The sequence below is a fragment of the Chiloscyllium plagiosum genome, unplaced genomic scaffold, assembly GCF_037043375.1.
Source record: "Chiloscyllium plagiosum isolate Xiang-an unplaced genomic scaffold, Cpla_swu_hap1 HiC_scaffold_4, whole genome shotgun sequence".
In the NCBI taxonomy this organism is placed as follows: domain Eukaryota; kingdom Metazoa; phylum Chordata; class Chondrichthyes; order Orectolobiformes; family Hemiscylliidae; genus Chiloscyllium; species Chiloscyllium plagiosum.
Genome location: NW_028270142.1, coordinates 28,870,511 through 28,992,406, shown reverse-complemented (window position 1 = coordinate 28,992,406; position 121,896 = coordinate 28,870,511). Strand labels below are relative to the sequence as shown.

Here is a 121,896-nt window from a genome sequence, read left to right as displayed (position 1 = left end):
TCTTTTCCTGCCTACAAGACTTTAACTGTTCAAGATACGAGTGAAATGACGCTTTGTGCACAAAGTTGCAGTCTCCAGACCTTCTTATCAGTCAGGTAACCGGGAAAGGTCATGACTTATTTCGACAGAGGGCGTCAGGAAAGGAAACAAAACTTTCCCTTAAAATTGCAGCGAGCTGCAGTCAATTCATGGTTTTAGCTGATGTTTACTAACCAGCCTTGGGGATTTTAATTTTTTTTTGTTTACGGACACTCTCAGCCCAAATGATTGCGACAGCCCCTATTTTTTTTTCATCTTTATAATCTGTGAGAAGGGGGGGAGGGGCGAGGGAATGGGGAAAACTGCCAGACAGGAAGCTGGCACAAACGCACTCCTACTAAACAAACGCTGTTTTAAAAGAGATCTGGTAACGGGGGCAGCTGTACATCACACAACTCGCCTTGCCTCTTCTCCCGGACAAAGGCCCCACTATTTGGTGTAGAACAAGATGTCTTTGAAAAACAACAGTGACGGCGTTTAGCTGCTTCAACAGCTGAGATCCTCCACAGCTCAAACAACATACACAAAAGGCAGGGAGAGTCCACGTGCTGTTTAAAAGAGCGAGAGAGAGAGAAAAAAAATAGTTTTGCGGAATAACGTGGCAAGTTTTTGTTTTTAATTAACAAAGTGTGATTTCAAACAAAAATCAGAAACAAAACTCATCCGCTCTTCAATGTGAAACATGATCCAGTGAGACACACGCTTTAGATTGACAACCTGAGCAGGTGGGATCAGTCTGAGGTCCCTTCAGGAAGCCAGTTGCCAGGGAGGAATCCTCTTCACTGTTAAGAACAACCATGTCGAAGAGCATTAACCTGAAGTTGTCCCAGGTATGTCTAATGTGGGGCCGCGGGCTTTTCGAGGAGTAATATTTGCTCTTGAATCAGTCTGTTGCGGATCTGGAGTTGACTTTCTGAAAAAAAAAGCACCATGTAGCCCTCGCACAATTGTCTAGGAGCATTATATGCTCAAGCGTTGAAGTGAAAGATTTACCAATGTGTCAGCTAATCATCATTCTTTTCTTTGATATATCTATTACTAAAACAAATCTTATTTGCAGATCATTTCAGTGTTGACATTCATAGCCGGGGTAAATGTTTGCCAAGGATTTAGCTTGCGCCGCGTGCAAAGATCAGGAGGCACAAGCAATCGTGAAGGTACTTTGTTTTTCATTGTTTTTCTATAGTCTCCGTTACAAAGTCTAGAAAAAAAATATTATATTGCATGGAGGCTGTAACTGTGATCGGGTGCTAACGCAGTTTGTGCTATGTTTTTTTTAGTGCCCAATACAAGGTTATACACTCCTTGTCTTCTTCGAACATTTTAAATTGACACAAATGCACCCGACCTTTAAACTATGCATCAGGTTGCAGATGGGGTAAAAACCCAGTCTTCTGCTGGTTGCTGCTCACTTTGCCCGAACACATTGTACATTTTCCTGCTTCTCACAGGCAAGCTAGTACAACAGCCTCTAATTTGACATTAAACGAGGCGGAGACATCGACCATATAATTACAAGCAAATTCGCACTTCAAGGTCCACGTTAACAACACATGCCAGAAAAGTCGCATTGCTTGTTAAACAATGATAACCTCAGTGTTAATTATTGTCCAGTTTACACCTACAACCACGATAGTTTTGATCATGTTACAGAACAATTCAATGGGAAGTTTCAGTGACTATAGCACTGCAATGGAACTGCGTACTCTTTGAATACTGAAAAGTCTCCGTTCACTGGAAAAGTTTATTTGTCAATTGAGACATTTAACAAATTGAATGTAATTTACAATTTCACTAAACTGAATTTATTAAATTGAAGTTTAACTGCTATTAGCAATAATATGTCCATAACTGGACTCAGAATGTAGTTATCTGTATGGTATAGTATGGATACTGAGCATAGTGCTTATTTCCAATATAACTTTTTCTCAGTGAGCAGGCTGGGGCATTAAAGTAACTTTCTCTGCATTATTTCTGAATACTCCAGTGAAGAACAACATAGCCCTGTTGGATATGTGTGCCATGGAAGAGCTACAACACCAACTGTAATGCTGAAGAAATTACAATTTTGGAAATGTGTTAATGTACCTAGCATTGAGACACAGACCATAGTTTAATTCTGCAACCAACATTTTAGAATTTTAAGAATTCTAATTTTGGAAATATTTAATTTGAGCTGTTGAAAACTTAAATGTTCCAGGATTACACCATGTCCAGAATTTTCAATTGGCTACTGAATTTGTAGTTAGCAGGTTTGCATATTAAATATTGTATTTTTTATGGCAAGAAATTCAACTTCAGAATAGATTACTTTGGTTGCTATTAATGAGAAAGTTTCTTATATCCATCAAGATGTGTGTAGACTAATATAACATTTACATTTATGTTTTGCATTAATCACATAACCAACAACTTTCTGTGTTTCAGCTTTTAAATGGTGCAGCTGTGCACTGTAATTTACATATTACTCAATCCCTAACTTTAAATGATTTGAGGGCTTTTTTGACATTATGTACAAATTTAGATTGATTAATAATATTGTAAGTTCCTGATCAAAGTAATTATTTTGTATGAAAACGTATTTGTTTTCTTGAAGAACGGGTAGTTTACTTTGAATTAAAATCTGAAATACCTTGAATATGAAAATTGATGAAAAGCTGTTAAAGTCAGTGTGTGATAATAGTGTTCATGTTCATTAATCAATTTATAGCCAAATTACTTGTATTAACTAGAAAGGAACTGACAAGATATCTGGTTTTCACTTTGAAATCGAAAGCTAATATCAAAATTATCAGTTTAAAGAGACTTTAATAAGTAACTGGAATTATGATTTGTTTTGCATGAAAATAGAAACAGTTTGTATATAAACATTTACTGACTAAATTAAATATGAAATTTTGATAATATGTTCTTCATAAATTCTAAAACAAATCAAACACATTACTGGGGAAATATTTTTGAGAAATAATGAGAAAGTTCTGTATTCTTGCGCAGATGAAAACAATGAAACAGTTAAATGAAGTAACATTTACTGTTGTGGTTTTACTGGTAATCAGATCATTACTCAATCAATTCCCAAGGCATTGCATCACCATGTTAATCATTCATTAGAAAAGTCATCATCAGCTACATGGAACTTCATGGCCATTGATGTTTACCACAATCTCCATGACTGGAAATATTGGAAATTAAATATAACTGTCTTTAATTTATACTATGGGTTAGAAAAATATTGGAACTATTAAATAGTAATAATATTCTCTATTCAGGTGTTAGAAAAGCTGAAGATTAATTTGGTTAGTTTGCCATGCTATCTGAGGCTCTTGAAGTGACAATTCCTACATCACTGCTATTTTAATTTATTTCATTAATGTCACAAACGTACTGAATATTAATAGCTATGTAGTTTAAACTAACTGGATGAATACACAAAGTGTTTTCATACATTTTTGTATAAATTAATACATTTATGATAATTTCTATAATTCTGATGTAGAAATTAAATGGCAAAGATATTGTACCACAGCTGTACTTTTGCAAATTTAGTGTCAATATAATGCAGAAGTTTCAAAAAAGGCACAGGGAGCAGCAAATTATTCATAGACTTTGTGCTAATTATTTATGTATTCAGGGCTCAAAAGTGCCTAAAACTCATACTTTTATTGTTTTAAAACAACTAGTATGCTGTCATAAAATAATTGATTGAAGTTTCCCTAAACAGACCAGCTGCTCTGCCTCTACATTCTGTGGTGTGTTATGATATACTGTGCCTCTTTTAGAGAATTGAAATTGGAAGCAATATTGCCAGTTTTGTTCAAGTAGTTACTTTGTAATTATGGAGGGGAAGTATAACTTTCTAATTATTCCAAAAGAATGGATCTTTAAAGAAAATGTTCTTTCCCTTCAACACTTTAAGTACATTTGAGGCAAAACAACTTTTTGAATGAACCCACATCATGTGTTACTTGAGATCTTCTTGGATGGACATATTGTCTTGTTTAGATAATATTCTTTTGATCAAAACTATTTTTTGCTCTTGCACTCTGGCTACATTTTACTTTCCTAACATCTGTGAAATTAGGTAATGCATCACCCAAAAATTTTATGATGACTATCTCTGGCCCCTTATCTTGCTCTCAACTTGCCACTTCATTTTAGTTACCATCAAAAATGTTGGGATAGATAGTGCAATTGAATAATGTACCAGTTAAAATTTTAAACTTGTGCATAATCGATGTCTTTCAATCAGATAACTGTTCAAATATCATAGCAAGAGATAACATCGTTAATTAGAATGCTAGCTTGACAGTTGTTGATAGTATATGGATAATGCTTTTATTGTTGAAGAATTATATTCTAAACAACTTTCTGGATTATTTTTCTTTCCAGAGTGTGCTATTCCTAACTATTCTTTATGTTCTTCTTTTACACAGTTGTTTCAGATTCAGCCCGAGCTTCTACTTCTGGGTCATGCAGGGGCAGATGTTTTGAACTGCAAGAGGCAACTCCACCCAATTGCCGTTGTGACAATTTGTGTAAAAGTTATAACAGCTGCTGTTCAGATTTCGATCAACTTTGTTTGAAGACAGGTACGAAATGGAGAGTTAAACATACTTTTGATATATGTTCAGAATTATTCTGTCTTTGAAGGTAGTTAGCCTCTAAATATTCTTTCTTCCATGTCTTTATGACTTTATTTTGATTTGCCATGTATAATCTGTGGCTGAGAGGGTGCCCTAAAGTAACTGAGAATTGCAAACATGCCCCCTGTCAATTCTTTGGGTGGTAACACAGTTTAACCAACTCACCATTTCCACTTATTCCCAAAAAACTCAAAATATTTGATCCAAGTTTAAAAGATAGTTTTGATTTCAACACTGGCTCTAGATATCCAAAGGAAAACTTATTGTTCTGTGTATTTTTATTTTCATCTCAATTTCAGTGATTTTCTTTTTATTTTTCTATTTTCTTCCTTCTTTAGGTTATTTATCCCGTGCCCATCCTCGATCAAGAGGGCAAGCAGGTGAGTTAGTGAGATTCAAAATATTTAAAGCTTATATAGTGTTGGTATACTGTGATATATTATATGTGAACCAATTTCTGAATAAATGAGGCTATTTAAAAATGGCTCAATTGAAGAGACATTATTTTTAGCAATTGTGTCATGGCTTTCCAATTAGGTAATGGTTGATCAGGTCAAACTCTAACACATCCACTTAAGCTTGTCTGCCCTCTTCAGGTGAACAAAGTTAAAAGTCACACAGCGCTCGGTTATCGTCCAACAGGTTTATTTGGAAGTACAAGCTTTCAGAGCACTGCTCCTTCAGATGACCTGGTGTTGTGTGATTTTTAACTCTGTCCACTCAAGTCTAACACTGGCACCTCCACATCATGGCTGTTCAGGTGAGTTTAACAAATTGTTGTGTGAGACACTATGTAAAAAAACTATGTAAATCACCCTCTAATTTCAGGAAAAATAGCGTTAGAACAAGTCCTGTGTGCAGCCAGTTAATTGATCCTAACTCTGTAAAAGCTTCTGCACCAGATTATAGTGCCTTTTTTGGCTACTGGTAAAAGTGAAGTTGCCATAGCCTTACCAGATTATAGGGCTGCTCTCTCATTAGGGAAGGACAACCGGTGGTGATTTAACCTGAGGATCACCACACCTCTAGTGAAGGGAAGAGGTTGAGGAGGAGAATCCTTCATAGTAACATCAGCTGGTGCAGGAATTGAATTCATGCTGTTGGCATCACTCCACATCACAAACCAGTAATCCACCTAACTGAGCTAACTGATCATTGTCTGCTGGAAAGTGGCTGTTTATAAGCATTATTGAATGGAAGAATTTTTAAATGAAACAATTATGGGAGTTCATAATTAACGTGGTTGTTAACTTCCAATGAGCAGTTCAGAAATCTGTAGGGATCTCTATCATTGGAAATTACCTCTTCTGTTTGGGAGAGTTTTGCGACTTCTTAAAAGAAACCCTTGTCACATTGATGTCGGCATGGGAAAAGTTATCAAACAATCTCATCACCAAGTTTTTATTTTGGTAAGTGGTATTTGAGAAAGCGAAAGCATCCCTGATGTTTTGAACAAAATATAATTGCTGGTTTGCAACATTGAGATTTTAGTATACTTAGGAGTTCTGGTACTAATGTGTTAAGTTAATGTGATAGGTTATGAGTCTGTGTGAGAAGTTCAGAAAATAGAAAATATCTGAGGTTAGAGTTTGGCTGACCTTGACTTGTTTGGAAAGCAGGTTCAGAAATCTGCCCCTGATGGGAGGTGGGTAAAGCTTCTGATTTTGGTGAAGGGAAGGGATTAATTGGTGAGGGTTTGGACGTTACTGGCTGGAGATATCGGAATGAAGGTGGATCACCAGAGAAATGGGCCAAACTCCGGCATGTGAATGGCTTAAAAAAACAGAAGCATCTAAGTCTTTACAGTGGGCAGATGGATAGTTAGAACCAGGGAAATGCTACCATTTAGAGTCATAGAGTTATAGAGATGTTCAGCATGTAAACAGACCCTTTGGTCCAACCTGTCCATGCCGACCAGATAGCCCAACCCAATCTAGTCCCACCTGCCAGCACCTGGCCCATATCCCTCCAAACCCTTTCGATTCATATACCCATCCAACTGCCTCTTAAATGTAGCAATTGTACCAGCCTCCACCAGTTCCTCTGGCAGCTCATTCCATACACGTACCACCCTCTGTGTGAAAAAGTTGCCCCATACAAGCTACAAAATGCTTATATACAGATAAATAAGGACACCATTTTGATTGGGACAACACCTCCATCCTAGGACAAGCCAAACAGAGACATGCACGACAATACCTAGAAGCGTGGCATGCCAACCAGCGCCGCACTGTCCCAAGGCCAGGGCTAAGGGAGCGCTGCACTGTCAAAAGATCAGTGCTGAGGGAATACTGCACTTTCCGAAGGACAGTGCTTAAGGAGCACTGTACTGTCGGAGGGTCAGTGCTGAGGGAGCGCCGCACTATTTATCCAAAGGTTTTTTTTTATTGTGGAACAGGTTTTGGGTAAAGCTTTAATCTTTTCCAATCAAATAAATTATTTTACTACACTGCCAAGACTGTTCTCGATCGGCTAAAGATTAAGCTTTACACATCTCTAAAGAACATATAATGCTTCTTGTGTGGTACCTTATTACAGAGTCAAAATTTGGACAGCAAAATCCTTCCAGATTGCTGTTGAATGCTTCCTGATGTGTACCTCATGAGGCCTCCAATTTAACCTGACTACATTTTTCACATATAGACTCTGGGCAGCAGATCATTTAATCTTATTTTGTTCAGGTATAGTTTATGTCACGGAAGTAATAGTTGGAGATACGTCTGTATTTTTAATATGTATATTATATTTGTTTTGGTTAATTCATTGGAGTTGCAATTTTTTCTGGACATCAACAATTGGTGAATGACTGGCAATACTGTACTTTTTAAAATTCTTTAATTCTAGCAATGAGGAATAAATAAATTACTTTAAAGCCAGTAATAACTTCTTTTGTTCTTAAGTTTTATAGCAATCTACCCAATACATTTGCTATAATATATGTATTATATATTTGTTTCACTGTCTATCAGTTTTATGCTTCCAGACAGTAGGTGGGCACAGAATTCAGTGCAATACTCGTTATGTACATTGGTGAAACAATTAATTAATTGTGTCAATAACTTTACAAGATGTCTATAAAATACCGAATATTCTAGTTTTCAATGCTTTAAATTCTGTGACTATTGAATAACTTTACAGTAATTTGCTGGAGGCTTCCAAAATGCAACTAGGCAGATTGAAATACATGAAATTGGAAAAGTTAATCAAAATTTAACTTGCTATACTCTCAGTGACATACCTGATTATCTGTCAGGAATCTCTGTCCATGTGAGAATCTTGTCTCATTCTTTCAATGCTGTAATGCTCTCCATCTCTCATCTGCTTCAGTCAAAATGACACTCTCTCTGGTTACTCACATTTTTTTTTTGCTGGATCACTTAGAGAGCTGTTGTAATTTATCATGACTTTAACGTTAGCATTGTGGCAGTAGTAAATGGACTACCAAGGAATGCACATCTTTTCATCATTAAGATGAAAATCTGGCCCTCATTTATGGAATTGATTTCTGCCACTAACTGCACTATTACTGAGACAATAATATGTGCGTGGATGTAGGGAGAAGAACCTCTTCCATCCGAAATGAAATTAAAATCCAGGCTGACTGAAGGAGAGAGAGTGCATTGCTTTCTCACTCCAGAAACATTTTCATTGGTGATACTACTTGAGAGATGGATAACTTGCTGGTTCCAGTCCTCCTCTTCACCCCTATCTGTTGAAACTCCATTCTGCCTTGAGCTCATTCCTTGCTCCCTCTTTTCCTTACATATATCTCTTTACACTTTTCTCCAGTCTTTCTCACTGTTCCTCTCTCTTCATCTTTGTTATCATTCCTTATTCTTCCTGATTACCTCTCTCCAGTTATTCTCCTTTCTTCACCTGTTATTCCTCCTCTGGCAGTGTCCAAGTGATTTCCCCCATTGTGGTTCTGCTTTATTTTGAATGCAGTAATAATCTTTAATGCTTGAGCATGTGCTAGTCTAGAAATTTTACTGATATCAGTGAACTATTAAGATAAATACTTTTGTCAAATACCGATACAGTGATCTGTTTTACACTAACATACTATGTTAAAGACTTTTGAGATATGTCATTAACAAATGTAAATAGTGATACAAGATGGGCAAACTGAAGGTAATTTGCAAAAGACAAGGACTCGAATACCTCAGGAAAAACTAATTTACCACATATTTTAGGTCGAGCATGGGAGTGCAACAAAGACCGTTGTGGGGAAGCACGAAATGAAGAATATGTTTGCCAGTGTTCTGAAGATTGCATGAATAGAGGAGATTGCTGCTCCAACTACCTAGTTGCATGCAAAGGTAATTTCAGACTATTCCATAATTCCTTCTGATATGCAAAGCCCAAGTCTTTTCAGACTGCAAACGTGATGGAAATCTCATTTCATGGGAGCACTGATTTGAGAAGACATCAGTGCATCCCAATTTCTGATCATAACTTTTAATGAACAAAAGATTCAAATACTATGATCAGGACCAAGTCTCAGAAACCTTACTATATAATATGTTCCATCTTGGAGTTGACAAAAGTGGAGAAGGTTGAAGACCTGAATTAAGTAGACAATGTAAGTGCTTTCATTTATTAATGGCAACGTCAATAATTTTTAGTCTTTGAAGTTTCTGAAAGAAACCTTTTATTGGCCCATATTTCCTGATGGTTAGATTGCAACTTCGAACTACATCGCAGAAATGACTGCCTACATCCCCAGAACCTGATCTAAATCCCCACCTCCCCCTGGAAAATCCAGCCCAACATTGTTAAAATTAGGTTAAAATGAGAATGAAAGATTATTGGGATGGGGTTGGTGTGCAAAGTTTAACCCGTGTTCTGTAAACATCAGTAAATCTCAACAAGTTACTCTTTTGAGAAACTGAGATATCTCTAGTTGAAATTGTAGTGCTGTCAACCTTCTTTACTGAACACATTTTTAGTACTTCTAACACTGGGAGTTACACTGTAACTTCTCCAAAATTTTATTTAAATCTTAAGTTTTTGCAGATTTTTGAATGTTTTCTGTCATAAAATTAAAAACATGAAAGCTAATTTTCAGATATGCTCTTTATACATGTAGGTTATGTTTTTCTATTTAGAACTCATCAAATCAAAGATTAGATTTTATTTCATACTTTAATGTATGCTAGTCCCACAGTCTAAATCTTTTGTTAATTACATGATAAACCTTGATACCAGGTGAAACACATTGGTTGAATGAAGAATGTGAAGATTTGAAGACACCAGATTGTCCAGCAGGGTATGTACAAACTAACATCCATCTGAGTCCTGCAATAATTGATAATGTTTTTCCTGGGGCAGTTATATGTGTAGTGCTGATTTTAATTTTAAAGGAAGACTTCAGCAGAAAGTTAGATTTTTAATCATAATGATCAGCTTGAACAGCTATATATCTGATCAGCAGCATAATTGACTGTTCCCCAGTTTGTAATAGATTTGACAGTATGCACTGAGGTATTTTAATCATGATCCTCTTTAAAATTAGGACTGATGGTAGCACAAGTTGTTGAATCTCCTGTAACCAGGCAGTGTTCCATTTATGAGAATTCACCAATCATATGGTGGTGTTTCCATTTAAGATGCACGCTCTCTGATTTCAGTGCAAATTGTGTCCAGAATTGCTCCTGTTTTGACAAGTGATGCCCCCCCCCTCCAAGTTTCCACTTCAACTATTTTCCAGGAGTGCAGGTTCATAGCTCCTTGAAAGTGGAGTCGCAGGTAGATAGGATAGTGAAGAAGGCGTTTGGTATGCTTTCCGTTATTGGTCAGAGAATTGAGTACAGGAGTTAGGAGGTCATGTTGCGGCTGTACAGGACATTGGTTAGGCCACTGTTGGAATATTGCGTGCAATTCTGGTCTCCTTCCTATCGGAAAGATGTTGTGAAACTTGAAAGGGTTCAGAAAAGATATACAAGGATGTTACCAGGGTTGGAGGATTTGAGCTATAGGGAGAGGGTGAACAGGCTGGGGCTGTTTCCCTGGAGTGTTGGAGGCTGAGGGTTGACCTTATAGAGGTTTACAAAATTATGAGGGGCATGAGGAAATAGACAAAGTCTTTTCCCTGGGGTCAGGGAGTCCAGAACGAGAGGGCATAGGTTTAGAATGAGAGAGGAAAGATATAAAAGAGACCTACGCGTCAACATTTTCACACAGAGTGTGCTACGTGTATGGAATGAGCTGCGAGATGAAGTGGTGGAGTCTGGTACAATTGTAACATTTAAGAGGCATTTGGATGGGTATATGATTGGGAAGGGTTTGGAGGGATATGGGCCGGGTGCTGGCAGGTGGAACTAGATTGGATTGGGATATCTGGTTGGCATGGACGGGTTAGACCGAAGGGTCTGTTTCTATGCTGTACATCTCTGACTCTATGATATTAAGAATGTACAAAACATTTTTAGATTGATGGTACAACTATAAAACTCCTTAAAAATTTCATTTTGAAGAAAATTGTAGAAAACCTTTCAAACTGTACCGATTCGAACCATAGTAACTGGAATCCAGTTTATTGTTTGGAACCACCTTGAAGGTATGCAAACTAACATGCTTGAGAAACTCTTGATGGTAAAAGAAATGTATCTGGCATCGTGGCCTTGTTCTGGGTGAGCCAGGTTTCTAGCACTGTGTTCTTGAAACTCATGCAAAAGGTTGTGAAAATTGGAGTTGCATTGAGTGCAAATTGTACTTAAGATTTAGTGATCCTTTGCATTGAATATGCTTATATTGGGTCCATTGTACTGACAAAAAGCAGCACAAGTGGGCAGAAACTCCAGGCCATTGTGTTTAAGACGCTGGTGAGAAAACCACACGTTGGATGTTTGTGAAACATTGGTTAGGCCCTTGCCTATTGTTGTATTGCATTCATTTTGGCCATCAGACTGTGGGACAAAAGCCAAAGCCTGAGACGGGATGCGGAAAAAGGTGAAGAAGGATATCAGAAGTGAGCATCAGGGACATAAACTGAAATTCTCATCAACGCAGATAAATTGGAGAGGAGAGTTTGATAGAGGCATTCAAAATTATGAAAGATTTTATAGAGAAAATAAGAAAAACAAACTCTCTCCATGGCAGAAAGGTTGTTAACCATAGCATAGAGATTTAAAGTGACTAATAGGATCAGAAGAAGCATGAGAAGAACAAGTTATTTGTAACCTGGAAGTCACTAACTGAAAAGGCGGTGGAAATTAGTTCAATGCCATCTCTGAGAAGGGAATTTGATAAATACTTGAAAGGTAAATCAATTACGGGGCTTCTGGACAAATTGAATAGCTCTGCCAAGGCAAGATGGGCTGATGGACCTCGTGTGTTGCAGTATTTTATTATTCTGTGATAACAGTGACTGGTTACCATATGTGGAAATACGTCTGCTCCTCTCAAAGGATGGCAAAGCATTTTTGTCAAAACTTTGTACACAAACAAGCAGGTAAGCTATGTGGAGAAGTAAAGTATTAGAACTTTGTGTGGGTGAGATGTACATGATGGAAATGATAAGATACCCTCAATTCAGTATGAAACTAATTTTTGTTTCATAAATGCAATTGAGTTAATAGCAATGCACGTTTCATTAAGGTTGATTATTTCATACCAGAAAAGAGTTTGTGGTTGCCCACACAATGAGTGCAACACGTTTCCTCATGTTAACTCATACAAAAGAACCCCTGCTGCTTCTCATGAGTAATGTAACCACATAGAATCACCTGATTTATTGCTATGACAAGACAGATCAATCCAAATAAGCATTAATAGTGATGATCAGGTAAGTTGAATTCAACTGTTTTTGTGTATATTTTTATAGCTGTATATGTTTGACGTATGCAGAAGAAGTGCTCATGTATAATTGATTAATACAGAGTGTCACTGAATGTAATAAGCACGTGATCAGCATAGACTTTGTTATGAACCTCTTGCTTTAACACTTATGCATTTCACATTTTAGCTTCACCCGTCCACCACTGATCATTTTCTCTGTGGATGGATTTCGAGCTTCATATATGAAGAAAGGAGGCAAGGTCATGCCCAACATTGAAAAACTAAGTAAGGCTATTTCTAGAAAAGCTTCCATTGTAATGAGTTTTGGCTAATCTTTGTGCCGACTGAAAGATGGATTTGATGTAGTCTCTAAGAGCATAGATGGAAACAAATTCAGGTTGAGTGACTGTGGATAAAAATTTTGCTTTGATGATTCAGAGCAGCTTGTTTTTGAGTGGTCATGTACATTTCGCTGTATGCATTCAGAAACTCAGTGGTGTGCATATGTGATTATCTTAATTTTTAAGGTAATATTTGTAAATGATTTGCAATTGGCATCTATGGTGCATTCATATATGAAATGCACATTAATTCTATGAACAACTGTCACATACCAATGACAGATCTGAAACTAACATGAACAGAAATTGCTGGAGAAACGCAGCAGGTCTGGCTGTATCTGTGGAGAAACGTGTTTGGAAGAAGGGCCACTGGATTTGAAATATTAACTCTGCTTTCTCTCTATAGATGCTGCCAGACCTGCTGAGTTTCTCCAGCATTTTAGATTAGATTACCTACAGTGTGGAAACTGGACCTTTGGCCCAACAAGTCCACACCGACCCTCCGAAGAGTAACCCACCCAGACCCATTTCCCTCTGACTAATGCACCTAACACTATGGGCAATTTAGCATGGCCAATTCACCTGACCTGCACATCTTTGTGATTGTGGGAGGAAATCAGAGCACCCGGAGGAAACCCACACAGATACGGGGAGAATGTGCAAACTCCACACAGGCAGTCGCCCAAGGCTGGAATTGAACCTGGGTCCCTGACGCTGTGAGGCAGCAGTGCTAAGCACTGAGCCATCACACCACCCTATGGTCTTTGTGTATCACATACCTATGTTTTAAACAATTTTTGATCTGAAATAGTATGACCCAATGATTCCCCATAAACATATTACTAAATGTTGAATATTTGAAATATTAAATTGTCAAACATTACTTTCTTTTCATGCAAATTCTGAACATAAATGCATTTTTATGTTGAAGTTATTCTCTAACTTAACTCATATATAATATTGTCACAAGAAACAGTTGTGTTAACATGTCTGATTATGCTTTCAAAGTAAAAATAAACATGAGAAATAAACATATTCCGCTTTGGTGGACTGAGAGATTTGGTTCTCTAAAGTGTGAGCCTGAATTCTTCTAACCCTGAAACTGCTTCTTTTGATACTATTTGTTTCTTTATTTCAGGCAAATCCTTGAGATAATTCTTTCTAAGCAGAAATAAGATTTGAATTAGCAGTCAACAGACCATAATGCTTCGGGTCATTCAAACTGCCTAAAAACCTGCAATTAATGAATTCTGACTTGATTCGGACTGACTCCAGCACCATGAATGGTGCATTTTTAAAAAGTGGGATGCACTCCAAATTTAGTAAATCAGCTCCATTTATGCTATAGTGCTCTGTAAATTCAGATCACTTTTAATGGTGATGTATCTATGTATGGCAAAGTACTTTAAAGTGTAATGTTTATCTTACCCTCTTTCACCAGCCCTATCCTTTAAATGGTTCACCATTGAAAAGGAATCAGCAGTTGAAATACCCACAGTCTGACACAGTTGATTTGAGGATGTCTAATTAAACTTGTTTCACTGACAGTGCAACACAAATATTTTTACTGAACACATTGGGCAGGCAGCATTATATACTGCACCATTATAGGGTGCATATCAAAATAACCTATCGGCAAAGACAAACTTTGTAGGAAACAATCGCAAAACATGGGCATCTTTTACTTTGGAAACACTCTCCCTCACACCAACAGTTCACCTCCCACTTTAAATTTACTTCAAGGGAGTATCTCTCTGCTTCAAAGAGGATGTTTCAGCAGATAATTCATTTTCAAACTTTATACCATGAGAGAAAAAGGGGGAGATATTGCTCTGATAGCAGTTTATCTTCCAAATTGTACAGTAGGATCCAGCTATTTTCTGTGGAAAGTAATTAGAGTTTCCAAGTAGGAAGGAATTAATCTCTTTAGATAAATGTGTTTTCTGACCTTATTTTCAGTTTTGTTTAATTTAATACAACATTCATAAGTAAAGTCAAACAAATCTGTGGTTTGAATCAAACCCTATACTCCTTGAAAACCTAAAAAATACAAGCTTTTGGAGAAAATCGGTTTCACTGTTTTTACTGTGACAGCATAAAAGCCTTTTGTATTTTGTTTGTTACAAAAGAGATTCTCTCAAAGTAACTGTCTTATTTTGACTATCAATAGCATTTGGAGAATTTGAGTTGCTGTGCAGATACAATGGAGTAGATTCTGATTTAATGCAATAGCATAAAATGGCTGATGGTGAATTGGCAGCCTGTTCAACATCTCTAATGACCTCAATAGAAATAAAAAACAGGAAAGGTGCAAAGTGAGTTGCTGATTTCTTCTCGCCATCCAAGGCCTCAGACACTCCTTCTAAATGAAACAGCAATTTACTTGTACATCTTCCTGTATTCACTGCTCACAATGTGGTCTCTTCTACATTATGAAGGCAAAATGTAGACCAAGTGACCACTTTGAGAAACTCCTACTCATTTCATAAGCATAACCCTGAGCTCCCTGTCAATTTTTAATTCAACTCTCCACCTTGCTTCCATTCTGACCTTTCTGTCCTTGGCCTGAGTCATTAAATCTTTTATTAATTCATCTCTCATGACTCCATCTTGACACTGACAGTCCGTTTCGTTAGTACTTCTCCCTTGTATTGGCTTTAAAACATTTCAATTTTTCTGCAGTTCTGATGAAAAGTCATCAACCTGAAATGGTCACTTGGTTTCTCCGCAAAGATGCTGTCTGACCTGTAAGGATATTTCCAGTATTTGTTTTAGTTTTTACTTCAGATTGCCATCATTTATGTGTTTTTTTTATTTATTGTGATCCCTATCGCCAGTTCTAGAAAGATGCACAAAGTTAAAATCTACTCCAGAATGTTTTATTGGTATGTTCCTTGTATTAACACAGTATAATACTATGTTGCGTATACACTTTGTCCCTGATTTTGTACTGTTGCAAGTTTTGTGCTTGATACAGAACTACCAACCTATATTCTGATGAATTGCAGATGTACATTTGAAGTGACGCTACACATCTTGCCTTCATCAAAATCTGATCAACCATTGTGCAATGATTGAAAAATAAATGCAGATGCTGAGCATTTTCAAATGTAAATGCATTTTTTTAATGCAAATTGATAATTTCAGAGAACTATATACTAAACCCATGTGATATATTTTGTCATGATTTACAGAACACCACATATTCATTTTGCTTCCCTGTAGTGATCAGTGGCATAGTGTCAATATTGTAATACACATTTTTGCAGATGGTAACAACCTTCTTTGTATTTAGGATCGTGTGGAACTCATGCCCCCTACATGAGACCAGTTTATCCGACAAAAACCTTCCCTAATATGTACACCCTTGCTACTGTAAGTGTTAAATTTTGTGAAAGTAGCAACATGCATTTTAATAGTGGTCAAATTTCTTTATTTCTGGTAAATTATTGAATTTGAAATATTGAGATTTTGGATTCTTGAATTCAAATTGAATATATTTTGATATTAGTGTGTATTTTGATATAATTTAAACTGTTCTTTTCATTTTGTGAACAAAGTGGTGGTGATTCACATGCTAGTCCTTTAGATGGATGTGCTGCATGGTGTGGTGTTGTGCTATGTTTATTTGGAAAACCTCAAGTATATTTCCCTGTTTCTGTCAAATTGGCCAATATCAGAGGCAGCAAATAAAAGTCTTCAATTCATTCAAGTGTTCCAAAGAAGGGGAGAGGAAAAACAAGAATTCATTTGCTGAAATTCACCCATACACCAAAAAAAAAGACAAGAAGTCCATGCATGAAAAGCTAACCTGTGTTTTTTCTTTTTAGCTGCTGACAAACCTGTTTCCAGCATTTTATATTTTTTCTTTCTGGTCTGATTGCTGCTTGTAGACCCTGCTGAAAGTTCATATGTGAACTTCTGGTGAGGATGGATAAGGCTTATTTGTGATGACTTGTACGTTAAATAGCTCATGTATGGGGTACCATCATACTGGAGATTTGGTGGCACATGAGGGCACGAGACTGCACAATGCTGTCAGTCCCCTCAGGAAGATAATTTTTAGAAAAAAACTATTAATAATGGAGGCTTTCAGAATCGTAATGTGCAGGTTATTTTCTTTTAAATGACACATATGACCGTACTAAGCTTAAACGAGGGCTGCAAACTAATTGGGCTTTAGAATTTAAAAAAAACTTTATTGGTAATCGTGTGCAGTCTTTTTTCTTCTTTTTGCTTTTTTGTTGAGTGCCATGTTCATGACCCTGATTTAAACTAATTTCATGATAAACAAGCCTTAATGTACAAAATAGTAGCAACCCTGTCTGCATAGGAAAAGGAAATATATGGGATTCATTAATAGCAATAGTGTTTTTGTTAATGCTGTGTCAATACCTTTTTCCCCCTCTTTTAAAATTTCAGCACATTTTATGTGCAGTATGGAGTCCAGGTTTTGAAATTAGTGAATAAGCAATACATTGGAAGCTGAAATAAGAGGAAAAAAAATGTTGGAGTATTAAACTCATTTAAACTGTTATTTTTTCTTTCCAAGCAAACACAAATGTTAGTTTTCCTGCTCTTTCCTATTACATAAATAATGTAGAAGTACAGCTTTGAATTGCAGTTCTAATTTTTGGTCTTAGATGTGTATTTTCCCTAGTGAAATTACTCAGTGTGAAAAGGTTGTGTAAATTCTAACGGGTAAAACCCACATCTAATCAATTTGCTTTGGTTTCCTCGTACAAAGGGACTTTATCCTGAATCACATGGAATTGTTGGCAACTTGATGCATGACCCTGTGTTTGATGCCAATTTCAGCCTTCGAGGTAGAGAAAAGTTGAATCCTCGATGGTGGGGAGGGCAGCCGGTAAGTTCTGAATGTGTCTAATTCTGAGGATTGGTGAGTGAAAGCAGGGCAGTTTGTCTTGTAACTGGAGTCCACTCTTACCTCTCAGTGAAAATGTTTCATTAACATGTTATAAACAACTTAAAGAAAAGGAAATAAAGGTAGCAGTATTTTGTTTTACCTGTACTCAGTGAAATATTGAAGCCACAAGTTTAAATCAACTGATTTATTATACTCTGTTTAAATACTTAATTTATTTTTTAAATTGTTCTTTCATGGTCAGTGAGTGGTAGCCATTAATTGCCTTTGAGAAGATGGTAGTGGGACACCTTTTTGAATGATTGCAGTCCATTTGGTATAAGTACATTTGCAGTTCTCTCAAGATGGGAGTTCCAGGATTTTGATCTAGTGACAGGGAAAGAATGACTATGGGGTAACCTGGTTGGCTCAGTGGTTAGCACTGCTGCTTCACAGTGCCAGGGACCTGGTTTTGAGTCCACCCTAGGGCAACTGTCTGTGTGGACTTCGCACATTCTCCCTGCGTATGCATGGGTTTCTGCCAGGTACTCTGGTTTCCACCCATCTTCTAAAGATATGTAGATTAGGTAGAATGGCCATGGGAAATTGTCTGTAGTGTGCAGGATCGGTGGATTAACCATGGGAAGTGCAGGGTTACGGGGATAGTGCTGGGGCTTGGTTTGGGTGGAATGCTCTTTGGACAGTCAGTCTAGACTTGATGGGCTGAATGCCGTCATTCTGCACTGTAGTGATTCTGTGACTGTATAGTTCTAAGTTTGGGTGGCGTGTGACTGGAGGGCAGCTTCCTGGTGGTGGTGTACCCAAATACATGTTGCCCATGTCCTTCAACGTGATGAAGTTGCATGTTTGGAAGGTGCTGTCAAAGGAGCCTTGTTGAGTTGCTACAATACACATTGCTGGTACTGTGTGTCAGTAGGCGGAGGGAGTGAATGTTGGGAATGGGAATATGAGCAAAGTAGACTGCTTTGCTTTGCCTGAGATGATGTTGAGCTTTTTTTTGTATGTCACTGGAACTACACTCATTCAAGCAAGTGGAGAGTATTCCATCACACTGCTGACAAAGTTCTTGCTGTATGACTCTTTGACTTGTGTGTTATAGATGTTGACCTGCCGAACTGTGCTTGCAGCCACGGTTTTTAATATGGCTGATCTAGTTTCTGGTCAACAGTAACCCCCAGGATGTTCATAGTGGGGAGTTCAATGATAGTAATGCCTTTGAATACTAAGGGGTGATGGTTAGATTCTCTCTTGTTGAAGATGGTCAGCTTCAGTATCTGACAAATCATGAATGGTGCAATCATCTATGCACATCCTCGCTTCTGACCCTGTGATGGGGTGGGGGAGGGGAGAGAAGCGGGGTGCATGATTGATGGAGCAGCTGAAAACGTTTGAACCTTGAACAGTACTCCGAGGAACTGCTTGATCTTTATGCATTGATAGCACTCACTGTCTGAGACAACAAGCCTATGGGTCTCCAGCTCCATTCAAAGTTTCAGTGGAATCTCGCTGGCACATTAATGCTACTCTGTCAAAGATCTTTTCATTTAGATGAGAGGTTGAACCGAGGCTCCAGTTATCCACTTCATGGATGTCACAGTTCCTCTGGAACAATACAGAGAAAATCAGGGCATATTTCCTGGTGCTCTTGGCAACAATTATCCCTTAACCAATATCATGAAAGAAAGACAGACTGTTAAACCATTAATCTTGTTGTTTGTGCAACATTATTGTTTGTGAACAGGCTGCCATGTTTCCTACATTTCAGAATTACTCAGCTGTCTGTATAAACCTCAGTTATGAAAAGAATCATAGGTACAAGTTCTTTCTGGAAAGGAATTTCATAATTTTAATACATTCTGTTTGCATGCATGCATGTATTCCAGATCAGGATACATTTTCATACATGATTTATGTAATCACTGCACTTCCTGATTGCATGGTGCTTGTAAGAGGAAGGATTGAAAGCATACAGTTTCTGCGCTGTGAACAGTGTGGCTTGAAGGGACGGGAGGGAACGAACATTAAAGCAGCTGCTTTGGCTTTGGTCATTAGTTTGGGGTGAGTTAGATTTGAACTCAATGGGAGGGGAACTTTGACTGAGGTGTCATTCCTCGTAACCTGTGGGTGAACTGCAGTTTTGAGAGCATACTTGGCGATTTGTGGGTCTCCAAGAATGGACTGCAGACTTTGTGGTATTTCCACAGCTGCAGGCAGAGGTCAGATATTACGTGACATGTTTGATATTTTGGGGGTGGGATCTGTATTTTGCCAGAGATGGGAGTGCATGTGCAGGTCAGTGTGAGTGACCTTTCTTTCTCACTGGGAAAGGACTGAGCTTATTGTCCATACCATGAAAATTGTCAGGTTGCCAGAACTCTTGCTGTCAGTTGTCCAGAATGGCTGGATGTGTGGACATGAGCAAAATATATGTTAGGGGGTCTCTCCTCATTCTAAATCCCAAAGCTATTGTTGTCTATCCATTAGAATTTATAATGTGCATGTGAGACATGATGTTAAATTGACCCACCTTTATTTCACCTCAAGTGGCAGCGTTTGGGGTTTTACTCAGTGAGGTTAGATATTTTGTCTTCTCTGTTTGAGTGGAAATGTAGTGGAGCAGATTGTCCACCTTTTATAAAAACCGATGGATTTTCATTTTATTGGAACTCCCTCCTCTTACCATTCTGTGATCCATTAATGTTACATCCCACTGGTGATGGTAGCTATGATAATGGCTATGAGACAATGATTGTCAATAGATTTACTGGAATGAGCAACTGGGTCTCTCATTTCAGTTGAAACAAAGTTCTCTCAGCAGAATTGGATGCTTCCTGGCTTTGGGAGCAAGTGATGACTGCAGATGTTGGAGAGTCAGAGTCGAAAAGTGTGGCACTGGAAGAGCACAGCTGGTCAGGCAACATCCAAGGAGCAAGAGAGTCGACTGCTGTTTTAAGGCTATGTGTAGAATTTACACCAGTTTAGAACATCTATTCTTGTTGTAATTGACTGGGGAGGATGGTTGACTGGGGAAGATGGATCTATCCTCTTAACTATAGACTGGGAATAGTTGAAATGCCAGCAGAGAGTAGGGCTGTTGTCAAGAGCAGCATTGATTATTTAACTCAGATATACCCTGAAAGACAATGGACTGAACTTTCCTGATTCTCAGCATAAGATCAACTGCTGAAGACAGACCAAGCTTGAGATGACTAAGAATTGGTATTATAGGAGCCTGTCCTTCTCCAAGCTAATAGTAATTGAGATTTGTCCACAGAAGACCATGCACATTGTAGCACTGGTCACCATTTCCTATTGGCAGTCATCAAAGCCACTTCTTCTCCTCTGGTAGTTTTCTGTGGAAAGTAGCTGTCCACTATCCATCTTGGGTTACTCATGACTACTATTAAAAGGTATAGTCAATTCCTGAATAATGATTCTCTGGAGCAAAGGGTTTCATCTCCTTCATGCGATTTCCCTAGGTGCAGGGTATCATTGATCACACCTCCGTGAACATCAAGGAAGTCATTGTTTAGCCAGTGAGAGCCATCAACAGGAAGGAATTCCACTACCTAAATGGCCAAGTGGTTTGTGACAACAAGAGCTTCCTCCTTCTTGCTGTGGCAGTCCAGATCACTGCAGCTCTCCATGCCCCTCCTCACATCTAGGGGATGAGGGAAATAAGACCATAAGATATTGGAGCAGACTAGGTCATTTGGCCCATCAAATCTGCTCTGCCGTTAGATCATTTGAAGAGATGGCTACTTTTCCGTTCTGAGATGAAGGCACAGTGGTGCAATAATCAAAGGTATCTGTTCACTTGGACAGACACCGAGAGGGTTAATGGGTTTCAGAAGATTAATATTAGGTGCCCAGACTGGTTCCCTGGAGTACATCCGGCAAGGGCCTTAGACATTGTAACGATTTACTGCTCTCTGTTAAACATGGCCTTCCAGAGAAAGTGAGGCTCCGAAATGAAACAGCTTATCAGAGGAAGGTGAAGAAGAGGAGCAAGAGGAAAATCTAGAAGGCAGAGATGGTCTGGCTGGAGAAGTAGCCAAGCTTGACAGGGTGCTTGAGGATGTATTTAACATGTTGTTAGGCATTTTATTGGAGTTCCTTTAATAGTATAGTCTGGAACTCCCTGTTCTGAGAGAGCACTTCCACTGAAGATGGATCTTGCAACTTCCTGACCTTTATTGCTACTGAAGACTTGATATACTGAAGATATGAAATTTTATTGCCACTGTTCATAGACCCTTGCAGCCTTTATAATTTCTTCCTGCTTCTCCTATACAACAATAATAAAAGAATGCTCACCCATCAGACTTCATGTGATGGTATTTACATGGTGCTCCAAAAATGTGCAAACCTTCAAGTGAAAAAGACTAAGTGATCAACTCTGTGGTCTGTCCATTTTGGTGCCCAATTTTAACCACTTCCACATGGTAGAGCTTTTGCAGCCTTGAATGAGGTGGCTCCAGTTTGCTCACTGATCTCTGGTTGCAGTTGAAGTGCACATGGCAGCTGTCCTTGTGATACAGGTGCTAGTGGGGGCATCTTCAGAAGCTACTACATTGCTGTTATTACAGAGGTAGCCTCTACCATTGGACCCTTGCTGAGATGTATTCCTTATGTCAGAGGGACCAAGAAGGCCATTGATATCTATGTTCCATCAGTGCCCCTGACTGATAAAGGCCATATAGTGAAACTTGTGTCCTGAATGTCAGTATGCAATTCTTACTGCAGACATTACTTTGAATAGTGATGGTGAATATGTAGATCTAATTGTTTTGATCTTCCTGCATGTGGGAGATGCAAGAAGAGATCTTCGGATGTCTTAAAGAGCAAGACCTACTCTGTGTGTATTGAGACTTCCTAATACAGCATGTTGCACTCATCACTTCAGTTCCCAATTCATTAGCTGCTGGTTGGCTGCCCAATGTGCCCCTGATGCAATTAGCCGTATATCCCTGTGAACGTCATGGTCTTTGCTACTCCCTCGCACCGATTAGGACTTGGAAATCCTGTCCCTGGGAGACATTAGCCTAATGTCTAGAAATTCGAGTCATTATATTGTCTGCCTTAGTGACTGTGGGCGATAAATATTGAGGAGGGCATGAAGAAGTCATGGCGTTTTCTTCCGTTGGTCCCATGGTAATCACCTGAATAACACACACCAGTTTCATATTTTATCACAAAGACAGCTTCCCTGATAGTGTTGCCTTTCCTTAGTACTGCAATCTACCATGAACCTGAAATTAAAATACAACAGAGGAGAAAGGTTTAATACAGTCCCAGTGAGGAGCAACAAGGATGTAATAAAAGCAAGAAATGACTAATTAGATGGAAGCAAACAGAGACTCAAATTCCTAATAAACACGGAAGCAATTCACCCATGCCTTTGTGGTCACTGCACAGAACATTGGTTTCATATACACAGGAGATTTAGAGTAAAGTAGAAACACGAAAGTGGATGCGTGAACCTTACTGAGAAGGCAGTAATTCAGCTCAGTAGTATTGATAGCATTGTTGTTACAGTTGAGTATTTGGAAAATTATGAGATGATTTCTGGTTTAAAGATTTGCAGTTATTTGGTCTTACAAACTTATTAATAAGTGACAAGGTACATGTCACAAAGCTGGCATGAAATGGGTAATGGGGCAATGTAAGTGATTGTGGTTTATGGTTCAAAGTTTGTGTTATTCTGGATTACCAGATGCGATGAGAGTGACTGTCTTTGACATCAAGGCAACGTTTGACCAACTATTGCACCAAACAGTCATAGTAAAATTGAAGGCACTGAGAATCTCTCCATTGCTTGGAGTCATACTTGGCACAAAGGAAGATGGTTTTGGTTATTGGAGATCATTATGCATGAGGTCTTCAGGTTAGTGACCAAGACCCACCCATCTTCAGATGCTTCCCTCCATTATACGGTGAGAATTGGAGACATTTACCAATGGTTGTATCACATTCAGTGGCAAATGCAGCTCCTCAGATATTGAAGCAATTTAGAGACAGCAAGACCTGGACAACATTGAGATTTGGCTGATAACTGGAAGGAATACTAGTGCCCACACAGTCAAAGGCTCCAACAAAGCAAGACTGCAACCATCTCCCTGTGGAACTACCACTGCTACATTCTCCCACTTTCAACTTTGGGGAGTTACCATTAATCAGAATCTGAACTGGACTAGCTGTGTGAATACTTTGGTTTCTAGAGCAAGTGAAAGGAATTTTGCGTGAGTAACTGATCTTCTGATGTCCCACTGCCTGTCTATCATCGACAAGGCACAAGTCAGCAGTGTGATGGAATACCTTTCACTTGCTTGAATGGGTGGAGCTCAAACAATAATCAAGAAGCTTACACCATCCAGCAAAATTCAGGCTGCTTGAATGGCACTAGTCTGTGCCTTCACCATTCACTTCTTTCACCGCTAATGCTTAGTGGCAGATACAGGATGCACTGCAACCTATTTGGAGACCACCTTCCAAACCTATGCCCTCTAACACCCAGGCATACAATCACTAGCTACATGGAAGTCTGCAAGTTCCTTTCTAAACCATATACTATTCTGGCTTGGAAGATTATTGCCATTCCCTCACTGTTGTTGGCTCAATCCTGGAATTATCTTCCTGATGGTACATTAAGTTGCAGCAATTCAAGAAGGTTGTTCATAATCTTCTTCTCAAAGGGGTTTAGGTTTGTGCAATAAATGCTAGTCTCACTAACAAGGTTTACATCCTATGAACAATTTGAAAATAAATACTGTGGAATTTTCTTATGCCAATATTGTTTCCACCAGGCACTCACAGGAACTTACATATTTACAAAGCACGGCATGCATGGTATATCATTTTATATCTATCATTAGGATAACTCATGCTTTTCAGTGCATAGTATGTTATAAGATGTTCTTGTAAAGTCCCCAGTTTTTAGCAGCACTTATCAATGCAGTATCTTTCAATTTGTTGCTACACAGGGCTCCAAAACCTCCATGTCAGACAATAGTCCCTGTTCCAATCTGGCAGGAGTGTTTTTACTGCTTGTGATACAGTCTGTTCGACAAGACGAAGCTAAACATAGGTCTCTTTACTTCAACCAGGAGCTCATTGAATAGTGGAGCAGACTTGATATTCCAAATGCTCCAGTTCTGCTCCTACACCTTATCTTCAGTATTGCTTTTGTTGCTGATCTGTACTTCCAACTTCAATTACTCTCTCCTCTTATTCCCAGTTTAATCCTTACATCCACAGCCAACAGTGTGCAAACCATACTGATTTTAAACTTCAAAGATGTTCTTCCCTTAACTTTCTGCAGTCTAGGTGTCTGAAAAATTACATTACTAGCATCTAACCATGACTGCTTCCTCTGTTTTTCAGCCCATGTGACTCTTCCATTTGGAGATTTTTGCTCATGTAATCTCTTTTTGCAGACTGCTGATTGATATTTGTATATGATCCAACACTCAACCTCTGACTATAGAAAAAAAAAACTGATCATAGTTTATTCAACCCATCAACTGATTATTAAGAACTTCTAACTCAATGTTTTTCTTTTTTCTTGTTTAGTTTAGCATTATAATGAAACTCACTAATTTTTCAGTTTCTGATTTAAATAAAACATTGTCTTCTCCTTTCAAGAGTTGATGGAATTATATTCTGCTCTTGTATTTTCAAGTTTCATTTTGGATTTTAAGCTGTTGCTTTCGGACACTTTATTTTGGGAGGTTTATTAATCCCAAATATTTGGGATATTTTGTAGTTTTAAGATTGTTCTCTACAATATATAGAATAAGGCAGCACGTTGGCTCAGTGATTAGCACTGTCGCGTCAGAATGCCAGGAACCTGAGTTTGATTCCACATTCAGCTGACTGTCTGTGTATAGGTTAGATTCCCTACAGTATGGAAACAGGCCCTTCGGCCCAACAAGTCCATGCCGACCTTCTGAAGAGTAACCCACCCAGACCCATTCCCTGACCTAATATTTACCCCTGACTAATGCATCTAACACTATGGGCAATTTAGCACAGCCAACTCACCTGGCCAGCACATCTTTTTGCATTGTGGGAGGAAACCGGAGCACCCGGAGGAAGCCCACGCAGACACTGGGAGAATGTGCAAACTCCACACAGACAGTGGCCGGAGGTGGGAATCGAACACGGGTCCCTGGTGCTGTGAGGCAGCAGTGTTAACTACTGAGCCACCGTGCCACCCTTAAAGATAGGGGCATAGTGACTTCCCCACTCCCCTACATCCTTCACTCCCATACCTCCCATTTAATCTCGTTACCTTTGAGCAAGTGATCGTTGAGATCCATTGGATTCTGCCTGCTGAATGGAGCAGTGTGAAATCTGATGAAACCATGAATGCCACGTCTATGTGTGTGTGTAGGTTAGGCGGATTGGCAAAGATAAGTTATCCGTAACATCTAGGGATGTGCAAGCGAGATGGGTTAGCCATGGTAAATGTGAGGTTGTGGGGGTCTGGGTCCAGGTGGGATGCTGTTTACAGGGTTGGTGCAGACTTGTTGGGCTGAATGGCCTCTTTCTGCACTGTAGGGATTTTATGGTTCTAAAGCAGTCTTTGTTGTGCTCTTCTTTTATGCTTTACTGTCCTTTGGATTTTGCTGTTGTAGCAGCGTCATTCCAGATGTCAATAACTGTCTGAGTAGACCAAAGGTTGTAAAAGGAAAGAATTGGAATGGCTACAATTGATATTCTGATAAAAGATTTATGTTGGCAGGCCAGACCTGAGGTTAAATCTCGATTTGACACACTATGGTGCAGAGAGCTGCCTGTAAAAGTGTCTCTGAGCAGAGACTGCGGTTTTTCAGCCTGAACTTTCTTCTATATTGACTGAGAATATCAAGTGGATGCAAGAATCTAATGACGTGAGAAAATACAAGGGCTGGAATTTCATGCCTATGTGTGTGTCAGAGCGGAGGTAAGGGTATTTAAAAAAGGTTGAAGGGACTCCATTCTAGGATTCCCACTCCCACTTGCATTTCTGGGAATTTTATCAGCGCTGAGTGACAAGCTCATATGCAGCAATCCCAGCTTTGCTTTTCCGTCGTATGGATGGGTGTTTTAGAGCCTCCACAAGATTCGTGGAGTTGGGCATAGCTGGTTCAGAGTCTTAGTTCATGTCACCTCAGAGGATTCGTGAATCTTGGGGGAAGTCTATTGTGGAGTCAGGACAGATGCTTTTAAAAGATTTTGCTAAATGTAACTGTCACAATTAGATGTTGTATGATGAGTTAAGTATGTTTGAATGAAGTAATTTGATAATAAGACACTGTCTTTAATGGAGAAAGTGAGGACTGCAGATGCTGGAGATCAGAGCTGAGAATGTGTTGCTGGAAAATCCGATGTGATTCCTGAAGAAGGGCTCATGCCCGAAACATCGATTCTCCTGCTCCTTGGATGCTGCCTGACCTGCTGCGCTTTTCCAGCAACACATTTTCAACACTGTCTTTAATGGATGAGTGATCATTAAATTGACCAGCATTATGTAATTGTCCAGAAGGGGTAATGTAGAAAGGACAGTTATGTGTTAAAGTTTATTGAGAATCTGATGTGATACGTTGATGCTGTGTGCTTTCATCTTTATGTTGATTTGAGGTCCAGACATCTTTTGAAACACTTTTCCAATATCCAGTTTAGACAGAATTCAGTAGCCCCATGACGAAATAGGGAAACCTTTTGAAATGATCAGGAAAATGTCAAAATAAACAAACGTCAATTCAAACACCTCTTTAAAAAGGGCTTAATCCTATTAACTGCTGAAAAGACTATCAAAATAAACAGCAATCAAAAATCACTTCAAAGAAACATAATCCTCAAAAGTTGATTAAACTGCCAATCAAACATAGCTCAATGTTCCCTTGATAGCTGTGTAAACAAACCCTAGAGAATTAAATCACTTAATGAGGGTTGGAATTCATCCAAGCATTTAAAATTGAATACCATTGCAGAATTATATAAACAACAGCTCTATAGCTGCAAACGTTGAAACTTTTGAACAAGGCTGAACAGACGGCTTTCTTATGAACTTTCTCAAAAGTAGAACAGACAGTTGGACTGTTAGTCAAGGATGTCAGCCATCAGTTGAATTATGGCTAAGGTGGCTACTAGACAGCCACAGAACTGGACAATATCCCAATGAACAAATGGGGGCCTTTTGAGCTAGCTTGCTTAGACATCCTCCTTCGTCCTTTCCTACCATGAGCTTCCAGAAGCATTAGCCCCCAGTTCAAGACCATTTCTATTCTCCCACAAAAACATACCATGGGAGGGCACTGTTGGGCAGGAGGTTGGGAATCAGAAGACCCAGTTCTCAACTTGAGGATACATTGGGCTGAAGTATTTGTGTTGTAGGTAGGGGAGATTATCACTCAGGTTAATTTATGATTTTATCTAGATTGGCTCATAACATCTGTCGATCTGGTAATTATTGGACTAACCACATAAATGCCGTGGTAACTAACCCAGATCAGAGGCTGGATATTGAGTCAATGCCTCAACAACTAACTCCCTAAAGATTCTATTACTTTAAAAGCACAAGCTAGCCATGTGATGGAATATTTGACAATTCCTTGAATGACTGCTGATCCAACAGCACTTCTGTTTTTTTAAAATATTTGATTTGATTCATTACTGTCACAGTGAAAAGTATTGTTTTGTGCGCTAACCAGACAAACCATTCCTAAGTACAACAGGTATTATAACAGAGTGCAGAATATAGTATTACAGTTATGTAGAAGGTATAGAGAAATTTCAGCTCTGATATATAGGATGTCCATTCATAAGTCGAATAACAGGGAAGGAGATGTTCTTAAATCCTTTGGTACATATTTTCAAACTTTTGCATCTTCTGTCTAATAGAAGAGGGTGGACAAGTATAATGAGGATAACTTGAGACTCACACATTTCAGTGCAACAAAAACACAAATTGCTGGAAAGCCTCAGCAGGTCTGGCAGTATTTGTGGAGAGAAAGCAAAGTTTCGGGTCCAGTGACCCTTCTTCAGAGCTCAAGGTAGCTAGGAAAAGGACTGTTTGTGCAGAAGATGGGGAGTGGGGGGAGAGTAACGATTGGTAGAAATATAGCCCAAAAAGAGAGAAACACAGTTGGACAGACAAAAGGAGTGACTAAAGGTCAATTTGGGGGAAAAAGCTACTAATGGAGACAATTAGTGGCTGACGATGGGTAATGTGTGTTAACAGCCTGTGTAATGACAAGGCTTGGTATGGGGATGGGGAAAGCATGGGGAAAAGGTGTTCAAGCCCTAAAATTGGTGAACTCGATATTAAATTCTGAAGGGTGCAGGGTTCCCCAAGTGGAAAACGAGGCACTATTCTTCCAGCTTTGTGAAGTGGTCACCCAGTCAGATTTTCCAGCAATTTCTATTTTTGTTTCAGATTTCCAGCATTTGCAGTTCTTTTTTTTTGTTTACACTTCACGGCAAAGCAGTTTCCCCTTGACCAGCAATCCACCCATCACCTTACAGTGCACCAGTGATGGAGGAAATGGTTATGTCTGTGTGTGCACCATCTACAGAATGTGCTGCAACAAATTGCCAAGAGTTCTTTGACAACATCTCTCAAACATGCTACCTTTTAGAGGGCCAAGAGCAGTAGGCGTTTGGAAACATCACCATCTCCAAGTTCTACTTCAAATCACACACTATTCTGACAAGGAAATGAATCCGCACAGTGCTCTTTTTGTCATGGCTCTGCCAAAATCCTGGAACTCCCTCCTTAACGCTGGAGAACTTAAAGCAATGATTCAAGAAAGAACCCACAACCAGCACCTCAAGGGAATCAGTGATGGGGAACACATGTTGGCCTTGCTAGAAACTCGGTATCTCAAGAATACATTTTTAAAAATGGTGTTAGAGTAAATTTGAACATACACATTTTTGCAATGTATGAAATGGCTTACTTTTCTCACTTTCCTTAACAGGTATATGTAATCTTAGTACTTTTTTTTAATTTTTCTAAATTGGAATTTATTCTAACTTGATTTCTCATGTCCTGCTAGATCTGGGTGACTACTGTCAATCAAGCTGTGAAAGCTGGTACATTTTTTTGGCCTGTGTAAGTAATAGTTTTAATCAATTGCTTTCAACACCAAATGTATTGGTGGGCTAGAGGTGTCTTGAAATGACTAACTGATTAAATAATTAAATTAAATGAAGTTAAACATAGCAGAGACATCTGTTGTCTTTAGTGTTGTTGTTCTGTTGTATTGTTTTCTCTCCTGTTCAATTAGGTGAGTAAAGTCTTTTACTGACATGCCAGGAAAAAAATATTTCATTAATCTTCTTGATGTCAGCCAGCAGCACTAACTACTACGTGTGTGACCCTTGGCGTATTATGTCCCTGTAGAATTAGGCTTGTCGACATGGTTTTGCTTCAAAGCTGCACGATGTGAAATATTTTTAGCCCTTTGTTTCACTTCCTGATATGATTGCACTTTACTTTAGGTTAACTCTGTTTTATGTTTTCTCTGACTCATTGTCTGTAACTTGGTTGCTTTGCAGTCTGCCCACTTTGTTTTACTTGTTCTATTCTCAGATATTTGCAATCACTCTCTCCTCTGTCACTTTTCTGTTGCTCAAAAAAAGATAGAGATTGATCTTTGACCCTATTAAGTGTTTAGTTTCAGGGTAATTGGTTGTTTTTCCAGTAACGTACTTTAAAGCTAGGTGTAAAATCAAATTTTTTGAAATCTGGATAAATGAAATGCAATGTGATTTTTTTTCTGATTACAGCATCATTCCCCATGAGCAAAGGGTATTCACAATACTTCAATGGTTGAAGTTGCCAGATAATGAAAGGTAAATATTACTCATATTTGCACTTTAAAGTTAACCCGTGGGTTTTTTGTTTACGGAATTGTAACTTTTTTGCAATGGAATCAAAAATGATAAAGCCAGCATTTCCTAACTTTGCATTTTAAGAAATATGTAAAATATCTGCGTGGTTAGTTTAATACTGAGGACCTTGTTATGAGCATTAGACTAACTTAAGGTAAAATAATCAATTCTGCTAAATAAATTGAAAGTAACAGGATTCTGTCTAGTTTTTCTAGAGAGCATGCAATTTCCAATTATAATTATGAAAGAAGGAATAAGGGAATCAGTGGCATAGTGATATTGTCACTGGGCTAGTGATCCAGAGACTCAGTCATTGCTCTGAGGACATGACTTTAATTCAACCACAACCGATAGAGAAATTTGAATTTAATCTGGAATTGAAAACTTATCTGCTGGAGATCATGAATCACTGTTGATGGTTATAAAACAACCATTTGGATGACTAATGCCCTTTCTGGAAAGAAAATCTGCTATCTTTACCCTCTTGTAACTCTGCATCCATAGTAATATATGTGACTCTGACTCTTAACAGTCCTGTGAAATGGCCTAGCTACCCACTCATTTGTAGCTAACCATGACAAAGCCTAAATACTAGAATGAAACTAAATGGATCACCCAGAAATGATCAAGGTGCTGAAAGGAATGATGGCACGCAAGTCCTTGTGGATTCTGTGCAGTCCTCTTGTGCCAGAATGGGAAGGGCTGTCTCACAGACTAGTCGAACAACAGCCCAACATTGTCTGTCTGTAAGATATGATTCCATGAGAATGACTGTGTCCCAGACACCACCATCACCAATACTGGATATGTCCTGATGCACTATCAGATTGGATCCAACAGAAGTGGCATCACAATGGTAAACCTTTGGTAGGGAATTGCTTTGGCATTCCTCAACATTGACTCTGGGCCCCATGAAGTCTCATGGTATCAGTCAGACAGGAGCATTACCACCTACCACACCCCTTGGTTGATGAATCAGTTTTCCTCTGTTGAACACCACGTTGTGAGATGGCACTAAGGGTGGCAAGCACATGGAATGTACACTGGATGGGGGAACTTCAGTTTCCATTTCAAAGAGTGGTACAGCTGTACCACTGAGGACAAAGCTGGCCCAATCATGAAATCATAGAAATGTACAGCACGGAAACGGACCCTTCGGTCCAACACACCCATGTTGACCAGATATCCTAAACTAATCTAATCCCATTTGCCAGCACTTGACCCATATCCCTGTACACCCTTCTTATTCATATACCCATCCAGATGCCTTTTAAATGTTGCAACTGTACCAGCCTCCACCACTTCTTCTGGCAGCTCATTCCATACACACACCACCCTCTGTGTGAAAAGGCTGCCCCTTAGGACCCTTTTAAATTTCTCCCCTCTTACCGTAAACCCATGTCCTCTGGTTCTAGACTCCCTCATCCCAGAGAAAATTTACCCTATCCATGCCTCTCATGACTTTATAAATCTCTATACAGTCATCCCTCAGCCTCCAACTTCCCAACCTGTTCAACCTCTCCCTATAGCTCAAACCCTCAATCCCTGGCAACATCATTGTAAATCTTTTCTGTACCCTTTCACATTACATAATATCCTTCCAATAGGAAGGAGACCAAAATTGCACACAATATTCCAAAAGTGGCCCAACCAGTGTTCTGTACAGCTGCAACATGGCCTCCCAACTCCTATAGTCAATGCTCTGACCAACAAAGGAAAGCATACCAAATGCCGCCTTCACTATTCTATCTACTGCTATTCCGCTTTCAAGGAGCTATGAACCTGCACTCCAAGGTCTGTTTGTTCAGCAACACTCCCCAGGATCTCACCATTAAGTGTGTAAAGCTGTTAGACTGGGGCTGAGGCAAGTGGTAAAGACCTGACAAGAGGGAAAATATACTTGACTTCATCCTCTTCAACTTACTTGTAGCAGATAGATCTGTTCATGAGTGATCACTGCTCAGTTCTTCTGGATGAAGATACCCTTCGTCATGCAGTATGGCACTACCGTCTGCTGCTGAATATCTGCTGCTACATTTCAAATGTGGTTAAAATTGGCCATCCATGCAACCAGTCGACCTTCAATAGCAGTAGCCTTGTATTCAACCACAATCTGCAGCCTCATGGCCTAGGATAACCCCACTCCACCATTATCATCAAGCAATGGTTCCATGAAGAATTCAGGAGGATCTGCAAAGAGAAGCACCAGGCAAACCTATAATGAGTGTCATCCTGGTAAAAGCTACAGCTCAGGACAACTTGCTAGTCAATCAGTGTAAGCAACAAGTGATGGAAATAAGTGATCATATGACTAACTGGTAAAGTCTAAGGTCTGCTGTCTTGCCATAGTCAATTGTGAATGGTGTTGGACAATTGGGGATCCACAAATATCTTCACCACATCAATGCAAAAGTCCAAACTAAAGGGTTTGCACCCATCTTGATGATCTATCTTGGCTTTCTCCTGAGGTGTCCAGCATGATGGAAACCAGTCTTCAACCAATTCAGTTTTCTCATATGTGATATCAAGAAGGAACTGAAAGCACAATATACTGCCCTGGGCCAAGATAACATTCTGGCAATAGTATTGAGATTGTGCTCCAAAACCAACTACATCCTGAGCAAAGCAGATCCAGAACAATTATAACATCGATGTCTACCTGGCAGAGTGAAGAAGTGTCTGCATATGTCCTGTCTACATAAAGCAGCACAAATTCAAACAGGAGTAATACTGCCCCATCAGTCTACTCCCGATTGTCAGCAAATGGATGCAAGGTTTCATTAACAGTGTGATTAAACGGCAAGTACTCAACCTTAACCAGCTCACTGCTCAATTCCATGATGCCCACTCAATTCCTGATCTAATAGAAGTTTGGTCCAAACATGGAAAGAAGAGCTGAACTCGAGGGGAAATGAGTGTGGCTGCCCTTGACGCTAGTTGGTCAAGTGTGGCATCAAAGAGTCCTAGGAAAACTGGAGTCAGTTGGAATCAGGGTAAACTCTCCACTGGAAAGAGTCATACTTAGCATAAGTGCAGGTGATTGTAATTATGAATAGAATAACTATAATGTGAAAACAAGCCATTTGGCCCATTGAGTCCACACCCCTACCCTATCCCTGTAACCCTGCATTTCCCATTGGATAATCCAACTTGCCTGCACATCCCTGGACACCATGGGCAATGTAACATGGCCAATCCACCTTAACTGCACATCTTTGGACCCTGGAAGGAAACTGGAGCACCCAGAAGAAACCCTCGTCGATACTGGGAGAATGCGCAAACTCCATATAGACATTTGCCTGAGGCTGGAATTGAACAGTGCTAACCACTGAGCCAACATGCTGCCCCAGTTATTATGGGCAGTCATCTCACCCACAGAACGTCTGTGCAGGAGGTCCTCGGGAGAATGTCGTAGGCTCAACTACCTTTGGCTGCTTCATCATATGGTCAAAGCTGGAGATGTTTACTCATGATTACACAATACTTAAAGATTTCCTTGTCAAAATGCTGGAAAGGCTGGACAGCATTAAGGCTTAGACTGATAAGTGGCAATTATCCCACTCAAATGCCAGGCAAAGATCATCTCCAGAAAAGACAATCCAAGAATCTCCCCTTGATACTCAATGGTATTATCATCACTGAGTTCCGCACTACCACCATCTTGGGGCACCATTTACCAGAAACTGAACTGGATTAACTCTGGATACAACTACAGGTGAAAGATTGGGAATCCTGCAATGAGTAATTTCCATCCTGACTCAAAAAGGCCTATCCACATTCTACAAGGCACAAGTCAGGAGTGATGTGGAATACTGTCCATTTGCCTGGATGAGTGCAACTCCAAGAACACGTGAAGTTCCACACCATCCATGACAAAGCACTCTTCTTAATTCTCACTCCATCTAACACATTCAACATTCACACTCTCCACCACTAATGTATGCTGATAGCACTGTGAACCATCAACAAAATGTACTGCAACAATGCTCCAAGATTCATCCAGCTACAACTTCCAAACCCACGTACTCCACCACTTAGAAGGACAGAGACAGTAGACTCATGGTGCCACTCCCATCTACAAGTTCCCCTCGAAGCCACACACCATCCTAATTTGGATCTAAATCCTTCAATGTTGCTGGGTAAAAATGTTGCAAATTCCTCCCTCACAGCACAGGGGCATGCCTACATTGCATGAACTGCAGATGGGTCAGGAAGGCAGCTCATTACCAACTCCTTAAGTGTAATTATGAATGAGTAATAAATGTTGGCCCAGCTAGCAATGCCCACATCTGATGAATGAATAAAATATAGACCTGTCTTGCCCCTTTACAATGGCCAGAGATTTCCTAGAATCCATTTGATCAGTGATGCTGCGGACATTTTGAGAACAAAGTGTTGATGTTGTATTGAAGGAAGGTGTGACTAATAATAAAGAAAATAATGAGAAACTTAAAAAGCCTAGTTGATAATTGAAAAGGAAATCTTGACAATTAGAAGTGTATTTGTGAAAATTCAAGCTGGCAATGTGAAAGAAATGGATGTGAGGAAGGAATGAAATACTGGACGTATTTTAATTGTAGCAAAACAAGGCTAAAAAGAAATTTGATTAAGTGTTTGTAAGTAAAACTGTGAGAGCTTGATAGAATGAATACAGGAAGATATTTCCTCTGATGTGTCAGTAATAAATGTTTCTCAATTTAAAATTAAAACTTAACAATTCAGGAGCATATTTAAGAGAAATTTCTTTAGATGTAGTGTTATTTGAGGTATGGAATGCTTTGTTCAATGGAATGGTTAATGCACATATCATTGCATCCTTTATTAAGTACGTGAAACACAAAGATTAGCTTGGCTGCTGGGCAAGACTATGGCAGTTATATCCATTTTTCTTTGCTGAAACTGACACTGACGTGAAGAACTGCTGTCTTCTAAACCTTTTTTGGTTTTGTTTCTAATTCAAGCTTGAGATAGCTAGTTTTTTGAAATTAACATGCTTATTGTTACAATCTCTTCTGGATCACTTAACTGTAATCAATTCTTGAAAAGTGGACATGTTGATAATCATCTGCATTATAATGCTTCTGTCTTCAGTGTTGGTGCTGTGAACAATGTCAAATAATCAGTTTAGATTCAGTGCTTGGGGCGACCAGGCCTACTGGAATGAGTGCTACAACTACTCTGTGAAAAAAAAGTGAAATACTTTTGCATTGTTTAGCCTATGAAGGGTTTCCTCTCTATAGATGGAGATAGAGTGTGGAACCTGCCCAAATTTAATGCCAAGCACTGACATTTTTACATGTTTTTTGTGACATTAGCTGCTTTTGGAACCTAACCAACAAAATACATTCTGTGACTTAAATAACACCTAGGACTGAGGGTATTCTTTCTAAAGAGGCTCTACAATAGAAAAGCTTCATAGGTTAGAAGACCTCAAAAATTAAATTGTGCCATTAATTTATTAATTACAGTGTTTATCGTAAGAAATAGCCTACTCACTACAGTTCCCTGCTCTCCGATCGTTCTCACTAAATGGATGGGTTGATTAGTGGCGTTCCAGTAAGTGAATGTTGTTGTTTCCCTGGGTTTATTTTTAGATTATACAATGTATGAATGTGTGGACTAGCTCATGTAGTTGCAGCCACATGGAGAAGATAGATTGGAGAACTGTTTGCCTTAGAGAAGTAAAGGCTGACAGAAGGTTTCGTTGGGGTTTTCAAAATCATGGGGGGTTTGGACGGAGCAGATAGGGCGAAACTATTCCCACACAAAAGGATTGGGAACCAGAGAGTATAGGTTACAAATATTTTGCAAAAGAGGTGAGAGAAAGCTTTTCACAAAATGAGTGGTTAAGATTTGGAGTGTGTTGGGGGCAGGTTCAATTGAGGCGTTCAAAAGGGCATTGGATGATTGTTTCTATTTAAATAATGTGCAGGAGAATGGGGAAAAGACATGAGGTTGCAATAAGTGAAAGTGCTCTGAGAGCTGGTGCACAAATGATGGGCTGAGTGGCCTCCTACACTGATAATTCTGTGAGATACATCATGAAATCATCTTTGTGTTCTAAAATATGGTGTTTATGAATTTGCTAGAAATAGTCATCAAGAAAATCTTCTCTGACATGTTGTTCGGACTGTTACAGAGTCATAGAGATGTACAGCCCTCAGTCCAACATGTCCATACTGATCAAATGTCCTAAATAAATCCAGTCACATTTAGCCCTTCCTATTCATATACCCAAGCCTTTTCAATGTTGTAATTGTACCAGCCTCCACCACTTTCTCTGGCAGCTCATTCCATACATGCACCACTCTCTGTGTGAAAATGTTGCTCCTTAGATCCTTTTTAAATGTTCCCCTCTCACCTTAAACCTATGCCCTCTGGTTTTGGACCCCCCCCCTCCCTACCAGGGAAAAAAATCTAGACTATTCACCCTATCCATGCCCCTCATAATTTTATAAGCCTCTCTAAGGTCACCCCTCAGCCTCTGACACTCCAGGGAAAATAGCCCCAATCTATTTAGCTCCCAGCTGCTATAGCTTAAACCCTCCTACCCTGGCAACATCCTTGTAAGTCTTTTCTGAACATTTTCCAAGTTTCACAACATTCTTCCTGTGGCAGGGAGACCAGAATTGCAAGCAGTACTCCAAAGGTGGCCTAACCAATGTCCTGTACAGCCACAACATGACTTCCCAACTCCTATACTCAGTGCACTGACCAATAAAGGCAAGTTTACCAAACGCTTTCTTTATCATCTTAGCTACCTGCGACTACATTTTCAAAGAGCTATGATGCCTCATTCTGAGGCCTGAACCATTTATTTCTCTCTTCTCTAATTTATGTTGTGGTTCTGTTCGCCGAGCTGGAAGTTTTTGTTGCAAACGTTTCGTCCCCTGTCTAGGCGACATCATCAGTGCTTGGGAGCCTCCTGCGAAGCGCTTCTTTGATGTTTCCTCCGGTGTTTATAGTGGTCTATCCCTGCCGCTTCCGGTTGTCAGTTTCAGCTGTCCGCTGTAGTGGTTGGTATATTGGGTCCAGGTCGATGTGTTTGTTGATGGAGTTTGTGGATGAATGCCATGCCTCTAGGAATTCCCTGGCTGTTCTCTGTCTGGCTTGCCCTATGATAGTAGTGTTGTCCCAGTCGAATTCATGTTGCTTGTTGTCTGCGTGTGTGGCTACTAAGGATAGCTGGTCGTGTCGTTTTGTGGCTAGTTGATGTTCATGTATGCAGTACACCAGAACTGCAAAAAGAAGAAGAGGAACACCTATACAAGGTATTCGCCAAAAACGGATACCCGCGCAACTTCATTAACAGATGCCTAAGAGAAAGACCACGGAACGAGGACATACCACAACCAAAAGGACTAGCCACACTACCATACATCAGGAGCATCTCGGAACTGACAGCCAGACTACTGCGACCCCTAGGACTCATAACGGCACACAAACCAACAGCCACGCTCAGACAACAACTCACCAGAACGAAGGACCCGATACCCAACATGAGCAAGACGAATGTAATGTACAAAATACCATGCAAGGACTGCACTAAACACTATATAGGACAAACAGGAAGACAGCTAACAATCCGCATACATGAACATCAACTAGCCACGAAACGACGCGACCAGCTATCCTTAGTAGCCACACACGCAGACAACAAGCAACATGAATTCGACTGGGACAACACTACTATCATAGGGCAAGCCAGACAGAGAACAGCCAGGGAATTCCTAGAGGCATGGCATTCATCCACAAACTCCATCAACAAACACATCGACCTGGACCCAATATACCAACCACTACAGCGGACAGCTGAAACTGACAACCGGAAGCGGCAGGGACAGACCACTATAAACACCGGAGGAAACATCAAAGAAGCGCTTCGCAGGAGGCTCCCAAGCACTGATGATGTCGCCTAGCCAGGGGACGAAACGTTTGCAACAAAAACTTCCAGCTCGGCGAACAGAACCACAACAACGAGCACCCGAGCTACAAATCTTCTCACAAACTTTGATCTCTAATTTATTCCTTTGATCTATAATGCTAGAGTTTTTATTTCTTTATTTTTGTAATTTTTTTCCTACGAACGTGTATGGAGGAATCTGTACCTGGGTACCTTGTACATACGACAATGCTGTAAATGGCAATGTGTATACTTTTCACTGTATTCATTTGAGTACATGTGACAATAAAACTAATTAAAAGCTAATGATTTTGCTACATACAGTGATCAGAAAAAAAATTGCCATCTTTTTTTTAAGAAGTTTAAATTTCTTACCATCTTTTAATGGGTATAATAATGTTTGATGATTTTTTTCTCACCTGATTATAATCTGTCTCAGGATATGTGAGCTTTTTGTGTTAATATAAAAATAATTATTTTTCTGTGTGGCACTTTTGTTGCACTATATTGCCTCATTACTAATAACAATAAAAATAATCTTGATTGTTTGGATCACATAACTGACTTTCCATTAATTTCTTCTCTGACTCCCCATCTTTTTAACACTCATCTGATGATAGAAAGCAGAAAATCTTGGAGACATACAGTAAATTAGTCAGCATATATAAAGGGGAAAATCAGACCATAAACTGTGAGGAGTTTTATCTGTACTGATGAAGGATTAATTTGATTATCTGATACTGATAAAGACTTTCAAAGGGGGATGATGTCAACACTTGTGTGAGTGTATCAGTATTTGCAGGTTTTCTCCCTGACGGTATAAAGATGAGAAGTATATGTATTGGACAGTTTGATTATGGATTTGTAAAAATTGTTCAAATGATAATTGTTGAAAACTAAAAATCTGAGGAACTTACTAGTTTCACCACAATGTAAAGAAATATGTGTACTTGCATTGAGGTGGGGATAGAGAGTTCCAGAAGAATGTGGGTAAAGAGATCTATAGCTGGATAGTTGAGATGTAAGAAAATTGACACATCCACTAACAACTTCCTCTGTTTAAGCATTTGACAGAAGCTTCTCCTGTAAAGAAAATGTAACCAGATTCAAACAAAAAATATTCACTCTCTTTACACTTGCTTCAATTTTAGGCCCTATGTCTATGCCTTCTATTCAGAGCAACCAGATGGTTACGGTCACAGATTTGGACCATTCAGCTCCGAGGTTAGTAAAGCATTTTAACACTAGGTTGGGGCACTCATAGAGTCCAGTCTTTCCATATGTGTAACACCTGTTCCCTGTGCTACTGAAAGAAATGAATTGCTAATGTCAACCAGATGTTGTGGATTTTTTTTTGAAAAAAAGCCTTTTTGTTCTTGCTTGTTCCCTGGTGGCTTTCCAAAGGTCCTGACTGCATAGAAAGGTAATAGTAGGATATGCTGAGCATATATGTCAGTTTGAGGAATCAGGTTCTGACTTCCTTTTTCTCAATAATTATCTCTTTGTACTTAAGCTCTCACTTAATGTAATATACTGCACCTCTTATTAAATATTGTGCTATATTTTTTGCAATTTGAAAATCTTGTTTTCTTTGTTGCTTCCCCTGCCAGGAAGGGCTTTTAGTTGAAGGTAGTAATAAGAAATTTACAATCAGCACAGATTTTCCAATGTTGGCTGTCCATTTCTCACCATATAAGTACACAGCTAGCAATTGGAAACCAGGGGTTGGGGGTATAGGAGGGGCTTTTAATACATTGGTGCTGAAGATTTAATTGATGCAAATATCAGGCCATTTTTTTTTATCCTTAAAAATAAATTATAAAAAATTGAAGTAACTGGCTTCTGGTCAAAATCATTTTACTGCTGCATTTTGAAAGATTGAATGTGAATAGAGGATAAAAATGAAAGCAAAGACTCACATTTATGAAATTATATTCCTATTGTCAGGGTAAACTAAATAACTTCACAGTCAGTTCAGTATTTTTGAAGTGCAGACTCATTGTAGTGTAGCTAGATTCTAATCAACATGCTCAGGGATGATATTACAGACCTCTGGAACAGTTGGGACTTGAATCTAAATCTGCCAGCTCAGAGGTAGGGACACTAGCAGTGCACCAGAGGAACCCTTCCTCTTGTAGTGTAGGCAATCTCCATACAAGAGCCCACATTCAGCAATGTGGCAAATGACCAAAAAATCCAGTTCTTGATTGAGGGATAAATGTAGACCAGTCCAGCAGGAGGAATTCTTTTCTTTTGAATATGCCATAGGATCTGTTCGATCTGTATCAGAGGGCAGATCAGGCAGTGTCATACTAAGGGGGGAGTGCTGCACTTTTGCAGCTGACAGTTTTGAATGCCTATTCAACTGAATGTGAAGAATATGTGTTTTCCATGTGGTCAAATTGTTTTCCACATTTCCTTACAGCAGTGATTATGACAGGATTTTTTCTTTGAGGCACCAGTTTTTTCTGATTGGCTGAAAGGTCGGGCACTAGTCTGAAAGAATGATGAGATTTATCAGTTGCCAGGTAGTTAACTGCCAAAGGTTGTGGCTTCTTCCCTAATTTAATAGGGTGCCCCTGTCTCGAAGAACTGTTGGCTGTTCCAATGGCTTGCTGTTCTCTTGTCTCAGTAGCATCAGGAATGTCATGGTAGGATTGAGGACTCTTGTGTTGCAATGATATCACATAAGGAAATCACATTTGACAAACCTGTTAGAATTCTGAGGATGTAACTAGCAGAATAGATAAGGGGGAAATGATGATGAATAAGATATAATTACATTTTAAGAAAGCTATTGATGAGGTCTCATGCAAAAGTGTAGTAAACAAAACGAGAACACATGATTTTAGGGAGCATACTGGCTTGGATTGAGAACTAGTTAATGGCCTGAAATCAGATAACCAGAATAAATGAGTCCTTTTCAGATTGGCAATCCATAACTATGGGTACAGCTAGGATCAGTGCTTGGGTTTTAGCTAGACATAATACATGTTAGTGATTTTGGATGTTTGGTTTGCATGTAATATTTCTAACTTTTTAGTTTAGACAAAACTAGTTGGAAGTTTGAGTTGTGAGCAGAATGCAGAGATTATTCAAATGGATTTGGAGAGGCTGAGTGAGTGTGCAGAACATTTTGCAGATGGAATACAATGTGGAGAAATGAGGTTAACAACTTTGGTCTGAAAAACAGAAGCATGGAGTGTTTCTTAAGTGTAAGCAGTAGGGAAGTGTTTAATATCAAAGGACCTTCTTGTTCTTGTTCATGAGTTAGTGGGTGATCATGTAAATATTGCAAGCAGTTAAGAAGGCAAATGTCCTCTAATACAAGAAGGTTTGTGATGAGGAGTAAGATGTCTTGGAGAGCCATAGTGAGACAATCCATGCAAATCTTGTTTCCAGTTTTGGTTTTCTTAACAATGGAAAGGAGTACTTGGCATAGAGAGAGTGCAATAAAAGTTCATTATCCTCATTCCTGGCATGGATGAATTGTTCTTTGAAGAAATATTAAATAAACTGTGAGTTTAGAAGATGAGAGGTGACCAGGGTTCAAATATAAAATTCATGCAGTGCTCGACGATTGGATGAAAATTGACATTTTCCCCGCATTGGGGGTCTAGAAACAGAGGACACTCTTAGGAAAAGGGGCAGGCTATTTAGAACTGAGATGGAAAGGAATTCCTTCTTTCAGAAAGTGGTGAATCTTTGGAATTTTCTGTCACTGAGGGCTGTGACAACTGAATTGTTGAATATGTTCAAGACTGTGGTCAATGGATTTTTATATAATAAAAACATGAAATGATACAGGGATTGTGCAGGAAGGTGGTGTTGACTTCGAAGATTTTCTATGAGCTCAATGAACAGCAGAGTGGGCTTGATGGGCTGAACAGCTTACACTTGCTCCTATTTTAATGTTCTTTTGCACCTAATTGCTCCAAGGATTAGCGGACCACCCAACATCTATCTCTCTGCTGCTGGCGCACCAGTAAAAATGGATGGATGATAGACACAGCCCTTCCACATGATTTCATTGCCTCATGTCATCTTGCAACCCACTCCCCGGGGCAGATGTAACACTCTCGCCTGCATTTCAAAGATAATTTGTTATCTGCGAAGCCCTGAGGCCCTGAGCGATATTGTACAGATACAAGAGAATTAAATTGGTCTTAACCAGAAGCACAATACAGCTCCTTTTAGAATAGTTGAATAGTTTCTTTTGAGATCAGTCAAAAAAATGATGACTTAAGGAAAAGAAAACCAGGCAGGGTGTAAAATGAGCTAAGTCTGCTTTCTCTTCTTGGCAATAATCAATTTCATCTCCAGTTCTATCTTTGGTTATTTTCAAGTCATCAACTCTTTGCTACTACCACGTTTAAGTTTTATTGTTTAAGTGAAGTTAATTTATTTGGTGTTTATACATTTCTGTTTTATAGAGTGAAAGATACAGTCAGGTTGAGCTGACTCAAAACTGGAAATTATTTGAGAATCACCACATAAAATATGAACTTGCTGACAAAATAATACATTCCTATTAATGATACTGAATGAGAGACGTATGTTACCTGCAGCAGTATGACAGCTGCTTGTTCTCCTATGAGCAGAAGGGTTGCTCACTCTCTGGGATTGCCTTTGAGTATTCAGGAATTTAAGATTAATCTCCAAGACAGGGATGTGAGCATTCAGGAAGAAAAAATCATAGCAATAATAATGAAATGATTTTAATGACTGTGAGCAATTTATTCATCATAACATGATTGGATAGTGGGGAAATAGTGATTTACTGTACAGGGCAGCTGGAGGGAGGAGGCCATGTGGTGAAATCTCTGGAATACATTCAACTGCAGTAATAAACTTTATTGCTTGAGGGATCTTAAAGCCCTAAGATTCACTTTAATCATCAGTGCAGACAGTGTAGTATCATTGACAGGAATTATTGTTAATCATAGAAAAGAACTTGGTTGAATAGTGATTTTTAGTAATAATTGATTGCTTGGCACTAATCTCAACTTTATGGCTTTAAAACGTGTGGTTGAATTCAGTAATTCAGTTCAGTTGATTATATATGAATATGTTTTATAATTTGGTGCTACTGGTGTATTTCCTTATGGCAGGAGTCTCAGGCAGTCTTCCATCGCGTTTGCTTCTTGGTGGTCAATTCAATGACTTTATGACTCTGTGTTTAACATTATCTGGTTGGCCTCAAGCACACCATTGTGGTGTGGCAGTCTCTGTTACATTTGCGGAAGGGAAGACAATGAGCTGAAAAAGGGGCAGGGTTTATTGGCCTCTGTTTTCTATTGGGATCTCTTCTTAACCTGCTCAGCTGTTCCTTTCTGTTTGTCTCGTCTGAGGCCCCTCCAAGCCTCCAGAGGTCACATTCATTGGCGGTTATCTCCCATTTGTCCACAGTGATGTCGATCATCTTCACATCTTTCTTGCAGGTGCCCCTGTAATAGGGATCCACCTGGTAATGACCAAAGGGCAGTTTATCATACAGAAGATCTTTGGATATATAGCCATGTTCTGTCTGATGAATTTGACTAAAAAGCTACAGATGATATTAGCTTAACAATGAGTGTAGTTACTTTCAGTCAACCTGGTCAGGCATATTAGAGGACAACCTCAGGTGGGAATTGAATCCTTTTGGCCCAGAGGGACACTATCACTGCACTACAAAGTCCTGAGCAATGAGTGTTCTGTGATGGAATTATTGTGTTCTAACATCTCAAAGTTTGTGACATTGTCCTGCCAAGGGATGTTAAGGATATGTTTGAGACAGCAATAGTGTAAATTTATTCAGCCTTTTTATTCTGCTATCCCATGTTATCATTAATGTAGAGGAGTACACTGAGAAAACAAGCTTTATAGACTCACAGTTTGGTATTCTAGGTCTTGTTGTTCCACACCTTGTTACAACACTTTTCTTGGACATTGCAGTTTTTGTGATACGGAAATTTGAAGTCAGCTGATTTACTGTTTGCATGACTTCTTATTCATTCAAGTTCTATTCATTATTTGCATTCAGTTGTTGAAGAATATTGAGGAGAGTTGGTCTGCTCTGATGAAATATGTCTTTACATAAAACATGAGAAACTATTTTTCTCTTGAAATGAACTTTGCATCTTATTCCTCCTACCCTTAGATGTGCAGTATTAATGATCCTTCCAACATCATTCGCAAATTAATGTTTATAATCCCTTTAAAATCTCCAGGTTTCAAGTTTTTGTCAGTTCTTCTCTTTGTCATTAGATCAGCTTACTTTGTGCCAAACTAATATGAAATATAAAGACAAAAAAAATTTCCACCACAATCTTGATTCATAGTTTATGACTACGTTTAGCATGCTGAAAGGGCTGCTCGTTTAAATGTATGATTACACTATTTTGGTTAAAGAATGGCTGGACCACTCTCTGGTTCATTTCTCAAGGCAATGCATTGATCAGTCAGAGTAAACCTGCTTAGATTAAAATTTAAACAAAACCAAGTAGTTAACTGGCCGTCACTATTTAATGGGTGCATTCTCCATGGTAATGTCTTTACCAATTATATTCCACTTGATAACTAATCATATGCTCTATTCTCATAAAGTATAAAAGGATTGTTTCTTATTTTCTTAGGTATGTCTTGCCAATGCAAGACAAAATGTTTCAACGAAATGGAAGGAGAAAGTGAGGATAGAGGTTTACAAAATTATGAGGGGCATGGATAGGGTAAATAGGCAAAGTCTTTTCCATGGGGTCAGGGAGTCCAGAACTAGAGGGCATAGGTTTAGGGTGAGAGGGGAAAGATATAAAAGAGACTTAAGGGGCAACTTTTTCATGCAGAGGGTGGTACGTGTATGGAATGAGCTGCCAGAGGAAGTGGTGGAGGCTGGTACAATTGCAACATTTAAGAGGCATTTGGATGGGTATATGAATAGGAAGGGTTTGGAGGGATGCTGGCAGGTGGGACTAGATTGGGTTGGAATATCTGGTCGGCATGGACGGGTTGGACCGAAGAGTCTGTTTCCATGCTGTACATCTCTATGACTCTATGACTGCAGATGCTGGAGATCAGAGTCGAGAGTGTGGTGCTGGAAAAGCGCAGCAGGTCAGGCAGCATCCGTGGAGCAGGAGAATTGACATTTTGAGCATAAGCGCTTCATCAGGAATCCTGATGCTTCTGCCCAAAACGTCGATTCTCCTGCTCCTCGGATGCTGCCTGACCTACTGTGTTTTTCCAGCACCACACTCTCAACCTGAGTATTTTTCAGCAATACTCAAGTTCTGTACTACCAAAGAATTATAAATTATTGGATTAAGCAGTGGACTGGCTTATGATTAGCTTTATAAATTCATTAAAATAAATCAAATTGTTTCTTTTAAATGTTATTATTTCTATTTAAATTTTTAGCTTACTGATGCTCTTAGAACAACTGACAGAGTTGTAGGGCAGCTGATGGATGGACTCAAACAGATGAAACTGCATCGTTGTGTCAACATCATCTTTCTTGGTGACCATGGTAAGATATTATGCCATCTGAACTTCTATATGATGACATTCTTACATTCCTCAAAAAGTAGCAGAGATACTGATTTTTTTGTGTCATCATAAGTGACTGAGTAACAAATTAAGAAAGGTCCTCAATGCATCCTTCCTGAATTTCACTTATGGTTTAAAATAAAGAAGTGATCAATAGTGACTTACCTCTGATAATGATCTTATAATGTAATAGCAAAATGCTGCAGATGCTGGAACTCTGAACTAACAACAGGTCTGGACACTAAAGAAGAATTATATTGGACTTGACACGTTAACTCTATTTCTCCCTGCACAGATTCTCCAGCCCTGCTGAGTTTCTCCATCACTTTCTGTCTTTATCTCATCTTAGCAAGCTGCAAATGTAATATTTAATTTATAAAACATGTAAATTGTGTTGGACAGTTTGGAGTTATAAATCAAGACATAAAAAGCAAGATAAATCCAACCCAGACAATGAGCACCCAATCTACTCTGAATCATTAGCAGCTTAATGTGCAGGAAAACCTGGACAATATCCAGGCTTAGCTTGGTAAGTGGTGAGTAATATCCATGCTGGGCAAGAACTATCTCAAACAAAATGGTATCTAACCAGCGTGCCTTAACATTCAGTAGCATAATCAACCCTGGCTTCCCCACTATCAACATCCTGGGCGGTTACCGGAAACTATACTGGACTAGCCATATAAATATGGTGGCCACAAAAACAGGTCAGAGGCTAGGAGTACCAGAGTGAGTCATTCACTTTGTAATTCCTCAAAGCCTCCATTTACAAAGCACAAGTTAGGATTGTGATGGAATATGCTCCATTTGGCGAAAGTGAGTACTGCAGATGCTGGAGATTAGAGTCAGGAGTGTGGTGCTGGAAAAACACAGCAGGTCAGGCAGCATCCAAGATGCAGGAAAATCAACGTTTTGGACATTCCTGTTGAAAGGCTTTTGCCTGAAATATCGATTTTCCTGCTCCTTGGATGCTGCCTGACCTGCTGTGCTTTTCCAGCATTACACTCTCAACAAAACTCTCCATTTGCCAGGATCTGGGCATTTTGAACAACACATAATAGAGCTCTAGACCATCCAGGACAATGCTGCCTATTTGATTGGGCACCTTTTCACCACTGACATAAGGTGACAGCAGTGTGTACCATTGACAAGATGCATCAAGGCTGCTTTGACAGCATCTTCCAAACCTGTGACACCTACCATCTAGAAGGACAAGACAGGAGATGGATGGGAACACGACCAACTGCAATTCCCCTTCAGGCCACACACCATCCTGACTTGGAAATATATCGTCTCTTCTTGACTGTTGCCAGGTTGAAATCCTGAAACTTCCTTCCTAACATTGCTGTGGGTGTCCCTACACCGCAAAGATTGCAACAATTAAAGTAAATAGCTCACCAACAATAAAAACTGAAAGAACTGCAGATGCTATAAACCAGAAACAATGATAGTACCTGTTTGAAGAGCTTAGCAGATCTGGCAGCATTCTGTGAAGAGAAATCAGAACTCAGAGGAAGGGTCACCAGACCCAAAAGGATAACTTTGATTGCTCTTTACAGTTACTGCCAAACCTGCTGAGCTTTTCCAGCAACTTCTGTTTTTGAGCTCATCAGCAATGTTCCCTCTTGGCTGTGTGACCAGGCAGTGAGGTTTTGGGCATGCTGGTTGGCATACTGATTTCAGAAGTCAATGGTACGCTCAGATCTTGGAGGTCTGCACACTGAAAAAGAAAGTTATCGGGAGTATTGTTCACTACCACCTATTCCATGGTGATTCGAATGGACAATAAATGCTAGTCTAGCCAGTGATGTCCGTATCCTGTGAATGAATGATAAATACACAGAGACAGCAGGTCTGGCATTAACGGAGGGGAGACAAGGAGAAATAACTTCATGTCTGTGATGTTAACATTTACTCAGTTTTTATCTCTCCGTCAGCTGGACCAGCTGAGTATTTCCAGCTTTCTCAGTTTTTACACACGATTTTCATCATCCACAGTACTTCAATTATGCATTGAAGAATCAATTTCACCGAAGTGACGTTACTCTTCAAGCTCTCATTAACTTTGCAACAGATCTCTGTCACAATTCTCTTTTGGGTGAGGGTGAATGACCCACCAGTTTTTGAGCAAAGTAATGTTGACAGAAGTATGTATCATCAATCGACAAAATCTTTTCCCTGGGGTGGTGGAGTCTAGAACTAGAAGGCATAGGTTTAGGGTCAGAGGGGAAAGATATAAAAAGGCAGCTAAGGGGCAGCTTTTTTACGCAGAGGATGGAGCGTGTATGGAATGAGCTGTCATAGGTGTACAACATTTAAAAGGCATCTGGATGGGTATATGAATAGGATGAGCTTAGAGGGATATGGGCCAAGTGCTGGCAAATGGGACTAGATTAGGTTGGGATAACTGGTTTGTACGGACGAGTTGGACCAAAGGGTCTACTTCCATGTTGTACATCTCTATGCCTCTGTGACTCTAAGATGGTGAACATCAAATCAAAAGCAAAATGACTGTGGCCAAAGTGAGGAAAAACAGAAGTTACATGATTTACAGATGAGCACCGATGTTATGGAGCTTGGAAAATTTAACGTGTGTATGTGTGTCCATGCACATGTAAATTGAGGGCAAAATGGGGTCAAAGGCTATGGCTGAGGGTGGTTTTTAACAGCCGCACAGTTGCGCCCATGTTCCTATCCCCAGACTGAGGTAAATGGAGGCTCCCTCAAACTCAGCAGACAGGGTAGGCTGGTTACCTTATCAGGAAAGCAGCCATTTTTCTTGTCTGCTGAGAAGGCACTTTAAAGGGACCGGAGATGGATTGAGGTCCGAAGTGGCTATTAGTCAACTGTTTAATTGGTGGCAGGTCAAGAGGGGAGCATCACATGGTGCATTGAGATTGGCTGGGTGTCTGATAAGTCTAATTAAGAACAACAAATGAGAAATGGAGCAGTGATGCCTCTTTAATTTGTTGCCTTTAGCTTTTTTCAAATGCATTTGAACAAATGATCTCTCCAAATATGAACAAAATATCCCATATCATTCTGGAACCTAGCGATCACATTTTTCAGTATAAGCAGGTGAATACCACCAACCCATTCAAATCTTCTGAAGCAAGAGTAGAAAACCCATTGAAATGTATATGTCACTTGATTCTCAGTGGAAACTCGAAATGAAGAAAAGACAGTAAAAGAAAAGGCAAGTAGGCAAACTATCTAAGGTATACCACTATAACTAGGAACAGAGTCAAATAGTGTGGTGCTGGAAAAGCACAGCTGGTCAGAAAGCATTCGAGGTGCTGGAGAGTCGACGTTTCAAGCATAAGCTCTTTATCGTTCCTGGGTTTGGTTGGGATGTTAATTGAAGGGTCAGTGCAAGCTTGGTGGGCCGAATAGCATCTTTATGCACTGCAGGGATTCTATGACACACCAATATGCTACAATAACCTATCAATTGATGAAGTAAATTATCAATTAAATGTTGTAGCATTTAATAACCATTTAATAAATATCACTGAATTAGACTGAAGTGTTACAAAGGCTAACATGAGCTCTAGTTTCCAGTTTTTCTTTTCTGGTTAAACAGATTAGGTTACTTATCCCTATATAAATGCACAATAATTTAAGGGAAGGATTTATACAAAAAAAGTGAAAATTTAAATGGAACTTCTGTTCCGATCCTTTCATAATGAAAAGAATGTTGAAAGATTGTTTCAGTAGTCTTTACGTTCTTTAGTGGAAATCGCTATGTTAAAAGAATCTCCAGTGGGACATCTGCTTCAAGCATGATCCTGCTCAGAATGGACATCCAATAGCTCTCTTCACATGCGACAGCCAGTGATTTTCACTAGTCCCCTGCACTAAACATATATAACCTTGGCAATACACTCAGCAGCCATCAAGAATATATCAGAGTATAAGGTACTGTTTGAACACAGCCAAAACTGACTGAATCTGATCTGCAGTTGCATATTGAAATTTAGAAAGAAAAGATAACTTCATGGTACTTGTGATTTATTTTAAAGGAATGGAAGATGCAAGCTGTGAAAGAACAGAATTTTTGAGTAACTACCTCTCTACTGTTGATGACATAATTTTGTACCCTGGAACTCTGGGACGTATTCGCTCCAGATACAGTAACAATCCCAGATGTAAGTAAATTGGTGGGAGAGCTAATTTCCTTAATATTTGCCTTTGATTTACAAGAGTGGTTTGGTAGCACTTTTACTCTAAGCAGACCAAGTTGGAAGGATATATCTGCCGCATTGAATCTACAGCAGGTCATGAAAGAACCAACAAGAAAGAAAGCTGGTTTGACTTCATCCTCAGCATCTTCCACATATATAACAGTGGGTTATAAATGATGGCCTCAGGATGCCTGCATGGTACACAATTCACTACGTTATATTTCAGTCCAAATAATTCTGTTGCTGACTGTGTACTCAACACAGATATGCTGCAGTTACGTTGGGAATGTTTTAAAGGCCTCTGTCCTTATGATCAGAAACTTACAGAAAATGCAGGGCAAAGCTACTGATTTCTGTAGATTGGTTAATTTGGCTAAACAGTATATTCCAGTCTTAATTGACAGGTGCAAAGACTCCAGTATGATTGTGGGTGCTCATTTTAAATCTTAGGAACCTGAACAGTCATATCTTATAATTGGAATGAACAAATATCCATTCTTTTCCAGTGATAGATATGTTGCTGACTGTCCCAGTGCTCACGTTTGTGTATTCAGTACAAAATTCTAACATGCCACCATTTAGCTGTTAGTACAAGAATGATTTGATGAATCCCAGTTCCTTTTAGGAAGTATGGTATAATGAGACAACATAGCCAAAATTTGGATAAAGTGGAAAACAGGTCTTGCAGGGTTTTCCAAACATTAAAAATAATGAACAGAAAATCCTGTAAGGTGTATTGATCTATGTACTTAAGTTACGGATAAGCAGTCTTTGCATTAGAATTGGTAAGATGTACCCTCGTAACGTGCGGTAACCTGCTTGTATTGTTGTTTGAAGGTTGTGTTGCTTGTAAGATATATTTGTTCTGCTCGCCACTTGGTTTGTGATTAGTTGTGAATATAGTAAAGTTGGGTAAAACCTGTTTCTTCAATAATCCATTGGGATCTCCTCATTTTTACAGTTTCATGTTAACCTTTCTTTACAGATGATCCCAAAACACTGGTGGCTAACCTTACTGTGAGTATAAAACAATGCATTATCGAAAGCTAATATTTAAAAACAAGGACATGCATTCAGAATATTATTGAAATCTAATACAAATACAGAGCTAGTCAGAACTTTCTGTTTTTGTTCTCACTGGCAAATAAATTCCTGTTTATTGAAATGAATGGCCAGGTAATTAAAGGCGAGCAAACGTTGACACAGAAAACCCTTTCTCACGTATTGATCTAATTACTGGAAGAGTTACACTTCCATCATTGTAATGTACAAATAAGGAACCAGAGTAGGACACTCAGGTCAGTTGAACCTGCTCCACCATTCAATAAGATCATGGCTGACCTCATTTAAGCTTCAACTCTACATTCCTGCATATCTTCAATACTCTTACATCTCCTTGGTAATCAGGAATCTATGACCTCTGCCTTAAAAATATTTCAAGATTCTGCATCCACTGCATTTTGATGAAGGGAATTCTAAAGCCACTGAACCCTCTGAGAGGAAAATTGTTTCATTATCTCTGTTTTAAACGAGTGCCCCTTATTTTTAAACTGTGTCCCCAACTTCTAGGTTTTCCTACCAGAGGAAGCATCCTTTCAGTATCTGCCTGGTCACGTACCTTCAGGATTTTATGTATTTCAATGAAGTCACCTTTTCTAAATTCCACAGCATACAGGCCCAACCTGTCTAACTTTTCCTCATGAGGTAACCTGCTAATTCCAGATATTAGTCCAGTAAGCCTTCGTTGAACTGCTTCCAATGCATTAACATCCTTCAGTAAATATGGTGACCAGTACAGTACACAGTACTCTAGATGTGATCTCACCAATGCCCTGTCTAACTGAAGCAAATTGCACTTTAAATAATGGCAGTGTTTGCTGACATCAGTAACAGTAGGCAATTATCTATTTGTGCTGACTGGGGAATGCATCATTCCAAGCACTGACGTCATCACGTAGACTTTATGTGGTGCCATGTGTAAGTGCATTACAGCACACACACAGGGAAGAGCACGCTGTTTTGAACTGGGGTTCCACAGTGGGAAAGAGATGCTGGATATTGGGGAAGCCCTCAGAGTGAACAGAGAAGAGGGTCAAGACCTGGGAGGTTGGGGTTGGATGTGACAAGAAGAACCCAGAAGCCAAGAGACCGCCTCCTCCTCTGTCTTCTTTTCCTCCACCCCCAATGCCCAGCTATCCCCCTCCATCTCCCCTCTGGTTCTCTCCTAGATCTTGACCTCTACACTGCCTCCCTTTTCCCAGATTTTCCCTATCTCTTACCCCTACACCCCTAGTCCCAATCTCTTACCCCTACACCCCTAGTCCCCCTAGTCCCAAACTCTCTTTCCCCACCACCTGATCTCCTTGATCCCTCTCCACCCAGTCCCGATCTTGTTTCCCCAGCCATCCCAACGTCCCCCACTCCCAAAACTCCACCTGCATCTCCCGAAAACTGCACATTCACAATTTAAAGCCGATGCCATGATGTGGAAGAGCTGGTGTTGGACTGGGGTGGACAAAGTCAAAAATCATATAACACCAAGTTATAGTCCAACAGGTTTATTCGAAAGCTAGTACTCCCAAATAAACCTGTTGGACTATAACCTGGTGTTGAGTGATTTTTAACTTAGCACAAATGCGTTAGTGTTAACAAACACAGCCTTAGATTCTACCAATTACTTTTGCTGCTTATTAAAGAATACCAGAAAGATATAGTCAAAGATGTTAATGCTTTTTTTCAGCACCTGGAACTGATTTTCTCTTTGGTTATTATTACATGTCCACAGTTTGACTTAAAATTGATAAACCCGTTGTTGGATTGAAATTGCCTTTTATAAACCACCTATATTTTTCTGTCACTATATATTAGTATAACCACCAGGATCAGGTGATGCTTTAATAACATGGATCCATCATTCAATTTCAGATGAAATCCTAAAGAGATTTGATCTATGTTTCTATGGTTTTAAGTGGACCAGCAACTGTTTTATGAGGCATTCCCTGGAACAGAGCTTTCAAAGCCTCAGTGGGGTTGTGAGGTGAGATTGTGGGGTCACAGCTTTGAGGCAGCAATGGCTGGAGCTCAGACTGAATGTTCACAGCCGTGAGTCCTTTCAATCCCCTTTATCTTATCTAGTGGTTATGTGGCCTAATAGACAGATCTTTTCGAGGTCTGATTGCTGCTGCAAAAATATTGAAAAGGTACGTTCATTTCTTTCAACCAAAATCCCTACATCTTAAACTATTCCCATCAGGCTCAGGATCAAATCTGCCATTCCTAGCCCCTTCCACCCAGAGTCTTAAAACCCCCTCCCTGCCCCAACAGGGTCACATGAGCATGAGGTGTGAGAATTGTTTGATACCAAGAAGCACTACTCAGAGCCCAAGAGATTAATTCAAGAGGACTAGCAGCTAATCCCAGTGTGCCCAATTTGTTTTTCATGCAGAAGATCAATGCATGCTCATAGTAGTTTGTATCACGTGGAGTGAAGATGCTTCACTGCTTTGATGAAGAATCATCTAGACTCGAAATGTTAGCTTGCTCTTTCTCATGGATGCTGCCTGACCTGCTGTGATTTCCAGGAATTTTGTTCTCGAGTGAAGATGCTTGATCGCTTTGCATATTGTTTGTCTTATAAATGATCAGCTGCCATCTATTTACTTGAGTCGATAGACACAGGAGTAGGCCAGTCAGCCTGTTGGGCCTGCTCCCCCACTTAGTACAGTCATGGTTAATCGATCATTTTGGTGTCCTTTACCCACACTCTTTCCATAAGCCTTCCTCCATGCACTGTTAGTCAGAAATTTATCAAGCTCCAAACAGACTCAAAGACTGGCCTTCCACTGGTGTCTGGGTAAAATTTGCAAATTTCTGAGTAAAATATTTTCTCTTGAGCTTTTTCTAAACTGGGGGCTTTCTCTTATTTTTAAATTATGCTCTCTGTTTCTAAACTCCCCAGTGAGGGGAAACATTTCATCTGCATCTAAGCTGGCTGTCCCTTCCAGTACGTTATAGGCTTCAGTCACCTCTCATTCTTCTAGAAAATGCAGGCCCAGTTTTCACAATCTGTCGTCTTAGGACAGTCCCACCATCCAATGAACAAGTCTGGTGAAACTTCTTTGTATCCCCTCCATGGCATAAATATCCTTCTGGACACCAAACTTCTATACAAATGAAGCAAGATTTCATTACTCCTTACTCAGTTCCTCTTGCAATAAAGACTTCAATAAAGACTTGCAATAAAGTATTCCATTAGTCTTCCCAATAGCTTTCTATATGTTAGCCTTCAGTCACTTATTGAAAATTTACCTTTCAAATCTTTTTTTCATTTTCTAACCTCTTACCATTTAAGAAATACTCTGAACATCTGTTCTTCTCATGGATAACCTCTCATTTTACTACATTATATTCCATCTGCCATTTTAGTGGGCGGCACGGTGGCACAGTGGTTAGCACTGCTGCCTCACAGCGCCAGAGACCCGGGTTAAATTCCCACCTCAGACGACTGACTGTGTGGAGTTTGCACGTTCTCCCCATGCCTGTGTGGGTTTCCTCCGGGTGCTCCGGTTTCCTCCCACAGTCCAAAGATGTGCAGGCCAGGTGAATTGGCCATGCTAAATTGCCCGTAGTGTTAGGTAAGGGGTAAATGTAGGGATATGGGTGGGTTGCGCTTCGGCGGGGCAGTGTGGACTTGTTGGGCCGAAGGGCCTGTTTCCACTCTGTAATTAATCTAATCTAGTCAAAGTTTGTCAATCTGATCTTGAAACACACAATTTTTCCCATTTAATAAATTAGATTAGATTAGATTACATTACATTACAGTATGGAAACAGGCCCTTCGGCCCAACAAGTCCACACCGACCCGCCGAAGTGCAACCCACCCATCCCCCTACATTTACCCCTATACCTAACACTAGGGGCAATTTAGCATGGCCAATTCACCTGACCTGCACATCTTTGGACTGTGGGAGGAAACCGGAGCACCCGGAGGAAACCCACGCAGACACGGGGAGAACGTGCAAACTCCACACAGTCAGTCGCCTGAGTCGGGAATTGAACCCGGGTCTCTGGCGCTGCGAGGCAGCAGTGCTAACCACTGTCCCACCGTGCCACCGTAATAAAGTGATGATTATTAGGAAAATGGCTTTGGGCCATCATTTGGCAAATATTTTTACCAAGGTGGGGTGAGCTTTTAAGAAGTGTCAAATAGCAGATCTTGATTTTTTTAGAAGATATTTTTCCCTTAATGTGTTGGTCGCTTTTGACCACATAATACCCATTACAGTGGGAATTTTATAAGGCCAGATCACAAAATTTCACAAACGCTGCTCTGGAATAAACCACCACAGGCTGAAACTTATTGATTTTTTGGCTAAGTTAGAGTGTGTCAAGTTTTGATAGTGATTCTGACCACGAGGCCCAGTGAATTTTCTCGCCGTATCTTAGCAAACTCACTGCATTAATTGATATTCCACTCCTTATGGTGAGCATTACATCTGGTTTATACCCCATTTTACCACATGCTGTTCCCGGAGCTCTCACTGGAGATCCCAGAACTGACCAGCATCCCTGGCGCCAGCACCATCTTTCAAAGCCCATTTGTGCACCTGGACAAGTGCTGTCAGTCCACAGTTGTCCTGCATGGTTCCTGACATTTTCCCAGCTAGACAGAGGAAAATTGGCCCCCAGTTTATGGGCAGGGAGCTGGTGCACAGGTGGGACTTCCTCCTGCCCCAGGACCAGCAGTATATCAGACCATGCCAGTGCAGGTCTGAGGTTGCATGGAGTCCACTCTGGTTTCCGAGTTGGGTTTTTCGAACAGCTAGTTTGTACAGTGAGGTTGGTAAGATCATAACCCATGACAAGTCGGACTATGAGCGATGTGTTTAACAAGCAATAATGATCACAGATGGGAGCTCACAATTGCCTGGCAAGAATGTGGTTAAGCTGCCTGAGGAAAGTGTACAAAATGTGATGAGATAAGCTCAACAGAGACATGAAATTCACCAAACATCCCACCCAATTCTACCAATCACCTTGGCATAGTCCTCAACATTCAGAGCCTGATAAGATTGCAACTTGAAAGATGAATAAAACTTGATTTGTATGGTTCTTTCTACATCACATCTTCCTCTCTGTTTAGAGTCTCCTTACGGTGAATCAGCAGTGTAGGAACTGATGTATAGAAAACTATTTGCCACACTCTGTGGTGTAGTGTGTTGGTGCACCATCATTACAGTAAATATTTAAAAACTGATTGTGCTTCTCAAAGTTACAACTGGAATATAAATTTCCTTATTTGCTCCTGTTAATTTGTACAAATCTAAATTTGTAAAATTTTGGATCTACTAATATATAAGGTAAGAAATGTACATGTAACAATATGATGTTGTTCCAGTGTCACCTGCACAGTGCCTGATTCTGTCTTACCTTGAGTGCAAGAGCCATGTCTAATGCCCTAATTTGATTTTGCAGTTTTCACTGTTCACAAATGAACAATAATTCATACTCCAAAGCAACTGTAACTTACTGATAAAGCATTGTAAGCATTTTTTTGTTATCTTTATGCTATAGATTTTGCTCAATTTCAAATGTCTTTTAGTGCAAAAAACCAGATCAGCATTTCAAGCCGTATTTGAAGATGAACCTCCCAAAACGTTTACATTATGCCAACAATAGAAGAATTGAAGATGTCCATTTAATGGTAGAGAGGAAGTGGCAGGTAGCAAGGTACTTAAATAAATTACACTTGTAGCATAAATACTAACACAACTACTAGATATTTGAAGCAAAAACACTGCTAGAGAAATATAACAGGTCTTGTGGTGTCTGTAAAGGGACAAACAGAACTAATATTTTGATGAAGAGTCACTGGACTTGAAATGTTAACTCTGCTTTCTTCCCATAGATGCTATCAGACCTGTTAAGTTTCGCTAGCACTTTCTGTTTTTGTTTCAGATCTATACCTTCTGCAGTTTTGCTTTATTTCAATGTTTCCAGTCTAGACTTCTGAAGAAAGGTCACTGGACTCAAAATATTAAATTTGTTTTTCTCTCCACAGATGCTGCCACACTATTTTTTTGACCAGCGCACTGTTGTTGTACACTAAAAACATAGCCTGCTTATTTCTGTTTTATGGTAAATGTTTGACCACCATGGAGTTAGTACTCCTTGAAAAGTTTTAATTCTTTTCTGTAAATGAATATCCAAAATTTGGCTATAATTCTTACACTGAAGAAGGGCTAATGCCCGAAACGTCGATTCTCCTGTTCCCTAGATGCTGCCTGACCTGCTGCGCTTTTCCAGCAACACATTTCCATCTATAATTCTTACACTACATTGTGTACAGATTTTGGATTGTGAGAGTTTAGAATATCAGTCTCTTACTTCCTATATACTCCCCTGTAAACTATGATGGTGCTATTATGTGTTTTCTATATTAACCTTCAGTATAATTTGAGCTGTTTTTTAAACTGTTATTTGCAATATTTTCACTTTTGTATGGACTACAATATATATTTGTTCACAAAATTACTCTCTGTTCAGATAAAATCTACATGGGCCCTGTACCCTGATTATTTGACATTGTCTGGTGCTTTTAGATTAAATTATGTTGGCACCTTTAATGTTTTTCATAAGTTACAGGCAATTTTACATTGTGAAATAAAACTGACCACATGTATGGTGTTGTAATTTTGACACTTCCTTGAGTTGAATATTGTAGCTCCCTGCAAGTGCGACTTGAGCTGGGCAATATATAAAATAAAACAGCCTTCCAGCCCAACTCCTGAACTGCGTTATATTAATAGGACGGGGAGGGGAGGGGTGCAGGTAACTGTGACAGGCATTAGGTCTGTGATGAAGTGGTTAAAATCAGGAATGTTCAAGTACTATATTCCCTCTAATTTTTGGGCTGCTGTATGAACCTGCAATGTCTATGCGAGACAGGAACTTCTAGAATTAGTGGTCAATGTGTCCATTGTGCATTGACCCTCTGAGTAGCTGTGAGGGAACATTGTTCAAGAGGCCAGAATTGGAGGCTTGCAGACATCCTAGAGGCTTTTGGGGCTGGGGGAGATTAGAGATGTCAGCAGGTGTGAGGCCAGGGAAGACTTTTAAAACATGGATGAGTATTTTAAAATCTAAGTATTAATTAACTGTGCACCAATAAAGGACTGATGATTGAACGGGACTTGGTTCAAGTTAGCATATGGGCACTATTGTTTTGATGAATATCAGAGAGATGTTCCTCTGTATCTTTCTTTGGACAGAATTCAATATATAGAGATATCATTTTATATTGTATTTTGAAATTAGTGTAGAAGAAGAACAATCTAATGATGAGTGAGTGTTTGCATTTAGAAATACGTCCCATTCTGCAAAATGTCTTGTAATCAAGAAATAGACAAAATTTGCATTATTGCTTTTGATTTATATTATGTTAAATAATACAATGAACCATTCATACAGGAAGTTTCATGACCAGAAAACACTACTGCAGGCCATTTGATCTCCATATGTTTAATGTATTTTATTTTGTGCTTTAAAAAAAATCATAGGTTAACTTTCCTTTCTGCTTTCAGGAAACCAATGGAAGTTACCAGAAAGCTCTCAGGAAAATGCAATTTTCAAGGCGACCATGGCTATGATAATAAAATTAATAGTATGCAGGTAGGAATTGTGCAGATTTGTTTGGAATGTTTTACTTTTCAACTACTCCTTCAACTCTAACTTTAGAACATGTCATATCACATGATAGTACTCTTCTGCATTTTTTTGTTTTCTATCTTCATTCTGAGTAGTTTATGCTGTAGAGGCATTTCCATAATTATCCATGTATGGAGTTTTGCTCTGTATGGACAACTTTAATTATGTCTCTTTCACACATGGTCCTCATAAGACCTCCTTCCATACCTACCTCTCTGTGTTTTTGATTTATCCATTTGTTTGAGCTGGCATTGGAAGCGTAGCATTCGGTAAACAGCAACCCAGAACACACAAATAAAATAATACCTGTAGTTCTTCGTAGAAATATAACCTTTGGTTGTATTTTTCTTATTAATACTTACTCATGAGAAGAGGGTGTTGCTGACTAGACCAGCATTTATCACCCATCCCTAATTCCCAGAGGGCAGTTAAAAATCAACCACATGTGGGTCTGGAGTCACATGTAGACCAGAACAGATATGGATTGCAGTTTCCTTCCCTAAAGGACATTAGTGAACTAGATGAGTTTTTCTGACAATCAGCAACGGATTCATGGTTATCATTAGATTCTTAGTTCTGGATCTTTCTTTAATGGATTCAAATTCATGGTGTTGGGACTCGAAGCATTGTCCCAGAACATTACCTGGGTCTCTGGATTAACAGTCCAACAATAATACCACTCTGCCATCACCTCCCCTAACTGATCACTGGATTCAGTGCTTGGATAGAAGTACTGATGTCAAATTTCAACACGAGCAATATGCTATCTCAGAGTCAGATGTGTTCTAAAAGAAGGGGAGAGAGGAACGGCATACAAAATTTTCCTTCCCTTTCCCTTTCCTTTTATTTTCATCTTCTGACTTGCACAAAAAATCACTACCAAAGTGGTAGCCATCTTTAACACAGCTTATACAGGAGCTTACTAAGTTATTCATAAAGATAAATGTCAACCAAGTATTCCGTTTTGGGTACTATGGGGGGATGGCCCATCAGGTGACGGCAGCAGCAGTCGGAGCAGTGGCACCATGGTTGGCCCTGCTGTACAGAGGGGAAGCACCAAGTGTAGTAGAGCAATGGGAATTGGAGATTTGATAGTCAGGGGCACAGATAGGTGCTTTTCCGGTTACAAGACAGAATCCAGGATGGTACGTTTCCTACCTGGTGCCAGGGTCATGGATATTTCTAAGTGGGTACAGGGCATCCTGAAATGAGAAGGTAAACAGACAAAAGCTGTTGTCCGTGTTGGCACAAGAGACGTAGGTAGGAAGAGTGACAAGGTCCTGCAATGACAATTCAGGGAGTTAGGTAATAAACTAAAATGTAGGGTGGTAATCTCAGGATTACTTCCCATGCCAAGTGCTACTGAGGCTAGGAACAGAAACATAGTAAAGTTGAACACGTGGCAAATGGGCTAGTGTAGGGGGGAGGGTTTCAGATGTGTGGATCATTGGGATGTCTCCCAGGGAAGGTGGGACCTGTACAAGTGGGACAGGTTACACCTAAACTGGAGGAACACCAATAATCTGGTAGGTAAATTTGATAGTGCCACTTGGGAGGGTTTAAATTAGTGTGGCAGAGAGGTGGGGTCTGGAGCAGCAGGTCAATAAGTATAGAGACTGGGAAAGAGTTTAAGATTAAGGCAACACATAGCTAAGAGGAAGAGCAGTCAGTGAGAGGTTGCTGGGCTCAGCAGAACTGGAGATTTGACCTGTATTTGCTTCAATGCAAGAAGTAAAACAGTTAAGACAGATTGACTTAGAGTCTGACTTAATGCATGCAAATATGATATTGTTGCTATCACAGAGACATGTTTGAAAGAGGGAGAGGATTGGCAGATTAATGCTCCAGGATATTGATGTTTCATATGAGATAGAGGAAGAAGCAAAAGAAATGGGGAGGTTGCATTACTAGTTAGGGATCTTACAGCAAAGCATTATGGGTAGAGCTCAGGAATAGGAAGGGTGCAGTCACAATGCTGGGATTGTACTACAGACATCCCAGCTGCCAGCGGGAGGTAGAGGAAGAGATATATATTCAGATTCTGGAAAGATGTGAAAATGACAGGGTTATTGTGGTCGGTGATCTTAACTTCCAGCATATTGACCGGGACTCCTTTGGTAATGGGGATTTGAATGGAGAGCAATTTGTTAGGTGTGTCCAGGAGTGTTTGTTTTAAACAGTATGTGGATAGTCCGACAAGGTAGGGTGCCATTCTGGATCTGGTATTGGGAAATGAGCCCAACCAGTTAATCAAAGTTTCAGTGGGGGAGCATTTTTGGAATCGTGACCATTGTGGATAAGGACAACAGTGGACCTAGGACAAAGGTATTAAATTGCGGGAAGACCACCTATAATCAAATTAGGCAAGGACTGGAGATTATGGATTGGGAGAGAATGTTTGAGGGTAAATCCACATGTGGGAGTCTTTTAAAGACTTGTTGACTACAGTGCAGGACAGGCATGTTCCTGTGAAAATGAAGGGCAGGAATGACAGGAACCTTGGATGACAACAAAAATTAGCAGATCAATTTTTAAAAATGGAAGCATACCTAAGGTCTAGGCAACTAGAAACAGATGAATCCTTGAAAATATAGAAAAAGGAGGAAGAAGCTTAAACGGGGAGTTAGGAACGCTAAAAGGGCACATGAAATGTCTTTGGCAAGCAAGGTTAAGGAGAATCCCAAGGCATTTTACACATATATTTGAAGCAAGAGGGTAGCAAGGGAAAGAGTATGCTCACTCAATGATAAAAGAAGGATGTTATGTGTGGAGCCAGAGGAAATGGGTTAAATCCCTAATGAGTTCAGTATTCACCAAAGAGAGGGACATGAGGAATGTTGAGGTGAGGGAGAGGTGTGTGAATACTCTTAGGCAGGTGAACATAATGAAGGAGGACGTGTTGGGTGCCTTGAAATGCATTAAGGTAGACAAGTCCCTAGGGCCAGATGGGATCTATCCGAGGATACTGTGGGGGGCAAAGGACGAAATAAATGGGTCCTTAATAGAAATCTTTGCATCTTCTTTGGCCTCAGGTGAGGTTCTAGAGGACTGGAGAATGGCCTTTGTTGTTACTTTTGTTTAAGAAGGGAGACAGAGATAATACATGTAATTACAGGCCAGTGAGCTTGATGTCAGTGGTGAGGTGCTGTTGGAAAACCTAATGAGAGACTGGATTTATTCACATTTGGAAACAAATTGTCTTGTTAGTTATAGGCAGTGTGGGTTTATGCGAGGAAGACCAGGCCTCACCAATATGACTGAGTTTTTTGAGGAAGTGACAAGAATGCTTGATGAGGGAAGGGCAGTGATATTGTCTACATGGACTTTAGTAAGACATATAGTCTCAATGGATCTGGGGTGTGCTGGCTGGATGGATACAGAACTGGCTTGGTCATAGAAGTCAGAGAATAGTGGTGGAAGAGTGCTTTTCGAAATGGAATCAGTAACTAGTGGTGTTCTGCAGCATCAATGCTGGAACCTTTGTTGTTTGTAATATATATAAATGGTCTAAAGGAAAATGTAGGTTGTCTGATTTGTAAGTTTGTGGATGACACCAAAATTGGTGAAGTTGCAGATAGTGAGGAGGATTATCAAAGGATGCAGCAGGATATAGCTAGGTTGCACATTTGTGCAGGGAAATGGCAGAAGGAGGTTAATCTGGACAAATGTGAGGTGATACATTTTGGAAGATCAAATTCAGGTGCGGATTATACAATAAATGGTAGAACTCTCATACAGAGGGATTTGGGCGTACAGGTCAACAGATCCCTGAAAGTGGCAACATAGGTGGGTTGAGAAGGCATACAGCACACTTGCCTTCAATGGCTGGTGTATCAAATATAAAAGTTATGTTACAGGTGTATAAAAATCTGTTTAGGCCACATTTGCAACGTTGCTTGCAGTTCTGGTTACCACAATACCTGAAAGACGTGGATGCTTTGGAGAGGGTATAGAGAAGGCTTACCAATTGGTCCCCAGTTTGGAGGGTTCTAATTATAAGAAAAGGTTGGATAAACTCGGATTGCTTTCACTGGAAAGATGGAGGCTGAGGGGTGACCAAACAGAGGACTACAAAATTATGAAAGGCATACATAGGGTGGATAGTTGTAGTCTTTTACTCAGGGTGGAAAGCTCATCTACAAGACGGCACAAGCTCAAGCTGAGAGGGGAAATGTTGAGAGGAGAACTGTGTGAAAATTGTTTCGTACAGATGGTGTTGGGTGCCTGGAACACACTGCCAGTGGAGGTGGTAAAAGCAGGCGTGTTAGCAATGTTTAAGATGTATCTCGACAGACACATGAATGGGAGGCAAATAGAGGGATAGAAACCATATTTGAGCAATAGGTAGTGGTTCTAAATAAGGATTAGGAATCAGTGTAGGCTGGTGGTGGGCTGAAGGGCCTGTTCTTGTACTGCATTGTATTGTATAAAATTCTCTGCTGTCTACATGAACATGCTAGATTTGTGTAATGGATTTTCCCACTGATATTTAACAGAATTTATGAAGTGGAAGAAATTGATTATTCTTTCCCAAAGAATGTTTTGTATTCAAACTTAATTTAAACCAAAACAAATCTCAACAACTTGACTTTTTACTACTGTAGATCATTCTGCTTTAGAATAACTATTTGATCAGAATAAATGTCAAATTCTTGAAAACAAGATCATCTCTCTTAGAGAACTGAACTGATGTTTTTAGTATTAGGAATGCACCTTGTTAAGAATCACACATGAGAGTTTCGCCATTTTATTCAATATGTGCAGGAACTGTATAATCCCAGTGGGAATAATGATCTAAGACTGGAGCTCATGGGCTTCCCATCACGAAGGACTCGAAGCCCTCCGCTTCTTTCTTTCCCGCCGTACCGACCAGTACCCTTCCACTGACACCCTCCTTCGACTGACTGAACTGGTCCTCACCCTGAACAACTTCTCTTTCCAATCCTCCCACTTCTTCCAAACGAAAGGAGTAGCCATGGGCACCCGCATGGGCCCCAGCTATGCCTGCCTCTTCATAGGATATGTGGAACAATCCATCTTCCGCAACTACACTGGCCCCACCCCCCACCTTTTCCTCCGCTACATCGATGACTGTATCGGCGCCGCCTCGTGCTCCCACGAGGAGGTTGAACAGTTCATCCACTTCACCAACACATTCCACTCCGACCTCAAATTCACCTGGACAGTCTCAGATTCCTCCCTCCCCTCCCTCAACCTTTCTATTTCTATCTCAGGCGACCGAATCAACACGGACATCTACTACAAATTGACCGACTCCCACAGCTACCTGGACTACACCTCCTCCCATCCTGCCCCCTGTAAAAACGCCATCCCATTCTCCCAATTCCTTCGACTCCGCCGCATCTGCTCCCAGGAGGACCAGTTCCAAAAACGCACAACCCAGATGGCCTCCTTCTTCAAGGACCGCAATTTCCCCCCCGACGTGGTCGACGATGCCCTCCACCGCATCTCTTGCACTTCCCCCTCCTCCGCCCTTGAGCCCCGCCCCTCCAACCGCCACCAGGACAGAATCCCACTGGTCCTCACCTACCACCCCACCAATCTCCATGTACAGCGCATCATCCGCCGTCATTTCCGCTACCACCAAGGATATAGTTCCCTCCCCTCCCCTATCAGCATTCCGTAAAGACCACTCCCTCCGTGACTCCCTCGTCAGATCCACACCCCCCACCAACCCACCCTCCACTGCCGGCACCTTACCCTGCAACCGCAGGAGATGCAAGACTTGCGCCCACACCTCCCCCCTCACCTCCCTCCAAGGCCCCAAAGGAAACTTCCATATCCGCCACAGATTCACCTGCACCTCCACACATCATCATCTATTGCATCCTCTGCACCCGATGTGGCCTCCTCTATATTGGGGAGACCGGCCGGCTACTTGCGGAGCGTTTCAGAGAACACCTCTGGGACACCCGGACCAACCAACCCAACCACCCTGTGGCTCAACATTTCAATTCCCCCTCCCACTCCACCAAGGATATGCAGGTCTTTGGACTCCTCCATCGTCAGACCACAACAAAACGACGGTTGGAGGAAGAACGCCTCATCTTCCGCCTAGGAACCCTCCAACCACAAGGGATGAACTCGGATTTCACCAGTTTCCTCATTTCCCCTCCCCCCACCCTGTCTCAGTCAAATCCATCGAATTCAGCACCGCCTTCCTAACCTGCAATCTTCTTCCCGACCTCTCCGCCCCCACCCCAGTCTGATCTATCACCCTCACCTTGACCTCTTTCCACCTATCACATTTCCGACGCCCCTCCCCCAAGTCCCTCCTCCCTTCCTTTTATCTTAGCCTGCTGGACAAACTTTCCTCATTCCTGAAGAAGGGCTTATGCCCGAAACGTCGATTCTCCTGTTCCCTGGATGCTGCCTGACCTGCTGCGCTTTTCCAGCAACACATTTCCAGCTTCCTTCATCTGTCACACTCTCCCTGATTTCTAATTTCATGACTGCCACAACCTCCCACCAAAAATAAATTTGAACAGTGTAAATGAGAAAGGTCAAACTCCACCCATTAAAATTCAATCAGTAATTTCCCTGTACTGTGCTTATATTGAACTAACTATTTGGAGAAGTGGTGATCTTTAAACTATATTTCATAATTGCTACTCATATTCTTCCATTTTATGAGTGTGAGGCCAAGCAGGCAACCAGATCCTCACCTTTTGCCTCTACTACAATGTACCTTTATTTCTCTTACAATAGCAATTCAAGTGGACCTAACACCTGATCTTTAAAGTTCATGCTGAGCTGCTTGTTAAATCTACTGATGACTGTGATAGCTTGACTGAAATGAGGAGCTTATCAGTATGTTGTCACCCTACTTGCATATTGACAATGAATTTTGTGTTTTTATGCTTTGCATGTGTTATCATTGTACTATAATTTGATGCATTAATTTTTCTTGTCTTGTTTTATTGCTTCTTTAGACTGTTTTCATAGGCTATGGACCTAGTTTCAAATTTAAAACCAAGGTTCCACCATTTGAAAATATTGAACTGTATAATGTTATGTGTGGTAAGTTCTTTCCAGTATATGTAAAAATAAGTTATTTCCTAATAGTATAATTTCATCTTATGTTGAACTTGTCATTGATTTCTTGGTGTACTCTATAGAAATATTTCTATATATTAACATTAAACATGGACTGAAAGCTAAATGTTACAACTTTCAGGAATAAATGTGTATAAGGTAATGAAATTAATGAACAATTGCCAAATGAGTTGCATGTACATGATAAAATAATTTTGTTTCATTTTTAAAAGACAACAAAATATCAATGATCACCCCTTAACCTTGATCTTTCTGTTGCACTTTGCTTAATCACCATGAATGCTTCTCAGCCATTCACATTCTGCTGGACAGATCACTTTGAACCATTTCTTGTTTGGCTTTTCACTGATGGCATTTCCATTCTGACTAAAATTGTAATTGCTACATCATCTCAAGCTGAATGATTTGGCTGTGGTTCACTAGCATTGTTGTAGCAAATGGGACATCAGATAAAGAAGAGGGTATCCCTGTTAGCAAACCACGAGGAGTCTGGGACTTTTTTCTGTGAAATATAGAAGGCTGAGAGGTGACTTGATAGAGACCTATAAGCCTGATGGCATTAGGCAGTATAGATTGAAAGAAGATGTTCCCACTTGTGGAGTGACCAAACCCTCGGGGTCGTAAGTATAAATTAAGGCATTGATATTCAATAAGGAGCTCAGGAAAAACTCCTTTACATGGAGAGTGGATAGAATGTGATATTTAATACCACATTAGATATGTAAGATGAGTAGCATGCATAAGGGTGAAAAGGACAGAAGGGAATGTTAACAGAATGAAATAACGTAGGGTGGGAGAGGCTTATGAGGGTTGTAAACACTGGCATAGACTTGGGTTGAATAGCTTATTGCTGTGATGTAAATATTGTCATAGTTCAGACTCTTTTCAGCATCTTGAGACTAGGATCCAGGTTTTCATTTCCATGGCAGGTATGAAGAATTGGGAAATTTCTTGGCTTGGCGAAACCACCTTTGGTGAAGTAATGTTCAGGCACAGGATTCTCACTGCTTAGCGGCAAGTACTGGAATTGGGATAGCTGTCCCTGGAAACAGTTTTCAAGCAGCTACAGGGGCTGTCAAACGCCAAGGGAGATAATGTAAAAGGCCCACCTTTGTGCTCTGAAATGTTGTGTCATTTATAACAAAAGCAGTTGGACCCTTAACCTTCAGCTTCCCACTCACACCGCATGATTACCAAAATTCCTCTATCCACTCCACATTTCCCCAATGGCCCAATGTCAACTTAGTGCCAACCCACAACTTCCCACTCATCCTCAAGGCCCCTTTTATCCCCATGTTAATTCAATGCCAATTTTTGACCCTACTCATTCCATGATAACATATAGCCAGTATACTAAATGTTAATCTATGGTAATTCATGATCCCACACATGGCCTGTTATAGTCTTATGCCAACTCATAGCAACCCAAGGTCCCCACTCCCCTTTTCTCTTAAAACCTCCATGCTAATTCGCCAGGTCTCCACCATGGACGGTCCTTAGGATCGTATTGAAGGCCATGTAGCCATGCCGTAGCTTTCAGGTTGGGTTGAATGGCCCATCTGTTTGTCGTATTTGTGTGATGTTTAAATCCCTTACAACTGTACATGAAAAATGTGTTGTATCAAACTAGGTAGATGATGTCTGCACATGTTCCACTTGCAGGCAAATGCTCCCACTTGGCTTCATATCACTTCTTCAGAAAATGCAGATATCTCCTGTGTTGTACATTGGCTGCGAAAACCAATTGGGCAATGTTATGAGTAAAAGGCTGCCAGTTAAACTTAAAGTAGTAGGAATCCAAGTTAATAACTGAGAGTGGTTAAAAATACTAATTACGGGACTCAGCAAGATGGCGGCGATTCTATAGAACTGCTGTGGACAGCTCTGCCCAACAGCCAAGACATACCAGTGTTTTTTGCCATCCCTGGCCAACTTATGTGGCGGAATTATTAGTTTAAAACCTTACAGAACACGTATTTGTTAATATTTGGGAGTGAGAAGGATGCCAAAGGGAAAAGGAACAAGCAAACAGTAGAAGGGAGGACACTCCCCTGCAGCACCTACAACACCAGAGACTGCAGCGGCAGCAGCCTCTCCTGACCTCTCCCTCCCGGGCACCTGACAGACTCTAAGAAATTGGCTGCGGCAATGGTGAGACTTACCTTGAAGGTTGGGGCTGCGATTGAGGAAATCCGTGGGGAGATTCGTGCCCAGGTCCAATTTATCGCATCATGCTGCAGAAGCATGAGCAGAAGATCCAGGGCCTCGGGGAGAGGCTGGAGGAGGTGGAGGGTCGAACTAAGGCCTCAGAAGCTGCAATGGAGTCCTCATCCAGTCGGATCCAGGTGCTGGAGCGAGAGGTGCGGGCCTTGCGAGACCATATCAACGACCTCAAAAATCGAGGTCGGAGGATAAATCTCCGAATTGTTGGGCTCCCTGAAGGTGAGGAAGGTGAGCAGCCAGTCAGCTTCTTTGAAAACTGGCTGCCGAAGTTTTTGGGTCTTCATATCGAGTCCAGCAGGCTACAGATTGAAAGGGCATATCGGGTTACAGTGCACAGGTCAGGGCTGGTGCAGCACCCCCGCCTGGTCCTAGTGCACTTCCACACAAGCAAAACGTCATAGAAGCTTCCAGATCCCTGGGAAAAGATCCTCAGGCACTGCTGTACAAGGGATCGAAAATCATGTTTTTCCAGGATTTCTCTGCAGCTGTAATTCGAAAGAGGAAGTCCTTTGATGAAGTTAAAAAGAGGCTGAGGAACCTGGGCATCCAGTACTCCATGAGATACCCTGCAGTGCTCCATTTCAGCCACGAGGACTCAGTTTATAAATTTGACTCAGCAAATACAGCTAAAAACTTTATAGACACTTTAAAATAGATGGATTGGCCTGAAGAATACGGTTAATGTTTGTTCTCTTTTCTATCTTTCTCCATGTTTTCCCTTTTTTTTAAATTCCTTTCTTTCTCCCTAATAATTTCCTTTCTGGAAAGGGGGGAAAAGACCTTGGAATAAGTTGTTCCTTTTTTTAAATAACTGGATTTTCTGATGGGAAATTTTGTGGATGTTCTTTGTTGTCTCTCCCCCTTTTTTTTGTTTGTTCTGTTTCTCTTTTAGTCACAAATATTGGTGTCATGAAGCCAGGGATGGGTGGAGTGCTCATCCTGACTTGGTCTTTTTTCTGTTGATTTAAGGATCATCTCCTTGTTTTTTTTTTCTGGCCTAAGGCTGGGGCACAGTCTGTGTTTGAAGGAGCTGTAAAGGAGGGGATGGGTAGGGTGAGTGCCCCGTACGGGCAGGGGGAAGAGTATTCCATTCAAGGTTTTATAGTTAGTTTTTGTTGTAGTTTTTTGGTAGTAATAGTTGTTTATAGTTATGATAGAGTAGTTTTTGTATATATAGTTCTTTGAATCTGTGAGTCTTTATTTACTTATGCTCGGCACTTCATAAGCAGGGTTCTCCCTTCCAGGGGTTCAAGGGTCTCTGAAAGGGGATATGACTAAGTGTCTTATTAAATGGTGCACCTGGAACATTAAGGGAAGTCATTCGCCTGTTAAAAGGAAAAATGTGCTTTCTAGCCTTAAGAGGGAAAGGGTTGATATCGCTTTGTTGCAGGAAGATGGGGAACACCTGAAATTACAACAGGGGGGTTATGACCGGGTATTCTTTTCATCCTTTACTACTAAAAGTAGGGGAGTGGCAGTAGGTATCCAGAAAAATCTTCCGTTCACATTATTAGGGCAGGTGAAAGATGAGCAGGGACGGTTTGTGATACTTAAAGTCCTAATACATGGGGAGGAATATGGCATCTTAAACGTCTACTGTCTTCTGGCGCATCCCCTCAAATTTTTGATTAGTGCTTTCTCTAAGTTGAGTGCTTTTAAAACACAGCGCATTATTATGGGGGGGGGATTTTAATTGTCTTTTGGATCCAACAGTGGACAGGATGCCTTGTGGACCACCAACTATTTCTTCACAGGCCAAGCAGGTGGTTGACTTATGTGAGGAGTTGGGGCCGGTGGATATTTGGAGATGTCTTCACCCTACCGGCAGGGACTTCACCTTTTTTTCAAACTCACAAATGTCACACGAGGATTGACCTCTTTCTGGTTCCCTCGGCCCTTCTGGATTTGATTATGAGTTGTAAAATTGGGAGTATAGCTATCTCTGATCATGCAGGAGTGTATTTGGAGGTTAAGGCCAAGAGTGAGGGGCTAGGTTTGCGGCACTGGCGTTTGGACCCTTTTCTCCTTAAAGGATTTCAAATTTGTGGAATACTTTTTGAAGGAGTTTCAGGAATTCTTGACTATCAACTTAGGCACAGCTAGTAGTCCATCTATGCTATGGGAGACTGCTAAGGCCTTTGCTAGGGGATTAGCTATTTCCTATTCGGCTAGCCAGAAACAACAGAAAGGGGAACAGCAGCGTCTACTTGAGACGCAGTTGAAAGCTGCCGAGGCGGCATATTTTGCGCGGCCTTCGGTGACTAAGCTACAGCAGAGCACGTCCCTCCGGGCTGCCTTGCATTCAATACTGACAAAACGCAAAGAAAGAACTTGCTTTTGCTAGACAAAGGCTGTTTGAATACGGGGATAAGCCAGGGAAGTATTTAGCATACCTGACTAGGAAAAAGCGTGCTCCCCAATCCATTACTACAATCAGAGACAGTGCCGGGGTCCTTACATATGATTCTAAAAAGATAAATGAGGCTTTTCAGAGCTTTATTCTGAATTGTATCGGTCTGAAGGTTGCGAGGACAGGAGGGCTAAAATGGAGACTTTTTTAAGAACCTGGACCTCCCAGGGGTAACCTTGGAACAGGCCTCTCTCCTTAATGCCCCCTTGACAGTTCAGGAAATACAGGAGGCAGCTAGGCAACATCAGAGTGGGAAAGCGCCTGGCCCTGATGGTCTTCCAGGTGAGTTTTATAAGGAGTTTATAGGGATTCTGTCAGGGCCGATGTTGGAGATGTACAATCATTCCTATATACGTGAGTGCCTACCACCATCTTTGAGAGAAGCTAATATTTCCCTAATTCTTAAGAAGGGGAAGGTTCCTGAGGAATGTACCTCATACAGGCCCATCTCTCTATTAACTTCAGACTTCAAGATTCTGTCCAAGATCCTGGCGCTGAGATTGGAAAGGGTGTTACCCCATATTATTAAAGAGGACCAGACAGGCTTTATAAGGGGCCATAGGTCCTCTAATAATATTAGAAGGTTGCTGAATATGATCCAAGCTTGTCAGCAATGATCACTTCAGGATGTGGTCATTTCCTTAGATGCAGGGAATGGCCGTATCTTTTTTATGTCTTAGAACAGTTCGGGTTGGGTGGAGTCTTTGCTAGGTGGGTGGAGGTTTTATATCGCCACTCTCTGGCCACGGTTATCACCAGCGGCGTGAAGTCTGGGAATTTTAGGATTGGTAGGGGTAGTCGGCAAGGCTGCTCCCTCTCACCGTTGTTGTTTACGTTGGCGATAGAGCCGCTGGCAGAGGCTATTCATCAGAACGCCCACATAACCGCTCCGGAAGTGGGATCAAAGGCGCACAAAATTACACTGTATGCGGATGATGTCCTTCTGTTTTTATCAAACCCGGTGACCTCTGTACCCCATTTGATACAATGTATCAATTCATTTGGGGCTATTTCAGGATAAAGGATTAACTTTGCAAAATTGGAGGCTATGCCTTTGGGGAACCTTAAGGATATACGAGAAGTTGAAGGTGGCCCTCAGTTCCCTTTTAAATGGTCATGGGCAGGGTTCCAATACCTAGGCATTTTTATTACCCCCAAGTTTGATCTGTTATTTTGGATTAACTTTGCTCACTTGCTCGACAATATTAGACGAGATCTCCAGAGATGGGAGGCTCTTCCAATTTCATGGCTGGGCCGAATATCTCTCATTAAGCTGAATGTTCTTCCTTGTTTGCTTTATCCCATGCGCATGCTCCCTATAATGTTTCCCAGGTCAACGCTGTGGAAGCTTATGGGATGGTTTGGTTCCTTTGTCTGGCATCGTGGGCGGCCCCTCATCAAACTTACTAAATTGCAGTCGCCTCAAGGAGGGGGAGGAGTCGATTTCCCAGACATCAGGAGGTATCAATTGAGTTCCCTGCTGTCCTTTGTCTGCGATTGGATAGGTAATGATCCAAACACAGTATGACTGGATATCGAGGCCTCCCAGGCAAAGTGCCCTCTTATTAACCTGTTGTTCATGGATAAGATGAGGACAGTTATGGACTACTGCCGGAATCCCATTGTCATTAGTACAGTCAGGGCATGGAGTGCGATGCGTCAGAGTGAGGGTTGTTTATCCAAGACTTCACCACTTACACCTATAGTTGGCATGCCAGAGTTCCGACCAGAGATGATGGACTCAGGGTTCAAACTATGGGCAGCGAGAGGAGTTTCTAGTTTGGGTGATTTGTTTGAGGGGGAGGTTATAATGTCTTTTGAGCAACTGAGTCACAAATACGGATTGCCCAGCAGAGATCTTTTCCGTTTTTTTCAGGTTAGGGATTTCATCCAGAAGAAGACTACGCTTCTCACTAAGCCCTATAAGCCCGAAACAGAGAGGTTGTTGCTACGTTCCGCAAGCACCCTTTCGGTTAGTGCCCTCTGTCGCCTGCTGGGTGGCAGGGCCTGGCAGGATATTAACCGGTTATGTGAGGTCTGGGAGCAAGAGCTGGGCATGGAGATCTCTTCTGAAACATGGGAGAACATATGGGAGAATACTCGAAAGAGCTCAATCTGTAACAGGACATGTGCTACGCAGTTAAAAGTTCTACATAGGGCTCATCTGGCACCAGACCGTCTGGCGAAGTTTAAAAAAGGGGCATCTCCAGTGTGCCCCAAATGTAAAATAAGTGTAGGTACTCTTACCCATTGCTTCTGGACATGCCACAGGCTCAGTGTTTATTGGAGTGCTGTGACGGGAGAGATAGGGAGGGTATTGAGGACTGAAGTCAAAGTAGACCCGATATCTCTCCTCTTAGGTCTACCGAATCTACCATCTTTAGACAGGCATGGGAAAAAATTATTTAATATTCTTGCATACTGTGCACGGAAGAATAGTCTGATGAATTGGGTGTCTGAGAACCCCCCTGGGCTTGCTGGGATGGCAGAAATTAATTATGGAGCACATTCCCTTGGACTTTTTTACAAACATGGTGCACCACACAACAGACCATTTTTATAAGACATGGCAGCCCTACTTGAGTTATTTGGCTATAGATTTATCAGTTATCTTAACTAGGGCGTTTGTTTAACCAGGATGGTTAGATTTGTCAAGCCCTGGGCCCTGGAGCGGGTCTCCCGAGTTAATACGGTTTTGTACACAATGCTCCCGTTCCTTTGTTTGGGGGCTTTGCGCCGAGCGTGGTTGTTCTGTATTTTGAGTTTTTTTTTGCTTTTCTTTTTTGGTGTTGCTTTGCACAGTATTCGGGTTTGCTTTGTATTAAAGGGTAGGTTAGTAATTAGTAGATAGTAGTTGTATTGTAATTTGTGGTTTTTTTCTATTATACTGATTATTCATTATTGTTTTTTTTCAATAATTTTATATGTTTGTAAAGTTAAAAAAATTTGCTAATAAATATATTTACAAAAAATACTAATTACTAAGAGAATTGTTTGCAGTTTTGGTCTCCCGGCCTTATAAAGATATACTTTCTATGGTGGGAATGCAGCAGACGGATTCCAGCAGGTTTGTCATATGGGGAAAGAGTGACCTGACTGGGCTGTGTTCACTAGAACTTAGAAGAATGAAAAGGGTTTTAATTGAAAGACATAACATTCTGAAATGCTCGGACAGGATGGATGTGGACATGATGCTTCTCTTGGCTGGTCCAGAACAGGGGGGGTCAGAGTCTGAGATGAAGAGAAATTTCTTTACTAAGAGGGTAGTGAACTTGTTGAATTCTCTACCACAGAAGTCTATAGAAGCAAAATCATTGAATTAAGAAAGCATTATAAGATTTCTAGAGACTAAAGGTGTCAAAGATATTGGAGTAGGATTCTTCTGTTTTTATTTTAAATGTTTCTTTTAAATACATGCTATTTTTTCTTACAAATTAGCCACACTGCATGAAATTTTACAAGACAGCATTCCCACAAATTATGTTTCAAAAGGTCCTGCAAAGTATCCACTGTGATTTCCATTTTCTTTTCATTTAAGATTAGCAAAATGGCCTTAACCACTGTTTGTCTGCATGGAGTTAGACTGATTTTTAGGTGCAGTAATCATCTTTTGTTGGTTATGAAATGCTTTGAAAATAAGCATGAGTTTATCAGAATAGAGATCCAATATCAGACCCTAACTAGTTGAGTTTAGCTATGCAAATCACTACAGTCTGGCTTTTGAATGTGAGAAATTCATATAGATTTACCAGGAAAATTAATCTTGGAGAAGATCTATTTAAGTCTGTTCAATGGTTGATGATCTGTTTTGCCGCCACGTGTGATTAACATGAAAATTACACCAGTCAATATTTTCTTTCACTTTCAGACCTTCTTGGACTGAAACCAGCTCCTAACAATGGAACCCATGGCAGCATGAACCATATATTGCGGAACCCCCCATTCAGACCATCCATACCAGATGAAGTGGCTAAACCATCCCATATTGTAGCTGCTTCAGCAGTTCAGAATGATTTGGGTTGCATATGTGATGAGAGGGTTAGAAAATAATGTTTACATTTTCAAACCATTTGCTCTTTTTGGAGCTGCTGAGATAATGTTTGACCTGGTCAATTATTGTGAATATCTTTAATGATACAGCTCTCAATACAACTAAAAACATGTTAGTATTAGAATCCTTAATTTATTAATTAATTTATTAATCCTAGAGTCATAGAGATGTACAGCACAGAAACAGACCCTTCAGTCCAACTCGTCCATGCCGACCAGATATCCTAATCTAGTCCCATTTGCCAGCACTTGGCCCATACCCCTCTCAACCATTCCTATTCATATGCCCATCCAGCTGCCTTTTAAATGCTGTAATTGTACCAGCTTCCACCACTTCCCCTGGTAGCTCATTCCATACCCGCACCACCCTCTGTGTGAAAACATTGCCCCTAGGTTCCTTAGGGGAAAGCGAGGACTGCAGATACTGAAGATCAGAGCTGAAAAATGTGTTGCTGAAAAAGCGCAGCCGGTCAGGCAGCATCCAAGGAGCAGGAGAATCGACATTTTGGGCATAAGCCCTTCTTCAGGAAGGTCCCTTGTATATCTTTCCCCTCTCACCCTTAACCTATGCCCTCTAATTCTGGATTCCCTGACCCCAGGGAAAATACTTCGTCAATTTATCCTATCCAAGCCCCTCATAATTTTATAAACCTCTATAAGGTCACCCCTCAGCCTCTATCACTCCAGGGAAAACAGCCTCAGCTTATGCAGCCTCTCCCTATAGCTCAAATCCTCCATCCCTGGCAAATTCCTTGTAAATCTTTTCTGAATCCTTTCAAGTTTCACAACATCCTTCCGATAGGAAGGAGACCAAAATTGCATGCAATATTCCAAAAGTGGCCGAACCAATTTCCTGTACACTCTCAACATGACCTCCCAACTCCTATAGTCAAGACTTGGACCAATCTTGGAGAAATGAAAGTCCTGATTTTAAACCCACCTGCCTGTGGGGAATGCTATGGTCTAAAATGACAGAGGGATGCTACCTGCTGCATTCCCAACATGCTATCTCTGCTGTCACCATTTCAATTGTCTGAGGTAGCAGCAAGGACTTTGTGAATATTGAAATGTTAAGACCTGATGACGGCATCCTGACCCCAATGCAACTTTAATTTGGGCTTGTTGTTATGATGACGGATGCCAGAATGAAGTCTAGTGGTAGGAAAAATTGACCCGAAGGAAACCCAGGGAAGTTAATTTGGGAATGACTTTACTGGTGATAAAGGAGATGCAGGTGTACAATCCCCACCACCCTCCCCCCAGACCAACAACAAAGTGGAAACTCTCTGCTTCATATCTGTCCCTAACTAACACCCTGCAACCCCCCCCCAAACGTTGGCTAGCCTCCCAAGCTGAACACTTCATGTCAGCTTAGTGTCCCAGTAGTAACTCCCATCCATGTGAAATTCAGTTCCACATCATTCCCACCAGATTCATACTGGAATCACTATTCCACAATTTGTGTGAAGCTGGAAGTTAAGGGTCTTGACTTAATGGCTAGTGCCTTCATGAGTGTGTCCTCTTTATCCTGGCCTTTGCACAATACACTTTACCTTGTGTTAACTGGAATTGGAATGTTTGCCTTTGATTCTTTTTGTACATAGTTCTGCCATCCAGTAATTGAAGTTTATGAATAATAAAATTCTCAGATATACAGCAGAATCTTATTAGTTTATTTGCATGTTAAAATCTACTGTTTAATGACATTTATACATTTTAATTATCTTAGAACAAAGGAGATGAGCTGAACAAACGCCTACAGCACAGGGGAATAGAAGGTAAGGCTTTTAGAATTGTAAGTACATCAATTTCAATATTATTATAAAACTGACAAAACAAAAGAGAGCTATTAACAAAAATACCTCATAATTATTCATTAATATAGTTAATTTTCCAAGTTGAAAAAATTACAGTCTTTGTTTTGAATTTCTGCGGCTATGTTATTTTTATATTAATCCTATTGCATTCTTGGTTTCCCCTGTAGATAACAGGCATCTACTTTATGGTCGCCCTGGTATTCTGTACCGTACTAAGTACTATATCTTACATCATCAAGGTTATGTAAGTGGATATAGTGAGACGTTCTCAATGCCTCTATGGACTTCATACACGGTTCCAAAACAGGTCCGTGCTCAGCAGTTTAAAGAGTATTTGTGGGTGTTGCAAGTGATATCAATTTTGGACATTCTCAATATTGAAATAACATTCCTGAACTAAAATATGTTTTTTCGTTCCTTAATACTAAACCTCTGCACCATAATGGATACAAAAACATATTGAATGTTGGGGGAGTTTTATGGATGGCAGTGTGGGAAAGAAACAATGGCAAATTATTGTTGAATTACAAGAATGCATGTATAATTCCAGTCAGCTTTGGCAAGTGCCTCTCTAATGTCAATTAATACAAAATATCCAGGATCATAATGTTGAAACAATGACTTATTTTAAGCCACTGTAATGGATGATGCATTTGAGTCAAAGGCGTTCTAAAGCTGCAGGCCCAACAACTTGGTTGTGCCCACCTGTATCTCTCTTGCATTGACCCTGGCAAAGTGGGAATGATTGATGGGGTTCATATATTTGAATAATCTTGGGACTAGAGGACCACCTCTTTGTGTGGATTTTGTGATATCCACCTGACTAAGGAGACCAGGTGTTCTAGTGTGATAATCCCAGTGTTGTGGTGGGGTGGGGAGGTTGGGGGAGGGGGGGGCGGGGAGACGGGGGATGTGAACTGGTCGGATCTGCTCGTCTACTGCCCAGGTCTATTATCACTCCTTTTGTTTTGTGTATCACTCTGCTAATCTTCCGGGTGTAGGTGTAGGTCATGTCTGTGAAAACACTCAGGTTTGGAGTCCTTTCTCTTAGCTCAGCCTGTCTCTTACACAGACTGGGACTAGGACGGACTGATTTCTGCCTGAATTAAGCCCCAGTAGAAACTGGCAGTGACCTACAGTGCCCAGCACAACAATTTCAGGTCCTATAACATAGTCTTGTTGCGCTTGTGACAATAATGCCCTGATACAGATATTCATTTGATATTATTTGTTTTTTTTATGATGATCAAAACAAAATGAGATTTTTATTTGTAAACGCTCTTTTTGTTGGAAGAACTTCTTGAAATTACCTTCAAAATGGAAAGCCGTATTGATACCATTGTAAAGATCCTTTCACATCCAATTTCAGGTGGAACTGTTTAACCTTCCAGACTTTCTGAACAGCTGTGTGAGACCTGATATACGCATCTCTGCAACTCACAGTCAAACCTGTTCAGCTTATAGAGCAGACAGACACATTTCCTATGGATTTCTTTATCCTCCCAGTAAGTCCACTTGTTTTCTGTAACCTTTTTGAAGGCAATTTGATAAATATAAATGATAAAACGTAACATTGGTAAATCTACAGTACTTACCTGAAAGCCTACCACTATTCATCCCAAGTGCACACCAAGTACACTCCTCCATCGCCACTCCCTCACCACCCAATGCCTTGAGGAAGAACGTCTCATCTTCCGCCTCGGGACCCTCCAACCCCATGGCTTCAATGTGGACTTCACCAGTTTCCTCATTTCCCCCTCCCCCCACCTTACCCCCTTTCCAACCTTCCACCTCAGCACTGTTCTCATGACCTGTCCTACCTGTCAATCTTCCTTCTCACCTATCTGCTCCAGCCTCCTTTCCAACCTATCGCCTTCACCTCCATCTCCATCCACTTATTGCACTCTTAGCTACCCCAGCCCCACCCCCCCTCCCATTTATCTCTCCACTCCCAAGACTCACAGTCTCATTCCTGATGAAGAGCTTTTGCCCAAAACATTGATTTTCCTGCTCCTCGGATGCCTCCTGACCTGTGCTTTTCCAGCACCACTCTCATCTTGAATCTAATCCCACAGCATCTGCAGTACCCACCTGCGCCTACACACCATGCATGTCAGGGTCCTGGCTTAGTTACTGGCTGCCTGTGACAATCTTGTGGCAGTCAGACCCTAATAGAGCTGCTCATTTTCAACCATGATATAGCGTAAGTTCTGTGGTCCATTACTATCGAATGATAATCAAAATACATTGAATAAAGCTTTTTTAACAAAAAATTATTTTATCATAAATGCTTAAGGCTATCTCATTAACCAACAGTAATTTTACTTCTGGGATGAAAATTACATTTCTATCTGTAATATTTGGATTGGCATTGACTTCATTGATTCTGCCATCTTCATAGTGGGTTTAAAGTGACTCAGCGATAGAAAGATGCTCCAGCTTCATTCATTACACTAGTGGCTGCATTTAAGATTAATTATTGAGCCTTGGCAAAGGGAAAAATCCAGGTTACACAGCTCAAACACAAGTTTCAGAATGATTTGTTTGATTCGAGGTTTATTTTGAAGTTAGAAGTTATGTAAATTGTGGAAGGTCCAACCAGCACCTCAAAGGTATTTATCAGCCTGCTTGTTCCAAATTATTGAGAAAGATCTGGATTGGCTGAAGAGAATTTAGGCGCTCCTGACAATTCTCATAGCTGTTGGAAACGGAATTGAAGAATTATGACAAAGTTTTTTACATTAATGGAAAATTATTTCTTTCCTTGTTCTCTGTGAAGAATTAACAAAATCTAATGCTGTAAAAATAGTATTTCTGAGTTATTGTTTGTTCCATTACTGCCTAATATATGTTTTTGGTTGTTGACATCCAAAACAAGATCTACTATAGTACTATCCACCAGCTTCTGAAGACAAGAGTGATCCTGTGCAATAGTGCGAGCAGCAGAAGTAATTTAAAAAGGGCTCTCTGTTTATTGAGCTTGGTGGGTTGTAATGTATTATTTAGATATCCAGTGAAGTGGAAATGCTCTTGAAAGACGTTTTGAAACTCCTTTTTTGAAAATGGTAAGTGCAAAGTTCTGTTCACACCACTCCTGCTTTGAGAAGGAATTTTTTAAGATCTCCCATATGGTGGAGACATGTAGAATTTTGTCACTGAAGAAACATTTGGACAGGTACATGGCTGAGATATGTATAGAGGGATATGGACCAAATGCATGTGAATGGGACTAGATTAATTGTGATTATTGGGTGGAATGAACAAGTTGGGCCGAAGTGCCTGTTTCCAAGCTGTAAACCACTATGGCTGTATGACTCTTGAGACTTACTGGAGGTGACCTCATATCATTTCAAATAGTACCATACAGCATCATTGCTTTGCACCATTGCAATTAAAATTAAAGGTTTGCATGTTGTTAACTGACTGGAAATATGTGGAGCTTTTTACTACTCAATTTTTTTTTATTTCCAGAATGTGGATTTTGGTATGAGAGCTCTTGAAATGTGATGTGAATACTAATCCAAGATCTGCTTTCTATTCCAGTGCAAGGTCACGTAATAAATAATACATTATCAAACATTTCAAAATGTGCCAAGGATAGTTCCTATATGGTGAAGAATTGATACTGAATGTCTCTGAAGCCAGTTTTTTTACTGGAACTGTTTTCCGAAAAACACTTTCCCGAGATTCACCTTAGTTTCTTGGTTTGTGATTGCAGTGTATGAATCTCAGCTAATTGAAGTGGACAAATTGATTTCCTAAAACCAGAATATGCCATCGCTTTGTCATTTGTTTACCAAACTTTATTGTGGTTTTGTTACAAATTGTCTAGTCTCCATGTGAATAACATTTATACCAAGGCCAACTGAAAGATATTTAAAATGGGTAGTTGGAGATGTTGTTATGATGTTAAAATTACAGCACTTTTTTTGACAGGACAATTGAAGCTTTTGCCTAGCCTTAACGTGACCATTCCAGATGAATAAACGTTAAATTGCAAGCGCCAACATCTCTTACTTTAATAGTCATAAAAAGTAAATGATAAATCTAAATGTAATAAAAGAGATTTAAAAATTCCAATGATATCACTATACTTTCTGAAGGAAGAATACCAAAAGCTTAGCAGTAACATATAAAATAGATAATGTTTTAACACTTGATTCTCCCAATAGTTAGATAGGGAATGAAGGATGATGGGCATATGCAGAAATAGAGAGTTGAGGTTAAAATCATATCAGCCATGATCTTACTAAATGGTGAAAGGGCTGAGCGGACTACAGATTCTTTCTTTGTGTGTTTGTATGGGTATTTGTTGGGTAGCAGAAGATTGAGGATGGGGAAATGTTAAAAATGTGTTGAATGATTATTTTGCCCAATATTTGAATTGAGGCATTAACCCAGAACAGTTAGTTTCAAACTCACTCTTCCTAATTTAAATCGAGAGAACATAGGCTAGAGTTTTGTCTTTACTGGATGGGTTGGAACCCGTCTGATTGTATCTTTGGAATGATAATTTGGTGTGGTCTATAAAAGATGATTTTTGTTGCCACATTATAGTGCAGGTGGTGAAAATACCTGCAAATCACTGGAAATCTCAAACAAAGACAAGATATGCTGAAACTATTCAACAGGGCAAGCAGCATCTGTGCAGCAAGAAGTTGAAGTTTCAACAGAATAACCTTGCTCAGCAATAACCTTTCCACACCCAAAACATTTGAGCATTGGATACTTGAACATGAGATTAGAAAATAGGATATTTTTAATACTTAAATTAACCTTTGTACTGTTGTACTGTAGCATTACAGGACAAAGCAACCCACTTGATTGGCATCCCATGCAGTCCCTTAAACATTCACCTCCTCCATCACTGCCACACAATGGCAGCAATGTGCACCATCTACAAGATGAACTGCAGCAACACCACCATGGCATTTTCAACAGCACCTCCCAAAGATGCACTCTTTATCACCGGGAAGGATAAGAGCAGCAGATGCATGAGAACACCACTGCCTGCAAGTTCTGCTCTAAGCCACACAAAATCCTAACATATTGATGTTTCTTCACTGTCATTAGGTTGAAATTCTGGAATTCCTTTCTTAACAGCACAGTGTTGTACCTGCCCCTGCACAAACTAGGTAGCCCTCCATTACCTTCTCCGAGACAATTAAGAATGGGCAATAAGTGTTGAGCATTTAAAAGCATTTAAAAATGATAGTGTTCCAGGTGGAAACCTCCTTATGGGTCACTACTTTATGTAATTTTGAAAGATCCTCTTAATTCACCTCTTTTATAATCAAATAATCTAATTTCTGCAATTATTGCTCACACCTGAGGCTTCTGATCCAATCAGAAGAAAAAAAAATACTCTGCCTCGTTTTTAGTGGTTTATCAAACTGAGACTGAAAAGGGATGAGTTTAATACAAATATCAGACCAGGATTGAATCCTAATAGGTTGTCTTTTTAGGAGAAAGTGAGACTGCAGATGCTGGAGATCAGAACCGAGAGTGTGGTGCTGGAAAAGCACAGCAGGTCATGCAGCATCCGAGGAGCAGGAGAATCGATGTTTCGGGCAAAAGCCCTTCATCCATTCCTGAATGAACACCTGCTGTGCTTTTCCAGCACTAGACTCTCTGCTTGTCTTTTTAGTCAGAATAGGGACGAATTTGGTTGAAACGTGTAGACACTTCATAAATGACATTGAACAATTTCTGCTTTGGAAAATTTCATTTATACAATTCCTCCTAATTATTATTTCCGTCTTACCCCACCCCTAATCACTAATCATTCTTGGAACTTCTCTTTTGTATTTCAAAAGGATGTATTTCAAAATACACAGATTATTTGATTTGCTAATTTTTATACTTTGTTTTCAGATATAATGTTTTTTTTACTAGAAATGTCTCTTATTTTACAGCTCTAGGTTCGTCGCTTGATGCTAAATATGATGCCCTTCTAACTTCAAATATTGTTCCAATGTATCCTGCATTTAAAAGTGAGTATTAATGTTTGCAAAACTAAAAGGGGAAAAAAATGATAAATTAAGTTGACCTTTGGAGCTGACAATTGTAAGGCTGACAATTATCTTTTCCACTGGTTGGACAACTGGACAGAAATGCCTGACAATTACCTAGCGGCATGATATTTAATAGAATCCTGCATCTTTGGACTTTCCATGCAAGTGACGACTCTAGTGACAGAAATCCCATGTATCTGAAGCTGCCAGTTAATCAGAGACATGCAGCTATGTGTAATCACTATGGCAGCACTGCAATCACTGCCAAAGGCGAGTGATGGTAAGGCAGTGGCCAAGAGAGAGGAAATGCTAGGAGTAGGTGGGTCAAATGTGAGGATTGGAGGGTGCTTGTTCTCAATGCCCCTATCTCCTTCCTGATGCTGGGACACCTGAATAGAGACACGCACACTTTACTGGTTGATCTTCTGAGAAAGTTTAGGAAGCCATTTTAAATCCTGAGACAGCACTGAATTGCAATGGCCTGAGAGATAATGGGTGGGGAGTCCAAAGCTAGAGGGCATTGGTTTCGGGGAAAGATAGAAAAGGGACCTAAAGGGGCAACTTTTTCACGCACAGGTTGGTGTGTGTATGGAATGAGCTGCCAGAGCCTGGTACAATTACAACATTTAAAAAGCATCAGGATGAATATATGGATAGGAAGGGTTTAGAGGGATATGAGGCAAACGCTAGCAAATTGGATAAGATTAATTTTGGATATTTGGTCGGCATGTATGAGTTGGACAAGGATCTGTTTCCATTAGCTCTGACTCTGTAATGATATATGAATCTAAGTGTTTCTAGGCTGCTATACTGTCTTTCAACTATATTTGTAGTGCTTAACCAAACAGTCAATTTAATATCATTAATATATATTGAGCATTTTTAAGCATTTGTGAGGTGGCCATTTTAAGGTAATGCTCACCTTATTGCCAAGTAATTTCCATTATATCTGAAGCTTTGAGTTTATTAACAATTGTCCTGTCTTCATCACCTCTTTCTTTGTTCTGATTGTTGTTATGCAGGGGTGTGGAACTACTTTCACAAAGTAATGGTGAAAAGACTGGCCACAGAGCGGAATGGAATTAATGTCATTAGTGGTCCAGTGTTTGATTATGACTATGATGGTCTCTATGACACACTTGATAAAGTAAAACGGTAAGCATAGTCTAGTTTTAGTCTTGTTTAAATTTAAGGCAGTGCATTTTATTTGTACTTTCTTAGCTTAACTCTGTGGTGACTTCAGGTTAGCTATTTGCTGATACTAATACACTCTCGATTTACTACACTAACCCTGCTCAACATGGCCTAAAAGCTTGGTTTTACTTATCTGAGCAAATCTGCAGGACCAGATTTTAATTTTGTGATATTTTCATGCAACCTTTCATTTTTAGTGAAACAAAGCCAAAAGAGCTGCTCATCAAAAGTAATGTCCATTATATTTGAAACTTTGTGCTTATTAATAATTGTAATGTCAGAAGTGGTGTCACTGCAGTCTACAACCCTCCAACAATTTCCAACTCATTAGTTAAGGAAGATAAGTTACAAATCTCCTATTATGAAATGTGTCAAGAAAGGAGGGTAAATTCTTTATCTTTTCCTATTTTTACATTTACAAGTTTGAGACCCTCTCCTATGCATTTGTCTTAGTCTATATGTTCATACTGCCAGAACATTCTTTGGTGTTGCCCCGACTCTGGTGTCATTATTTCAACAGAAAGCTCCATTTCCCTTTGTAAATGCGGTAGTCTGTTTCAATTCCAGCCATGCAATACTGTTGGAGTGAGATCAGCCCATGCATTTCCTAATATCTCTTCACCCATAAGATGTTCATGAGAAGCTAGATTTTCCAGCTTTGAAGATTATTGACACAAAATCTGCAGGAGCCCATCTTTCTTTCCTTATTCATGAGCTGTGAGTATAACCAGCTCAGCCTCCATATATTGCCCATCCTAGTTGTCCTTGAGAAGATTGTGGTGAACTACCTTCTTGAACCACTGCTATTCATATGATGTAGGAGTGTCCACAGTGCTGTTAGAAGGAAGTTCTGGGATATTAACTCAGTGACAGTGAAGGGATAGTGATATAGTTCATATCAGGACAGTATGTGGCTTGGAAGGAAACTTGCATGAGCTGGTGTTCCCAGACTTATGCTGCCCTCATAGTTGTTGGAGGTTATGGATTCACAAAGTGCTCTTCAAAAAAGCCTTGCTGAGTTGCTCCAGTCAATGATGCACCCTGCTGAAGCTCTGTCATTGGAAAGGGTAATGGATGGTGTACAAATAAAGCTGGATGGTCTTCAATTTCTTGAAAGTTCTGGAGCCGCATTCCTTCAGGCACATGGAGAGCATTTTGTTATACTCCTGACTTGTGTCTTGTAGGTGGTCATCAAGCTTTGGAGACTTAGGTGGTGATGAGCATTGCAGAATTCCCAGTCTATGACCTGCTCTTGTATTGTATTTACATGGAGAGTCCAATTTGCTTTCTGGTCAATGGCAGCCTCGAGAATGTTGATGATGGGGAATTCAGTAATGATAATGCCACTACTATCAAAGAGATGTAGATGAATTCTCTCTTTTGTTGGAGATGGTCATTGCCTGGCACTTGTGTGGTATGATTTTGTTTTCAGTGCATGATTCTATGAATATAACATTCTCCTAATCAGTACAAATCTGAATGTTGTCCAGGTCTTACTACATGTCAGCACAGAATGTATCAATATCTGATGAGCATTAAATCATCCTGAGCATTGGGCAATCATTAACAAACATCCCAATTCTGACTTTGTGTTAAATTGAATGACATGAAAGCAGCTGAAAGTATTTGGGCCTAGACTTCTCCCTGAGACTGAGATTATTGATTTTCACCGAGCAGAGCCATCTTCCTTTGTGCTATATAAGATTCCAACCAGTGGAGAATATCCCCCCAATTCCTAATGACTTCAACCTACCCAGAGCCCCTTAATGCCATACTCAATCAGATTCTGAAGCTGCCGCTTTCACCTCACTGTCAAAGTGTGCAATCCTGATTGACAAAAGGTGCAAGATAAACAAATAATGCAATAGGAAACATGCTATCGCCGAACTAAAAAGCAAAAATCTTTTCATGTCACGACCCATAACAGTCTGGCCAAGAAGTGGTGTGTGATGTCCTTATAGTTGAGTGTAGGTTGAAACGATGAAGATAACATGCACATGTGGAGGAAGAAAGGAGGAACTAAAGATTGACAGAGGCAAATGGGCAATGACAAGAAGGGAACAAGTAGCTACACAAAATTGCAAGGATGCAAATGTTAATACAACTGGGGACACATTTTACCACCAGCTTTTAAAGGAATGTGTCCGTTTTGGATGATGAAGGTCTTTGGTGTGGACCTTCTGGCATGATGGGTTTGATGTGGTGGTGCTGCTGACAGGGCTTCCACTCCTGGAGCCCAACAAAAGAGAACTCACTTTGGCAACCAGCAGGTCCTCAGGCTGCTTCAGTTTAGTGGCATCCAGTTAATTGTTTACCGCTTGGGTGTGCCAAGAGCTGGCAGCTCAGCAGCTGTAGCACTGCCAGCAGGAGAGATGGCCACAGCTGGGGCTGCACGTGGAGCAGGAAGATGGATCTACAGACATGAGCCGTTATGACCAGGTCAGGGTGTACTAGGACCAGTCAGGCAGTCCCCTCTGAATTAGAGGGATGGATTGTTAAGGCAGGAGACATCATTGCTGTGGTGGATCATTGGCTCTCTGCCGTAGATGAAGGAATGTAGAAGGGAAGTGCCCCTCCACCCCGGGGGAGAGTAGTGGTCTGCTACAATACACTTCACTGTCTCCACTTGTGTTGCTGGTTAAATAACGTGTGCAAAAAGGTCATCAAGTGGCTTAATTGGTCTGAGTGGGACGACTGTTTGCCACCTTTCCTATCCATTGCATGTTTGAATGCTGACAGGAACACAGCAGGTAGACTGTGCTTCTGCATTATTTGACGTCCATCCCAGTTTCCAGGCCACCCCGTAAGAGCAGTTAAAATGCAGTCCATTAATTCACCCCACTCTATTAACGTAGCTATTGACACCGTGTCTTTGCAAAAGAAATAAAACAGGTTGGGCCCAGTCAACAAAAGCCTGAGAAACAAAAGAAAATATGTAGATTAGAGATCTTACGAAGTTTTGAAAAGTACAAACAGTCTCAAAAGCTGTAGAATAGTGTGTGTGTGAATTTAAAAAAAAAAGGAGAAAAAGTATGGTAAAGCAGAACCAGGGAAGAAAAGGCAAGAGGAGGACACTTCAGATCTTTCTGGAGTTCATTTTTGCAGTGTAGGATTATTTTAAAAATTCATTCATGGGATGAAGGTGTCACTGGCTAGACCTGCATTGATTGCCCATCCCTAATTTACCCAGAGGACCATATTGTTGCAGGTCTGGAGTCACATGTAGGCCAGACCAGGTAAGGATGGCAGTTTCCTTCTCCAAAGGGCATTAGTGAACCAGATGGATTTTTCCAACAATTGACAATGGATTTGTGGTCATCATTAGACTCTGAATTCCAGATTTACATTGAATTCAAATTCCACAATCTGCCAGGATTCGAACTCAGGTTCTCAGAATATTACCTAGGTCTCTGAATTAACAGTCCAGTGATAATATCACTAAGCCGTTGCCTCCCCGTCATTACACAGTAAGGGTTAGGATTAGTCCTGATTATATTTATTGATGTATTACCAATCATTACTTTAGTATCATAGCAAGTGAGCTAAGAACCTTTCTAAAATCTGTTGCTCCAGAGAGAATAGGAAATGTTTCTGCCAATCTAATAGTTAAAAGATATAGTGTTAGAGTCAGATAAGGGAGGGTGCAATAGCTCTTTTTTTTCTTTTGGGACAGGTTTGTTTTTTAATTCTGAAATGAATATACCTGCCAATTTGATGAGTTCCTTACTGTTTATACAGTGTGGCCATAATAGAACCAATTAGACAGGTTTGTCTGAGTTTCCTGCTTACTGGAAGGACACACACGCACATGCAGGCTCACACACATGCGCACACACACAATGTCTCAGGCTGAATACGTAAATAATATGACTTCTTTGGTGCAGATGCAGGTGATGTAAAGAAGCAGGGGCCACTTTGAATGTTCTTCTAGAAACAGCAATGATGGATTGAACTCTTCGAAGTTGCTGTGTGCAACAGAGTGTCCCTAGATGGTTACAGTCAGCAAATAGGACTTGAAGGTTACTGGGTTGGTTGGAGAGAAAGGCAGGAAGTGCTTGTGTCACCTCAGTCAGCACCTCTTCTGCTTGTCCTCAATTTTGCAGAGAAAACTGGTTCTTGAAGCATAGAAAGGGTTGGCTTTTCATTTGTCCTTCCCTCTTCAACTACCTAAGGGATACAGTTAGGTTTATTGTCTGCATATTGCAAGGGTAACTCCAATAGAGAGAGTGAGGACTGCAGATGCTGGAGATCAGAGTCGAGACTGTGCTGCTGGAAAAGCACAGCCAGTCAGGCAGCATCCGAGGAGCAGGAGAATCAAGTTTTCGGGCATAAGCCCTTCATCAGGAATGAGGCTTGTGGGTTGGGGCTGAGAGATAAATGGGATGGAGCTGGGGTTGGGGGGAGGTAGCTGGGAAAGCGAGAGGTGGTTGAAGGTGATGGACGGGTCTGGAGGGCAGTGCCGAATTGGAGGCTTGGGATAATGTGGGGGAGGGGAAATGAGGAAGCCATTGAAATCCATATCTATCCTATGTGGCTGCAGGGTCCTAAGGTGGAATATGAGGTGTTCCTCCTCCAGGCGTTGGGTGGAAACGGGTTGGCGGTGGAGGAGGCCCAGGACCTGCATGTCCTTGACGGACTGGGAGGGGGAGTTGAAGTGTTCAGTCATGGGGCGGTGGGGTTGGTGGGTGCAGGTATCCCAGAGATGTTCTTTGAAATGATCTGCAAGGAGGCGTCCTGTCTCCCCGATGTTGAGGAGACCACAACGGGTGCAACGGATACAGTAGAGGACATTGGGAGAGATACAGGTGAATTTCTGATGGATGTGGAAGGACCCCTTGGGGCCTTGGACGGAGGTAAGAGGAGTGGTGTGGGTGCAGGTTTTGCCCTTGGGAACTTGGACGGCAACTGTCTCCGCCCCACCTTGAAATCCAGCCCCACTCCAGGTCCTTGCTCCCATCCCTGCTGTTCATTCCTGATGAAGGGCTTATGTCCGAAACGTTGATTCTCCTGCTTCTCGGATCCTGCCTGACTGGCTGTGCTTTTCCAGCACCACACTCTTGACTCCAACTCCAAAAGATCATGCCTGAAAGCTGTCTTCACCAGGAGTCCAAGTGATTGGGCTTTAATGATTTGTCTCCAATACTTGAACATTATCACCTTGCTAATGGAACAGTAGATGTGTGTCCTTCATATTCCCCACAATGTCCTTACGTTTGGTGGGTTTAACAGACCTGCTGCTGTTACATTCCAAAAGATAACTGTATTTAATCAGAATTCAAATCTACAATTCTATGTGACAGCATAATTTCAGTTAGTCACACTCTATAAAACTCACATCCTAATGATTACCCATATTTATACAATCACTTCACACACAATTATGTCACTACCCCTAAGCCAGGAGACCTGTGTTTATGTCTCACCTGCTCCAAAGGTGTGTAATAACATCTCTGAAGAGGTTGATTATCTGTGGGATGTAGAATAGGATCTTGTGGTGCAGTGGTAGAGTCCCTGTCTCTGGTCCACAGGATCCAGGTTAAAATCTCACTTTCCCCCAAGGTGTGTCAAACATGTTATAGAGATCCATAGCACAGAGAAATGCCCTTTTACCTATTGGATCATAAACAAGCTGTAGAATGTCCAGTAATGCAACTTGGGGCAGCCATATTTGATCATGTTAGTCTCTGTTTTTAAAAAGTCTGTTTTTAAAGGTTCAGTTCATGTTTCCAGTCAATGAGTAAATCATTACTTGACACCAAGTACATTTTCATGACAATGTCTGTGCACATTTTCCATAAATCTCTTAATGTTTCTCTGCACAAACTGACTTTTTAAAATAATAAACAAAAATTGAAATGCTTACTCATTTAAACTGTAGCATAAGTTATCCAGCACCTTCAAAAGATATGCTCACGATATATTTACAGAGTTAATTCATTATCAGTTTTTTTTTGTATAAAAACAGCTACGGGTTACTTTGTTCAAAGGTACTAAAATTTCCGTGATGCTGCTTGTCATTTGAGAGTTCATTTGTGGGCTTGGAAAGTTCCACTCTGCAATGTTAATGTAAGCAAATATGGGCTAGCTACCAGCTTAAAATTAACCAAGGAACTTTAACTTCTGAACACTGACATTATTGCTAGGTTCCTATGTCAAATATTTACAGAACAGTATTCAAGGAAAGGGAGTACTCCAAACTAATGCTGGAAAATTGCAGCCGGCATTAGTATTTGCTGGTAAATCCTTATTGTAATGCATCAACAGTGGAGCCTTATACATGCTTGCTGAAAAAGTGTGCATTCTCCTACTATTAAAATGTTATAATCCAGTTTTAAAAGTTTCAAAGAAAGTCAAAGCATGTCATGAGGCTGTTTGTACTGTGATGTGGCATTGACATAGTGATATACTAAAGCTGTTGCAAGCTCAGTGATGTTGACTCCTGGAGGGTCATTTCGCACTATTTGGCTTCAGTGCACACAGACCAAAGCTGCTGCTTTTCACTTGCACATCCAGAACCATTTTGGATTGATGCAGAACAACAGAATGGTGTATTCTAAATTATTAAATTTTAAAGGACTTTCTTGGAGTAAATGATTAAAAAGCTGGTTGGGAAGGTGATGCTGAGAATCACTAAAACTAAAAGTAAGAAAATGTGAGAGAAATTAAGAAAGCTTTTTTTGTACACAGTCTTATTTGAGCATTGTAATAACATTTAAGTGGTTGAAGAAGAGACTGTCACACATCCCGTACTGTGAGTTTGCAGAAAGTTTGGAAGTTGCAGAAGGTAGAGGGTTATGGGAAAAGGCAGTTAGATAAAATTTGCGTTGGTATAGAAAAGACCTATAGAAAAGTTTTTAGTGTGAAAACTTTTATGGTTTTGCTCCTTCAACACTCCAGAAAATGTTTTGAATATCTGTGACCAGAAGAGATGAAAATATCCATATTTTTAATTGACAAATCTAGTTGAGCTTTTCTCAGGGGGCTCACTGGGCCAATACCTATCAATATGGTCTGCACGGAGTTCCAGAAAATGTTGATGAATTGTTCACAAGAGGTTCTTAGCTAAAATGACAGCACAAGGAACTGGTGGTGACCTTCTAATATGGACAGGTAATTAGTTGAGAGGTAAGAGATAAAAGGTAGTGATAAAGGATTCATTCTATGATGAGCAGGATTTGACAAATGTCACAGTTCCTTATTACAAAAATGTTCATTATTTGGAATTCAAAATAAAGAGTTGTGTATGATGTCAGTAGAGACCAGTAATGTTTTAAATTTTTTTTAAATCGGAAAGCCAGGTATTTTCTAAAGGAATGAAGCCACAAGGTTCACAGCTTGAATTAAAGAATTTTGCTACCTGGAAATCAAAATATATGAATCAGGTCAGACTCAACTGAGAAAAGTTTGCTGATAATCACGCTGCACTGTTCACTATCTATCACAAAATGTATAGGTCTATAATATCAGTGAAACTACCTAAAGTGATTAGTTTACCTGATTCAGAGGACAGAAGCAACTCATTATAGGTTTTGTCAGTAAAAGAAAAGAAACAATTTATTGTAACATGCAACTTTAATGAGCAGTCAAAAGAAAGAATTTCTAATCAGACATTACTCACTGTTTTGAAACCTCAAATACACATACATGCTTATTCACAGTTATGACATACAAAAGACAAACTGTTTATATACTGTGGATGGAAAAAGAATATAGACCGGGTAAACATAATTCCAAATGTTAAAAGTTCAGACCACATGGAGAAGAGTTATTTTGTATGTGGTATCTTAATGTGGTATCTTAAACTCTCCTATTTTGAATATGCTTTAGAGTTTTGTATCTTAAAATTCTTTTGCTCTCTACTTGGTGATATCAGAAATCCATTTCATTATTAGTAGATCTGCTACGTTAAAGGGAGTTTCAGCTCTCTCTTCCAGCACTCAAAATTTCAGCTGAATTCATTGCAGCTTATTCTAACATCTCAAACAAAACTTGAACATAGAACCCTGGCTCCCTTGCCTTCACCGCAAACCTATTCATCCCAAGAATTAACTTGCTGTATTGTTCACCTCTCAGGCAACCCGGTCACATGATTATTTACTGGAACCAAACTATTGCTTCTCCAGAAGTTATACCTAATTCTCAAAGGGACCAACACTCACACAAACCATATATGCTTTTTCCCTAAATGCATATGGGCCAAGACAATTGTATATACAGTCATAGAGTCACTGTATGGAAATGTACAGCATGGAAACAGACCTTCAGTCCAACCCGTCCATGCCGATCAGATATCCCAACCCAATCTAGTCCCACCTGCCAGGCACCTGGCCCATATCCCTCCAAACCCTTCCTATTCATACACCCATCCAAATGCCTTTTAAATGTTGCAATTGTACCAGACTTCCCCACTTTCTCTGGCAGCTCATTCCATACATGTACCACCTTCTGTGTGAAAATGTTGCCCCTTAGGTCTCTTTTATATCTTTCCCTTCTCACCCCAAACCTATGCCCTCTAGTTCTGGACTCCCCAACCCCAGGGAAAAGACTTTATCTATTTATCCTATCCATGCTCCTCATAATTTTGTAAACAAGGTTACCCCTCAGCCTCTGACGCTCGAGAGAAACCAGCCCCAGACTGTTCAGCTCTCATAGCTCAAATCCTCCAACCCTGGCAGCATCCTTGTAAATCTTTTCTGAACCCTTTCAAGTTTAACAACATCTTTCCAATAGAAAGGAGACCAGAACTGCATGCAGTATTCCAACAGTGGCCTAACCAATGTCCTGTACAGCCATGACATGACCTTCCAATTCCTGTACTCAATACTCTGACCAATAAAGGAAAGCATACCAAACGCCTTCTTCACTGTCCTATCCACCTGCAACTCCACTTTCAAGGAGCTATGAACCTGCACTCCAAAGTCTCTTTGTTCAGCAACACTCCCTAGGACCTTACCATTAAGTGTTTAAGTCCTGCTTAGATTTGCTTTCCCAAAATGCAGCACCTCACATTTTTCTGAATTAAACTCCATCTGCCACTCCTCAGCCCATTGGCCCATCTGAACAAGATCCTGTTTTAATCTGAGGTAACCTTGTTTGCTGTCCACCACACCTCCAATTTTGGTGTCATCTGCAAACTTACTAACCATACCTCTTATGCTCGCACCCAAATCATTTATATAAATGACAAAAAATAGAGGACCCAGCACCAATCCTTCAGGCCTCCAGTCTGAAAGACAACTCTCCACCATTACCCTCTGTCTTCTACCTTTGAGCCAGTTCTGTATCCCTGAGTTTGCAGGTGACAGTAACGTTGGAGACATTATAATTCTTATGGACAGGAATTGGCAGTTACCAAGGGACATTTTTTTCTACTGATTTTAGTCTGTTTATATGGAATGATGTTCAATATCTCAAAATGTGAGAACATCTATTCTAGGTTGAAGGAAGTCATTGGTATGATTTCCTGGAGCAGCGGAAAAGCAATATTCATATACACAAATTGTGGAGAGCTGGTGCACAGGCACAAAAGGTCATCCAAAAATAATGAGTTATTAACCTTTTTACATCAGAACTAGTGAAATTGCAAAGTATGGAAGTGATGCTTCAATCGCACTTGCCCTTTGATTACTTGAGTTGTTGGAAAACCTTACATAGTGTTGTGCAGTTAACATTAGCAAGTATATGTTGGCCTAGGAGGGGCCTGCACTGATTCATCAATATATTTAAAGGTTAAATTATGAGGGTAACTATATCAGCAGAACTAACAGGTTGTCATAGAAATAAATACAAGGGTAGTTTTTGCAACCAGTGAGGCAGCACCTCCAAATCTCAGTTTGAAAATGTACTATTTTTTGTGAATAGCTGAGTTACTTGCTTGATGTCCCTAACAGACAACTGAAAAATACTAAAAGCTTGTTCTGTCTTTCAGGCAAGTTGACGGGTCAATCCCTGTCCCAACTCATTACTACAGTATTATTACTAGTTGCCTGGATAGTACTCAGCCTGTGGACAAGTGTGATGGGCAACTTACCGCATCATCTTTCATTCTCCCACACAGACCTGACAATGATGAAAGTTGTAACGTAAGTGGGGAAAAACAGAAGCATTATACAATTCTGTGTAAGAACTATTGCATTATGATGAGGAAGGAATTCACCCTGAAGAAAATCTCAAGAGCCAAACCTGTTAGTTATGGGGTCTGTCTGGCCATGAATTACACAGTATACACAATTGAACAGTTTTGTTTTTCTACTAACAAACTGGATAGAATGGCTATAAATGCTTATTTTGGTGTATGGGAATAAGAAACTCTGTTACTTATAGGCATGTACTGTAAGGGATCTGCAGTTTATGGATGAGGTGACTCAATATCTTTCATTTTTACTGAGTTTTTGTACCATATATAAAAGTGCTGTTCTCACAGAATAGTGAAGGAATCAAACTGAAAATTGAGACAAGAAATAATAAAATGATTTTACCCTGAGAAATTTCATTTTGGAGGTGGAGGCAAGGTAGATTCAACACCTTAAAGGCTTCACTGTGTACAAGTATGAACAAATATAAAAATAAATAAATAAAAAATACAGTGTCACTTAGACCAGTAACATCTAAGATGCAGTCTCTTCTGAATTATGAATTAGCTAAAATGGTAGTGGAATGCTTCCATAAATAAAGGTTCTCAACTCTAATCAGCATCTACTGAGCCCTGTTGAAGAACACAGGGTCAGGAACCTAGGCTCAGTTTGAATTAAATAACACTCACTCTCAATGTTCATTAACAATGGCTATTTGAGAGATGTACTGGCTGCAGGGGCTAATCCAAAGAATGATACCAGCCATAAGTTGTTCTGTCATAATTGCTTGGAGAGTGGTATGCTCTGGAAGGAAAAGGGAAAAACACTGTAAGATGAAAATCATGCACAAAGCACTGGTAGAGAGGAATTCTTTCTCAAGCAATTTCACACAATGCAACACTAAAATAATGATGTAAAAACTCAGAGTGATAGCTATTTAGTCATCTCACTTATAAACCACAGATCCATTACAATACATAAGTATAAGTAACAATTAATGTATATTTCTTATTCCTGTATACCAATGTAAGCATTTATAGTCATCCTGTCAAGTTTGTTAGTAGAGAAAACTATTCAAGGGTGTATGTTGTGTAATTCAAGACCCGACAGAACCCATCACTAATGAATTTGACTCTGGTTCTTGGGCATTTTCTTCAGGGTGAATTCCTTCCTCTTCCATTCTATCACCATTTCCACCAACACCAAAATCCCTTGCAACAACACAGTGAATTGATAATTTAGTAAATGTTTTTAAGTCTGAAATAACTTCTCTTCTGATCTTCATATAATACAACATGGGAATTTAAGGTACATATTGACAGGTCAAATACTGTGTGGTTAATGATGAATAGAAATGGGTTTTCCAGAACTTGAATAAAACTTGAATTTGGTTTCAAGCTAAAGATGTATTGTTGGCGAGATTATCAATTCACTTTTGCTGTTGTGAGGGGATTTGGTGTTGGTGAAAAGCTGGCATGAGAATGGAAGGGGAAAGAATTCACCCTGAAAAAATGTCCGAGTGTCCAATGCACGATAAGAACAGGGACTACCTCCTGCCTGATCCTCAGAGGCATGTAATGGAATGGGTCCTCATTATCAAAATGGTTTCATCATTATTAGAAATGCAATGTGTTTACATGTATGGAAGTGGTCCAAATCAAACCCCGTGTCCATTCAGAGCAAAAGCTAGTTGGTGCACTCCCTTTATGGAGTGAAAACAGAGTGTTGCATGAGAGGACCCAGACTGTCAAAACATCCTCAATGCCAAAATGACCAGTTTCCAGGAATTCATCATCAAATAAGAGTATCTATTATGCCACATCATCGACATGGATGGAGTGTTCAAGATTTTCAATATGTCTCGCAACCAAATTGTGGAGCAGAGAGGTTTGAAAGCACTTCTAGTGAAAATGCAGGACATGTGAAAACAGGATAATGGTTTGTGTAGCTAACTTAAAACCTACATTAAATTTCAAACATGACAAATCCAGTCCCCTGAAAGAGTTTTTGTGCATGTCCATGCTAATGATGAGACAGATGAGAATGGAGTGAAGTTATGCATTAATAATCTGTGGAATAGGCAACTCAGTGGCTTATATAAAGAATTGATTGGTCTGGGGGACATTCAGATCTCATCAGATCTAGAGGTGTCTGGAAGGAAAAAACTGCCAAATTGCCATTTATACCTGGGATCTAACATCTCTAATTTAACCATTGGATGTGTGCCTTAATAAGTCAATCAATAACCATGTTGAAGATAAATGGAATAGATCAATGGTTATTGGAGGAAAAAGCATTCAGAAAGAGTTGAAGTTTTGTGTGGTTCTGTCATCAAATCGCGAGTGCACAAGCTTCACCACATAGTTCAAAAGTGCAGAATCTCCAATTCAAAGAACGAAAAGGATTTGTTGTGGAGAGATGATTGAAAGTACCACACTTGATCCAGAGTGGGATCCTAAACATGATGCCATGGCCAAAGTGACGTGGAATTAATTCAGTGACCGCTTTACATCAGATACTGAAGATAAATTTTATGGGTGTGGAAATGCTTTCATTGTGGTTAAAGGCATCTTTGTACAATTAACTTATTCATACACCATGCTACATTAATTTACTATAAAGTCCCAAATTTTTAAAAACACATTTTAATTTCTTAAGTGCGTACAAGACGATTTTCTGATTCTGTATGTGGATGTACCTACTAGAGAAGGTGCAAAACTTGACCTGCTCTTGGGAAATAAGGCAGGACAGGTGACTGAGGTGTCAGTGGGGGAGCACTTTGGGGCCAGCGACCATAATTCTATTCGTTTTAAAATAGTGATGGAAATGGATAGACCAGATCTAAAAAGTTGAAGTTCTAAATTGGAGAAAGGCCAATTTTGACGGTATTAGGCAAGAACTTTTGAAAGCTGATTGGAGGCAGATGTTCACAGGTAAAGGGACAGCTGGAAAATGGGAAACCTTCAGAAATGAGATAATGAGAATCCAGAGAAAGTATATTCCAGTCAGGGTGAAAGGAAAGGCTGGTAGGTATAGGGAATGCTGGATGACTGAAGAAATTGAGGGTTTAGTTGAGAAAAAGAAGGAAGCATAGGTATAGACAGGTATATACAGGATAGATTTAGTGAATCCTTAGAGTATAAAGGAAAGAGGAAAATCAGGAGGGCAAAAAGCGGACATGGAGATAACTTTGGCAAATAGAATTAAGGAGAAACCAGAGGGTTTTTACAAATATTAAGGACAAAAGGGTAACTAGGGAGAGAATAGATCAGCAAGGCAGCCTTTGTGTGGAGCCACAGAAAATGGGGGAGATACTAAATGAATGTTTTGCATCAGTATTTACTGTGAAAAAGGATAGGGAAGATATAGACTGTAGGGAAATAGATGGTGACATCTTGCAAAATGTCCAGGTTACAGAAGAGGAAGTGCTGGATGTCTTGAAACGGTTAAAGGTGGATAAATCCCCAGGACCTGATCAGGTGTACCTGAGAACTTTGTGGGAAGCTAGTGAAGTGATTGCTGGGCCTCTTGCTGAGATATTTGTATCATCGATAGTCACAGGCGACCTGCTGGAAGACTGTAGGTTGGCAAACGTGGTGCCACTGTTTAAGAAGGGCGGTAAAGACAAGTCAGGGAACTATAGACTGGTGAGCCTGACCTCTGTGGTGGGCAAATTGTTGGAAGGAATCCTGAGGGAGAGGATGTACATGTATTTGGAAAGGCAAGGACTGATTAGGGATAGTCAACATGGCTTTGTGTGTGGGAAATCATGTCTCACAAACTTGATTGAGTTTTTTGAAGAAGTAACAAAGTGGACTGATGAGGGCAGAACAGTCGATGTGATCTATATGGACTTCAGTAAGGCGTTCGACAAGGTTCCCCATAGGAGACTAATTAGCAAGGTTAGATCTCATGGAATACAAGGAGAACTAGCAATTTGGATACAGAACTGGCTCAAAGAAAGAAGACAGAGAGTGATGGTGGAGGGTTGTTTTTCAGACTGGAGGCCTGTGACCAGTGGAGTGCCACAAGGATCGGTCATGGGTCCTCACTTTTTGTCATTTACACAAATTACTTGGAAGCGAGCATAAGAGGTACAGTTAGTAAGTTTGCAGATGACACCAAAATTGGAGGTGTAGTGGACAGCAAAGAGGGTTACCTTAGATTACAACAGGATCTTGTTCAGATGGGCCAATGGGCTGAGAAGTGGCAGATGGAGTTTAATTCAGATAAATGCGGGGTGCTGCATTTTGGGAAAGCAAATCTTGGCAGGACTTATACACTTAATGGTTAAGTCCTAGGGAGTGTTGCTGAACAGAGAGACCTTGGAGTGCAGGTTCATAGCTCCTTGAAAGTGGAGTCGCAGGTAGATATGATAGTGAAGAAGGCATTTGGTATGCTTTCCTTTATTGGTCAGAGTATTGAGTACAGGAGTTGGGAGGTCATGTTGCGGCTGTACAGGACATTGGTTAGGCCACTGTTGGAATATTGCGTGCAATTCTGGTCTCCTTCCTATCGGAAAGATGTTGTTAAACTTGAAAGAGTTCAGAAAAGATTTACAAGGATGTTGCCAGAGTTGGAGGATTTGAGCTATAGGGACAGCTGAACAGGCTTAGGCTGTTTTCCCTGGAGCGTCGGATGCTGAGGGGTGACCTTATAGAAGTTTACAAAACTATGAGGGGCATGGATAGGATAAATAGGCAAAGTCTTTTCCCTGGAGTTGGGGAGTCCAGAACTAGAGGGTGAGAGGGGAAAGATATAAAAGAGACCTAAGGGGCAACTTTTTCACGCAGAGGTGGTACATGTATGGAATGAGCTGCTAGAGAAAGTGGTGGAGGCTGGTACAATTGCAACATTTAAGAGGCATTTGGATGGGTGTATGAATAGGAAGGGTTTGGAGGGATATGGGCCGGGTGCTGGCAGGTGGGACTAGATTGAGTTGGGATATCTGGTTGGCATGGACGGGTTGGACCAAAGGGTCTATTTCCATGCTGTACATCTCTATGACTCTAAATTAGGGTGGCATGATGGCTCAGTTGTTAGCACTGTTGCCTCACAGTGCCAGGGATCCAGGTCCATTTCCAGCTTGGGGCGACTGTGTGGAGTTGACATATTCACCCTCTGTCTGTGTGGGATTCCTCTGGTTTCCTCCCACAATCCAAAAATGTGCAGGTTAGGGTTAATTGTCCATGCTAACTTGCCCATAGTGTTCAGGGATGTGTAGGTTAGGTATGTTAGTTCAGGGGGAATGTAGAGTAATAGGGTAAGAGAATGGGTCTGGGTGGGTTACTGTTCAGAGGGTCAGTGTGGACTTGTTGGGCCAAAGGGTCTGTTTCCACACTGTAGGGAATCTAAACTAGTGAGCATCCACACCTCTTTTGCTGGCAGGTTTAATTATATACTGACATCCATGGTATTGTAATGCCTTTTACAATATTGTGATTGCTATGTTAGTTAGCTGCCAACACACACATAGTTATCCTCTTGAATCCAGATTGACGGGATGATCGACTTTCTCTCTCTGCTTGGAAGGGGCTTACAAGAAATATGTGCACATAAAAAGGGGAGGAGAGGCTGTGAGGCTGAACAGTGCTCATTGCATTGCATGTGTGGTGTACTGTGCTTTCCAACATATGAGTTAGCTGATATGCTCGTGGACAATTAGCATATAGTTATATTTTATGTATAGAACTATACCTTCACAATAAAAATACATTTAGAACATATTTTGTCTATTTCAGAGTAACGATGATGAATCAAAATGGGTTGAAGACTTAATGAAGTTACATACAGCACGTGTGCGTGACATTGAACACCTGACTGGTTTGGATTTCTACCGCAAAACCAGCAGAGCATATCCTGAAATCCTTTCTTTAAAGACATTCCTACAGACTTTTGAAAGTGAAATCTAAACCCCTTGTGTATTTGTTGTTCTCACAGTACATCTTTTCCCTACAGGTGTATATTTTTTTAATACTTTTTTGTATTTATTAATTCAAACCATAGAATATTTTAAAGGCTGTTACTTTCAAGCTTTGTATCTAACGTCAAACTTAATAACAAGCTTATGTCTTTCTCTCCCACCTTTGTCATTATTTAGCTGTTTGAGTGATGTTTGTGTTTAAACTGTTTGTACTACTGTGGCTTTTGTTTTTGCCTTAGATTAGGACTTGGGCCTACAGGATTAAAACTTGCATTGATAAAAATCCAGGATTATTCACTGCATTGTTCGTCCTGTAATTTCTGTCCTCCATATTAAAAATAGGACATATAAAGCAATTATATTTCAATTTTGCTGAGATAAGGCCAACTTATATTTATGCTTCATGTGCAAATCATGTCAAATATGTTATAAACCTTAAATCAAATTGCAACAATTGATTCCAGAAAAACAAATAATTTGCCTATCAAAGAAGTTAAATGTTATATTAAATGCGAAATAAGCAAGCTCCAACTTCCTCTTTCATGCACATTACAGACACATTGTTAGCTGAAAAGAAAGGTGGGACCTGACAGATCTAAAGGGAATGGGAGAAAAGAACATAGTATATAGTGGCTGCTTTTACCTTTTGAGGGGACATCTTTTTTCCTTTGATGTTTGTTCAGAGTTTTATTGGAATTTTTATGTGTATAGATATGTTCTGGAATAAACTGCAATCCATACAACCTTTTCTTTAAAATATAGGTTTCAAAATGCACATTTTGCCATGACAGTAAATCTTGAGAAAACAAGTTTGCAGTTTTAGAGTTATCCTACATTAAATATACTACAACTTGAGCAACACATAACTGCAGTGACTTTTTGAACAAGGAGTTCAGTTTTGAATATGCGAGTTCAGAATAAAGATCATGAGAGTGCTTCACAACTTTCCTGAAATACACATGGAATCCATTCGGGTAAGGGTTCTCATGATGGTCTGCCATAACCTCACTAGTAGAGCTTTTGAAACAGTAGTTATACTCAGTTTTCCAAGGGTAGAAATGGGAGAAATTGTGTGGGAATACACCTTGTGTTTTTTTTTCTTGAAGAAATATAAATTTGAAATTAAAGCTTTGAAAATGAATAAAGTAGCATTAACTTAACAAGCATAAAGCTAATATGATGCAAAATAGCATGAGCTGGCAGACCATGTTGAAGCAACCTGGCTAGAACATTACAAGTAAATGTTCTCTTTTAGCTTTGAGCATGTTTCTGGGATATGTCTGGGAAAGCATGTGGTGTGAGCTGTCTCATTTATTCGAAAGAACCAAATTTATGTTACCTCTCCAGCTTAGCTCTCGGGTTTAGATAGTGCTTGGATTTCTCTCTCCTCACAGATGTGGGATCTGTTTCAGTTGAAATACGCACAAGTTCCAGAACAGAAGAACTACGTTAAAAACTTGCCAGATAATGTATACAGTATGTTCTGATAATGCATTGACTAAATAGTGTTTTGTTCATTTTGTACTGCTATCTCCATGTTTTCCACTTATACTGAACTGGAGGGGGTGCTGATACAGAATGTCCACAGTTGAATTGCCCTGGCACAATAGGTCATTTCTGTGTACTGGGTTTGTAAAACAAAATGGAAACAAATAAACATAATCATGTAAAAGAAACTTGATCATTGTACCATAGTATTTACTTTGTATATGTTCATTGTTTTTGTAATAATATTCAAAACATAATGTGCAGCCAGGATTATCAAAAGCACTTCTAATAGATAAAATTTTGACATCAATGTTTTTAACTCACTTCCTGTCATGTTGACTCGGTAATGTAGGTGAAAGCTGGTCTATATTTACTCGTGAGTTCAGTCAAGAAGCAGGAGGATTAGATTACCTACAGTATGGAAACAGGCCCTTCGGCCCAACAAGTTCACACCGACCCTCCAAAGAGTAGCCCACCCACACCCATTCCATTACCCTACATTTACTAATGCACCTAACACTATGGGCAATTTAGCATGGCCAATTCACCTGACCTGCAAATCTTTGGATTGTGGGAGGAAACCCACGCAGACACAGGGAGAATGTGCCAACTCCACGCAGACAGTCGCCCGAGACAGGAATCGAATCTGGGTCCCTGGCACTGTGAGGCTGTAGTGCTAACCACTGAGCCAGCTTATTATCCTCACTATCCTCCTGCTACAGTGTGAATTCCACAGTGAAGCATCCAACAGTTTGAAGTGGGTTTTAGATGTGAAAGAATAAAGCTTTTAGAATAAATTTGAAATGTCCCCTTGTCTTCAGCTCCTCCCACTGTGTTCTGTCAATTAAATTATTGTTACTGCCTGAATCTACTGTTTGCATTACCACCAACAATCACTGGGGATTTCCCATGACAGCTCCTGTGGACAGGAAATCGTGTTTCCATGTTTGCTATTCACGTCCTAACTCTGCTGCACTTTCAAATTGTCTCACAGTCATGCCTCTACAAACTTTCCTTCCTTTACAGGGGTTGGCAGACTTTCCTGTCTGTTCAGTTTTATTTCTGCAATTTGTGACAAAACGGACCTTACTCCCGCTTTGTTTTTGCATTTCTTTCCCCCGACAGGCAGAGTGCCACATTTGAAACCCTCTCTCCTGCTGAGTGTTGCTGTTTACATTTACATGCAACTGGATTTCATTGGGCGATTTGGTAAACCTCAGCTTTTGTTGTGCTGTTGGAGGAGATGGGACCAGGTTTTCACGCTGGGAAATTGTCCAACCACAGATTCCAATGTAGCTGCAACTCTCAAAGTGTCACCTTGTCTTACTGCTGCTTATGTCACAATGTATTTGATTTGCAATGTTGATTCACCCAGTCCATTCTCTGCCAGTTCAAATCCATCATAACTTAGTTGCAATCATCCAGTGACTGCCATAAATGAGTCCTTCTTCCTGTCTCCGATGGAAAATAAGCCTTGGGAATGTGGAATTCACGTACCTCAAAATGTTCACCATATATTCATAACCCATGTTTTATGTTAACATCTTGAAAGACTCCCTCCACCCACTTTGAACTGGTATTGACTGGGCTTCCTGTACCACCCTGGCCCCATCCAAAAACAGACTGTGACTGTCAGCAAACACTTCAAACTCCATCAGCCAAGCTTTCCATTTCGTGCTGATGGTATTGGCATCACCAGACAGTTCAATTCCCCAAGCTGCAGACAGATCAGTTCCAACAAATTCCATGACTCAATAGGGAAGCATTGGTGAAGTGGTAATGTCACTGGACCAATCATCCAGAACTCAGGTTTAATGTTCTGAGGAAATGAGCTTGAAACCCATTATGAATTCAGTTTAAATAAAGTATCCAATCAAAAGCTAGCCTAGCTGTGATCAAGCAATCACTGGAGATTGTTATTGAAAACCCAACTCATACTCTTAACTGCCGTTTGGTCTATTAGGGATGGGCAGTAAATGCTGACCTAGACGCCAGTGCCCACGAACAACGTGGAAAGTTACAAATTTAACAATCTGACACATCATTTTATCATTTAGACTTTGTGATTCCTGAAAATGTGCTTATTTGACCTGCTGCTCCCAGGTTTCATGACTCCATAAATGATACCGACTGTATTTGACACGACCTTATCCAATTAATGTATAGAATCTTGAGTCCATACACACAATTGGCTATCATCATGACTATTGCCTGTGCTGTCAAGTGTCACATGCTGATCAAAAAACCTGCACACCCATGTTCAATCGGAATTATGTGGACGCATGTAGCTAAAGACTTCATCCAAATGAATCAAAGAGCTGGATTTCCGAGGTGCAATGGAAGTTACTGCCCTAGACGTCGTCAGAATTTGACTGAATGTGGTATCAAGAAGCCCTAGGAAAATTGAAGTCAATAGAATCAGATGAAAATTCACCTCTGAGACAGTAATGCCGAGCACAAAAAGGCATGGTTGCTGTAAGTGAATCACTGTGGTCCCAGGATTTCTCTGCAGGATTTCCTTAGGGTAACATCCTGGCCCAGTTGTCTTCAGGTGCTTCATCAAAGACCTTCCCTCCATCATAAGGCCAGAACTGGAGATATTCACTGGCGATCACAGTGTTCAGTAGCATTTGCAACAATTGAGTCTAATCATCTCTTCTTGATATTCAACATCATTACAATCATCAAATCGCAAGTCATCAACATTCTGGTGACAACATTAACCAGAAAGATAATTGGGCATAAGTGCTAGGAGTACAAGGACATGTCAGAGGCGGTGTATTATGCAGAGCTATTCAATTCCTGACTCCCCAAATCATATTATCCACAAAGAACAGGCAGAGTATGATGAAATTTCTCCATTTCGTAAATAAATGCAACTCCAAAAACGGTCAAAGCTTGAAACCATCCAGAACAGTTTGCTAAATATCCCACCCACCACTGGCATATGGTGGTATCATCTACAGAATGTGCCACAGAAACACATCAGGACTTCTTTAATAGAATCTTACAAATTCTACTAAACCACACCATTTAGAAGAATAAGATCAGCAAAGATCCATGGTTACACATCTGCAAGACACTGTACTTCCTTCATGGTTGTTGGACCAACATCCTGAAACTAATTCTTTTTACCACTGACAGTACATGGACTGCAGCAGTTCAAGGAGGCAGTTTGAGCCACCTTATCAAGGTGAATAAATGTTGACCTTGCCTTTGATACCAGCCTCCTCAGAATGAATGAAAGAGAAATTCTGATTTAAAACCTGAATCCACAAGTTGTGTAGATTTCACAGAAGAAACTTGATTTTAATTCCAAGGGCAAGGATATATATTATTAGTATGTTTTTCCTAATGCACACACATTACCGCTGATCTACAATAATACATTGTTTTGCTATAATATAAAAAACAGAAAATGCTCGAAAAACTCAGATGTCTGGTAGCATCTGTAGAGAGAAACAGAGTTAAAGTTTCAGGTCAATGAACTTCAATCTATTTAAAAAAATCATTAGCCTTAAACATTTACCCTGCTTCTCTGTCCAAAAGTACCTGCTGAGTATTTTCAGCATGTTCTGTTTTTATTCAGCTTTCAAGTATCCACAGTATTTTGCTTCTATAAGTTTTGCGAGTTCAGTCTCAAGATCGGTTCATTACCTGGACTCTTTATCATTGTGAACTTCAGTTGATCACTGCAGTTAGAAGCAGTTTGGAACTTTCAAGCTATCTTTGAGATCTGCCCTCTTACTAGCCACGTCATTGTGAATATTTATCTCGCAAACAAAAACACACCTGTTCTGCAACAAATGTTGTGCTGATCGAGCAGGCAGATCAAAGATGAAGTGGCAGGACTTATGTAACAAGCATTTCTATAGCAATCACTTCTTTCATATTGCGTCAGAGGAGTCTGTTTTTTTTCTCAGCTTGATCCAATAGTTTTCCAACTTTCTTCAGAGCAAAGTACCATTTGTCATTCTGGTCTCTTGTCTTTCTGAATTTCAGGATCAGATACATAAAGGCCAGTGTTGTGAAAAGGAGAGGCAAGATGGTTTTCAGGAGGTATTGATCTAATGGTAGTGTCGGTGGTCTGGGAATCAGAGTCCCTGACTAACATACATTGGCACACCACAGCAGATCATGAAATTTGAATTCAATAAGAAAAATATGAAATTAAAAGCTGGTCTAATGATCCTTCCCCCCATGGAGAGAGGGGGAAGAATCCTGCAAGAAAGGGCTGGTTGAGGCAGGGAGGCAGCAAGTGGGGGGAGGGAGAAGAGGATGGAATCCAGGCTCAAAGTGAGAAAACCATCATTGATGTTGATCTGGTGACTGACAAAATTGTTGGTTTTCTATTTTGATCACTTCTGTGTCTCACTCCCCGTCCACAGCTCCCTCTCCATTATAGCCATACCGTCTTTGTGTCCAACTCTGGAGAATCTATCCCAGAATTGCCAACTATGGGGAAGAAACAAGGGCCACATTGTTGGAGGACAGGTGGGTGCTGCTGGTGAGAATTGGGAGTTGAGGGGAGCTGCAGCTGGGGGTATCTAGCAAGTTTCAAGGGTGGGATCTGTTCAGATTACCCTCAAAAATCCCCATTTTTGAAGCCTCCTCAGACTCTCCCTGGGAGGGATACCATTCGCAGAATGCATATGACCATATTCAACGTCCACTATCCTACCTTCATTCGTGATGCTTTTCTTTTGCACTAGTCCTCTGTACTATCAACATTTCAGCCAATAGGAAGAACCAGAGGTGGCAACTGGGTGATGTTGAGTTCTGGTATTGCTAGATTGCTGCCATGAATATTCCCTTTTCTATGCTGAGTCTACTCTATCTAATGATAGTGCGAGGGGATGACCTACTGGTCAATCCAAAGAAAAGAGGCACTAGTCTTACATAACAAGGTAGTTTATTGCCTAATTGTAATAGGTTTGGCTTCCATGAATTTTCAAGGCAGAGTTACTTACAGCTATCAGGATCTATGCAGCTGACACCCTGCTTCCCTTCGGAAATCATACAGATCTCAGCAGCCTTTACCCAAAAACTGCGTGACATCAATAGACTGGATGGAGTTTAATGCAACGTGAACATTAAATCCTTCAGAACCATTACATTTTACAGATTTTTTGGCTGCTTGCTTGCTCCATGGTGCTCCATGCGCACCATATTTACTGTATTCAACTTCTGCCAAATGACATGATATTGAACAGTTCTTCAGAATGCTTTAGCAACACTTCTGCTGCACAGACTGCAGGAGTACTACAGGACTCACTAGGGCAGCTGTCACAATTCATTGCTCTCTGCTTCATCCTTCAAAACTGCCATTTTGAGAGCACACTCTTGCTACAAGGTATCCAGTGAACTGCTGACAATGAGCAGGAGGACAATGTGAGGTTTCTGATTCACAATGGGAGTGAATGAAGCTAGCTTTGTAGCATGGCCTTGTGCAGCTCTGGCCCTTGATGGCCTGGCTTTGGACCACACTCTATCAGTATGAATTGCAACAGTTTGGGATCAGTAAGCTGGAGAGGCAGTGATGAAAAAATGGATGCTGTAATCCTGCAAGAGGACAGCAAGTTTGTACACCATGGTACCACTGCCACTTCACCTGGGCAAAGCCTCAGTAACCCAAGCAAGGTACTGGAGGATATTTTATTGGATTGCTATGTGACAATGCATGTTCCCTCAAATTCTAATACCCATAGGCATTACGGCACTACTTTTCATGTTCATGGCAGCAAGCTGAGATTGCGTCTCTTAATATTGAGCTTTTGAAGCAGCACTGAGTATATGTCCTCTAGTTGTGCTACCATAGAAGCTGTGACAACAACCAAAATATGCTGTGTCATAGTTGGATCCACAATTGCGACAATGATGTTAGTAACCAATGACACGCTGGAATCAATACACTTTAAGCTCTGTGCAATGTTAGTGCTGGTCTCCTTCATGTTCCTTGGCAATGATTACCAAAGTACTAAGAATTTCAATGTGCATGTCCATCAATTTTCCTCTGTACTCAAAGTTTTCAATGGAGTTCTCTGGAGCAAAAAAGATGTACAACATTGTCCTGTGGTGAGCTGGCATCAGCTCTACCATTGCTCACTGTTCTGTCTGTACACTATGTGTCCCCACGGTCTCACTACAGGAAGTTCCAGTTTCTTAATGAGTTGCATGCAGTGCCAATGTCTGAGCTGGTAACTGAGAGTGTGAGAGTGAGTGATGGTGTGTCCTCATCATCACTACCTTCTTCCATCCCTTTCTCTTCCACCATTGCCTGACCAGGTTATGGTTCTTGGGGATCTGAAAAAAGCAAGGCACTGGGTGAAGCCAAGGAATGCATCTTTCACCTTCTGTACATCAGAAGAGAGAGTGGGCTGAGAGGGAATAATGACAAATAGTATCCTCTCCACCATTTAGTTCCTGCAGCCTGTAGCTGTGCAAAGGAGAGAAAAGTGTATCTGTGAGGGTGGGGCAATACATTTGGCTAATGTAACTGGCAGCGTATACAAACTGTGGCTGTGTAGCAGTGCTGAGGATCTGAGGAAGGTGTGGTTTAGCATCTAGCTGACAGGTATGTCTCCCGATTGCTAGAAATAGTTGATAGTTAAATAACTGTGATGTGGTAAATTAAGCACTGTGTGAAGTAGCATTTCAGGTGAAAGGATATTGCATTTGAATATACATTCACTGACCTTCATCGCTCGGATGAGATCATGGACCTTCTTGCAACACTTTGTAGCCTGTTGTGTGGGGTTGGACTTTTCGGATTGACATTTGGCTATCTACTTCCGCTGCCTTCACAGCGTTAGTCTGAAGGACTTCCTGGTCACCTCCGACACCAATGCTTCCAATGTTGGAATGTGGTCTTTTCCTTGCTGTGCCACTGTCATTCTTCATGCAGATCAGGCACTCTCCTCAGCTGGTTATAGCACCCTCTCCTCTCAAACTCTTCCTCCCCTTTAAGAAACACAAGTTGGATTTAAGTAAAACTTGAATTCGAGCTAAACTCTCATAATTTACTTTCTCTTGCTCAGTCATGCAGGCAATCAGAAGTGTTTTTAGCACTTTGCCTGTTGCAATTATGTAAATGAGGTTACCACATGGAGTTTGGATGCTATCTGTACCAGAACAGGGACATGGGCTCTGTATGTTGCCAGCATTTAGCCTGTTTTAAGGTTCTATTCACTGCTGTGGCTTTCCTTCATCCCCTGCAGAAAGACGAAGCTTGGGTGATAGCTGAAATTATTGATATGCAGACACTTCATAGAAAACTGTTAGAAATATTTCAAACTCAAAATAGATAAGTTAACTTTCCTCTAAACTCTAAGTTCTACAGTTGGCAGTATGACATGAACTTTATAAAATAGTTTAAAATAACAATTTAAACAATACTTTAGAAATACCAAAATCGTCACATTAGCAAGCTGGTTATCTAACTGCTGAATCACATCATTCACATTTCTTTCATGGTCAAACCGTTCTGGAGGGGGATTTGAATTCAGCTGTTATAATGCAAAATGTTAGGGCAAGACCGAACAAACTTGAATGCAAAAATGAGCTGTGCAGATGAAAGGAAACTTATCCACAGCCCCATCAAGTGGTTAGAGCCAGAACTGCAGAAATCATAATCCTGAGCTTCCTATTGGCATATTCACAAAGTTACAGAATTGTTATGGTGCTGAAGAAGGCAATTTAGTCCATTGTATTGCCCTAGCTACCTAAGCATTTTAACTCAGTGCCAATCTCTTGCCTTTCCCCATAACCTTGCCCATTGTTTCCACTTGAATAATCATCTGAAGACCTCGACTTCCAGAATTGGACTCTTCTCCACCACGGTTCTAGGCAATGCATTCCAAACACGAACCACTTACTGTGTGAAAAGAAGTTTTCTCACCTCACATTTGCTTTTCTCGCAAAGCATTTTAAAACGGGGCCCTCTGCTTCTCAGCGCGATTCCAGTAGGAACAGTTACTCCTCATCTACTCTGACCAGACCTCTCATGACTTTGAAAAGTTCTAACAAATCTCAAACTTCTCCTCTCCAAAGAAAACAGTCCCAGCTTCTGCAATCTAGTTGATAACTGAAGTGTCTTACCTCTGAAACCATTCTCGTAGACCTCTTTGCAGTCAATGTATTCACATTCTTCCTAAAACGTAGCACCCAGAACTGTACACAATACTCCAGCTGGGTTCAACCAGTGTATTATACAAATTTATCATAATCTCCCTGCTCTGGCACTTTGTGTCTCATTTTATGAAGCCTCGAATATGGTATGCTTTACAAAAGCTCTCTCTATCTGGCCTGCCATCTTTTAGTGCCTTACATACACATATATCCAGCCATCATTTTTCCAATGTACCTGTTAGCACAGTACCCTTTATTTTATAATGTCTCTCCATGTTTTTGTAGCAAAGTGTATCACCTCATACTTTTTGCAGTGAACATCATCTGACAGCTACAAACCCACTCTATTAATATGTCAATGACCTCTGAAAATTCTACACTTTGCTCCTCACAGTTTATACTTTTCCAAGTTTTGTATCATCCACAAATTTTGAAGAGGCCCGGCACAACAGGATTTAGATCATTAATCTATAAAAAGGAAAAGTGAGGATTCCAATATTGGTCTTTCTGCTAGTTTTGCTACCCTTTTAATTCTTCACTTTGTTCCCATTCTAATCTTTCTGCCCTTAGCCTGCTACAATTTTCCAATGAAACTCAATAAAAGCTTAAAGAACTTCTTTAAGCTCTTTCAGCTCGACATGCTAAAGCCTTCAGGACTAAATTGTGTTCAACAATTTTAGATCCAACCTTCTGCCTTCATTTTGTTTCACTTCTGTTTACTGGTTTGTTTTTGCCTTATTTAGTTAATTTTATGATCATATATATTTGGAATGTGTGTGACCCTCTGCAACACCTGATTTGAGTTTTTCTGTCATTTCACATTCGGTATAGCAAGTGTTTCTGCAGAGGTTTGCTCTCCAGGTTGGGTCTTCCTGATGCATGAGCCTTTACTTTATTTGAAATTGCTTTTGTTTTCTCAATTCTAATGAGATTTCAAAACCACTTGAGAAATAAATTGGATTTGCTGATATACTGGTCCAGAAAATGCAACAGTTAGGGTGGCCCCATGATGACAAGGCAACATGTGCATTAACTGATCAATGGTGATGTACATTACTGGTTAAATAATGTTTGGGAACATGCATGGTTGAAGGTTAGTGCTGATAAAGGATAGTATCAGCTCATTTTTTAAAGGAAAGTTAAAATTTGCAGAAAAGATTTAGTTTAGCTGCCTCCAATTGCTATTTTGTTGGAATTTGTGACTTTTTTTTTGTTCCTGAACAAGATTGATTTTGAGGTTTTTAGCTGCTTTCTGCAGTTGTTCTCATTGGATTTCCAAGATCCTATCACCAGCACACCCTGTGCTGACCAGACGAACTGCAAAGGGAACATTGCAATCTTGTATCACATGAATGCATGGAAGGAAAAGGTCTTGTCTAATGGCTTGCATTCCACCCAATAAGCAGAAATCTCATTGTCAGTGAGGCTGGTGAATTGACCCATCGTATTGAGTGATAAGGTAGTCTCTTGTGCACATGTGTACAAGGTTACAGAGATTATTTTGCTGTAGGCTTTAGATGCCTTACATTACAATCTCAACTAAGGCAATAATTTTTAATTCTCCAAAGAGGAGGGGGTGCAGGAGGTTCATCGAATATTGGGAGGTTTAGATTGTGTAGCAACAAAAAAAAAATTGAAATTCAAGCTTTAATTGAATGAGGAGAAAGCATGTTATTTGAATCTCATGGATGCTGATTGGTATGCCACACGTTTCTAACATTTTTACTGGTACTTGTATTTCAAAATCTCATCTTATGCTTTTATTAAGAATGTAGAAAAATGTTTTGAAAAGTGCAGTTGTTCTCACAGGCGTCAGTGAGATGAGAAATTGTGGGAGTGTATTAGGACCGATAATGCTATAATAAAATATTGTCAAAGCAGGTGGTAATGCATTGGCAGCTGTTCATCAAAAAAAAACCCGAAGAACTGCGATACTGGAAATCAGAAACAAAAACGGGAATTGTTGTAAAATCTCAGCAGGTCTGGCAGCATCTATGGAGAGAAAGCAAAGTTAAAGTTTCAGGTCCAGTGACCCTTATGCAGAACTGATTGTAGCTCAGAATGGGTTGGCATATATTATGAAAGTGGGATGGCAGAAGAGGGGGGAATGATAGGTGGAGATGAAGCCCAAAGAGAGAGAACAACAGACAAAGAAGTAGGTAAGGGTCAGCATGGGGGAAGCCATAGCAGTGGAGATACTTGACATCTGTTATGATTTTCATTTCTGTTGCTATGAAACACAACTTCCATTCATAGGTTTACCTCTATTGGTACATTTTATCTTTAATAACCTGACGCAATATCAACTATGTGGTTGGGCAATTAGCAAATGATTGAAAATGAATGAAATCAAATTTGGCTTTAGTTGAGGTATAAAATGGTATAAAAGTTGAAATAAAAGGAAGGAAACAGGAACTAAATTTTAAAAAAAATGACCAAGTACATATTTTGGCAACCTGAATATTGAAATGAAGCACACAGCACAGCAGGCCAACCTGTATGTAAAGGAAAAGAATAAATGGATGCAATGGCAAATAGACTTACACTTAAACTTTCTTTTAGGTGCAGATTGAATTCTGTATTCTTGCAACATTTTCTGTTTGTATTTTTTGGCCGGTTTTCAGACCACTGTACACTGTCAACTTTGCATAAATATTGTGTTTGCCTAATTCCCTGTTATAACCTGATGTTCTCTTACCCACTTTCATGTGGGTGACCAGATCAGAGTCCATGCAGTGCAGTACGCAAACGAAAATATCAGAACAATGTGGTCAGATGATGAAATTCACCATAAGAATACTGATTTAAAATCTTTATCTATCCAAAATGCAATTACGCCTTAAAGTTACCTCTCTTTCTCACAAATGCTGGGTATTTTCTATATCTTTGGGTATCCAATGCAATATTCCACCATTCCAACAATATTTATTGTAGTATTTTCCACTCTCCAAGTGAACGAATGAATTTGCTTCATAAAATAACTTAACGAAGATGAAAGCTTTCTGTCATTTAATTAACATTGCATGAAAATTTCTAAAAACATCTGCAAATCAAGGGAAATTAAACATTTTCAAGTCATTATAAATCAATAAATGACAACTAAACATTAGAGACCTTGGTATAAGGGGTTAATAGCTACATGTTCATAGTTTGATGGTATCATCAATGATGTTAGGTGATGAAACATCATTGTGGACCCAGGTGAAGAAGTTTTTAGTGAAGTCCTGCTGAACAACATCACTGTATATGGTGTAAATAGTTAATAAATGTTTGTTGGCTTGCATTTCTTGGTATATTTGACTCTCTAGAGCATCTGGAAAGTTAGACATGATAGTTATACATGGTAACAGCAGTGGTATGTGGTCTGTGAGCTGTTTATGAGGGACTTGGGCTGGCACAGATGAATGTGGGATGGTGAAAAGCTTTTGGCTTGACAGAACGCACTCCAGAAAAACAACCACGGCAGTCATTGGAGAAACTCACTCTCAACAGAGCCCCACAACAGCTGACTTGAAGTATACAGAATGTTGGTAAAAACCTTACCTCCACCTGAGTACCTGGACCATACAGGAGGCCTCAACTGCACTGTGCTCTGGAGAAACTATGGTACCAATTTCATCCTCTGGATGAAGTTAGTTTGCTCCAGTATACAATAAACAGCTGTTTAAGTGGTATTTTAAGAAGATAGCAGGTTGATGAAACCACTCAGTATGATAAAGTCATTCAACCCTTCAGTTTCTATTCTGTGCTTTGAAGAGAATCTCACGTAGACTGGGAAAATTTGGCCCAAACCCCAGGGATCTGTCATTTTTATTACCATAGTAATTGTCTCTGCCAGGTACCAGCTAAGTGGGAAGTTGGGAAGGACCCTTGTGTGACTGCAATGATGCACAACCGAATGTCAGAGGACTGCATGGTTACTGACATTGATGAACGAGTACATTGTCGTCAGACAGCATTGCTTCAGCCCTAACCTTGTCCAGCTATTACTGTACATGCATTCTGCCACAGAAAGGACATTTCCATGTTCTATGCTCACAAGCAGTAGGTCATTGTAGGCAACTTGCATCTCAAACTCAAAATCTTAAATACAATTGGCTCCCACCAAATGCTTCTACCACACTCAGGAGCACCTTTAGGTTTCACCCATTGTTTTTATTACAGGGTTATAAAATTGAAATGGAAATTTTGTACTGCTTACATAATTGGCCCAAAACAATTTAAATTCAACACTGGTGGAGCCATCGCTGTTCGTATGGATACCCCACCCTTGGTGAAGCCTGGGTTTCTCCAGGCATGCATCTTCTGACTCCTGAGTTCAAGGGTCACCCTACTGAAGTCACCAGGCCAAATACTTGCTATGTTTTACTACAGAACATAGAACATTACAGTGCAGTACAGGCCCTTCGGCCCTTGATGTTGTGTTGACCTAAATTTGTTACAATGAAAGAGAAATCATGGGCATTATTATGTCATTCACAAATGAGAGATTTCCTTTCTGAACAGTAGCACCTGAATAACTAAACTCTGTAAGTCAGATGAACTGAACAAACAGGGCTAGCCAAACAAATTCAAGATGGAATTTCCAAACTTATTCACGGGACTGGAAAAATTACAAATAGCTTTGAATTATTACCCCAAAACAAATTACCAAGATTTGTGTCCATTAATGCCAAGAAAGTTTCAAAGTCCTCTCTTACAAAAAGACGAAAAGGAGATTGAAGCGATTCTGTAGCAGAGGGCATATCTCTATCCACATCTTGATACTCCAGCATGCTGTTTATACCTGTTGGTTCTTTATGAATTTGTGTAGACACTACAGTAACTCTTGAAACAAAACCAGGCTCAATAGTGGGGCATACATGAACAAAAGATCTTTAATATGATTAAGAATATGTTTATGTTTATGAGCCTGAAGAAGGGCTCATGCCTGAAACGTCGATTCTCCTGCTCCTTGGATGCTGCCTGACCTGCTGCACTTTTCCAGCAACACATTTTCAGCTCTGATCTCCAACATCTGCAGTCCTCACTTTCTCCTATGTTTATGTTTAGCCAAACACAGCCCATTACAACCCAGATGTGGCAATGATTATTAGAGCCAACACATCTTCCACTGATGCAGGAGCTGTTTTATTTCAGACCCAACATAATGGCTCCTGATGATGGGTTATTTGGTCCTCTGATTACTGAAAGCTACAGTGCAGCAATGTGCGGTGACCAAGAAAGAAGCGCTGGGAGCCATCTGGTCATCTGGGCCTGAGAAACGTTGTTGGACAATCTCCAAGACTTCAAGTTCATATCCAGAGAGATCATGTGCAGTTAGTGATCCCCCATTATACCAAAGAGCTGTCAAAGATGCCATCCTGAATAGAATATCTTTTGATTATGTCTTTAATTATGTCTGTTTTAATGCCACCACGGAATATATCCAAAGCAAACTCCAGACCACAGTTGATTCTTTGACCTCTGACTAGGTGGGGACAGTTACAAAGTTAGTCTACTTTGTTGAGGAGATGAAATTCTAGTTTACTTGTTGACCAGATTTCTCCTTAACACCATTTAGACGTAGGGAGAAACTTGTACAGCTTGGAACGCTGATGCTAGGTGCAAGTAACTATGGCAGCACTGTGTCACAGACTGGTTTGCATATGTCCCCATTAATTTCATTCAGAAAAAAACTCTTTGAGTAATGCTGTCATTTTAGTATTCTGGATGACCTCCTAGCCTGTAACAATGGCAGTGTTATTCCAAGGGTCATCAGGCTAGGCATACTCCAAAATTTACATCAGGGTCACCTGAGAATTATCTAATGCTGGACATAGACCCACAACTTTTTCCTAGGATGATGATGTCAGCTTGTACGAGGGGGCATAACTACAAATTGAAGGGTGATAGATTTAAGACAGATGTCAGAGGCAGGTTCTTTACTCAGAGAGTGGTAAGGGCGTGGAATGCCCTACCTGCCAATGTAGTCAATTCAGCCACATTAGGGAGATTTAAATAATCCTTGGATAAGCACATGGATGATGATGGGTTAATGTAGGGGGAATGAGCTGAGAATAGTTCACAGGTCGGTGCAACATCGAGGGGCGAAGGGCCTGTTCTGCGCTGTATTGTTCTATGTTCCATGTTCTAACTCTGCTGATGGCCTGATGTATCAAAGGCCATTGAAGACATGGTGTCCAATTTAACAATGTATGGAAAGAATAGGCAAGAGCATAAGGAATCACTGATGGCTTTAACCTTCCTCTCTCATCTTGGACTTCTCTATTGTTATTGACTATTATACCGTGACTGGAGGCAAGTTGCTGCACAGTCCCACTTCAGTAGTGCTTATTACTGTGCTCAAGGAGGTCTTTACCACATTTGGCACTTCTGACACAAGCACCTCAGACAATAGCTTGCAGTTCACTTCAAACACTTCACTGAATCATATAGCTTCATAGGGATTATCGGCTGTCCTCAATATCCACAAGACAAAGGTAAGGTTCAATAGGGGTATCGTCAAGGTCCTTTTGAAGAAAAACAGCAACATCAATGTGGCCATATTTAGTTACCAGTCTATGCCTTTACACAACAGTCTGACTCCTTTGAAGCTCCTAATGGGTAGGAGGTTTTGTACACAACTCCCGAGTCTCCCATATTCTGTCTGATCAAGTATCACAGAAGCTACAAAAACAGAAGTTGCTGGAAAAGCTCAGCAGATCTGGCAGCATCTGTGAAGAGAAATCACAGTTAACGTTTTGGGTCCGGTGATATTACCGGACTCAAAACATTAACTCTGTTTTCTCTTTATGAATTCTTCTAGACCTGCTGAGCTTTTCCAGCAATTTCTGTTTTTGATTCTGATTTGCTGCATCCACAGTTCTTTTAGTTTTCATCCCAGAGGCTAACTTGGTATAGGTCAAACAACTGATGCATTAAAATAATATAAACCAGCACAAGCAAAGCTCTGTCACTGTAAGGTTTAGGAAATTCCAGCACACTACCCTGAGGATTCTGAGGAAACAGGACTAGAACTGACCTGGCTGAATTATGAGACTTTGGTTTATCCTCATGCTTCATTAACATTGACCATGGCATCTTCAAAAGAAAGAGATTAATACTGGTGTTTACAAACAAGTGGTCTTTGCAGGCCTGGTTGACTGGCCAGATGAAAAGTGAGATACCTTGACTAGCTTACTGTACTGTTCACATCCTCTTCCATTGAATGTACTGTAGTGTTCCCAAACCTCGTCCAAACAAATGAGAGCACAGTCAGCCAGGGTCTGTCAAGAAACTGCAGTGTCTTTCCCACTCACTCAGAGGGTCTGACGGTGACTTCAGAAAGGGGTGGGGGAAGATGTAAATTATGGGAGAGTAGGTGAATGACAAGCTTTGAAATAATTTGTGATATACAAACTTTATGGGTAGACCAGATCTGGGAGGAGGTGTAACTATGTGGTGAATATCTACATAAGATCAGCTAGACTGAAACATCAGTGATGTCAGATCACAAGGACCTGGGACCTGGAACAAGAAGATTCCAGTGAAGCTCTGCTGAAACATGACTTAGTGTATAGTGTAAATAATTAATAAATGTTCAGCAATTTTCATTAATATGGTGTCCAGTCCTCATCTGCTAATGCCCCCACACCCTGTGTGTGATATTAATTTACATCCAACTGTTCTGAGCAAGATTCCTCACAGTAAATGTTGACCTTCACTCTTTTAAAAACTACTTCGGATTTTCTTATTTTATTATTTTCTACTTTCAACCCTGTAGCTTCTAGGAAATTAGAATGGGAAAGGCCAGTCAGATCCTTTAGCCTGTTCCACCATTCAGTTAGATCATTGCTGACCAGTAGCTTAACTTCATTCTTTGGCGTTGTTCTGGAATCCTCCCTGCCAATCAATCCTGGTTTTGAAATCAACCTCAGCAGCTTCAGCTCCAACAATCTTTTGGGGGAGAAAATTCAAGATTTTGGATTTTTTTTTGTGCGAAGTAATCAACCTGTACTGTTTAACTCCAATGATAACCAGATGGTCTGTGGTTAGCACATTCGATCCAGGAGAAATAGTTTCATATTTATTCTCCCTCTAAACATTTTAATCATTTTAAGCAACTTAACTGGAACACCCCATAATCTTCTATATTTAATGGAATACAATGCAATCTTTCTTAATCATTTTAGTTGCACCATTCTGAATCCGCATTGCCTATGATTCAAGGCTCTTGTGAACTTGGTGTTTAGACCTGACTCCAATACAATGCTCCAGATGGAGTCTAACTGGAGATTTATATCTCTGTGATAATACATCCCTGCTGTAATCCACATTCCATAGCATTTTCAATGATGATTTTGTACCTGCCAACTATCTTATAGTAAGTTTTGTACATGGACACCTAAAACTCTTGCTTCTGCACATTCTTATCTTCTTATAATTCAGAAAACAGACTTTTTTTTATTAGGAGAAAGTGAGGACTGCAAATGCTGGAGATCAGAGTTGAAAAGAGTGGTGCTGGAAAAGCACAACAGGTCAGGCAGCATCTGAGGAGCAGGAGAATTGATGTTTTGGGCAAAAGCCCTTCATCAGGAATGTAGGGAGTGGGGGGGAGTTGGGGGTTGGAGGAAGAGGCTGAAAGATAAATAGGAGGGGGAGGATGAGGCTGAGGGAAGGTAGCTGGGAAGGCAATAGGTAGATGCAAGTGGGGGGTGATGATGATAGGTTGGAGTGGAGCGTAGAGCAGATAGCTGGGAAGGAAAACGCACAGGCAGGATAGTTCAGGAGGGTGGTGCCCAGTTGGAGGGTTGGATCTGGGATAAGGTGGGATGGGGGGAGATGAGGAAACTAATGAAATCAACGTTGATCCATGTGGTTGGAAGGTCCCAAAGCGAAGATGAGATGTTCTTCCTCCAGGCATTGGGTGGCTAGGATTTGCCAGTGGAGGAGGCCCAGGACTTGCATGTCCTTGGCGGAGTGGGAGGGGGAGCGGAAGTGGTCGGCAACAGAGTGGTGGGCTTGTTTGGAGCGTGCGTCCCAGAACTGTTCTCTGAAGCGTTCTGTGAGTTGGCATCCTGTCTCCCCAAAGTAGAGGAAACCACACTGAGAGCAATAGACACAGTATATGAGGTGTTTGGATGTGCAGGAAAATCTCTGCCAGATGAGGATGGATCTTTTGGAGCCTTGGATGGAGGTGAGGGGGGAGGGGTTTTTTTATTAGTACAAAGTGGATGATCTCACATTTTCACACATTACACTCCATCTGACACAATATAGATCACTCATTCAATAAATCATCTGTCTTTTGCAAATTTTTTCTTTCATTTTTTCAGTTATTGTTCCTTTACCCCAAATCATTTATAAATATGGTGGAAGGTCGATGCCCAAATTTGATCAATAGGAAAGACCACTAGTTACATCATGACAATTTGAGTACATACCCATTATCACCCATTGTCCACACCAATTCTCTGCCTCCAATTCCATTTGGACCCATTCTGTTATGCTAATTCCTTGTCAAATGTTCTGGAAGTCAACATAACTAACATTCATAAAACATCCTTTCTCTATGAGAGGGAAGAAGAAGAAACCAATAGATATCATTTACTTGGACTCTCAAAAGGCTTTCAATAAGGTTCCATATAAAAGATTAGGATGTAAAATTAAAATGCATGGGATTGAGAGTAGTGTACTGACATGGATAGAGAACAGGCAGGAAACAATCTGTATAAACAAATGGGCATTTGTCTAAATGGTAGTCAGTGACTAGGGGGTACCGCAAGGATCAGAGTTCGTACCAGCTATTCATGACAAATATTATTGATTTTGATGAGTGAACTAAGTGTAATATCTACAAATTTGCAAACTTACATGGGAGGGTAAACTGTAAAGTCAATACAGAGATACGTCAGGGTGATTCGGACAAGTTGAGTGTGCCAATGCTGCTCCTTTAACAAGGTTATGGTGTCCTCAATTTTTTCAGAGAGGTCATAAAAGACACAGACTCTGAAATGTCTAAGTTGGAGGGTTTTAGGGCCAGTTTGATTATAGCTAACAGATACTGCCTCAGACAACAGGCTTTCAAGTTTCTGAAAAAAAAGCACTTGTACAATGAAAGGCAAGTGGCCAGTTCTCCCAGCTCAACTCTTCTTTGGTTTGGCTTGGTTTTTAGCAGGTGTATGGAAAAGCTGCTGGACCCAAAAAGGCAGTTCCAAGCTGTTACTCACTCTCTGACATCTCTCCTGTAAGACCCTTGGGTTGATTTTACCTTTTGTGTCAGGAGGTGTTTATGGAGATTGTTGCAAGTATTTGGGAACAGCATCATTAGGTTAGTATAATCTGTTGGGTTTTCAGATTGGTTCAGGTATTCGGTATTCTGTTTGTGTTTCATTTGGTAATCTTGTAAATAAATTCTGTTTTGTTTAAAACTATGTGGTTTGACCAGCAGTATCTATTCTGGAATATCCACCTTACACCTGTTTAAAACGACAGTCTGGGTCATTTTCTGGAAGTGTTTTGAGGGTCTGGCCTGGTCCATAATGTGAGTGAGTGGGCAAAGTGCGTGGCAGATAAAGTGTAACGTGTATAAATGTGAGGTTATCCACTTTGATAGCAAAATATAAAAGAAGATTATTATCTGAATGACAATAAATTGGGAAAGGGAGAGGCGCAACAATTCATGGGTGTCCGCATACATCATTTGCTAAAAGTAAGCATGTAGGTGCAGCAGTTAGTGAATAAGGCAAAAGGCATATTTGTCTTCATAGCAAGAGGATCAGAGTAATAGAGCAGGGGCGTCTTGGCCACACCTGGAATATTGTGTGCAATTCGGTTTCCTCATCTGAGGAAGATGTTCTGGCTATGGAGGAAGTGCAGCAAAAGTTTACCAGACTGAGTTCTGGAATGGCAGGACTGACATTAGATTACATTAGATTACATTACATTAGATTACATTATAGTGTGGAAACAGGCCCTTCGGCCCAACAAGTCCACACCGACCTGCCGAAGCGAAACCCACCCATACCCCTACATTTACCCCTTACCTAACACTACGGGCAATTTAGCATGGCCAATTCACCTGACCCTGCACATCTTTGGACTGTGGGAGGAAACCGGAGCACCCGGAGGAAACCCACGCAGACACGGGGAGAACGTGCAAACTCCACACAGTCAGTCGCCTGAGGCAGGAAATGAACCCGGGTCTCAGGCGCTGTGAGGCAGCAGTGCTAACTACTGTGCCACCGTGCCGCCCATATAATAAGAGAGACAAGATCAGTTAGGATGTTATTCACTGGAGTTTAGAAGAATGAGGGGGAGATCTCACAGCAACCTATAAAATTCTAGCAAGATGAGACCTGGTTAAACAGGATAGATATTCCTGAAGATCAGAGTTCAGAACCAGGAATCACAGTTTAAGGATACAGGATAGGCCATTTAAGATGAGGAGAAATTTTATTCACCCAGAGTGTAGAAGGCTTGTGGATGTTTTTGGCAGCAGGAAGTAATTGAGGCCAAATGATTGAATGTTTTCAAGTAGGATATAGACGTAGGTGATGGGGGAAAGGTGAGAACAGACTTAGATGATCAGCCATTATCAGGTTGAATGGCAAATCAGGCTTGGAGTGCTGAATGACCTACGCCTGTTCCTATTTTCTATGTTTCTAAAAGCGCTATATAAATCCAAGCTGTTATTGATATGTCTATTTCATTGTTCATGAATTACCAGGAAACCTGTGGTGACATTGTCGAAACAAAGAGCTGCTGCATTATATAGCTGGGACAGTATCAGTGAGATTGTGATGCGAAGCAGCAAGACATTTGGGGGAGTTAATGGTAACAAAGATGGTCTACAATGTTCGGCAGGAATATCGTGTGACGAAAGGCTGCTTGGGTAATCGGGCAATTTGGGTGAAGTTTGTCTTATAACATGGAGAGTTGTATATTGGCAGTTATCATTACAATGTCTATCTTTGTGCACTTCTGCAGACTGTTTACTCATGAGGGTGACATTGCAATCAAATACATTGCTGTCCACAATCAATACTGATACATAGGATCTTTCCAATGGTGATCATTCAGGCAGTTGTCTGGAACAGAAAACAGGGTGAAGTGTTCCACCCCCAGCAAATTGCAGACGTCAAACTTGCACTCTGTAAGTTTGTTTACTTTTTATTTGTTCACATTGTCCTTCAGAAGGCGGTGAGCTGCCTCTGGAACTGCTGCAGTCCATTTACATGGCACTGTGGGTTTATCCTCTTGGATTATGGCTGATGAGTCTATTACACCAGTCTCTGAATGAGGCCAAGTGCAGCGACAGTGTAGGAAGATGATGTAATTGAGCAGTTTGAGCATCTGCTTTTGTATGAGAAAGCATTGTAACTTAAAATGCAACAAGCTAGAGAAGATTTAACTGTAGATATGATCCGGGTGAAGTGATCATTCACTGACTGTAAATTTGGTGTCCTTCAAAAGGCAAGTGATCCCTGCCTGTTCCCTGAGGGAAATATAGATTGCCTTTTTTTAATATACAGGACATGGGACGTAGGCATTGTTGTCTGGCCAGGATTTATTTCCTATATTTCTAAAGGTACTAGCTGCCTTTGAGAAGGTGGTGGTGAGATGCCTTCTTCAAC

General features: G+C 40.4%; 1 protein-coding gene across 1 annotated transcript; it reads left to right on the top strand.

Annotated features, from left to right (window-relative positions):
• The first annotated feature begins 404 nt into the window (after nt 1-404).
• On the top strand, nt 405-101,345 carry enpp2 (ectonucleotide pyrophosphatase/phosphodiesterase 2). Its single transcript, XM_043688979.2, has 26 exons — nt 405-869; nt 1,100-1,196; nt 4,473-4,628; nt 5,021-5,062; nt 8,876-9,001; nt 9,891-9,951; nt 12,649-12,746; nt 16,098-16,177; nt 17,550-17,669; nt 29,732-29,787; nt 30,465-30,530; nt 39,624-39,696; nt 45,865-45,973; nt 50,016-50,141; nt 51,163-51,194; nt 56,779-56,906; nt 58,760-58,847; nt 65,837-65,924; nt 74,462-74,631; nt 76,373-76,421; nt 76,628-76,767; nt 77,830-77,965; nt 82,376-82,453; nt 83,497-83,629; nt 93,597-93,750; nt 99,483-101,345. Exons 1-26 carry the CDS (start codon nt 837-839, stop codon nt 99,651-99,653), a joined length of 2,610 nt encoding a protein of 869 aa, XP_043544914.1. The 5' UTR covers nt 405-836; the 3' UTR covers nt 99,654-101,345.
• Nucleotides 101,346-121,896: the final 20,551 nt, after the last annotated feature.

Excerpts from the sequence above, each read along its gene's own strand:
- enpp2 (XM_043688979.2), top strand. The coding sequence starts at position 837 with ATGTCGAAGAGCATTAACCTGAAGTTGTCCCAG. Across the intron at positions 16,178-17,549 it reads ATATGTACACCCTTGCTACT|GGACTTTATCCTGAATCACA; the intron begins GTAAGTGTTAAA and ends CCTCGTACAAAG. Across the intron at positions 39,697-45,864 it reads TTGGACCATTCAGCTCCGAG|CTTACTGATGCTCTTAGAAC; the intron begins GTTAGTAAAGCA and ends TTAAATTTTTAG.